The sequence below is a fragment of the Petromyzon marinus genome, chromosome 18, assembly GCF_048934315.1.
Source record: "Petromyzon marinus isolate PM22_M1 ecotype Great Lakes invasive population chromosome 18, UKy_Petmar_22M1.pri1.0, whole genome shotgun sequence".
Classification (NCBI taxonomy): Eukaryota; Metazoa; Chordata; class Hyperoartia; order Petromyzontiformes; family Petromyzontidae; genus Petromyzon; species Petromyzon marinus.
The window spans coordinates 3,746,085-3,890,263 of NC_133684.1; the positions used below are offsets into that span (position 1 = coordinate 3,746,085).

General features: G+C 46.3%; 3 protein-coding genes and 2 long non-coding RNA genes across 9 annotated transcripts; 4 read left to right on the forward strand and 1 right to left on the reverse strand.

Moving 5' to 3' along the window:
* Nucleotides 1–2,459: 2,459 nt before the first annotated feature.
* On the reverse strand, nucleotides 2,460–57,260 carry LOC116943581 (heart- and neural crest derivatives-expressed protein 2). 3 transcript variants are annotated; one of them, XR_012942172.1, is made up of 4 exons: nucleotides 55,785–57,251; nucleotides 53,209–53,256; nucleotides 47,210–47,480; nucleotides 2,460–5,010 (listed from the first exon to the last, which is right to left on the reverse strand). XR_012942172.1 is itself a non-coding variant. In XM_032956541.2 (3 exons), the coding sequence occupies exons 1-3, from the start codon at nucleotides 56,529–56,531 to the stop codon at nucleotides 47,391–47,393; spliced, it is 885 nt and encodes a 294-aa protein (XP_032812432.2). In that variant the 5' UTR covers nucleotides 56,532–57,251; the 3' UTR covers nucleotides 38,212–47,390. The 3 variants fall into 3 exon arrangements, 2 of the variants coding, with proteins under 2 accessions (XP_032812432.2, XP_032812433.2); XM_032956541.2 differs by lacking the exon at nucleotides 2,460–5,010 and having other exon boundaries at nucleotides 38,212–47,480; XM_032956542.2 differs by lacking the exons at nucleotides 2,460–5,010; nucleotides 53,209–53,256 and having other exon boundaries at nucleotides 38,212–47,480; nucleotides 55,785–57,260.
* Nucleotides 30,764–46,651, forward strand: LOC142925077 (uncharacterized). The gene is made up of 2 exons (XR_012942175.1): nucleotides 30,764–31,066; nucleotides 46,065–46,651. It is a non-coding gene; the product is annotated as an uncharacterized LOC142925077 (long non-coding RNA).
* Nucleotides 31,073–34,756, forward strand: LOC142925076 (uncharacterized). 2 transcript variants are annotated; one of them, XR_012942174.1, is made up of 3 exons: nucleotides 31,073–31,755; nucleotides 31,898–32,047; nucleotides 32,163–34,756. It is a non-coding gene; the product is annotated as an uncharacterized LOC142925076 (long non-coding RNA). The 2 variants fall into 2 exon arrangements; XR_012942173.1 differs by having other exon boundaries at nucleotides 31,073–31,728.
* Nucleotides 57,261–70,960: 13,700 nt separating the features above from the next.
* USPL1 (ubiquitin specific peptidase like 1) lies at nucleotides 70,961–108,913 on the forward strand. Of its 2 annotated transcripts, XM_032956544.2 has the most exons (10): nucleotides 70,961–71,309; nucleotides 72,503–72,566; nucleotides 73,373–73,495; nucleotides 77,294–77,461; nucleotides 86,895–87,007; nucleotides 89,157–89,286; nucleotides 95,049–95,174; nucleotides 96,270–96,430; nucleotides 105,310–106,380; nucleotides 106,763–108,913. In XM_032956544.2, the coding sequence occupies exons 3-10, from the start codon at nucleotides 73,422–73,424 to the stop codon at nucleotides 108,463–108,465; spliced, it is 3,546 nt and encodes a 1,181-aa protein (XP_032812435.2). In that variant the 5' UTR covers nucleotides 70,961–71,309; nucleotides 72,503–72,566; nucleotides 73,373–73,421; the 3' UTR covers nucleotides 108,466–108,913. The 2 variants fall into 2 exon arrangements, with proteins under 2 accessions (XP_032812435.2, XP_032812434.2); XM_032956543.2 differs by lacking the exons at nucleotides 70,961–71,309; nucleotides 72,503–72,566; nucleotides 86,895–87,007 and adding an exon at nucleotides 75,179–75,860.
* Nucleotides 89,293–95,042, forward strand: LOC116943584 (uncharacterized). Its single transcript, XM_076067804.1, has 2 exons — nucleotides 89,293–93,244; nucleotides 93,470–95,042. Exons 1-2 carry the CDS (start codon nucleotides 92,421–92,423, stop codon nucleotides 94,128–94,130), a joined length of 1,485 nt encoding a protein of 494 aa, XP_075923919.1. The 5' UTR covers nucleotides 89,293–92,420; the 3' UTR covers nucleotides 94,131–95,042.
* Nucleotides 108,914–144,179: the final 35,266 nt, after the last annotated feature.

Here is a 144,179-nt window from a genome sequence, read left to right on the forward strand (position 1 = left end):
TAATCACCATCACTTTATCATTAAACGTTTGTACAGTTATAAGCAGGTATATATGTCACAGCGCACATACCTCTCGTCATACAATGAACGCATTCCCTCGACGGATGCAGCTAAGTCGATAAAAGCAAATGTTTTGCTTGGAGCAGAGTCTTCACGTTTTACCTACCTTCGTCGAACAGACAAACGTGCTCTGTAAATCTGTATTCACGCATAAACTCATCTTCAGCAGTCCTCATTAGCTGTCTCTCTCCCAGTCAGCCTTGCGTGCCATATTAATACAATCACGCATTTGCCATAAGTTTGAGAGACTCGAAAATCGAAGGTTGCAAGTTCAACCCCCAGTTGGGTAGTTGGACCAGCCCACCAATCCTTCATCCGGGGTCGATAAATTACCGACCACTTTGTTGGGAAGTTAACCACGGGATTGTCCCGTGAATCGACGATTCCACGTCACAAGAATGTGGAATCTCTGTAACTGCTTCGGGACTTTTTGATTTAAAGCTTTCGTGACTGCAGTAATTCATATTCTTAGCTATTTCGGTAAAGTCACGTTGAAGGGAAACAATAAAATAATAACATATATAATATATACTGTATTATTATAAAATAATAAAACATACAATATATTATTAATAATATATATTGTATTATTATAAAATAATAAATATATAATATATTGTTTTATTTTATTGTTTCCCTTCAACGTGACTTTATTTGATTATTTGATTGTCTCCCTTCAACGTGACTTTACCGAAAGAGCTAAGCATATGCTTCGGGACTGTAAAGCGGATATCAGCACCATTGGAACCTCCGTGTAAATGCTTACCCCGAGCTCTCATACTCTGATGGTGCAGTGTATTTGAGTTGTGTGCTTTTTGGCGTCATTTGGTCCAACACCATGTGAGACTGGGCTCTAAGAAAAGCTGTCTCGTGTGTGGACCAATCAATTTCAAGGACAGTGCATACGTTATCAGAGTTGTGTTTTTTGTTTGCATTCCGACCGCAGGTATTGTGGTCAATGCTAACATGACTCCTTGTAAAAAAAGGTGTTAGTTTTGTTGCCAGATAAAAGGGTAAAAAAAACAATTATCGGATCTCAGCACTTCTTCAGTGCTCATCTGAGCAAGGGAATCCCTTTGACTGATGAGAGAAAATAACATTTAATGTCAAAGAGACAACGTGTGTGCCACCAAATCCAATGCACATTTGATATCAATATACTCATTGCATCGACGTGTCTCTGTAAGATGTGACGCATTTTCGCTCGCACAATATGCAATCACCTGTTGATAAGAAAGGGATGATGGTCGGTATGAATCAGTAGGGTGTCTATACATTGATCAACGTGCCTTTGTCTTTAAACACACACACACATTTGTTGTTATAATGCTGTTGCGTTGGCTGTGATACACACGCTCTATGAATTAAAAAAAACACATTGGTCAATAACACCGTGGCCTTCAAAGACCACAAAGATAGAGTGGATTTAGACCATGACTAACAATAATCATAAAAAAAATGTCTTGTTACATCACGTTTAATCTGAGTTTTCATATCATACAATATTTTAACGCCATCGTTCCTAAGGTGTGTGCTTGGGATCGTTTTGGCATCATCGGTCGTGAGATGTTAATTACCTCGCCTGGTATATAGGAGGTCGTGGGTTTCCACCCCGAACCTGACGCCTGCTGTATATTTGGAGTTTGCGTGTATTTCTCCCCGTGGTCACGTGAATTTTTATCCCCTCCATATTTAAAATCATCATCACGTGTTTCGAGTATTTGGATGCCATCGATTTCCGCACGATGAGCCACTTCGTTGAGCTATCATTTGTAGCCAGATCGCTTCTGAAAAAAAATAACTATACAGCTCAGTTGGCCTTACCTGGTAAAATAGTTCATAGTTGTGTAGCTTACCATCCTCATGTGGTACGGAGATAGGGGGAGTAGGTGGGGGATATGGAGTCATCATCGTCCCCTTGGCTGCATCGCTTTGAATCCCCTTTAATGATGCGGCAGTTTCGCATGGCAGTGTTCGACGCGTTACATTTCAAACGGAGATCAGAACAGGCACGTGTGTAGAATGTAAGCACACTGGACATAACGTTGAAGACATGCGTTTACGCATACTGAACATTATGTTACGGCTTCGGTTTACTTAGACTTAAACATAATTGTAAATTAATTAACAGAGAATGCGTTCCCACAATCAAAGCGATTTCCACGTATTCGAGTAAAACTCCCGAAAAAGGCTAGGTACCCAAAACGTCGATTTTTTTCTATTTACTCGTTGACAATTAAAGAAAAACTTGTCGATTATATATTTATATATACTTGTTATGGACTATGGATAAATGCACATAACGACTTCCGTATAGTCACGAATAACTGTTGGGGCAAAATGACACAAACACGTACATCACACGCACGACGGTGAGGCTGAAGTAAACGAGACCAATGGAACGTCACGGCGTTCTACTCTGCGGCTTTATTCTGTGTGTGTTGACACATGCATGCACAACAAAACAAACGTGCATACGACAAACGGCGCGAATGAACAACTGCAGCGATTTCAATTTAACATTTTCATGCGAAGTATCATTTTGCATATCGCTGCATCACCACGAATTTGGAACAATATAGCTGCGTCAATTCACGTTCATGCTGCGTGGAATAACGCCAGAGTCAACGGTATAGTGCGAGGTGCATATAATACATTTCCCGTGATAAATGTTAATAGCATATGCGTTCATTGTGTGTGTGTGTGTGCGTGCATCACATCCCTTGGGGGAGCGGTGGTGTAGCGGTTAGTGCGCTGCGCTACGAGCCCGGCGACCCGAGTTCAATTCCCGCTCACGGGCAACACCAGCGGTGATTATCTGAACCGGTCATGGGCCTCCTCTAGGTCGACTCAGCCTCAAATGAGCACCTGGTGCGGTGCGTAAAAACATCGCCACTGGGAAGACAAAGGCGGCCGGGCGTGGTGCTGGTCACCCACCCCCTCGTGTGCCGTTCTGGCTATCGTAGGTGCTCGCTAACAGCACTCGCCCCAACAGTCAGTTCAGGCTACACGGGGGGTGTCTTTGCATTTCAGGGGGTTGTTTGACCATACTTCACCACGGGGGGTTAGTCAAGGGGGTTCAAGCGCCCCCTCGGGGCTGGCTGCGACATCGCTCGCCACTGACGTTAGCCGTGGCTGGGAATTAAATGGCAGGTCGGCAAGGGTTGATATGCGCGTTCGACGCACACGGATGCGTGGTTTCTCAAAATTCAAAACGGCATTTCATATCCCGGGTAGGACACGACCTGCATTGCCTGAGCGGGATGGTTTACAATTCGTTATCTCGTTTATATAGACCCCGCAGATACATTACACATTCAGCGCAAAGTGATTGATGGTGTTAGTAAAAAGGCTTATATGATACGCTTGTCATATTGCCATGTATTATATGTTGCCTGTCGGCCGACGATGTCTCATTGTGCCCACTAATAAGAATGTACAGCCCTTTGTCAATCCACCGCTGGATGAACCGTGGCGGTCATGGGGCTTGTTTGACCATACTTCACCACGCTGGTCTGTGCGGGTGAAGAATGGGGTGGTGGTGTGGAGGTGCAACACCTCGCTCAGATATCACCGACCCCCGTGTACCGTGCGTGCATTATTGCATATACCATTGCATATACCATTTCGACTAGTGCAAGTACCATGCACGCATGAGTAAAACTAAACATTGTACCGGGTAGACAAAGGCGGGCCGGGCGTGGTACAGGAAGAAATAGACCTCCCGTGCACCGTGCGGGTTTAGTAGGTGCTCGCTAACACCACTCGCTCCAACAGTGTCCACAGTTTACAGGGGGGGGGGGAGTGGTTGTCTCAGTCCTGCGTGTGCGTCTCAATAGTGACTCTATATAGTTGTTTGAAATATACCCATGGCTTGCTTGCATCTGCAGTGTCATTTATTGAGCAGTCGCATATTGTGTGTGCGTGTGCCCAATCCATTTTTGTATTTAAATCGAAATATCGTCTGCGGTATTTTAAAGATATACACGCCACAATTTTAAACAGAAAACATACTTTTCGAATAATTACAGAGCTCCACATCTGCAGTTGACTTTGGTTAGCTTCATAAAATAACAGTACGCTTTAAAATATAATACTTCTCGTAATACGTTTTGTTTATATTCGAGTGTTCACAAATGTGCGACTTCGTTCGTTCAATGTCAAAAAGGAAATGCAACGATACAAGATAAAGGCGCGGCCCTGCAACTGCTCGCTCACGCCACTGCTGGTGGAAGAGCCTCCACCCAGAGGGCGCCATAGAGTGCCATCTCGAAAGGGTGTTTGGCCTACTCTTCCACGAAGGCCAGACGCCTCCGGAAGCGGTGAAAGTACCGGCGCTATGACCCCCAGCTTATACCGCGGGACGGACGGGAGGCGGGATAACGATTTCAGAAACTCTGCCCAAAATTATTATTTATCCCAGACCGCCAACGACGAGATTCCCAATAATAGAGGCGCTGTTCATTGAGAAGAGACCTCAGGTAATCCAAAATGCCCAATTGTTTTTGCGCCATTAATCACGCAGCGGGCAGGCAATATACATCGGGGGCGGACTCTGCCGGCTATCTGCGCGTGCGTGCGTGTTTGGAGTATGTCGGGGGGTGTTTATCATTACGTGCAGCTGGGCGCCAAGTCGTCTGTAGGGCTTCGCGTTGTGTTTATACTCTGAGTCGAGGTCTGTTTTCTGAGATCTCTGGCTGTTAGGCTGTTATATGATGCAGTGCGCGCGGTTATGGTGCAACGGTCCCTTCGCTGACTTGAGCTTTGGGTCCATTGTCCTCTTGTTGTTGCTGCTGTTGCTGCTGCTGTTGTTGCTGCTGTACATTGCGCAGCCGTCCATCCCCTTTTGTCAATCCACTGCTGGATGAAGGCCTCCCCCACGCCGAGCAGGTCGCGGTTGGATGATGGTAGTGGTGGTGGTATCGGATCGTTGGACCGCACTTAACCACACTGCTCAGTGCGGACAGCGTTCACGCGTGATGTGGGGGGGGGGGGGGTAGAAGTGAACAAAGCAGAAGTCACGCACAACGAGTTCGATAAACGTTTGGAGATATCCGTCGGAGGGACGCAACTAGGTGTCACGGCAGATGATGTGTGCACTGCACAGCCATTGAAGTCGGACAGCAATCACTGTGGTGAGCTGCAGCAGCGGGCGAGTGAGTGTTGATGCTGTGTTGTTATCGTTGTCAATCCACTGCTGGATGATGGCCTCCCCAAAGACGCACGGGTCGTCCGAGGGGTTATTTGGACATACTTCACCAACGCTGGTCAGCGCGGCTTTGGTGTCTAATCAAGGGAGCCATAGAAGCGCTGTGAATATCACATCGATGGATTCTGATGCCCTCTGATTTCTGTTGACCGCCACGCAGCACACAGCTCGGCAGCTGCCTTTGAGAAGCTGCCGAGCGTGACGTCGTTCACCCTTCCAAATCGCTATCGAGGCTCAACCCTGCCTCGTTTCTGCGATATGCTCATCTTGGAGATATGGCGATTCGTGTCTGAGATCTCGCGAGATCAGGCGCAGGCAGGGTGATTTGGTCACAACAGTTGCACATGTGTGTCAGTCGCATTGGTAGTCGACACAGCCTAATGGTTACGCTAATTTCTGCCTGCCATCAACTCCTTGCCACGAAGATGATGGCCCCTTGCATAAAAAGGTGAATAATATAATTATTCTTGGTTCTTTCGGTAAAGTCACGTAGAAGGGAAACAATACAATCTTCTTGCTGTGGTTTTCTCACCTGATGATGATTGCTTGTGTTGCAGTCGAAACGTCGTGAGAATTGTATTGTTTTATATTTTTTATTATTTTATTGTTTCCCTTCTACGTGACTTTACCGAAAGAACCAAGAATATGAATCCCTGCAGTCACGAAAGCTTTAAATCAAAATAATATAATTGTTCAAAACCCTTAGTCGATCCTCCGAATGCCAGGGTCGGCTACGTACGGTGCGAAAGAAGTTCAACCTGCCGGAGGAAATCCTTCCCCGTGAGAGTTTGACAGTCGGTCTGCATATCTATCGCAATGCTCACTGTCGTACAAAACATGAACAAAAACCAAAGAATCACGGGCCCTATGGGCAGGGACAAACTAAAGTTCTGCATTTGATTAAAATATCGCGCTGAATCACCGAACACCATGCAATACGTGCCATCGGTGCACCGAGTAATTCGCCTCTCGTCGCGTGTGACGCTAGGCTGATGTGACGCGCACAAAGTCCGCATACCAATACACACATTGAGAGAAAGATCCACCGTATGGCCATATTTATATATTGTTGGAGCAAGTGCTGTTATCCAGTACCCCATTAAGCACGGTGGTTTACATTCATACATGCATCCACTTATATGCACAAAGACAAAGATCCCCCGTATAGCCTTAACAGACTGTTGGGGAAAGTGCTGTTAGCGAGCACCTATGAAGGCCAGAAAGGCACACGAGGGGGTGGGTGGCCAACACCACGCCCGGCCGCCTTTGTCTCCCCAGTGGCGATGTTTACTACACACCGCACCAGGTACTCATTTGAGGCTGAGGCGACCTCGGTGAGGCCCAGGAGTGGTTCAGATAATCGTCACAAGTGTTGGCCGTGAGCGGGAAGCGAACTCGGGTCGCTGGGTTCGTAGCGCAGCGTAGCGCTAAACCACTACACTACCGCTCCGCCCACGCACGCACTGATACACTCATACACTGATACACTCATACACTCATACACTGATACACTCATACACTCATACACTGATACACTCATACACTGATACACTCATACACTCATACACTGATACACTCATACACTCATACACTGATACACTCATACACTGATACACTCATACACTCATACACTTATAAACTCATACACTCATACACTGATACACTCATACACTGATACACTCATACTCTCACATCCACACAGTATAGTCGTGGCGAACCCACCAATCAACACCAACACTCATGCACTTGTATACTTCTTGGATGGATACTTCCAATTTGCGTAGATGCATGCGAGTGAATTCATTTAAGGTGTCGTACTCGTGCAGGCAGTAAGTAGATCATGTTGTGAGTATCTCTAAATATTACCAGAACAATTTAAGGCCACATGCCACCGGTTTAATAACCAGACATAGTAAAAAAATAAACACCAGAAGTGGTCGAGCGAAATTTAATATTTTTTTCTTTACGACTAAGTTCAGGGGCTTATGTCCAACAATGCCAACGCAGCCGGTGATTTTGGAAAAGTGTAACGTCCTGGATATGATTCTACCTACGTGACTTTACCGAAAGAACCAAAGAGTATGGATTCCTGCAGTCACGAAAGCTTCAAATCAAGATTGAACCGCCTCTACGGGGAGAGTTTCCACACATCCTGAAGACGGGGCGCTTGTGTTGCGTTCGAAACGTCGTGATTAATTTTATTTTATTTCTACCTACGTGACTTTACCGAAAGAACAAAAGAGTATGGAGTCCTGGATATGCCTTGGCCGAAACAAAGTGACTGCCCGGTATTAACTCCGCATTTTAACTCCGCATAATGTTGTACAGCCCTTTGACAGTCCGCTGTTGGTCTGACGGCCTCTCCACTCCTTGCGTTTCAGTCATGCCTGTGGGGGGGCGGGGGTGGGCCGGGAATTGACCATACTTCACCACGCTGGTCGGTGCGGGTCGGCGCAGAACGGCACGCGCCGAGGCACTCAAGAACCGGTTCGGATATCACTCGCCACTGACGTTAGCCGTTCACGGCGCGATGCGCCAATCACCGCGCCACCACTCCAACGCACCGAGGGCATAACCCACGCGAGGCATTGTGATGCTGGTCGTGAAATGCGCGTGGGCTCTGTGTACGCGTCGCTTGGTCCATTGCACATTGCATAACCTTTAAGTCAACGGTATTCGTGTTGTGGCCGAAACGTCGTGAGAATTTTATTGTGTTATTTTATTTTATTAATTTATTATTTCATTCTCATTCTACGTGACTTTACCGAAAGAACCACGGAAGGTATTCGTGCACTCGCTGTGCGTGATCAATGCGGACGACGAATCCGTGTTTGTTCCATAAATCCGCGAGTGTCCGTGGCTGCGCACGCATGTGGCCCGGCACTTTGGAAGTAAGGGTTGGTGGATCAAGTCGAGATTTGTGAGGGGAGTATCGCAAAAAACCGGCCGGGTTGCGAAATGGAAGGACAGCAAATGATGGTGTGGATCCTGTAGTATAGGTATTTAGCACGGTACTTTAATCGTTTCAGGAACTACTCGAAATCTGTGCAGAAAAGGAGCTTCATCGGTCATCGGATTCCTCCAGTATAAATAATAATTCTGATTCTGACTATAGTATGGCCATGTCCTCATATACGAGTGAAAGGAATTAACCTACGAGCCGTGATCCAGCACTTTGTTTTAAGAGTTGGGTGGATCACGTAGAGATTGGTGAATATTCCTAAAGCCGTTGGGCTACGAGATGAAAGGAGTGCAAAGGAGTAGCGAACTCGTCTGTGTGGTCCTCTTTGCGTCACCACCTCCAGTTGTGAGCGGGGTCTTCTCCGGGTGCTCCGTTTGAATATATTATCATACCGAGCAAATCACGAACTGATACAAATTAAATTATGGCCAAAACATGACAATTCGGGATTCTCCTGCAAGAAAGTCTTGAGACTCAGTGCGCCCTTTCTGAATCACTACACAAGAGTCATGTTACATTGTGTTAAATATATACAGCTATTGTACACAATCACGCACCGTACAGCATACCCTGCATTCCAAATGAACGTGTGTAATGTTTTAACCAACAGATGCATATAAATGATTTATCATTGTAATGGATACATTCTAAACTAATTTATCACTTTTAAATAACTCTTCTTGAGTCGTCCCTGTTTCGAAAAATCGATTTTACTCTAACAATGTTTTTTTTATTTGTTATATCGCATAAATATAAATGTGTCGTTAAACCCGCCACCACCCGACACAGCCAATTATTAAGGTTTGTCACGTAAACAGAACATGTCAATTCGTTGCTAGTACATCACACCGGTGTGTTGGAGAGTAAACCCACAACATTTATAATTCGAGTACGACGTTTCGCCAGTAATTACCACTCGCATCATCAGTCGATAGACATTTGCGTGACAGAGAGTCTTGAGACTCAGACTCATATGAAGGAGGAGGGCCGTACTATAGTCACGTTCTGTTTACGTGACAACCCTTACTAATTGGCTGTGTCGGGTGTTGGCGGGTTTTAACGACACATTAATATTTACGCGATCTAACTAAAAAAACCCCCTCTATTATGGATAATATTGGTCGCGAAAGCCTACTACGAGTGAAATGCTTTTTTTTTCGAATTATTCACAGAGCGGCAGTCGCTCCCTCTCCTCTGTTGCTCCCTTGGCTGCAGATCTCCCTCCAGCCGTCCGTGATGTCGACTCCCCTTGCGACCGTCCAAGTCCAAGTCATTGCGTTTCACCTCGCCCTGTAAACTGACCGACTGACTGACTGTCTCCCTCTCTCTCTGCATAATGCACACGCTCGTCACTAGCAGCAGCGTCAATGAAGTGGGGGTCGCAGTTTGGGAACAAAATGAGTGTAAACCTAGGAGGTGGATTGGCGCTGGAAGGCTGCGCGGTGTTCACCAGAAGCGTAACCCTGCATGTAACGAGGCCCAGTATGACGTCTAAGCTCTTAGCCTTATTAATTGTTAACTGCAGCAGGGGCTCGCGTCCGCGTGCGTGTTTAATGGTAACGACGAACTTGGCGACCCGAGTTCAATTCCGACACCCGTGGCGATTATCTGAAGCGGTCGTGGGCCTCCCCTAGGTCGACTCAGCCTCAATCGAGTACCTGGTGCGGTGTGTAGTAAACATCGCCACTAGGGAGACAAAGGCGGCCGAGTGTGGTTGTGGTCACCCACCCCCTCGTGTGCCGTGCAGGCCTTCATAGGCGCTAGCTAACAGCACTTTGCCCCTACAGTCTGTTAAGGCAGTGCGGCAGATCTCTGTGTATTAGCGGGCTACATTTTGGTTGAGCACATTAAACATAATGACAATGCAGGGTGTTTCATGGACATATCGTTCCTGATTTTTTTTTAATACAACTACAATTCAGGCAATACGTTTGGGCTGCGTGGCTGATATGTTGCCAATATCCTCCTTGTATAGGGGGACTGAATTGTTCGTACCGCGTGGTGTGCCGTGGGTTCCCTTCCTGGAGAAGCCGCCCCTACACCACACATACATACACACAAGAAGGAGCAAAACCACGCGTCCTGTTGTATGCGACGTTCTGCAGAGTAAAACCCCGGTTAGCCGGAATCATAGGTTGATGGCCCGGCTCCTGCTATCTGGCCAACCGCGATTTCAACAACACTATATCTACTCATACTCTTTGGGTATGAATTCCTGCAGTCACGAAAGCTTTAAGTCAATATTTAACACTTTATCTACAATAAGAGCACTTTTTCTATAACAATAACACTATATATAAAACCACTATTCACGTGCGTACATGTATATATACACACACGCATATACTATACAGAATCCATAATACAGGTTTTTTGGGGGGGGAGAGGGGTTAGATCACGTAAATATATAAATGTGTCGTTAAACCCGCCACCACCCGACACAGCCAATTAGTAAGGTTTGTCACGTAAACAGAACGTACGCTATATTTTTCACCTGATGACGATTGCTTGTGTTGCGATCGAAACGTCGTGATATTGGTATTATTTTTTTCTTATTTTTATTATGTGTTCTATCTTCGTGGCTTTACCGAAAGACCCAAAGAATAAGCAGATGCCAATTCGTTACTAGGACAGCACACCGGTGTGTTGGAGAGCCAATCCATTTTATATATTTACGCGATCTAACCCAACAAAAAAAACCCTATCATGGATAATATTGGTCGCGAAAACCTACTAGGTGTTTAACTGACTATACAGAATTATGATACAGTAAATGTGGATATGTAATCCATACATTGGGTGCGTGTAGTGTACGATCGTGTTAAGCGTACATTCCAAACAACATTTGTTAGTTTCTAATCCAGCCTTCATGCCCTTGTTAACAATTCACACGCGTACTATATTTGATGACGGTACTGTGTATGTACGTATATGCGATTTAATGTGTTATATACATAGCCGACCAAAGTTGTCCGATGATGATTGTATTTTATCAAAAGTTGGCGAAGACTCGGATTCTTATTTTAAAACTGTCATTTTATGATCGTTTTTTTTCTTAACAAAGCACTACAGCAGTACTAACCTGCTCACCGGCTTACAAATGTCAACATCGCTCTCGCTCTATATATGCGCAGTTTATATCCCACGTCTAACTCGACCTAAAGAAGCTAACGGGGAGTTGAACCAGGGTGGAACTTGGTGGGTGACTACGAGCAGGGTTTGCGGGGTGTTGTTGCTGTGGGGCCAGTGGGTGCGCAGTGGTAGGCGCGCTGCGCTACCAACCAAGGCCACCCGAGTTCGATTCCCGCTCACGGCCAACAATCAGTGACGGATATCTGAACCGGTTCGACTCAGCCTGAAATGAGGTGCTGGTGCGGTGCGTAAACATCGCCACTGGGGAGACAAAGGCGGCCGGGCGTGATTGCTGGGCGCCCACCTCCTTCGCGTCCCTTTCCGGCCTCAATCGTTGCTACTCGCTAACAGCACTTGCCCCAACAGTCCGTTAAGGCTATGCGTGGGCTCTTTGCCTTTATCTTAGGTGTGGCCAGGAGATGGCAGGGTTGAGTGTAACACTCCCTCGTTCGCCTGGCTAAAACTCTCATTAGCAGTTGTCAGGCAAACATATCCAGGCAGCAGCCCCGATGAGCCTCTTCTGGTGTAAAAATAATCTTGCACTGGTGTGTACATTCATCACGGGACCTGGTGGAGTGGAGGGTGGCAGCCTTCACGGGGCCCACTCTGTCGAGTGAGAAAATCACGGAGCAGCGACCCAACATCATTCATCGATCTCCCAGTCTCCAGAGCAGCAACAACAACAACACACACACGTGACCTGTTTTCATCCAGCAGTGGATTGATCATAGCTGATAAGGATGATGATGATAACGTTTACGAATATTCTGTAGTAGGCCGTGAGCAATTAATTACTCGCGTGCAAAAGTGCATAAATGTATACACGCAGAAAGACAAACATCCCCCGTATAGCCTTGAACAGACTGTTGGGGCAAGTGCTCTTAGCGAGTAGCACCTATGAAGGCCGGCACGGCTATACGACGGGGATAGATGGCCAACACCACGCCCGACCGACTTTGTCCCCCGAGCGGCAATGTTTACACACCGCACCAGGTACTCGTTTGAGGCTGAGTCGACCTAGGGGTGGCCCACGACCGATTCAGATAATCGTCATATTGGTATTATTTTGTTAGCCGTGAGCGGGAATCGAACCCGTGTTCGCCTGGTTCGTAAGTGCGGCGGACTAACCGCTACACAGGCACACACACGCGCGCACCTCGGCAGGGACATCCGTGATAATAATTCACACGCTGCCATTTAGCGCGACGTCTGATTATTGTTGTCCGAGTTTTCCCAACAACAACAACAAAGGAGTCACTTCGTGAAGGCGGCCCTGGCCCACGCACAGACTCGCTACGTGGCCACGCCACGCTCCGCTGGCGTCTGCCGTAGACACACAGCCAATTGCAAGGAGAGGCGACGATTGCGTCCTTCTCATCCAACGACGCTTGCAAGCCCCGCGGCGTCAATTGACGGCGAAGTACGTGTACGGGGTATACGGGCAGTCCTCGGGTTACGAAGCCTAATTCGTTCCCGAGACCCGTTCGTAAGTCGAACGGTCCGTAAGTCGAGAGTAGTGCTTAGCGTAAGGATGATGCCACGAACGTCAACTCGGCGCAAAGGCAAAACATGTCGCGGAGAAGAAAGATGTGACTTGTTTTAGTTACGTGGCGAGATGTTAACTACCTCGCCTGGTTTACAGGAGGTCGTGGGTTCGATCTCGACCCTGACGACGCCTGCTGCTGCTGTATATTTGGAGTTTTGCGTGTCTCTCTCTCATCATCACGGTGGCTAGGAGATGTTAACTACCTCGCCTGGTTTACAGGAGGTCGTGGGTTCGATCTAGACCCTGACGACGCCTGCTGCTGCTGTATATTTGGAGTTTTGCGTGTCTCTCTCTCATCATCATCACGGTGGCTAGATGTTAACTACCTCGCCTGGTTTACAGGAGGTCGTGGGTTCGATCTCGACCCTGATGACGCCTGCTGCTCCTGTTTATTTGGAGTTTTGCGTGTCTCTCTCCGCGTGCTCCGGGTCCTCTGGTTTTCCCTCCACATTTAGAAAAATGCGTTTAAAGTATTTGGCTGCTAATAATAACCACGTGATAAGCCACTTCGTTGAGCTATCATCTGTGACTGGATCGCTTCTGAAAAAGAGAGCTCAATAGCTCAATGGTCCTTACCTGGTAAAACAAAAAGTTTATAGTTTTATTCATACGGAAAACCCGCACTGGGATGTTATGCTCGTTACATTGTTTTGTTATCAATGTTTTGTTTGTGCGATAATTTCGCGGACACGACCCCAAATGCACACGAGGGTAGAACCCTGTACATCGCCGCACAGAACCGTTCACGAACCATCTTCCCAGTAAACACGCAACGTTGGGGCAACGTCGGCCTGTAGTTGAAACCGTTGGACGAACGTTGAGCCAACGTTCGCCCCACGTTACATGCTTTACTCGGCAGCCACGTCGCATTCCTGCGAGTTTGGGAGTTTCACAAAGATGCGTGTTGCACGAAGCCTCGATTTCCAACATTCTGGATCACATGCGTGTCCGTTTGAATCATCGCGGATGATAATAATGATGATGATGATCACCATCGTTATAATCATCGTCACCATTGCACTCAGTGCCACCACAGACACAATCACAATCCTCACGATTAAAATCACCATCCATCACCATCACAGTGCCACCGCCGATCACCACGAGAATACACCACCATGCATTATCACCACTACCACCGCCGAATTACAGCAAATGCACCCAACCATTTATAGCAAGTAGTCCTCCTGGTGAATAGCACGAACTAAGACAAACGAGAATGTAGCAGCACCACGCTTGGCTGCCTTCGTTTGCCCAGTGTTGGTAGTTGCTCGCCACACCAGGTACTCATTTAAGGCTGGAATTATGATGCGTCATTCTTGTGTGTTGCGGACAATGATGAATAGGGTCTGTTTTCTCTCTCTATTGATTTTTTTTAGCGGGTAAGCAGACATTCGTGTATCAATTGAGAGTGAGTCGACCTAGGTATGGGAGAGGTTCAGGATAATCGAACTCATGCGGTGAGTGTAAGTCGTGCGCTCCACCACTTCTCTACCGCTCCCAACACCTCCGATTAGCACGGGCGGCTACGCACGGTGCGAAACAAAGTTCAACACACACAAAGACAAAGATCCCCCGTGTAGCCTTGAAAGACTGTAGGGGCAAGTGCTGTTAGCGAGCACCGATGAAGGCCGGAACGTTACGAGAGGGGGTCGGTGGCCAGCACCACGCCCGACCGCCTTTGTCTCCCCAGTGGCGATGTTTACACACCGCACCAGGTACTCAGGCCCAGGACCGATTCCGATAACCGTCACCGGTGTTGGCCGTGAGCGGGAATCGAACCCGGGTCGCGGGGTTCACAGCGCAGCGTAGCGCTAACCACTGCACCACCGCTCCCCATCACCATCGCCACCAGTACCGCGCCAATGATTATTTTGCGGTAGTTTTGGTTTAAAGGGGGTGGGGGTGGGGGGCGATCCCATTGCGGCTGAACAACGTCTGAACGCGGGGTCATCTGGTTTAGGCTGGGGCTCAGGGAAGGGCACTGTGGTAATTAAGTAATTGCGGGTAATTCCGCAAATGTGAGCCACGGCACCGGCCTGCCCGCAGACTTATAAATGGATATACGCGTGGGGTGCGTTTGTCGGTGTACGTGCATATATACTTGTGTGTGCGTGTGTGCATACTGGGTGCTCGCTAACATCACTTGCCCCAACCGTCTGTCAAGGCTATACGGGGGTTATTTGCCTTGCTTCGTGTGTACTTGCATGTGTGTGGGGAGCGGTAGTGTAGCGGGTAGCGCGCTGCGCTGTGAACCCGGCCAAAGATCCCCCGTGTAGCCTTAACAGACTGTAGGGGCAAGTGCTGTTAGCAAGTCGCACCAATAAAGGCCGGCACGGCACACGAGGCGGCGGGTGGCCAGCACCACGCCCGACCGCCTCTTGCTTACCCCCGTGGCGATGTTTACACACTGCACAAGGTACTCATTTGAGACTGAGTCGACCTAGGAGAGGCCCAGGACCGGTTCAGACAATCGTCACTTATATTGGCCGTGAGCGGGAATCGAACTTGCGTCGCCAGGTTCGCTAGCCGCTACCGCTCCCCACTCAAACAGGTACATCACAAATCACAATCACGTAAACTGAACACAGCAGCGGTATTATGCAAGAGTTCCTGGAGAAATGGTGTGTGGAGAAATATGTCGGTCCCATGGCCTTTAATGCGCCTATGCCGTGTTCTCACACTGTCGACGATGGACTGACGATTCTCAAGCTATCTATCAGGACTACACTCCTCTCGCATATGATTTTTTTTCACCACACGCTGATGATGATCACTGCGCTGATTATGTAATTGACTGGAACAAACAAAAAGCATCAGTAAGACGCAAGCCAAAATAACAAACATCTCATTTGCAAATAAAACTCCATGTAGTGTGACTATGTTATTTTTTTCTATACAGTGAACAAATTATTTGGTGATGCTGCTGCGTTAACAGTGGTGAGCGAGCACTGACAACAATAACGGGCCTTAAAACATTAAAATAAAATATGTGACGTTTCAGGCATATGACCTTTTTCCACAGCACATAGCGAAGTCTATTCTTCCTCTCTGACTTCTTCTGTATGTGCTGTGAAGAAGGAACAGTGACCGAAACATCGACTATTGTTTGTTTAATATTGCGGTTGTAATAATAGGGGTTTCCCCCATTTTTTCTGGCAATAAAACTGAAACCTTTTTACAAGGATTCATGTCTGCACGTCTGGGTCGAGGCTCAAGAGAAAGCCGTCCCTTGGTGTGGACCAATCAGTTTCAAGGACAATGCATATATTATCATAGTATGTTTTTTGTTTGCATTTTGACTGCAGGTATTGTGCTTAATGCAGACATGAATCCTTGTAAAAAGGTTTCAGTTTTTTTTGCCAGAAAAAAAGGGAAAAACCCTATTATGACATTTTGGTACTGGCAAAGGAGGTCTAATGATGATATTGCGGGTGTGTGTTTTTATTATTATTATTTGTGCTTATGCACCACTGCCAACTTAATATGTAAATGTCGTGAATTTACTCTTCAACACACCGGTGGGCTGAAGTAGTAAACTAACTGGCACGCGTTGTTTACGTGACAAACCTTACTGGCTGGGTCGGGTGGTGGAGGGTTACGACGCAACATTTGTACTTACGTGATCTAACCCAACAAACCTTTACTATGAAGCGATTTCTCATTGCAAATGACAATTTGCTGGAACTCAAAGACGATGTCTTCTCCTGCTCGACGGCTCTGGGCCCCGATGTGGCGTGCCACATCCCCTTAATCCGCCCGCCCATTTATGAGCCCACGAATTTGTCCTCGCGTCAATGAAATTGCGTTGCTTATTTCCGTTTTAATAAACGGCGTTGACCCGTGTTTATGTAGCGCCGACGCGGCGAGGTATTAAACGCGAAATTGCGCCTGGGAGGTTTTTGTAAGAACAAATTGCCATGCCCTGTTTAGCCCCAGGCAAATCTCACGCCGGGCACGGGGCAATGAGGCTAGCCTATAATAGCGGGCATGTGGCGGTGCGGCTGCTGACAGAGCATGTGTGGGCTCCTGTGTGAGTCTGTGTGTGTGTGTTAATGATTGCGTGTGTGTGTGTGTGCGTTAGCGTATCGGGAGCGATAGGGTAGCGGGTAGCGCGCTGCGCTACGCACCAGTGAAGATTTTTTTAACCGGTTCTGGGCCTCCCCTGGGTCGACTAAGCCTCAAAGGAGTACCTGGTGCGGTGTGTAAAAATCACCGCTCGGGATACAAAGGCGGCCGGGAGTGGTTCTGGCCACCCACCCCCTCGTGTGCCGTTGCCCGCCTTCATAGGTGCTGCTCGCTAACAGCACTTGCCCCCAACACTCTGTTAAGGCTACAGGGATGATCTTGGTCTTGTGTGCACATGTGTCTGCTTGTGTGTGGATGCGTGTGCACACGCATGTGAGTATGCCATCATGTTCATGTGTACATGTTCATGTTCACGTTAACACACGTGTATATTTGTAAACGCGCGTGGCCTTTCCGGCCTTCACAATACGTGCTCGCAAACAGCTCTCGCCCCCCCCTCCCCGGCCCACACAAGCCCGTCTGTGTGCGGGCTACACGGGGGACCTTTGCCTTTGCGTGTGACCGCACGCGCACGCGTTATGTGGACAGGGCAAGACGGGCAGGCAGACAGCCAGCAGGGCCGCGCGCGCGCGTGTGTCTGTGCATGCGCGTGCGTGCGCTGTATTATAAAAGAGAGAGAGAGAGAGGGAGAACTGCTACTGTGCTCGGTCAAAGGATGCCGGGGAGAAAGAGTTTGCCGGGTTCGCGCGGGGGTCGGCCGGGTTATCGGAGAGCGCCATCGGAAGTCCTCGACCGGGGCCCCCGCGGTTCTCCTCTGACGCCGCTCTGACACGCAGAATGAATGGCCCTCATTAGGACAGGGCGCGTCTGTGCAGTGTCACGTCTGTGCTTCTCTCCATTTACACTTCATCCACTCAAATGCAGGGGCAGTGAAGACGGGGAGGCCGCTGCGGCGTTGGTGGGGTGGGGTGGAATGCCGCCGTGACGCAACGGATTTGAGCGTCGCTGGATTTGCGATGCCACCAGATCGGGTCGATCTCCGGGGATGGCAGTGTGAAACAATAGGAGAGGTTTCTCGATCACCCCCTTCACCACCTTTCTAACCCGCCCGTATGTATATGTTGTTGTTGTTGTTCCTCGTCAGCTCCTACCGCCTACATCCCACCGACTCTCCGTCCAAATGTGTTAGTGGTGTGGTGGTGGTGAAGAGAGTGGTGTGAGTGGTGTGGTGAAAGTGGTGTGGTGGTGAAGAGAGTGGTGTGGTGGTGAAGAGAGTGGTGTGGTGAGAGTGGTGTGGTGTTGAAGAGAGTGGTGTGTTGGGGAAGAGATGGGTGTGGTGCGAGTGGTGTGGTGAGAGTGGTGTGGTGGTGAAGAGAGTGGGGTGGTGGTGAAGAGAGTGGTGTGGTGAGAGTGTTGTGGTGAGAGTGGTGTGGTGAGAGTGGTGTGGTGGTGAAGAGAGTGGTGTGGTGAGAGTAGTGTGGTGAGAGTGGTGTGGTGAGAGTGGTGTGGTGGAGAACAGAGTGGTGTGGTGAGAGTTCTGTGGTGAGAGTGGTGAGAGTAGTGTGGTGAGGAACAAAGTGGTGTGGTGAGAGTGGTGTGATGAGAGTGGTGTGGTGAGAGTGGTGTGGTGAGAGTGGTGAGAGTAATGTGGTGGGAAAGAGAGTGGTGTGGTGAGAGTGGTGTGGTGAGAGTGGTGTGGTGGTGAGAGTGGTGTGGTGAGAGTGGTGTGGTGGTGAAAGTGGTGTGGGTAGAGTGGTGTGGTGAGAGTGTTGTGGTGAGAGTGGTGAGAGTGGTGTGGTGAGAGTGGTGTGGTGAGAGTGCTGTGGTGAGAGTGGTGAGAGTAGTGTGGTGAGGGACAAAGTGGTGTGGTGAGAGTGGTGTGGTGAGAGTGGTGTGGTGAGAGTGGTGTGGTGAGAGTGGTGTGGTGGTGAGAGTGGTGTGGTGAGAGTGGTGTGGTGGTGAGAGTGGTGTGGGTAGAGTGGTGTGGTGAGAGTGGTGTGGTGGTGAGAGTGGTGTGGTGGTGAGTGTGGTGTGGTGAGAGTGGTGTGGTGGGGAACAGAGTGGTGTGGTGAGAGTGGTGTGTTGGTGAGAGTGGTGTGGTGAGAGTGGTGTGGTGGTGAAGTGAGTGGTGAGAGTAGTGTGATGAGAGTGGTGTGGTGAGAGTGGTGTGGTGGTGAGAGTGGTGTGGTGGTGAGAGTGGTGTGGTGAGAGTGGTGTAGTGAGAGTGGTGTGTTGGTGAGAGTGGTGTGGTGAAAGTGGTGTGGTGGTGAAGTGAGTGGTGAGAGTGGTGTGATGAGAGTGGTGTGGTGAGAGTGGTGTGGTGGTGAAGTGAGTGGTGAGAGTGGTGTGATGAGAGTGGTGTGGTGAGAATGGTGTGGTGGTGAGAGTGGTGTGGTGAGAGTGGTGTGGTGGTGAGAGTGGTGTGGTGAGAGTGGTGTGGTGGTGAGAGTTGGGTGGTGAGAGTGGTGTGGTGGTGAAGTGAGTGGTGAGAGTGGTGTGGTGAGAGTGGTGTGGTGAGAGTGGTGTGATGAGAGTGGTGTGGTGAGAGTGGTGCGGTGGTGTGAGTGGTGTGGTGGTGAGAGTGGTGTGGTAAGAGTGGTGTGGTTCCCGTCTCCTCCACGGCCTCCGTCCAGGCGAGTGCGGACCGAGTTGGCCCAAACTATACCTCTGCGGTGGGAACCCTCATCGTCGATGGCAATCGCGTACGCGATGCCTCCTATAAACTTCTACATGCGTTAGGAATCTTCTGAAGAAAAAAAAAGCGGCTTGCGATAGAGAACAGAGACATTCCTGTTACTACTGCTACAGTATTATGTTTAAAGGCTGCGTGCGGCAAATGCCATTGTTGCACTGGATAGATATATATATACACTCTGCGCCTTCACCAGCACGTGGTGAAGTATGGTCAAAGTAACTGCCCAGGACCCGTATACAGGGTGGGGGATTCCTTCATCCAGCAGTGGATTGACCGTACTATGCCATGATTACATCTAACATAAATTATATTTTGACATTGCAAGGAACCTGTATTGGCGTGTGTTCTCTTTCTGTCTCGAAATTCAATTCAATGCGCGCGATCCATCCATCCGTGCACACTCGTAAGCTTGCTGTTCCTTTTCCTTCGCGTGGCAGTGAGAGATGGTGACGGCTTAAGGAGGCCACAATTCAGCAGTGGATCGATGAAGGCTGTTCGTGATGTAGGTGTATGTATATGTATCACCATTCGTTTAATTTTCTACGGTGAGAACATCGGATCGGTCGATTTTATTCGAACGGGCACAGCAACAGTGTTGAACGGCGATGAACAGACACCCAATGCATTTGTAGTTAAGATATTCTGGTTAAAATTGTAATTGTAACTCCGAAAACAAAAATCTCTTGGTCCAGGGATCTTTGACAAGTGGTTACATCTTCATTTATGAAGAATAAAAAAACGTACTTTAAAGTTACTCAGACGCACCATCGTAGGAATCAAGCGACGTCTGTGAAACTACTGGACATCTTTGAAAAGAGCTCTATAACTCATCGGATTCCTTCACTATAAATTAAATATTCTTAGCTCTTTCGGTAAAGTCACGTTGAAGGGAAACAATAAAATAATAAAATATATAAAACAATAAAATTAAATATTCTGATTCTGTAATGTTGACTTTACTCTTGTGCGCTCCAACCTAAAGTCGATGCAGTGACGCCACTGATGCGAGACTGTGTATGTATGTACAATGAGGGGAAAAAAGTATTTGATCCCCTGCTGATTTTGTACGTTTTCCCACTGACAAAGAAATTATCTGTCTATAATTTTAATGGTAGGTTTATTTGAACATTGAGAGACAGAATAACAACAAAAAAATCCAGAAAAACGCATGTCAAAATGTTATAAATTAATTTGCATTTTAACGAGGGAAATAAGTATTTGACCCCTCCTCAAAACATGACTTAGTACTTGGTGACAAATCCCTTGTTGGCAATCAAAGAGGTCAGACGTTTCTTGTAGTTGGCCACCAGGTTTGCACACATCTCAGGAGGGATTTTGTCCCATTCCTCTTTGCAGATCTTCTCCAAGTCATTAAGGTTTTGAGGCTGACGTTTGGCAACTCGAATCTTCAGCTCCCTCCACAGATTTTCTATGGGATTAAGGTCTGGAGACTTGCTAGGCCACTCCAGGACCTTAATGTGCTTCTTCTTGAGCCACTCCTTTGTTGCCTTGGCCGTGTGTTTTGGGTCATTGTCATGCTGGAATACCCATCCACGACCCATTTTCAATGCCCTGGCTGAGGAAAGGAGGTTCTCACCCAAGATTTTACAGTACATGGCCCCGTCCATCGTCCCTTTGATGCGGTGAAGTTGTCCTGTCACCTTAGCAGAAAAACACCCTCAAAGCATAATGTTTCCACCTCCATGTTTGACGGTGGGGATGGTGTTCTTGGGGTCATAGGCAGCATTCCTCCTCCTCCAAACACGGAGAGTTGAGTTGATGCCAAAGAGCTCCATTTTGGTCTCATCTGACCACAACACTTTCACCCAGTTTTCCGCTGAATCATTCAGATGTACATTGGCAAACTTCAGACGGGCATGTATATGTGCTTTCTTGAGCAGAGGGACCTTGCGGGCGCTGCAGAATTTTAGTCCTTCACGGCGTAGTGTGTTACCAATTGTTTTCTTGGTGACTATGGTCCCAGCTGCCTTAAGATCATTGACAAGATCCTCCCGTGTAGTTCTGGGCTGATTCCTCACCGTTCTCATGATCATTGCAACTCCACGAGGTGAGATCTTGCATGGAGCCCCAGGCCGGGGGAGATTGACAGTTCTTTTGTGTTTCTTCCATTTGCGAAAAATCGCACCAACTGTTGTCACCTTCTCACCAAGCTGCTTGGCAATGGTCTTGTAGCCCACTCCAGTCTTGTGTAGGTCTACAATCTTGTCCCTGACATCCTTGGAGAGCTCTTTGGTCTTGGCCATGGTAGAGAGTTTGGAATCTGATTGATTGCTTCTGTGGACAGGTGTCTTTTATACAGGTAACAAGCTGAGATTAAGAGCACTCCCTTTAAGAGTGTGCTCCTAATCTCGGCTCGTTACCTGTATAAAAGACACCTGGGAGCCATAAATCTTTCTGATTGAGAGGGGGTCAAATATTTATTCTTGGATCTAACCAATAATATGAATCCCTGCAGTCACGAAAGCTTTAAATCAAAGGTCAAATACTTATTTCCCTCATTAAAATGCAAATCAATTTATAACATTTTTGACATGCGTCTTTCTGGATTTTTTTGTTGTTATTCTGTCTTTCACTCTTCAAATAAACCTACCATTAAAATTATAGACTGATCATTTCTTTGTCAGTGGGCAAACGTACAAAATCAGCAGGGGATCAAATACTTTTTTTTCCCTCACTGTATGTATGTTGAACTTCTTTCGCACAAGACGTAGCCAACCGGGATTATATATAATCGGAGGTGCGGGAGGGGAGGGAGGGGGAAGGACAACAAACTAAACACAAAAGACAACGCACACCCAACGTGAATAGGTGACAGGCGAGTCATTACGCAGCGGATAAGCATGAACGGTACAATTCATCGATTCATCCAATGAAGCATTCTCTGCACTTACTACACATTGCGTTGCATCAGATCACACGTGTACATCATCAATGCCTCCAGATTTGTATATTATGGTAATGTTGTCTCGTTACCCTCGCAGGCACCATAGGCGCTACCATATATGCAAACGATGTTCTCATTTTTAGAAGCCAGTCTTTGGAAACAGTGCTGGAATTGTTCGATAATTTAAAATAGATTATTAAAACTCGTGATGCATGCACACAATCGCGTGCGCAATATTTGATGTTTTCGAATTGTATATCCCTCACCTTCGGCTAGCACGGTTGGCTACGTATGGTGCGAAAAAAGAATAACATACATACATGCATACATTCAATATACTCACATATCGTATGTAACCGCTCACGTGGTAGACACCAGCCACGATATTCCGCTACATTCATCACAACTTTGCTCAATTCAAGAAACGCCCGAACTCTTATGGAGTTACACTTTCAATATCGCTGCTTGTTGTTGGCCTTGGCATTTTAGACCTTTGGGCCATGCGCTCAGCAAACGTGATTTAAAAATATCAACAATTAATTTAACTGAAGCAATCGTTTGGTAATTCGAATTGCCACATTTCATTGAATGGACGACAAATAGTTACATAAAGTCTGCATTCAATACATTTTTCGGGGGGATCTGGTATAAAACATTTGACTCTTATCGTATCTACCCCAAACACTCCCATAATCTGATTGAACGCATTACACGTTTTATATATATTGTGCATATATATAAACCTCAGTTATAACTCAAATATTGTAAAATTCCCAATCTATCACTTCGAAAAGTGGTTTCATTTTTATTTAAAACTCTCCGGCAAGCGCAACAACGCTGACATGCATAAAACGACCACGCATGGATAGCCTCAAGATAAATTAGCCCGCCGTATGAGTGAGTAATAATCCTGGGTCTCCCATTATGAACAATAGTAATACATATTCTTGGTTCTTTCGGTGATTGCTTTTGTGTTGCAGTCGAAACGTCGTGAGTTGTATTGTTTTATATTTTTATTATTTTATCGTTTCCCTTCCACGTGACTTTACCGAAAGAACCAAGAATATGAATCTCTGCAGTCACGAAAGCTTTAAATCAAAATAGTAATACATGTTTAAATCATAAATCTTTAAAGTCTTAAACACCGCGCAGTTCGCACGAGGACCCGGCAACGTTCCCGTTCGTTTGTTTTCGTGTTAAAAAAATCGAGGGCCTTGGTGCGCGCTCCGCTACTCGCAGGTTTCAAGAACAAGGCTCAGACAACTTAAAGCTTTCGTGACTGCAGGAATTCGTGTTCTTTGGGTCCTTCGGTAAAGTCACGTAGACAGGTTCGAAAAAAATATCCGACGTTTCGATCGCAACACAAGCGGTCGTCATCGGTACGACCGCTTGTGATGACGCCCGCTTGCGTTGCGATCGGAACGTCGTAGATTTTCCTTGGACCTATCGACGCGACTTTACTGAAAGACCCAAAGGACACATCTCAGACGTGTGAGCTCCACCACACCGCAACTGCAGAGAGAGGGAGCGAGAACCTCTTCCCCGGGTCTTTCAAGTCGTCGTAAAACATCGCGCAATGTCGCTGCACAATTCCCCACCTCTTGATTACACAACACGCATCGTGCGAAAATCACGGCGCAAATGTACAAAATAAAATGTGTTAGATGTAACCTACTGTACAGGGCGGTCTAGATGTCTTGTGACCCCCATTCCCTCCTCCCCTATTTAATGCTCTAAAACTTACATTTAAAAAAAAAGTAAGGTTTATTTAAAACAGAAATGAATATGCAAAGGGGGAATAAAAAAATCGGGTTGAAATAATTGGAGTTCATCTGGACCACCCTGTATATAATCCTAGTATATAATCCTAGTATATAATCCCAGTATATAATCCTATGTATATAATCCCAGTATATAATCCTATGTATATAATCCTATTTATATAACGCAAGTATTATGACACGAGTTTCAAACAATGACACTTCACCCGCAATGTTATAACGATACATGCAATGTGCTCTAAAGATATATGATATTCGATAAATACATTATTCAGGGTGGCCCAAAATTCAGGACGCATCGGGATGTTAAATGTAATTTAACACTGGCAATTAAATTTGTTTTATTGTTTATTCTGCAAGTTCATATTTTATCTGTTCTAATTTTTCATGTTTATTTTCTTCCTCTTCTTCCTCTGCGGTCACCTCAAACCCGCCGTGAACAAAACTCGACCAAGGACCCTGAGCGAATTGAGACGACACGTAATTGATGGATGTTCAAAGATTGCACATTGCAATCTTAAAATAGGTCCTAAATTCATTTCGAAATCTCCGTATCATGTATCATGCATTCACGTGAATGGAAGCCCCTTTGAACATGTGTTAAAATAAATTAAATAACCCGGTGGTGCGATTTGTTATAAGAAATATAATAACCCCCCGTGCCTTGACTTGTGGGCCACCCTGTATACAAACACTCATCTAACTTGGTGGGCTATTCAATCGTCACAATCAAGGATCGACATTCGGTACACGAAATATTTTTTTTTCCACATGTGGTGATAAATGTAGCGGCCTCTAGCAGCTGCAGGTATCACGTGAAGCAGCAACGGTGGTGCCAGTGGTTAGGGTACTGCGCAACGAACCTCGCGGATCCAGTTCGATTCCTACTCGCGGCGAACAGCATCGCGCGACGAGCGATGTCTTAACTGGCCTGGCGTACTCCCCCCGCTTCGCCAAACATCACGTGCCATAGTGGTGAAGTGTAGTCAAGTAATCGACGCGGCGTCTGGAGGCCTCCATCTCTGTGTGTGCGCGTGTGTATGTTGAACTTCTTAAGATCGCAGCGTGCGTAGCCGAACGTGCTAGTCATCCTTTCTTGCTCACGCGATTTGATGTTCGTTAATGTACGCGCATGGTGAGCTGAAGAGGCGATACCCACTCGATGAATCCGTGCATCGGTTGCGGGCAAGAAGTGACCGCTTCATTCCACGCACAACAAAAACAGAGATCCCACGCATAGCCTGAACAGACTGTTGGGGCAAGTGCTGTTAGCAGGCGCCTATGAAAACCGGCAAAGCGCACGAGGGGGTGGTTGGCCGGAATCACGCCCGGCCGCCTTTGTCTCCCCAGTGCTGATATTTTACACACCGCTCCAAGTACACATTTGAGGCTGAGTCGACCTAGGGGAGGCCCAGGACCGGTTCAGATAATCGCCACTGGTGTTGGCTGTAAGCGGGGAATTGAACCAAGGTTGCCGGGTTCGTAGCGCAACGCCCTAACCGCTACACCACCGCTTCCACACACACACGCACCAAGACAAAGAACCCCCGTACAGACAGGCATTCAGACTGCTGGAGCAAGCGTTGTCTGCGAACACCGACCGCGAGCCGGCATAGCCCGCAACGCCGTGGTGCGAAAAACCACCGCACACTTCCGATGCTGCGTTTACGCACGCGAATGGTTTAAGGCTGAGTCGACTTAGGTGGAGGGCGGGGGGGAAGCGGAGGGGGGGATAATCAATGCCCTGACGGCTTTTGCCGCACTGATGTTGACCGTGACCCGGCAATGGAAATGGAAACGGCCGCAGCAGCCTTCGTTTCTAACGCAAAGTTCGCCGCCCGCTGTACGCGACCGCTCCGCACACAGCAGTGAGCGCGTGTGCGTGCGTGCACATACACATCTTCAGACACACACACAGACACACACACACAGATACACACACACAGATACACACACACAGACACACACACAGATACACACACACAAATACACACACACAGATACACACACAGATACACACAGATACACACACACACACACAGACACACACAGAGATACACACACAGATACACACACACAGATACACAAACACAGATACACACACAGAGACACACACAGATACACACACACACAGATACACACACACAGATACACACACAAATTCCCAGCAACAGGCTGCCGACAGGAGTGCGTGGCCACACAACGCCCTCCGTGTGCCGTTCGGGCCTTCGTAGGTGCCCCGACAAGTCGGTTCAGGCTCCACAAGGGCTTTGGGGGCATCCTTCGTCTTTGTGGTTGCACGCGCCGACCTCAGACGGGGAGTTTGGCGAGCGAGCCGTGGGGCCGCGGGGTCGGGCAGTTCCCCATCCACCTCCGTGCAAGTGGCGAGCGAGACGTGGAAGCGACTCGTCCAGGGGTTTCGCGTCCTCCGCCTCCTCCTGCTCCCGCCTCCTCCTCCCGTGCGGTGCAACTTCGTCGTCCCGTGACCACCGCGGTCCTCGTTGGCAAATCCACCGCTGGATGAGTTTCCTCCCCCGTTGCCGCGTGTGTTCGCTGGGGGTTATTTGACCTCGCAACGCTGCCCAGTGCGGGTTAGCGATGGCGGTTGGGACATAAATGCCGTCTAAGAATGGACTATGCACGCAAAGACATCCGATCAGCGCCGGATTTTCCTAGTAGCAAAAGTAGCTACATATGCAGCTACTTTCAAGGGCCCCGCGCTAAATGCTTTCAAGCGATCAATTCCGGTTCAGTGATTCTGCCCTTGCTCTATCACTATAGTACTATACCGCCTTAAACTTTTATGACCGACTGGGTGTTTAAGGTGAGCGATTTGTCGTATTATCTGGCTGTATAGCAAATGAAAAAATACAATTACTTTACTACGCAAGTAAAAAAAAGGTGTAAAAATATTAGCGTATTTATTTATTTATTTAGGGCCCCTTTATAACATCATGCTACAGGCCCCGCACGAGCTTAATCCGGCACTGCATCCGATGCCCTCCCCCTTAGTCGGTTTCCACGGCTGTACATGGTGGTAACCTATCCCAGATTTACCGAGGCGCCTCAACCCTGCGAACTCAGCAAGAACTCTCAATCCGCGTGCTTTGGGCTGCACATCTGACAAGGTGTATGGCGGCAAAGATTACGATCCAGAGTGACAACAGTGTTTGTCATAGGGCATCTTATGTTATCTCAAAGTGTCGTTCCGTTCATTGGGTATCATCGGCATGAACGTCCTTGCCCTGCAAGTCAGCGACGAATGCCACCACGGTTCTCCTTCTTTAGCCACCGCTTCGCTCAACCTTCATTCTCGATCCCACTTCGTCTCCTGCTCTTCTTCCCTTCCGTGTGTCTCTGTGTCTGTGTGTGTGCAGCATCGCTAGGTACGTGGAGCGGTGGTGTAGCGGTTAGCGCCCTGCGCGACGAACACGGAGACCGGAGTTCGCGCACGGCCAACACCAGTGAAGATTATCTGAATCGGTCCTGGGCCTCTTCTAGGTCGACTCAGCCTCAATTAAATAACTGACGTGGTGCGTAAACATCACCACGATGGAGACAAAGGCGGGCGGGCGTTGCGTGGTGTTGGCCGTGTCGGCCTTCATAGGTGCTCGCTAACAGCACTTGCCCCAATAGCCTGTTAAGGCTACACGGGGGATCTTTGTCTTTTTTTTCAGCACCGCTAGCTCGGGGGCTCCTCCTGTCCCCGACTCGCTCACGTGACGCGTTCCAACCGGTGTCGCCCTCTCGACTCTGTTTGGTGAAGTTGCGTTCATTCATAAACTTTTATTGGTCGACGTAGATTCTCCGCAGCGTTCATAACGCCTATGGAATCGCTCTCCGCCAGCAAGCACCTCTCGGTAACTATAGTACGGTTGGCTACGTACGGTGCGAAAGAAGTTCAACTAAGATCGCTCTACTCTTTGGTTCTATTCGGTAAAGTCACGTAGGTAAAAAAATAAAGCAACAAAAATCACGACGTTTCGGCCACAACACAAGTGGCCTTCATCAGGTGAAGGGACCGTGTTGTCACCTGATGAAGGCCATTTGTGTTGTGGCCGAAACGTCGTGATTTTTGTTGTTTTATTTTATACCTACGGGACTTTACCGAATAGAACCAAAGAGTATGGATCCTTGCAGTCACGAAAGCTTCAAATCTAAGATCGCTCTCTCGTTGAGTTGCTTTGTTGTCCAGCGTTCCAGCAATACTGAAACTACCAAAAAGTTTCTTACACCTGGACCTTGATCCTTATCGATACACGTTCTCCAGATCTTATTCAGTCTGCCTGTCAAACCAATCCTCGTCACGTTTAAGCCATTCGAATCACGAATATGATTCAAACAATGTCTGCACAACACGCGGGTAACGCCGATGACTCGCACAAATGTACCACTGTATTATGGCGAGTATAAAATGGGTCGTGTTGGTTTGGCGAGTGCCGATGTAGGGATCAGATATTGGGGACTTTAACAGTGAGGCTTCGCACACGTGGAATATGCGGTGCGTGTAGCTTTATCATAACAAATCACAACGCTTTATGCGCTATCGTGTTCACTGTAAAAAAAAAAATTACGTTCGAAACTTTCGCGAAAAAATATATCGTGCAGAGTTTACTGCTGGGTGTTTACAAGCGCAACTTTTACAGGCCCCCTTTCAACCCACCGCGGGATGAAGGGCTCCCCACGCCGCGAAGGACCATCGGGGATTGTTTGACCATACTTCACCCCGCTGGTCACATGTGCGGATTGGCGACGGGAGGGAGTCGGAAGTGTGACTCAAAACCCTGTCAAAGGCATCAGTGAGCCATCTACAACGTTCAGCGTAGCCTGGAGTCAAACTTCAGCTTTGGGGGGTTTAGCAGGGGCATTGCGCTAACCGTTGCGACACCGCTCCACCACGTTCAAACAATCATACTATATTATATAAAAAAACAAAGTTGTACCGGCTGGCTGTGTGTTGTCTATTGCTTCTCTCTTTACTGTCCTATCTCCTGCCATGGTTACGTCCGGAGGGAGGGGAGAGAGGGAGGGGAGGATCGCATGTAATACAAGAATAATAATGCACTACAGCTTGCACGAACTGTGTTCGACTCCTGCTTACGTCGAGATTGAAAACCCATTTCTTCAGAACTGATATTTGTGTTTGGGTCGATGTCCCCCTCGCCGCCGCCTCACCTCCGATTAGCGCCGTTGGCTTCGTGCGTCGCGAAAGAAGTTCAACATTCGTACAGTTTTAATCTGTAACCACTCGCCTATACGCACCAATAGAATAGTAGTTTCTGGGTAAAATGCCGAGAGAGAACAAGATATCGGCATGTGTCCTGCATTTAAAACATACCAAAACATATACATTATACAGACCTTTACACTGGTATGCCTTTCATTTGAAATGGTGAACAATTTTAAAGTGGACAGTTATAATCGACGGCACGCTGTTATGATTCGCGTGCCAAAGCGGTGTTGATGTTTGCGTTCATTACGTGCGAAAAATATAACCGCATCATGCATCGTTTGCGAATTTATTTGTTGTGTATATAAGAAAGTGCATGGTTTTTAACAGCCCAGCATTCGGAAAGCTACGAGTTAGTTATACAACTTCAATTACACTGTTAAGAGTCATAACTAATTTATATTTTTCGCACTCATTTAAAATCATGCTCACGTATGCAGCACTGCGTATGTACACCTACATAAACGTTGCATTGTATAACCTGTCTATTGCATTGCACACAAAGAATACACAATGTTGAGCGCATCAGCTAAATCCAATATATACACCGCAAAATCCAGTGTGCCTATACACACGAGTGGCCATCTGCTTCTGGCATTGCTTTATTGAAAACAAACAAACAAACAACCGTACGGTGTGTTTTTAAATGGCTCAACCCACACCGTGCAGACTCAGCCGAGTCTTCTACGCAACTTCTGGTTCTCCAAAGTAGATATATAGAACGCCGTAATCATTGGACCGATTTCCACCAAACGACGTATCCGCGGACTCTGTACGTTGTTAAAAACCCCAAACGCGCAACGAAACATCACCAAGACCAAGTCTAACGTTAGACGCGAACATATTCGCCATTATCAGCCACTGAAAAACCTCCACCCCCCCCCCCCCCCCGTTTCGTCGCCACGTCTCTCACGGATCGTGCGATGTAATAACGGAAGGCTCGTGAGAGATGGTGACGAGCTCTGATGCAATCAACAACAATCGCCGTTCGCCCCACTTCGGTGTGCACATTGGGGCCACGCGAAGTGTGGACGCCTCGCTGCTGGCAAGGAGTTCACGGGACAGACTCAGGTGTTATGTGTTTAACTGACTTACACCCAGCGCCTGGGAATTATAAACTCCACGTCCTCGCGACGCCCACCGCGCTAAGACGTTCCGCGTCCACCAATTTCCTCCCCCATTCAAATGAACTCGTCCCACGCTGCACGCGCCCCATGATTGTTAATCACGTTCCACGTGACGCGCGAAGCAATAAATGCAGCGTCACGTGGAACAGGCGTGCGTGCGCGCACGCCGATATCTCGATCTTCATTTGAGTCAGCTCGATTAGCACAGCGTTAATTGCGTAGCGTGTCAAGTGGGACGTGTTTAACAATCATCAGGCGCGTGCAGCGTGGAACGAGTTAAATCGTATTTGAATCGGGAGTACATTTGTAAACGCGGAAAGACGGAGATTGGTGGTGGAGGGGCGGCGATGATTGGAGTTTGTGAACGCGTTCATAATCTACAGCGATTTTGTGAGTATCCATAGTCCACATCGGCATCGTCGTGAGCGGTTGTGGCAATGCAGCTATGGGCCATGTTGAAACCACTGCAGTCTGCGCTCCTTCAACGGAGGAATAGCAACATTAACATGAACTTTTTTTATAAGTTTTCTCGTCGTGACTAACAGATCACGACGTATGGAATTTAGCTTCTGAGCATATTGCTGTCTGCAAGAATGAAATAGACTCGTCCGCAGCATTTTATTGCTTGATGAAGGCCTCGCCGAGTCAACGTCTTCACTCACGACCCTGCGATGTATCCTGATTGTTCGCTAAGCACCTTGCACAAACGACTGATATGTAACCGCAACATCTCATCTGATGTATAATTTAACAACAGTTTGGGCACGATGGTTGAATGTTGAGATGTTGTGAAAGATTAATCGTTTGACAAACAAAACCCTCCCGAAAATTCTGAAGTCTAAAAGTTAACTTCCCGAGTAAAGTCCGTCGAGTTTAGAAGCTCTCGTTCAAGGGTGGCTCTGGAGCGACCTTCAACAGCGCGTGGCAGAAGCACTTTTGCCTAGAGGCGAGATGTTGGCGAACACTCGGACTCGCTCGGATCTCTCTACACGACGAGCGCCACCAACACCACAGCGGACACCTGGGACCTTCAGATGAACGAGGCTCCTGAAGTAAAATCTTCCGCACTAACAAAGTTTGTGAGTGCGTCTGTGTGCGGTGGGGGGGGGTAGCGGAGCCGATCGCGCGCTGCGCTATGAACCAGGGCACCTACGTACGATTCCCGCTCACGGCCAACACCCGTGACGATTATAATCTGAACCGGTCATGGGCCTCCCCTAGGTTGACTCGGCCTCAAATGAACACCTCGCGCGGTGTGTAAACATCGCCACTTTGGAGACAAAGACGGTCGGGCGTGGTGCTGGCCACCCATCATCCCCTCGTGTGCCGTGCCGACCTTCAATGGCGCTGCTTGCTAACAACGCTCGAACTGTAAGTCTGGGGATCTTTGCTGTCGTTTGTAGTTCTATCGGACATGTATGGGTTTAAAGTTGGCCTAACAAAGTCTTAATTTCTAACTAATTTTTTTTTGGGGTCGCTGCTTCAGATTGGCGTTGGTGGTGGGTGACTCGAGGAGCCACAGCCAAAGCGATTGGTGACACTGGATGTGGTGTACCGGGTGTGTGAACAACGTTCCCCGGACGCGCCCGACCGTTACAGACCCGGATGAAACGAAGTCTTCCCCTCCACCCCCCCCTGCATGCGACTCGTGATCAAAATCTTCACTCGACTTAATACGCTTACACACGCGGCGTTATCGGAGTCGGTGTCGGATTATCCTCGGAGCAAAAGTAGCTACATGTGGTAGCTACATATATAGTAGTAGCTACTACATATACATATATAGTAGTACTACGTATATAGTAGCTACTATATATAGTATATATATATAGTAGCTACCACATATGTAGCTACTTTTGCTCCGAGGATAATCCGGCACCGACTATATATAGTAGCTACTACATGTATAGTAGCTACTATATCTATAGTAGCTACTATATATGTGGTAGCTACTACATGTGGTAGCTACGGGCCTCGCACTTTCAAGGGCCCCGCGCTAAATGATTTCAAGCTATCAATTCCGGTTCAGTGATTCTGCACTTGCTCTATCACTAGAGTACTATACCGCCTGCAACTTTTATGAACGACTGGGCGTTTAAGGTTAGAGATTTGTCGTATTATCAGGCTGTATAGCAAATGAAAAAAATACAATTACTTTACTATGCAAGTGAAAATTTCGTGTGTTAATATTTATATTTTTCAATCGAATGTGGGGCCCCTTTATAAGATATGCTGCAGGCCTCGCACTCGCTGAATCCGACACTGATCGGAGTCGGCTCCGAGAACACGGCTTGCATAGCTGTTACCGACCGACCTCCTGACTGGTATTCAGGCAAGTGGCTAAACGCGATCTCTCTGCGACGTTCACATTGTTTGTCGTTGGGGTTTGTTGTTGTTGCTGTTGCATTCGCGATGCATCACTGATCTCCCCTTGTGAAATATTGGGGGGTGGGTGGGGGGATGGGAACTGGGTCAGCTGGATCATCCGTGCTTTGGTTCGTGTTGAGTTGTCCTTCCCCCGCACCTACGATTCGCATTGGTTGGCTACGTACGGTGCGAAGGAAGTTCAACATACAGACAACAAATCGAATAACCTCAAGCTAATTATAATTATTTAATGCATGGCTGATACCGTTACGGGCGCTCCGTATAGCTACTTTACCGGACTTGAACTTAAAGGTAAACGATTTAAACTTATTTAAATGTGCGAGTGTCCGCGTTTTCTCCAATGTACAGCAATACCCCGGTTTAAGTCGTGGATGCGTTCCTGAAAGGTGCGACAACTCGAAACAACGTCAATCATCAAAGCCGATATACAGGGTGGGATGGTGGAGGCGAACGCTGAGAGGGAGACGGATAACGAGATGGGCAGATGATGATGGCGATGCTGTCAGCGACGTAAGCGTGGGTTGAGGCGACGCAAAGCGAGACGTAAATCTGGGTATTATTGTACAGGGTGTTCCAGATGTGCTGTGACCCCCTCCCCCCCCCCCCCCCCCCCCCCAAATATATATAATTGACCAGTATACATTTTTCCCCACGATACTTTTTCAGTTCTGTTTGCACACTCATTGCTATACACAAAATATTAAGTTTTAGATAATTGAGTGGGGGGAGCTGGGGGGGGCGTTACAAGACATCTTGAATCGCCCCGTACATCGGGAGAGAAGACAAACATTGACCGGGGCCACCGGGTCGCGTGTCGAGACTCTAACGCGGCGTGTGATGATGTGGCAGCGACTGCTGCTGCTGCTGTTATGCCAGAAACGTTCCGGTCGAGGCGTATCTCAGCCGTGGGGGAGGGAGTTTGGGGGTTAGGGGGGGTTTAGGGGGGGGGGGTCAACGTAAGGCCGCGGTTTTTGTAGGCGAATGCCCGCCCGCCAGCCCGCTCCAAGAGCCACTTGGGCTGCTGCGGCTAATTCTGCCGCACGCTGCATTGGGGGCGGGGGTGGTGGCCGCTTCAACATCTGTCCGCCACACGCCCGTGGCGTCAAGCTGCAGAGCACGTCGAGTTTGTAACGCGTAAATACGTCTGTGGCTGTGTGTGCGTCTCTCTCCTGTGTGGTGTAGCGGTTAGCGCGCTGCGCTACGAACCTGGTGACCCGAGTTCGATTTCCCGCTCACGGCGAAAATCAGTGGCGATTATCTGAACCGGTCCTGGGCCGCCTCCTATGTTTACACACCTGGTGCGGTGTGTAAACATCGCCACTGGGGAGACAAAGGCGGCCGGGCGTGGTGCTCGCTAACAGCACTTGCCCCAACAGTTTGTTACAGGCTATATGGGGGATATTTGTCTCTCCTTTGGACTGTGTTACTCTGAAGCAGTGTCCGCTACTGCACGCATGGGTGACCGTAACTTTATGTCAGTCTAATGCGGTTGTTCGTTTGCACTTCAGAGTATTCTCGAACTTCAAATCGTACACGACCAGGGCCACGTGATCTATAGCGCCAATCTTTCACTCTATGATTCACTGAACCGTTCTGGTCTCTCTATCGATGCGTTATTATGAAGGGTCATTTCCTACAAATGTTGCCAATCATAAATATAAATAAACAAGCTTTTAGGACGGTTGTTATTGACGAATGTGTTCAGATTTTTTTGTTAAATTGTTATTTTGCGTTCGTGCACCACTACATCAATAACCGTAGCATCGCCATGCTTTAACTATAACGCGAGGGCGATCCAGATACCGCCCCCCCCCCCCCCCCCCCACTAAAATAATAATGTGTAGGTTTACAGCGTTGCATCGAGAATACTTACATTCGTTTCAGAGTCTGTAACATGCCACCCACAAATATCAACACGCAGATGACACCACCTCTGCCACACTGAATATTCAATCATCATATTGAGATGCAAGAGAGAAATTAGAAGTCAGTGGAGTATCTGTAAATAGAAATCCTTATGCTAAATATATATGCGCGAACAAACAATTTGCTGTTGGTTACTTAGGGGCCATTCATTTAGTACGTGCGCATGGAGGGGGGAGGGGGGGTTAACCCAAATGCGTAAGCTCGCGTATGGGGGTCTACTGACAATGTACACAAAGGAAACGAAGGGGGGGGGTGAAGCCTCGATAATAATTTTTCTGCATTGGCCTTCAAATGCGCCACAGTTCAGTGTCTTCAGCTGTGAGACAACAAGTACTAGCGGGAGAAGTGGGACTGTGGGAGAGGTGTCACTCTTTGTGTGCCACCGTAGCCCTGACTGCGGCTATCACGCAGCTCGGCAAATTAAGTGGCCAAGGTACGCAACTGAATTCTTTAATGCAGCCGGCGGTGAACTATGTTTGCTTAAACACGTTAATATTATTCATCCATGATCGTCTCTGCGTGGATTAAATATCGGCCGTTCTATAGGATTGGGGGGGGGGGGGGTGAAGTACGCGTGCCTACAGGGAGGGGGGGGGGGGTATGCCGTTTTGACAGATTTTTGCGTACGTACTCAATGGATGGCCCCTTAACGAGTGAAGACGACGAGTTTATACTTCTCGGCCGTTCATCAATCATTTGCCGTATGAATGCCTCTTCCCCACGACGTGGCGGACCCATGGAGGTTGTTTGACCATACTTCACCACTCTGGTCACTGCAGGTTGGTGGATTAGGTGCCGGTCCCAAAGGCTGACTCGGTTATCCCTCCTCTGATGAGAGTCGCGGCCTGGAATCGAAATCACGTGAGCCAGCTCGGTGCAGTGCGCTAACCGCTGCGCCACCGCTCCCTCACGACTGTGTAAGGGATCTGCTAATGAGATGTGCACTTTAAGGATTTGGTTAGTACTTCGAACCGATGCGTCGCTTGATTTTTACGTAGTGTAAATCATTTTTTTGATCAATGTTTGTGCACTCGATTGATGGTTCAATTGAGTGCAATTTACATCGCTCAAGTTACACGACACGTGACGGTTCATTAAAAGCGATAACAAGGCGCGGTTTTCTGCTTGCTCCAATCGGCATAAAGAAAATTCTGGACGTTGCAACCGAGAGGAAATTTCCTGTACGAAGGCTGGTCAACCGAAACGTCGCTATGCATCTCTCTTTGTTCCCTTTGATCCTATTTCTTAAAGACTCATTACAAAATCTGTTTATTACTAAACACAACGCTATGGGCCCGGTGTATTGTTCTCAAAAAGTTTTGACCTACATCTGCATATACATTATATACATAGTGTACACATGTAGGAAATAGCCTGCACACAGATTCAACAGCGTATTCTTAAAGCGGATTTATTTTTTCCTTTCGCGCAGCTGCGGCAGGGAATACATTTCAGCAAGAAACATTTCACACAGCCGTCGGATCACACCGTCATCTCAATACACATTTAACTATGTATGTTAAACTTATTTCGCACAGTACGTTGCCAACCGCGCTCATCGGAGGTGCGGGAGAACGGATAACAACCTCAACACAAAGAGCAATTGTAAAGAACTGAGTTTTTAATCAAGATGATTGATTATTTACAAGTGCCTATCTCCAGGGGCGTCCGAATATCGGAAGGAAGGGCGTTCCAGACGGCCGCAGTCGTGCATCTGAAAGCGCGTGGACGATTCACAATGCGAGATGAGGGACTCCTCCCTGCCCCGTGCTTCGTGATGGGGAGGAGGGGTGAGGGTCGTGTGACCATACTTCACCACGCTGGGCAGTGCGGGTTGGTGAAGGGAAGGCCCAAGGCAGGTTTGCATATCGCTCGCCACTGATGTTAGCCGTGGTTACTAAACTACTCCAATTTTTTAGCTTTTTTTGCAAAAGCGACCTGGCTATCGTGAATGATAGCTTGACGAAGCGGCTCATCACGTGGAAATGTACAGCGGCCAAAGACTCATGAACGCATGTCGATTCCAAATGTAGAGGGGGAAAAACCCGCAGGACCTGTAAAACAATAATCCTGGCGACCACGGGGAGAATATGCAACCTGTAAATATGCAGGGGTCGGGGTCGAACCCACGACCTCCTGCATAGCAGGCGAGGCAGTTAACATCTCGCGACCGTGGCACTCCGCTCGGAACGGAACTCGCTGGGTGTAACATCGTGCCGTGTGCCAAGCAATTCGGCTACCTCTCCAATCAACTCGTAGACAATACTGTGTACATGGCTTCAGTAGAAATCGGACACTATTACGGTGTTTAGACAGGGACAATATATGTACTATAGACATTGGCAGCAAGTACCACTGCCTCCTAAGAGTCGCGTATTCAGTTTCGGGTAAAGGTGCAGCCCTGCAACTGTGTTTCGCGTCACTGTTCGTGGGAAGAGCCTCCACTAGCGGGTATTTGGCCTACTCTTCCACACTGGCCGGACATGATGGAAGATGTGGGAGTACACACGCTTGACCGCACCGCACGCGACCTGTCGATCTACTGACTGTGTCTGTGCCTAATGATATTGCTCATGGGTGGACAGATGCAGTGGGAGTTAATAACAAGTGTCCCATTGTTTTCAGCTGCCGGGACGGGAGATTGATTAAACTGGGGTTACATCTGGATTGTAATTCCGGTGTGCTAACCGATTTAACGTTTTTTGAAAACTATTTTTTCAAATTTTACACGGTAAGGTAACATTGAGCTATACAGCTCTTTTTCAGAAGCGGCCTGGCCACAATTTATCTCAACGAAATGGCTCATCATCATGTGGTAATGTATAGCAGCCAAATACTCTAAACGCACGCTGATTGTAAATGTGGAGGAAAAAACCGGAGGGCCCAGATACGACGGCGAGAGAGAGACACGCCAACTCCAAATATACAGCAGCAGGCGTCAGGGTCGGGATGGAACCCACGACCTCCTGTATACCAGGCGAGGGAGTTAACATCTCACCACAGAGAGAGACACGCAAACTCCAAATATACAGCAGCAGGCGCCAGGGTCGGGATGGAACCCACGACCTCCTGTATACCAGGCGAGGTACTTAACATCTCCTAGCCACCGTGACCCTCACGTAGAATAGAATAAAAACAAGAAGAAAAGCGATGAGGACAACGACAACATTGTATGCAGGACGGTGATACAACTTTCTTTAAAAATTTACAAAGATGCACAGTTTGAGTGATGCTGCAGGCATTTATTCAAAGGTTCGGAATCATTTACAGTCGCTATTCGTTCGACAACGCAATTACCAGACTTAAATAGTGAACACGTGCATGGCTGGCCTTGCTGCACCTATAAGTGTACACAGTCTCAGTGAGTCCAGGTGCATATATAGATATCACTGTAGTCGTAAAAACAATACAATGTAACGAGTACTATATGTACATCTTATTGTACACTATATATAAACAGGATAACATTGCACCAGCTATATCGAATATATGTTAAAAAAAACTATATTTCATCACAGAAACAGCATATAGCATGTTTGGTCTGATTGTTTGTGTGTCTCATAGATACAGTATATGTTTAAGCGTATAATAATTTACAGCCCTTTTAGCAATCCATTTCTGGACGAAGGTCTTCCCCCGCCGTGCGAGTCGTGGGATGTTGTTTGACCATACTTCACCACCCCGGTCAATGCGCGCTGGTGAAGGCGTTTGGGGGAGGGCGTGCTATGAATTGGTACAGATGTTAGCCGCGGCAGAGGAATCGAACGCAGGTGACCGGGTGAATAGTGCAGTGTGCTAACCACTGCGCCACCGCTCCTTTGAAGCGTATACTTCACGAACTTAATCCGAAATGTGGTCCAACACGTTCTAAGAATCGGTATGCTGGGTAAAAATGAGTCATACCCTTAAACACATGCTCATTTGAACGTGTAATGTCTGTGTGTGTATTTATACGATTAGTGATATGAATGTTACATGTGGAAGTGCAGGCTGTCACCCCACTTTGATTCCCGCTCATAACCAATAGCAGAACAGTGGCGAATATTTGAACCGGTACTGGGTCTCCTCTATGTCAACTGGGCATTAAATTAAGTACCCGGTGCAGTGTGTAAACATCAGCACCGGGGGAGACAAAGGCGGCTGGGCGTGGTGTTTTTTTTTCTGGCCATCCATGCCCTCGGGCGCCGTGCCGGCCTTCATAGCCGTTCACTGGCAACACTTGCCCTAACAGTCTGTTAAAGACTATACGGGGGGGGGGGGGGATCTTTTATCTTGTGTGCATTTTGTGAACTATCGACCACCTTGACCCGTGCGTCTCTAAACGCTGGATAAGAAAGTAGGCGCGTCTCGGTGTATGCGTGGGTGTCTCCGGTAAGGCGTGTGCGTATGATGAACGTGCTTCTCGCCAGCAAGGCTTTCGTGAAACTCCACACAATGCGCAGTGATCGCCTGCCGCGAGTTTGCACCATTAGGCCACGACCGATGTATTATTATTATTGGTGTGGTGGGAGGGGGCGGTTAGCACGCGCTGCGCTACGAACCCGGCCACCCGAGTTCGATTCCCGCTCACGGCCAACACCGGTGACGATTATCTGATCCGGTCCTGGGCCTCCCCTAGGTCGACACGGCCTCAAATGAGTGCGGTGTGTAGACATCGCCAATAGGGAGACAAAGCCGACCGGGCGTGGTTCCTGGTCACCCACCCCCTCTCGTGTGCCGCGCCGGCCTTCATAGGTGCTCGCTAACAGCACTTGCCCCAACAGTCTGTTACAGGCTACACGGGGGATCTTTGTCTTTGTTGTGTGTCTGTAGGTGCTCGCTAACAGCACTTGCCCCAACAGTCTGTTACAGGCTACACGGGGGATCTTTGTCTTTGTTGTGTGTCTGTAGGGGCTCGCTAACAGCACTTGCCCCAACAGTCTGTTACAGGCTACACGGGGGATCTTTGTCTTTGTGTGTCTGTAGGTGCTCGCTAACAGCACTTGCCCCTACAGTCTGTTACAGGCTACACGGGGGATCTTTGTCTTTGTGTGTCTGTAGGTGCTCGCTAACAGCACTTGCCCCTACAGTCTGTTTCAGGCTACACGGTGGATCTTTGTCTTTGTGGTGTGCGCGGGGTCTGTGTGTTGTCTGTGCAGATGTGCATCTCGGGGTGTGCGTGCGAATGGTGACGATGCACTAGACCAGCGGCAATGGCTTTCGATCGCAATCGAAACCTGCCCCTGCTCCTCCTCTAAGTTGCCTAGGTCTAAAACGAATGCCTTCAAGTGCGATCAACGTTAACGGTGGAAGGGAAAAGAGGCGAGCGGACATAGGTGCTCGAGGTTTTATATATTCGGATGATGACGACGATTCATGATGGTGATGATTATGACGACGATTATTTGAAGGTGGTAACGATGATGATGGCGACGATGATTGTGATGATGTAACGCGTTGTGACTAGAATGGTCCGACGTCATCAGCCGAGTTCGAACAAAGCCGTGAAATAGTAAAACTATCTTAACAGGCTTGTGTTGCAATGGACACACGGTAGATTTTGCTCTTATATGGCGAAGCGTAACTCTATAAAACCAAAGTATAAGCCCGTAAAGTTGGAGACTGAAATGGTTTATTTTTATCATCATATAAATCAGATTTACCTCCGACTGGCCTTATTTCAACTTGGAGCATAGGGCCGCAAGCAATTGTACACATGGACACGCTGATGAGAACCGAATGTTCGAAACCAGCCCCAGGAAGTCTATGCGTAAAAAAAAAATACATGCTGCCTGTGAATGTTGGTCTCTAAAACCAATAAATAGGCTTATTGACACAAAAACACAAACGTACAGGATTCTTAATTGACGTCAGGGTCAGATCGCGTGAGTAAAATGTGTCGTGCACCCTTCTCCACCCGACAGTCAATGAAGAAATATCACGGGGGACCGTTTTTGTTGTTGCCAGTATCAAAGAACGATTCCTTGCGAAGGCTATCAATTTGGCGTTTGAACATCTTAACACCCGTTTTAACTGTTTGTTTTAAAGCTTTTCGTGACTGCAGGGATTCATATTCTTGGTTCTTTCGGTAAAGCAACGTAGAAGTGGAAATAATAAAATAATAAAAATAAAACAATCAAATTCTCACGACGTTTCGATTGCAACACAAGCAACCATCATCAGGTGTGAAAACCACAGCAAGTCAAACATTTTCACACCTGATGATGATTGCTTGTGTTGCAATCGAAACGTCGTGAGAATTTTATAGTTTTATTTTTATTATTTTATTATTTCCCTTTTACCCGTTTTAGCGCCACAAAGGGTATAACACCACCTATTAGTTATTTTCCGATGAACAAAGTCTGTCCCGCGATGCACAAACGTGCCATTATGTTACCGCCGAATCGGCGCAGCCGGTGTTGTTGATGGGGGGGGGAGTGGAGCGAGCCCACAACCTTAGACATTGGGGTGCGATGTCTCGAATTCATTGATTGGCCGTGTCGAGCGAACGAAGCGTGGACGCGTGACACATGCGCGTCACGCGTACGCGCCCTGGCCCAAAAGGTAAATTATATTTATCAATCGTGTTAATGGTGGTCGCGAAAGCCTCGCTTACACGTGTTGCAACTTACAACGTGCACGTTTCTACGAGTGGCGAGACGTGGCGCGCCAGTTGTCTTGACGTAACGATTAGGCGTGCGTGGATTGTTTTGCATTAACATTTGCGAATACCGTCGGATTATTTGTCAATGAACGAACACGAATACAAAGACCCCCCCCCCCCCCCCATGTAGCCTTTAACAGACTGTAGGGCAAGCGCTGTTAGCGAGCACCTACGAAGGCCGGTGCGGTAAACGAGGGGGGTGGGTGGTCAGCACCACGCCCGGCCGCCTTTGTCTCCTCAGTGCTGATGTATACACACTGTACCAGGTACCCATTAGAGGCTTAGTGGACCTAGGAGAGGCGCAGGACCCGTTCAGGTAGTCGTCACTGGCGTTGGCCGCGAGCGAGAATTGAACTCGGGTGGCTGGGTGCGTAGGGTGGTGCGCTAACCGCTGCGCCACCGCTCCCCACACACACACACACACCACGCGCGCGCGTAACATACACGTACACACGTGCGTGCAACGTGTACAAAACGTTATCGTAACGTGCAGGGGGTGCTTAATAAACTATTCGCAATTGCAAAATTTCAAGATACGAAGCTCTTACAACAACAACAACTCTGAATAACCGTGTACAGGGGACGGCGATTGCAATAAAACACATCACACGCACACGCGGCACATTCTGCAGGCACGTGCTTTGTTTACAGGATGTGTACGGAGAATGTGCGGCCTCTGTTGGCAATACATCTCCGCAATGTCACACGGGGGGTGGCGGGGGGCTAAAACCACGTTCGTACATCCTGGATTGCCTCCAGTTCATCCGAGACGCGACGCACTCCGTTTATTTTGAAGTTGTTGTTGTTGGTAAATAATGCAAAACGCTCTGTAACAGTAAATAAAGTACCGATTCTGGCGATCGTCACACACAACCTAGTCTCACCGTCTTCCTGTATTCACTACAAATCGTTGACATGCCTATTCACCCGCTGTCTAAGAACAATAATAGTGACAATGATGCTTTTTGTGACTCTACATTCCCATCCACGCACGTCCAATTTGCTCCCCGACCTTGAACAAAAACCAGCACCGCCCAGCGTGGTGAAGTATGGTCAAATAACCCCCCCCTCCTCCTCCCCACCGCGACACGACCAACACGGCATTGTGGAGGCCCTCGATCCAGCAGTGGATCACCAAAGGAGATGCACGTGTGTGTGTAGTGGTTACAGCGATGCGCTACGAACCTGTCCACCCGAGTTCGATTCCCGCGCACGGCCAAAATCGGTGACGATTATCTGAGCCGGTCCTGGGCCTCCCCTAGGTCGACTCAGCCTCAAATGAGTACCTGGTGCGGTGTGTAAACATCGCCACTGGGGAGACAAAGGCGGTCGGGCGTGGTGCTGGCCACCCACCCCCTTGTGTGCCGTTCCGGCCTTCATAGGTGCTCGCTAACAGCACTTGCCCCTACAGTCCGTCACAGGCTATACGGGGGATCGTTTTTTTTGCATGAAGTCTGCATTACGCTGTGGACTGCCGCGTGTCTGCGCGTTGTGCGCGCGCGCGCGTTCACCTTTTTATTTTGTCTTCGCGACCGGGCGCCCGCTATACACGGGCTCTAGCGTCGCACTCCGCCGGGGGCGGGCGAATTACTCGGTTCACGAAAATGGCATTGATCGTATCGAGCACCCGCGTGTCGAGGTGGAACGTCGGGCCAAGGTCTGCGCAAAGAGTGAAACCGCGCGTTTCTGGGAGCCAGGAGATAACCAATTTTAACTTTTCGTGGTTTTGTAGAGTCCGTAAGCAGATGTCAGCTTGCTCGTCCCATTCTATGGCCAAAGTATTGCAATTTGCATCAGTCAGTCAGTCGCGACCTCCATAGACTACATACATTATACTCGGCATCGATTACATGGGCTCGCTCAGTAGGCTAATTATTGTAAAATATATATCAGTCCACACAATTAGCTTCCGCTCCCCGTGCGTGCTAGTTACGTAATGAAAAACAAATGGTGTATAGTGTAACAATGAATAGCTCTTTGGTATTACATTTTCTAACGTTGTTATTTATAGATGCGGTTTTCTTAATAAAAAAAAAAGTTCGCCTCTTCTATTTATCGAAAATGTGAAACTTGCTTCATTATTCGTGGAATTTGCCAAGCATGCCAATGTAATAAAACCTTCCTGAAACAGTCGATAGAGGCTCGGTGAAGCTTTACTGATCAATAAACGGCATTGAATATAATCATAATAATTAATATCTATTTTTTTCTAATTTACAGCTCGCTACCAATACTCTTTGGCTCTATTGGGTAAAGTCACGTGACTTTACCCAATAGAACCAAAGAGTATGGATCCTAGCAGTCACGAAAGCTTTAAATCTAGAATCGCTACCAATACATTGCCTTGGGAATCGCTCCCCACACTGTCGGTCTTGTTGGAGGTTTAGACGAAGTCAACGCACCTCCGATTAGCACATTTGGCTACGTACGGTGCGAAAGAAGTTCAACACACATGCAGGACGGGTTTAAATATCACTCCTCAGCTGTTGTCAGCCGTGGCAGGGAATCGAACTCTGGTTGGTCGGATTCATAACGCAGTGCGCTAATCACTGCACCACCGCTCCCCCACCCTTCCCCCACCCCTCCTTATAGACTATTGTTTATCATGACTAATTATTCGTAATTATCATTATCGGCCATCGTCAATTCACTCCTGGATGAAGGCCTCCCCACGTCACATCTGCGATAAAATATGTAAATAATAACAAGTGTTATTATTATTATCGCCGTCGTGTATAACATATATATAATCGACGGTGTAAGAACCACAAACAACACGAAACGTCGTCTCGAGGAAGTGGTCGCCATCGACTCGTCTCCACATCGCTGGCTCCGTGTTACTACGGTGCGAGCTGCAGCGACTGATTTACAGTTGCCATTAATTACAACCTCAATTAAGTGTCCCTCATTAGATGCAGGAAACGTCAAATTAGTGAGTCGCTTGACAGCAAATGGGGAAAAACACAACCCGTCAAAGGCTTTCGGTCGGCTCTAGCGTCACCCTCCACGAGATGGACAATGTACTCGGTCCACTGCTGGTGTGTGTGCGTGTTGCTTATCGCCAGACTTAAAACAACGTGCAACTTTTGACGTGCAATTGAAAGCGATTCTAACTTAAATTAAGGGTTAACAATAATAATCCACTTCCAGATGTTGCTGGTTATCAGCATAACCTCGACGATCTGCGCAAACGATTTCAGCTCGTTTAGCCCTTTCATGATGGGTAAATGGTCAGCGTCAAAGAAGGGTTTCTCAAACTCCAGCCCACCACCACGGCCCTACGTACCAATTGACTCCCATTCAAATTAAAATCAATCCGTCCAGGGGCGGAGCCGGGGGGGGGGGTGACAGGGGTGACATTCTGCGTGTAAGTGTACGACACTCGGTCTGGCGGACTCCGTGCAACTGCGTTGTCAGAGTGTGTCGCCAACCGATGGCGTCTAGTTCAACAGCCTGACTCTCTAATCATTCTTGAAATTAACATTTGTCGAATGTCACCCCGGCCTGAAAATCCTGGCTCCGCCCCTGAATCCGTCGTCCCACGCTGTACGCGCCCGATGATTGCTAAACACGCCCCCACGCGACCTGCTAAGCAATTAACGCTATCTGCGTCACGTGGAACACATCTACACAAACAAAGACAAAGCTCCCCCCCATGTAGCCTTTAACAGACTGTAGGGGCAAGTGCTGTTAGCGAGCACCTATGAAGGTCGGCACGGCACACGAGGGGGTGGGTGGCCAGCACCACGCCCAGCCGTCTTTGTCTACCCATCGACAATGTTTGGACATCGCAGTAAGTAGAGTACGGTACTCATTTGATGCTGAGTCTACCTATGAGGGACCGTGTCTAGTTCAGATAATCGTCACTTGTGCTGGCCGTGAGAGAGCCGATTTCAAACTGAGACCCATGGCCGATTCAAATTGAGATCGTGATCTCTGTGTGTTCCACGCGACGCAGGCAGCGTCACGTGGGAAGCGTTTAACAATCATCGGGCGCGTGCAAGCGTGGAACGACTTGTAAATGCGTGTTCGAATGGGGGAGGGGGTGAGTGGTAAACGCGTGGTGGGCCGCGAAGGCAACGAGTTTTGTGTAAACCCCTGCAGTCTCGAGAATCGTTAGATTTGACATGGGTGACACACGCAGCCACCGTCGCTAGTCTCCGTGCGCTCTTAGTTCACGCTCGATACGAGAGAGAGAATCAGGAGCGCGTTGCGCGTACGCAACTTGCCCGTGACGCCTCGCGCGTAAGACGTGGGGCCGCAGGTTACACTCGTGACTGATCGAGAGCCCTGAGTTGCGGATGCTACCTCCACGCGCCCGTTGGTGTGTTGGTTGCGCTGCGGGCGACTGCGTTGATTCAACATTGACGCCTCCAATTAAAAAAAAAACATCGAACGTCTCTCATTGTTGTGGTACGATGTGACTTGCAGGCTGCGCGTTGCCCAGGGGCTGACCCGCACGAGTCTGGATCTTTCGTCGATAAGGACGCGAGTCGTGTCGTCGGTGCATCGTACTACGACTGCTAACACTTCATGGGCAAAAGTTAATCGCGAAGCGCCGCTATAGCCACCTTCGTGATGTCATTGTAGAGACGCCGTGTTACTATAACAAATAACAATAACAACAACTGTTGCCGAGTGAGAGGCCAGAGAGGTGGGAATATACCTCGCTATGTGTTGTGAAGAAGGATCATTGCCCGAAGCGTCGCCGCTTATATTATATATATAGATTTTTTTAAGGCCACATTATTATTGACGAATGCGTTGGGTTGTGTATGCTTATTACATGTGCACCACTGCTAACGCACGATCGCTGCATAATGAGTTTTACGGTATTAAAATAACATAGTCACACGCTGCATATGGAGTTATCTACAAATGAGATGTTTGTTATTTTGCCTTGCGTTCTTACATTAATTTCGTTTTCTCCAGCCAATTGCATAATCACCATCATCATCATCATTATCACGTGAGTCTGCAATTGAATCGCACTGCAATGTAATAAACTATATACTGCATTGGTTCGTGTACTGCATTGATGCATATTAAAACACTTCTGGCATGTAAATTTCCGTATAGCGACATCTGTGTAACATCAACTCTCATCATCATCATGGTCAACATAAAAATAATACTATATTCAGTATATGAATCGTTTGTAGCTGTAGCATCGATACGAACGTTATGCAAAATAGAAACACGTTTAAAGAATAACTAAATCTCTTTTTAGCATCCTTCGGAGAAAAAAAAATCCAATTTGTAAGGGGCAGTCGATTGCATTGTCTCAACTCTGTCTTTTTATAAATCCACTGAAAACAAGAACAACAAAACACTCTTCCAATGTTGGTGATCATTCTAAACAATCACCACTATCATCATCATCACGTAATTATATACAATATTACACTGTAGGCCAAAAAACACTCGTCGATACCACGTTCGGGCACACAACGTAACATTATTACGACGCAGCACCACAGGTCTATTGAATTACCGCTCGAATGTTATGATTATGATGATGATAACAACACGAGCAAGAATACTGTGCAGTTACGAGAGGACCGACAAAGACGTACCGGCGGCGATTCCCCGTGCCGACGACGACGACGACGACTCAAGCGATGTTCAGTGCACAGCTTTTAGTTTAGTTTTTGGGGTTTCTTAAGGTTTTTTTGGGTTGTTGTTGTTGTTGAACGGAGCGTTTTCTCAGCGTTCAACCAAGAGACACGTTGGCCCCGGTCATCGTCATCATCGTCATCATCGCTTCAACTCCTGAGCCCAAACGTGCTGTGGCCAGCCAGTCCGTCCCCGCTTCTTCTCTGTCGCGCTCTTCTTCCCACTGGGTCGCTGATCGGAGGCGAGGACAACAACAAGACGACAACACGTGTGACACTTCACGTTTAACGTTCCCACCAGACGCGCACACAGACACACGCCGCACACTCCCTCCGCCTACCCACGCTCCCCAATAATCCGTTTCGCTCCATCGATTTAATCGAAGCAAGCGGCTTCCGGTCATCGCAACCTCTGATTAGCACGGTTAGGCCACGTACGGCGCGAAAGAACTCCAACATACGTCCTCGCAGCAGCGGCTTTAAGATTAACCATCGGACAAAGACGGCCACCACATCGCGCGCCTTCAGATGTGCTCCTGACAGCCGTCTGGAAAGCTCTTCCTTCCGATAACAGGAAGCTACTGGAGCTCTATGCACTTCTAAATCATATCGATTGGAAAAAAAAACTCATTTATTCAAAACTGGATGTTGCGTTTAGCTTGTTGCCTCCCACCCTCCCCCCCGCATCTCCGATTAGCACGGTTGGCTACGTACGGTGCGAAAGAAGTTCAACACACTGTACGTAAACTTGTCGCGCAGTGGTGGCATCGGCGGGTGGCGAACCGCACGACGGGACACGGGTTCGATTCCCGGCCATTCGGCTATCGTCAGTTGTGGCGAGCGCGATATCTGAACGTGGTGTCTGAGAACACGCTTCGGCAAACCGCACACTCACATTGAGTGGGGAGACATTCATCCAGCAGTGGATTGACAAATGGGCTTTAACGGGACACGGGTTCGATTCCCGGCCATTCGGCTATCGTCAGTTGTGGCGAGCGCGATATCTGAACGTGGTGTCTGAGAACACGCTTCGGCAAACCGCACACTCACATTTAGTGGGGAGACATTCATCCAGCAGTGGATTGACAAATGGGCTTTAACTTATTACGTATAATTACAATTGTCAAATCCCAGCTGTAAGCGAACAACTATTGGAGCAGTTATGGCACACAACAAGGTAGGTGATACTGTAACCCCGTACGCCCGGCCGCCTTTGGCTCCCCAAGTGCTTACGTTTTCACACACCGCACCAGGTACTCGTTTCGTGGTTTAAGAATGTAACTCAGTGCTGGATTCCTGACTCGTGTGCGTCAATCGTCGTGCCACCGTTCTTAAACACGCAAGCAGAAAGCGCAATTAGCAATAGAAAGCTGGCAATGATGACACAGATGCCACGGGTGCTAGTCGTGTGTACGTGCATTGTGGGTGGCGTGGGGATATAGAGTATACACGTGGATGTGTTACATCACCTTTGCCAATCCCTGCTGGATGAATGACTAAATGATTATTCTGGTTGGGCTAGTCGAGTGGTTGGAGCGCTCGGCACACAGTTGAAAGATTCCAAGTGGTCGACTCAGCCAATTCTCCATCGGTGTTGGGGGGTCGATACATTTAGTACCAATTTTTGGCAGTCAGCTGCGGTTGTCTTGTAGATATAGCTGGCCATAGGAATGTTGAGTTTCAGCCGCTGGCTCAAGGATGCACCCGACATCAACAGGAAATGTGTAGTATATCATGCATGCACGTATTTAAGGATGTTCTCGTGTACACAGACGCACTGATGTGAGACGGTCTCCACACACTCATGTACATACGCACAACTGCATAAAATTGTTGACATATAATAATAAAAAAGTTAACTGTTTAGGTGCCTTAGTGTATAGATGTGTGTACCAGTAACCGGGTGTGTGTATATATACGAACATATACATATATATGGGATCCCCCATATAGCCTTTAATGGACCTTTGGAGCAAGTTCTGTGAGCGAGTGCTGATGTTCACTGCCCGCACCGGGTACTCGGTTAAAGGCTGAGTCGACCAAAAGAAGGTCCAGGACCGGTCCAGACATTAGTCACTGATGTTGGCCTTGAGCGGAATCCGAAATCGTTTCGCCAGGTTCGTTCGCGCAGCATAGCGCTAACCACTGCACAACCACTCGCCGCACTCTTATACATGGACACATAAACACGAGTAATAAATTACATAGACAAAGATCCCCCGTATAGCCTGTAACAAACTGTTGGGGCAAGTGCTGTTAGCGAGCACCTATGAAGGCCAGAACGGCACACGACGGGGTGGGTGGCCAGCACCACGCCCGTCCGCCTTTGTCTCCCTAGTGGCGATGTTTACTACATACCGCACCAGGTACTTATTTGAGGCTGAGTTGACCTCGGGGAGGCCCAGAATCGGTTCACACACATGCACACAAACATTTGCAAACAAAGATATATACACACCCAAGCATACATTCATACACAATATACAGACAAAAAGATCCCCCCCTCCCCCCGTATAGCTTTCAACACAATGTTGGGACAAGTGCAGTTAACGAATAGCACCTACGAAGGCCGGCACGGCACGACACGCGGACACATTATACGGTGTACACACAAAACACACACATGTATACTCACGTAGACATTCGCATAAAGACAACACCCGCATATACGCGGAAGCCCATACAAACCTGTTAAGCCCTTACCAGTGCCCTCTACCTGATTACAGACCAAGTGAGACCGTGTTGGTCACACCGTGCCCCTTACAAACCTCAACAACGTTCATCCTTACAAAGCCCTTATAGAAACGGCTTACGCCGTATGCACCCGAACACTCAAATTCCCTGTACAAGAATACGGGTAAACCGTATGGGTTGACTGATATGCCAACAATACAAAACAACAACAACAACATAATACAGGTTTTTTTGGGGGTTAGATCGCGTAACTGTACGTGTCGTTAAAGCCGCCGCCACCACCCGACACAGCCGATTAGTAAGGTTGTGTCACGTAAACAGAACGTGCCGCTTAATTACTAGTACAGCACACCGATGTGTTGGACAGCCAAGCCACAACATTTACAATCCACAACATTTACAAGCTACAACAACAACAACAATATTGTAGATCGATCAGTTAATGTATCGGCTGAAACAACGTGCAGCCTGGGGCGCATTATACGCGGCCAATTCTCCATCGGCCGCTTCGTGGCACGCAGCGGCACTTGCCGGCGCTCGAGCGGCTGCCGGCGGCGGTGGAGGTCGACTTCGCTCCACCGTCACACGGGGGACTCGAATAAGGAGGCCGGATTGTGAGCAGCGAATGCTTTAGAGGGTGGGTCGGTGGATGGGAGGGGGGGGGGGCGTCTCTGTCATCGTGGTCACCGCGTAAGCGCTGTGTGCCCTTGACCCTGACGCACTGAGAGGCCTCTATCGGGGTGGGTGGATAGGTGGTGGTGGTGTTTGGTTGGTTGGGGGGGGGGGGGACGACCTCCGAGTGAATGGGCAGCGATGCTAGGAAAACAAAATGGAGCGGCAAATGAGAGAGGAGGCGTTTAACCCTTGCGCTGCGCTAGCTTTTGCGCAGGGCGCAACACGCATCTGCAGCTCGTGCCGTGGTCCCTTTCTCTTTACGAGCGGCGCTCGTCTCTCACGCGTTGTTAGCATCGTGTTTGTCACTACTGTTATGTAGCAGCAGCAGCATCATCGTCGTCGTCGTCGTCGTCAATAGCTGTGTTGTCAAACGGTGCACCGTGAGCTCGGTCTCATCTTGCAATGTCGGCACGAGGACACGCGCGCGGCCGTACGAAGTGGACGTTGGTGTTTGTTTACGGAGTAGAGCCACGTCGGCACGAACGAGTCTCGTTAATGTGGAACTCAGCGACGTCAGAATGAGCGTAAATAGTGTGTTGTGATATAATGCCATGCATGTGCTTGAACGAGGGGGCGCCATGCCCCCCCTCCCCCCTCCCCCCCCAACCACGCGTTACGCGTTGCGAATGCGCAGATTATCTCGGACAAATGCACAACGCTTTGTCAATCCACAGCTAGATGGAAACCCTCTCCACGCCTTGTCGCTCATGGCGGGGATGAGGAGGGGGTTGTTTTGACCATACTTCACCACGCTGGTCCGTTGCGGAGCTGGTGCATGCAGTGGGTGGGTGAGCAGCACTCGGAACCAGTGTAACGAGACGACTCAACGAGAGCGCAAGCGCGCTAACCACTGCGCCACCGCTCCACATTAATGGTGACTTACACTGTAACGTATGTGCGTTTAAACTTCTTTCGCACCGTACGTAGTCAGCCGTGCTGATCGGTGGTGCGGGGAAATGTCAGCAGCAAGGGGGTTTGTTGTGCCCTTTGGTGAACTCTGCTCATTGTCATCAGCAGTGGCTCCCCCCCCCCTCCCCCCCCCCCCCCCCAGTTAATCGGGCATAAATGTTCAAATTACTCGGAGATCGGTTGTTGTTGTCGTGTATTTAACAAGACATGAATTCGAACGACGGGGTGGAGCGGTGGTGCAGTGGTTAGCACAATCGGCAGCCGAGTTTTATTCCCGGCCACGGCTAACATCAGCGGTGAGTGATATCAGAACCGGTCCTTGGGGTGTCTCCTTCACCAAGCTGCACTGACCAGCGTGGTGAAGTATGGTCAAAACAACCCCCCCCCCCTCTCCCCTGACTAACGCAGTGTGTGGAGCCTTCATTCCATCCAGCAGTGGATGATTTGAGCGGCAGCTTAATAATCATCGTAGCTTGTATATGGTTGCAATAAACGCGCAGACATCTTTCGCTGTACTCCTTTTATACTTTAAATTGTGATGGTTGGGCAAGATAAACAATTATTACTCAAGGTAAATTATGTATGTCTGACCGTTCTATTATTTGAGGCCTGTTTCAAAATCATAATTTTCCGAAGATACGTTAATGCATTTTACGACAAAACGTTTTGATAAATTACCTTAAAAATACAGTTAATAGATCGTTACACTTTTCGTAGCTAATTCTCATTACTGTTTGCCTTTTTACTTGGTGCGTATAGGGTACGAAGACCAGGAGATGCCAAAGCGTGCAAATATAGTTTGTATAGAATGTATACATGCTAAACACTTGAACAGTATTTAGACTTTTTGTAGATTATGAGCAGAGTCCATTCGGAAATATATCATTAAAACTAAAATGATGGAACATTTATTTACGTGTCGATAAACAAAAATCCTCGCCGAGTCTCAAGACTGCGATTTCAGGAGGGTCCTGCATTTACAACGTTTGGCCAATTGCATTGTAATGAGCAATACCGTATTCTCAGAGTTCAAAATAAGCAAATATTTTATATCCCTACATTTTTTTAAAAACGTAGGAGGTTCTGGAAGGTCTGGAGTGTGTTTGTGTGCGGAGCGGTAGTGTAGCAGTTAGCATGCGAACCCCGCCACCTGAGTTCGATTCCCGCTCACGGCCAACACCAGTGGCGATGATCAGAACCGGTCCTGGGCCTCCCTTAGGTCGACTCAGCATAAAATGAATACCTCGTGTGGTGTGTAAACATCGCCACTGGGGAGACAAAGGCGGCCGGGCGTGGTGCTGGCCACCCACCCCTTCGTGCGCCGTGCCGGCTTTCATAGGTGCTCGCTAACAGCACTTGCCCCAAAAGTATGCTAAGCCTATACGGGGGATCTTTGTCTCTGTTTGTGTGAAAACAGATTTGAATACATTTATTGACACCGCGCAAAGGTGTCTTGGGGTGCGTCTTATTTTCCGGAGCCTCTTATAATCCACAGAATTACGGCAAATGATTAAGTGATAAGATATACAGATTAGGGGGCGGGGAGAGTTAGTTTGACGCTCATTCAACATATCCATGGACTCGCTGCATGTCTCGGCAACCTCGTGCCATGTACAAAAAAAACACTCGTGCACAGGCCTATTGTACGGGCAAGGGTGTCGGGACGGAGTGCGCGGACATGCCTTTTGTTGTTCATGCGTTATCGGGACTACTTGGACAGATGGCCTCTTCTACGAAGAGGTCGGGGGAGGAGGAGGAGGAGAGGAAACAAACAGAAATGCAAAGTCAAACAACAACACAAAGTACACTTAGTCACGGTTAGCATCGACACGCGTGCAGGGACTAAGTCACAAGGTAAAAGAAGATGAACCGCACTTCGTTGTATCGCTGTTTAACGCGCGTTATACAATCAGAATGCATTTTATGAATATAGCGGCAGCATAGGGTGGTCCAAGATCAACGGTGACAGTTCACTTACGTCTATGCTTCTGCACAATTAGCGTTGCATTCATCTACGTATCATACAATTGCACGTTCATCTCTGTAATATGTAAACATAAACTCGACACGCTCCTCGACAACACTGCCTTAAGATTGAACGCATTTGTTGACAAGTTTGTAACAAATTATGCTTCTGCACCACTGCCAACGCAGCATCATCACCACGTAATTTCTGTTGTATGTTTGATGATGAAGACGATGATGATGATGATGTGGGTGCTAGGCGGATTCTTATATCGCAGAATCGCGAGAGGAGGTGGTGGCGGCGGCGGATTGGGGAGGCCTTCATCCAGCAGTGGACTGACCATGGCTGGTGATGATTTTTAAGACGATTATTATGGTGATGATGATGATGATGAATGTGCATGACGTGTGTGAACTCGCGCTTGTGAGTGTAACACATCAAAAGTCTAACTTTAAACTGAAATGTAAACACCGTTGGCACATATGTATACACTATACATCTTCATATTTTCGCACCACTGAAAGTTTTAAAGGTATAGTCAATGCGCGTGCCTCTAAAAGCTCCGCGAGCCGACGCGGAGAAGAGCCTGCGAATGTTCCTTTTTTTATTTGTGACTACAACTCGTGCGACAAGAGGGCATTTAAATCCCCTGGCAGGTCCAATGCATCCGTCGCTTTAGCACGCGGCGACAGTGACAGCCGAACTGACTCATGGCCCTAAACCCTGCGACGCAATCCTCACTCCCATCGCAATCCTCACTCCCATCGTGGGACATGTTTACGGGATGGAGGATCTGTCAGGTTTTGAAAGAACCCCTGCAAGTAGTGGTTCGCTCTGGCTCTCTCGCTCTCTCTATCCCCACGTGCATAACACCGATGCGTCTTATCAAAGTCGCATTCCTCTCGTGGTTGTCACGTGAGACTTGTGCAAGGGCCGCACCGCTGCTGACTCAATGGTAAAAATATGCCCACTAACCACCCCCCCCCCCGCCTAAAAAAATCTGTACAAATTGCACTGATTTATCACATTTTTTCCCACCACCACCACCACCAGCACTCCCCACTCCCCAAATAAGGGGATGCACTGTACTACGGAGCAATATTTCACGTTTGAGGCAAAATAATTAATCTGGAGTAATATCCTCAGGGTTCACGAGTGTGCGTTCTGTCCACGTGTCTCCCTGCGTATGTATTCCTATCCCCGTTCATACTCGGCGCCAACTGATAGGACACACACGTACACACAAGCGCAATCGAGAATGTGTTGTTTGATTACAATAAAGATAAAATGTTGGCACACATCCTGGATAATAATTGGCCTGGCGTTTGCCCAAAAACCGTTGGATTGCTTCCTTTCAGTGAAACATATTCACTCTTCCCGCAGCTGAAGCACAGATTGATATCAAGTTCTAAGTATACAGTGAGGTCCGTGCGAGTGTATACGCTACAGGCTTCTTTAAACAAAGTCCAATAGTTCAAGTTCGCGCGTTCAGTCGTGCTACTGGACACAATGTACTTTTGGTAATGACGTGATTGTTGTTGTTGCGCTGTTTGGAACTCGTTGCAAGCACCAACGTGACGTGATCGCTTTCTGTGTCTGCCCTGCAGAAGGTCCATTGCTCGAAACGTGGAACTGGTGTATATTACTATTGAAGCAGTGTTGACGGCGCACCGTGTATCCGAGTGGTCTAATGTGCGCTTACGCACCACTTATAAACGCAGTCTCTCTTATTGTTTAAAAGCATTCAACTTCAAGATATATATTTTTGGGGGGGGGGGGCTGATTACCCCACCGCTGCATACGCTCAAATGTAACGACCTGTTTGCGTCGAATCGCCCAACAAACGAACCACAGTCGTAGGTGTACAGACACTGACCGCTTGCGACGTTTAATGCACCCAGTCGAAGATGGAACCAGCTCTCTGTCCCCAGTTCTAATATGAATCGAGTTCTATGTTCCCCCTCTTCTATTATGTACACAGTTCGATCATCGTCTATCCAGTTCTATTACGAACCCAGTTCTATCCTCCCAGTCACATGATGTACCCGGTTCTATTATCGCTGCAGTGCGATTCATGCAACCCAGTGCTATTACGTAAACCCAGGTCTCTTCTATATCACGCAGTTGTACGCTCGCATGGCTGCGCGGATAGTTGCTTGTTACACACAGCTACATGCGCTCGGTACCATGCAGCTAGTTCAAATCTTCCACTTCTACCGAGTCCCGAGTCCCGTGCCGCGAGTCCCGCGAACCCAGCGCCTGCGCTACTCCCGGCCGTGCGTGCGTCCATACCGTTCCGTCGACGGCGCGCTCCGACCGGCCATCGCTGTCCGCCAGATCGGCCCTGAATCCAGACGTCGTCTCTCCACCACTGTCGCCCTTATCCAGGACGTCCATCAGGTAGGAGATGTAGCTGGTGGCGAGGCGCAGCGTCTTGATCTTGGACAGCTTCGTGTCCACGGGCACGTTGGGAATGTGGCCGCGCAGCTCCGCGAACGCGCTGTTGATGCTCTGGGTGCGGCGCCGCTCCTTGCGCGGAGGCTGCGGCGGCCCCGGTCCCACCCCGGCCGAGTGTGGCCGTAGCCTCCGGCCGCACGCCCTCTCCCCGAGCCCCCGCAGGGCGCCGCAATACGCAGCAGCCGCGGCGGCCGCGGCGGCGGCGGCGGCCGTGGTAGCGACCGCACCTCCGTTGATGGCCCCTCCGCCGCCCCCTCCTCCGACTCCCGCGCCTCCTCCGACTCCCGCGCCGCCGCCGCCGCTGCCTCCGTGCACGGCGGCCGCCTCAGAGACCTGCATCGACCCCGGACCCCGGAGGACTCCTCCGGGGTAGCTGGCGGCGGTAAGCCCGTTGTAGTGGCACGGCACGCTGGCGTAGTCCGCTGCCATATCAGCCGCGCCCCCGAGCACCCAGCCGCGGAGGTAGAGGCTCTCGTCATGATGATGGTGGTGGTGGTGGTGGCGGCGTCCGGCGGCCGCCACGCAAGGGTAGAGGTCGTACATGACCGGGTGGTGGTGAGGGTAGCCACCCACCAGACTCATGCTGCGGCGGTCACAAACCACGCGGACGACACGCGCCGAGCCCAGCTGAGCCGCCGATTCCTTCGCGTTCCTACCGCTCCGCTTCCCCACCACCCACGCCCCCAACTCGCCACCTCTCTCTCTCTCGCTCTCTCCGCTCGGGGTGCGATGAACGAGCACGAAGCACGAACGAGGCGGAGAAAGCCGGACGCGTCGATCATAAACGAGAGCGCCGACTGCACAGGTCGGAATCGGTGGCACGTGTTCGCGGACACATGCTCGGTTGACCTTCTGCCGCAGGAAGAGGCACTCAGAGAAAAATCATAAAAATCGCCTCCTCGGTCGCATCGACGGCCACGGAGCGCTGCGTTCTCTCCGATGGAAGCCAACAATGTCCATGACGTTTGGGAATTTATACAAATGACCGGGCTGCTATGTTGTAGGCGGAGGGTGGTCGGGATGGGAGGAGAGGAGGAGGAGGGGAATGCAGAGGCGAGCTATTGTGCGTACGCTCATTTCACGCAATCATCCGGCCAATCGGAAGCGGCAGTTCAACTTGGGAGTATATCCCGCCAGCCAAAGTTCAAGCGAATGGTTATTTACGTCCGTGCGATGTCCGTACACACGTTTGTTTTGACAGTGCGTTATCGTGTGGTTCCGCAGGCGCGTGTGAAGTTTGCGCTGTGTTATAACGTGTGTCATCGCTACTATCGTCATAGTTCGGTGTCGTTATGAGCATGGTATACATCATCATTAGCATCATCATCATCATCATACTTATCACGTTGCTCACGATCGTTATCATCGCGATCTTTGCGTGCCAAGAAATGCGTAACTTTTACGGAAAATAGTTGTTTTTAGCAGTTTCTGTTAATACAACTTGAAAAAAATTGGATCGCGAAGGGTTTTTTTTTTTCCCTCTCTCTGAAGCATCCAGCAATAGTTGTGAATAACAAAGTTAAACTGTTGCGTTTGTTTTTTGTTGTTATTTTTTTGTTTTGTTTTAGAAAACCAATGACCGTTTCGTAACGAATAGAAATCACAAACGTATCGTATGTGTCTAAATATCCGCTAATTTACACCGACGAATACGATACCGGGACGGGGTCGGACGGTCGTTCCGACTGCACGTGTTGTCTTATTATAGTCCGCACGTTGTCAATCCACTGCTGGATGAAAAGGGTCTCTTCCCACGCCGTGTTGGTCGTGACGGTTGTCTGACCATACTTCACCACGCCGGTGAGTGCGGGCTGGTAAAAGCCACGCGTCTAAATGCAATTGTATTCGTCTATGTTGATGTTTTAGAGTCGGTAACAGTGCACTGTTAACGCATAACCCGTCTTGAAACCATTTCGAAGGCAATTCTTATCTCATACACGCACGCTCGTAACCGATGTGAATTCTGTTGATGCTCGGGAGCAGTGGGTCTTCACCTTCACTGCAGCATTGGCACCCCTTTGGTTCTCGATCGTAAACATTTTTACAATGCTAATCAATACAAAGGGTTTGATGAAAAAAAAAAACAAAGTAATTGTGCTTACCTGCTCCGTGCTTTTGTCTTTTCGATGATTTACCTTCTAAAAATAATCTGGCCATATCTCGCATCCCTAGGGGGTGCGTACATCCAAAGGTTAAGAACCACTGTTTTAGATGGACGACTGCAATGGTGACATTTGTTTACACGTTCAGTCGACTCGATACTCCTATTACGCATTCCGAATTTTCAGAATGTGAACGAGGCTCCCGAAATTTTCAGCCCGGAGAGTTGACCGCTGTCACACGTCCTTAAACTTCTACATCGCTTTACGCTTCGTGATAAACACACCGACTAATATAGGAGCCCCCATCATCAGTGGACCGAGTAATTCGCCTGCCATGCATTGTGACGCCAAGGTCGATGGACGCGGTCACACTCTGTGCTCAATGCCAGGTTCGTATCGAGCGTCCCATTTCAAAGCCTACGAACAATAGCATAGCATCCTCTGTGTGTCTATGTTGTGTGTCTCTCTCTGTGTGTCTCTGTGTTGTCTCTCTCTGTGTGTCTGTCTGTGTGTCTATGTTGGTGTCTCTCTCTGTGTGTCTCTGTGTTGTCTCTCTCTGTGTGTCCGTCTGTGTGTCTATGTTGTGTGTCTCTCTCTGTGTGTATGTGTTGTCTCTCTCTCTGCTTGTGTGTCTGTCTGTGTGTCTATGTTGTGTGTCTCTGTGCCTCTCTCTGTGTGTCTGTCTGTGTGTCTATGTTGTGTGTCTCTCTTTCTCTGTGTCTGTGTTGTCTCTCTCTGCTTATGTGTCTCTCTGTGTGTCTATGTTGTGTGTCTCTCTCTGTGTGTATGTGTTGTCTCTCTCTGCTTGTGTGTCTGTGTGTCTATGTTGTGTGTCTCTCTCTGCTTGTGTGTCTGTCTGTGTGTCTATGTTGTGTGTCTCTCTCTGTGTGTATGTGTTGTCTCTCTCTGCTTGTGTGTCTGTCTGTGTGTCTATGTTGTGTGTCTCTCTCTGCGTGTCTGTGTTGTCTCTCTCTGCTTGGGCGTCTGTCTGTGTGTGTGTCTCCGTGTCTGTGTTTTGTCTCTCGCTCTCAAATTTAGTTCTACCTGATGATGACTGCTCGTGTTGCAATCGAAACGGCGTATTCTATTATTTATTTTATTTTCTTTCTACGTGACTTTTCCGAAAGAACCAACGAGTAATAGCATCCCGTGCTTGCAGCACGTGTCTGGTAGACCGATTGGTCAAACGACAGACGCATCAAACTAGATTGGAAGCTTTCGTGACTGCAGGAATAATTACTCTTTGGTTCTTTCGGTAAAGTCACGTAGAAAGAAAATACAGACACACAAGCAGAAAGAGAGACAACACAGACACACACACAGAGAGAGAGACACACACAACAATGACACACAGAGACACACAGAGAGAGACACACAACATAGACACACAGACAGACACACAAGCAGAGAGAGACACACAACATAGACACACAGAGAGAGAGACACACACACCATAGACACACAGACAGACACACAAGCAGAGAGAGAGACAACACAGATACACACAGAGAGAGACACACAACATAGACACACAGAGACACACAGAGAGACACACACAACATAGACACACATACAGACACAAGCAAAGAGAGAGACAACACAGATACACACAGAGAGAGACACACAACATATACACACAGAGACACACAAGCAGAGAGAGACAACACAGAGACACACAACATAGACAACATAGAGACACACAAGCAGAGAGAGACAACACAGAGACACAGAGAGAGACACAACATAGACACACAGACAGACACACAAGCAGAGAGAGAGACAACACAGACACACAGAGAGAGACACACAACATAGACCCACAGAGACACACAAGCAGAGAGAGACAACACAGAGACACACAGAGAGAGAGACACACACAACATAGACCCACAGACAGACACACAAGCAGAGAGAGACAACACAGAGACACACAGAGAGAGACACACAACATAGACACACAGAGAGACACACAAGCAGAGAGAGACAACACAGAGACACACAGAGAGAGACACACAACATAGACACACAGAGACACACAAGCAGTGAGAAAGACAACACAGAGACACACAGAGAGAGACACACAACATAGACACACAGAGACACACAAGCAGAGAGAAAGACAACACAGAGACACACAGAGACACACAACATAGACACACAGAGACACACAAGCAGAGAGAAAGACAACACAGAGACACACAGAGAGAGAGAAACACAACATAGACACACAGAGACGCATCCTACAGGTTATTGACCACGGGGAGTGCTTTCCCTGACTACTTGCCACGCTATCCCTATCCGCGACATCACTCGTAGGTTTTGGCGGTGCCCAGCCAGGGTTGTCATCACAAGAGATGGAGGCAGGGCCGCGGGCGAGTGAAGTTACGGCGATCGTATGGCGAGGCGGCACGTGTGCTCAAGTTAAAGCGGTGGCGTGCAAAGCGTCCTTCGATCCATTCGTGACGATCGGGGAGACTTCGTCGCATGCCGGGGTTTTTTTTAACGCAGAAACCGCAGCCGGAGACGGATGCGCGTCCACATTCGGTGGTGGTCGTGGTGATGATGGTGCAGTCTTGAGATTGACTTTGATTTGGCTGCAGGCTGATGGAACGCCTTGACGCCCCAACGCCGTAAGTGTGCATGTTATATATGTACGTACCTATGCGTGTGTGTGTGTATGTGTATACGGGGAGCGGGAGTGTAGCGGTTAGCGCCCTGCACCATGAACCCCAGCCACCCGAGTTCGATTCCCGCTCACGGCCAACACCAGAGACGATTATCTCAACCGGTCCTGGGTCTCCCCTAGGTCGACTCAGCCTCAAATGAGTACCTGGTGCGGTGTGTAAACATCGCCACTAGGGAGACAAAGGCGGCCGGGCGTGGTGTTGGCCACCCACCCCCTCGTGTGCCGGGCCGACCTTCATAGGTGCTACTCGCAAACAGCACTTGTCCCAACAGTCTGTTAAGGCTATAGGGGGGTCTTTATGTACACCTTCTGGGCTATCCACGCCTGTATTTATACGTCCCTACTAAAGTGATACATTATACCCCTATAAATATATGTCAATATACGCAATTAGATTGTTGAACACTCACACCTATGTAAGATACGGAGCCATCAATTTTCCAATATTCGATCAGCTGTTATTATAAATCAGTGGGATATCTATATACAATCACAGTGTGTGTACAGTAGACGTGTTTAAACAACACTGCCTTAAATCATAAAAACAACTGCTATAACAATAATTATATATTCGGCGACGTTTTGGACAATGACCCTTCATGGGACATAAATGGTTCATGTTCGTTCGTGGTCTATATGCTATGAAGAAGGATCGACCATTGATTTGGTCGACACTTTACCAACTGTGTTTTTTTTGTCTTTTAAGGCATTGCTTTGGAGCATGTTTAGTTATTTTCTGTTAATTGTGCTTTGTGCACCACGGCCAACGCAGCGTCACCAACTCATCTTTGTGTATATGTATATGCACTGGCTCTTGATTATGATACGAGAGAGTGGACTGAATGCACGCACGGATTCCAGCAGTTAACTGTCTTGCATAGGACACGTCGTTCACATATATATAAAACTATAAACTATTTTTAAAAATATTTTACCAGGTAAGCCTCGGTGATCTATATAGCTCTTTTTCAGAAGCGACCAGAACACAAATACGAGCTCAACGAAGTTGCCAATCGTGTGGAAATGTATAGCAGCCAGATACTCTAAACGCACGTTTCTAAATGTGGAGGGAAAACCCGGAAAAAGATCCGCGCGACTAAGAGGAGAGAGACACGCAAACTCCAAATATACAGCAGCAAGCGTCTAGGTCGTGATCGAACCCACGACCTCCTGTATACCAGGCGAAGTAGGTAACATCTCCTAGCCACCCGTATTCAAAGCAGCAACTGGCTATGGAGGTGACACAACACCACGCACTAAGGGATATTGTGTTGCATACCTTTGTATTCGGGTAGTAAAGGAAACATACGTCCTTTTAAACAAAAATATGTATCTTCCAATAATGATCACATCGGTACTTTCTTTTAGCAGGTTCCTCTGTACACTTCCCAGGTACAGAGAGAACGCCATCCGACAACGCCATTCTGGGGCCTATTCGCTGCGCATGCAGCTCGTCTTCAATCAGATGTTCCGGCTTGCCTACCTTGCCCAGCGGTTGAGTGTGGGGAAACAATAGAACCGGAACAACAGCGGACCGCACGTGGGCTCAGAAACTAGGACGCCCCCACGCTCAATCCGGCACTGCTTACAGATCATCAGCAACAGAATCTGATGAGCTATAAAGCTCTTTTTTTAACATGTCCAGTCGGGGCACGGGGTTAGAAGGTTACAACAACAAATAATAATAGAAAAACACGACCTCTTTTCCTCTCTCTCAACATCGTAAATATTATATGCTTGGTTCTTTCAGTAAAGTGACGTAGAAGGGAAACAATAAAATAACAAAAATATAAAACAATAAAATTCTCACGACGTTTCGACTGCAACACAAGCAGTCGAAACGTCGTGAGAATTTTATTGTTTTATATTTTTATTATTATTTTATTGTTTCCCTTTTACGTGACTTTACCGAAAGAACCAAGAATTTGAATCCCTGCAGTCACGAAAGCTTTAAATCAAAATAAAATCGTAAATATTCATTAAAAAAAATCTCGATGCAGAAGATTGGTGCTGGATACAGAAGCCACATTTGCAAATGCGATTTGTAACCTTTGATCCTTACCACCCGTGTATTGTTAGCGTGATGGGTTGCTGGCTTCGGAACTCATTCGCATCCTCTAACTTTGCTTAATTTGTTTTTGCCCTTTTTTTATTGCTAACAGTGCTGTCAGTTGCTGACCGATTTGCTTCATATTAATTCAGGCCTGCGCTCAGCAGCAACTGCGATATGAAAAGTGATTAGGAATCGTGCGATTATATATCATGCACACTTTTCGTGGCCAATTGTTTGAACCAACTACCTGATGATTCACGTAACCGCTTGTCGAACACAATTAATTATACACATAGATAAACGATGTATTCCTACAACGCAATCCACTTTTAAAATAGGCGAAATTGTGTATATTTTAAACTTCGAAGAGGTAACTGGTCACCTTCCAGGCTAACTTTGCAGGCAATGGCCCATAAAACCCAAATCAAACGCCGTTGCCTAAAACGTCAGCCCACTACCGTATACAGTTATAAACAGTCCAACCTCGATTATCCGAGATAATGTGTTGAGGGGAAGGGTGGGTATTGGCTAGGATAACACAAAACAACACAAGGCATTTAAATTGAAGTACAGGAAACGTACTCCTTGATTACCCATCTCACATGGGGGGGGGGGGGGGTGAACACGTACAAAATGAATGCGCTGTTTCTTTTCGTCGTTTCTTCAAGTGATCACTTCACTCGCCCACATGCTCGTGGTCACGTGGACACCGAGTTACTGACCCGCGACGAGTGAGTAGCAACGAGCAATTAAAACTCGCGCACACTTATAGATTATCCAGTTTAGCAATAGATTATTCAGTTTAGCAATGAAACTGGCGCACACTTATAGATTATCCAGTTTAGCAATAGATTATTCAGTTTAGCAATGAAACTGGCGCACACTTATAGATTATCCAGTTTAGCAATTAAACTGGAAAACACGTATAGATTATCCAGTTTAGCAATTAAACTGCCGCACCTTGAGAGATAATCCAGCTTATTAATTAAACAGGGGCACACTTATAATCGATTATCTATCAACGCGTGGGTCACCCGTAACCCGGATTTAATCGTAACCCACGCATGGATAATCGGGAGTTAACGATGTTTTGCTGTTAAAAGGCCGTGCTGATTCCGAGTGTCGGTGGACTTTTATTTGCTTCATGCTCGTGCACCACGGCAGAGTCCGTTCCTCAACAAAGCAACAAGAAAAAACAACAGTCCAGCATAGACGATTTATTTTCGCGTATTAATGGTTTAATGTAGAATATGCCCTTGCATTTAAAATGTAATCTTCCACATACCGTGTTTTAAATAAAAATGATTTCGCTTGTAACGTTTGCAATCGTATTCTAAACGTATACACGTTAGGGGAGTATTTTAAAATAAGAAATATCTTAATATGCGTAATCATTTCACGTCAAATTACTGTTCAAGCACGAAAGGTAACACAACAGAACACTGCCTCCAAACAAACTTTATTTCATCCTTTTTTAAAAGGAGGAGGGGGGGAGGGAAACACCCTACAAAGTAGCTGTTCTGTGCACGTAACACTTATATTGGCGTATCAACCCTTTGTCAACCCACTACTGGACGAAGGTCACTCTACGCAGCGTCGGTCACGGGGACTGTTTGACCATACTTCACCACAGTGGTCAGTGCGGGTTGATGAAGGGGACCGCCCATGGCCGTGTGAGATATCACTCGCCGCTGATGTTAGCCGTGGCCCTTGATTGGAATCGAACTCGAACAGAATGCCAGCTACGCTCAACCCAACAAAAGCGGTATATACATTTTTTAAAAAATTAAATACAGTATAGAAAATAAACGAACCAAATAGCCATTGCATATGTTCTAAAAAAAACAATGCACATCACTGTGGTTAGAAGGTTACACAAAGTATCCCTCTGATTTCACAGAGGGCCTACACAGACGAAGGCGTTCATTAGATTTGATGGCAAAGAGTGTTTTAACCAAATCAGCAACATCCTCAGATGTTTCTTAACATCATAGTTTGCAGAGACACAGACCCCCGACCGCCACGCAACAGGTAACCAACATCACTGACGATTAACGTGCTTTAATATAGTTACGAATTTACTTTAATTTAGCGAGGTTATACCACCTTTGGGAAAAAAAAATGGGAGTGAATTCCTAAAACGTGAATGAGCAGTTCGAACGAAGAAGCAGCATGATATATATTTTTTTAAAAATCCGCAAATTATTGTGAATACACGGAACAGTAAGTCTGGTAGAGCGAGTACTCAACACGGGAGGAGGAGGTGGAGAAGTGATGTCAGTGGCATCAGTAAACGTTGCAATAGCGATAGACGAGCGACAAGGAGGCGACTGAACGCCGGTCGTACGAGTGTTCGGCGTGAATCGGTGAGTTCTGTCTGGAGCATCGATCAACGCGACTGCTTTACGATGCAGGGACGTAAGGAACTGGGTTTCATCACCCGCAACAATTTTCCAACTTCGGCCGAATGTGCGTCTCGTATAGTCGTGGTATTCATTGTTGGGAGTTATAAGAGGGCTTTGGAACTGAAAACTAAAATAAAAAGAACCCCTACACCTCTTCAATGTCTCCTTAGCCAGATTGGTAAAATAGCAATGCTATGAAGATCGGATGAGAACGTTGTGCCAAGCAGATGCATCCTTTCACGAAAGCAAATAAAGTAATTGCTAAATGCAATTACAGGAACTGTGGAATTGCCAGCCTTACCTGATAGTTTCAATTACTGGGCGATTTCAGTTTACCATGGCCAGGTTTTTGGCACCCCAATCAAGAATAGGTTCTCAAATGAATTGTGAATGACTGTGAACTATCTGCTCGTGCGGCAGCTAAATGTCTATTACCAAATGTGTCTAACTTTTAGCTCATTATACTAAATTACTTTAGTAAAAGTTTTGCTGGCTGGCTGACTGGCACGTCCAAAGGAAGTACGTGTTGCTACGTATAATCATGATAAATAACCCTTTGTCAATCCACTGTTGGACAGAAGCCTCCTTGGAAGATAGACTGTCGTTAAAGTCTGCCAGCTGTCTTCTAAGTGACGTTAATGACCCTGTAATGTTCCACACGAGGAAGGGTGGGTGGGTAATTGCATTCCGGTGGAAATCTCCACATCCAGAACGTTCAAAATGATTTTTTTCCCTCTCTCAAATAGTAAAAATATATTCTAAAGTCGCTTTGTAACTGCCACATTTATGCAAAATAGATATTTGTTTGAATTAGATGCCAGCTGGTTAAATAAAATAAAATACGTGCATCAACCAATCAAGAAATGTGTGGTTACCATGCCCTCTTTATGCATGCTCAATTGCTTATAATAACTCGTATGCTTCCGTCTAACATAGCTATATATTTCTGGGACGAGTCAACATTCATCGTCGAGAGTAATCAAGCAATGGGTATTCCCATGCTTTGTTCCTCTTGTGATATATATTCTGTATGCGTATTTAAATTAACGTTTCAACCCACTGCTGTATGAAGGCATCCCTCTGCCGTGCCGATCATGTGGGGTTGTTGAAGGATACGTCATCACTACGTTCGGTCAGTGGAAAGTTTGTGAATGGAATGCCTCAAGACTGCCTCTGATATCATTCTCCACTGATGTTAGCCGTGTCGCCGGGTTCATCGTGCAGTGTGCGAACCACCGTGCCCGCCCCCCCCCCCCCCCCATGTATTTCATGAGGTGATATAATTTTTTACAAGTAGCCAATGTAATACAAAACAATCAACTGGAACAAAACTATGTCAGAGATGCATATGGTATACGTTTAAGTGGGTGGAGCGGTGGTACAGCAGTTAGCGTATCGCGCAATTAACCCGGCGACCTGAGCTCCACTCCCGGCTCTGAATACTAACCAACGTGGTGAAGTATGGTCAACAACCCCCCCCCCCCATCTCACCCCACCCCCCCCCCATGAGCGACATGGCGCGAGGAGATCTTCATCCAGCAGTGGATTGACAAAAAAAGGTTCGTAAAAAAATAAGTGAAATAAAATATATACATACCTAATGCAATGTAACATAAACCGTCATGTGATTTGTGAATGAGTTAAAGCCCGCTCCTCCATTCCCCATTAAATTACCGCACAACATTTATGTTGTAAAATGAGGTCACCATTAGAATGTCGGTTATAAATACGTGGTGACACAATGCTGACTTGTGTGTTTTTTTTTAAATAAATAGTTTGCTAAGAGACGCTGCGAATGGGGTAAACATGCACAATCTATTGTTTTTTTTCACGATAGATAATGAACTTCTGACGGCCTGAGTGGCTATCTGGTTGCTTGGTTAACAAAATACGATAAGGATGTCTTCAAAAGTGTTGTTTTTAATTCCACGCAAAGAACGGACACCACCACGATGAGCAACAGCAGGAATCGCACGCAAGTAGCCTGCACACAACGCCTCTCGTTGTGAGCCAAACGAATACTCAACTAAACCAAGGCGACCGCATCAGTCCATCAAGTGAGCCTCAGTTTTTTTCTGATACGAAGCGCTGTCTCAATTCCCAAGAACATACCGTGCACAAAGTAATTTCGTGTAAGACTTATTTAAAAATCATGAAGATGTGGTTAAACAACGATTCTTTGACCCACATATTGCATGTATGTATAATATGCCATAGACGTATTCAAATACTACGAAACAATTTACATACAAATGTCCAGTGTAGTACTGTATTGTACAAGCTATTGTTAATTAATGCAGCATCGGGCTATTGCAGACAATTCACTTCGTTCAATTGCCAGCCACGGATGACATCGGTGGTGAACGATATCTGAACCAGTCCTGGGAACCCCCTCTCCTTAACAAAAACGCACCGATCAGCGTGGTGAAATACGGTCAATGACCCCCCCCCCACCCCATGACCAAAACAGCGTAGTTTGAGGCTGAGATAAAGGAGCTGTAAATCGAATGATTCAGCCCATCATTCCTGTGTAGAACCCGACAATGGCTGTGATGAGGGTCAACTGGGCCTTGTCACATGAACGTGGAATTAACTGGCATTACTGGTCGAGGGTCGCAATTGCCCCAGAGTAATTTTTTGAGTAAAGTTAGCTCAGTTACAATGACAGCTACCTATGCATTACTCCAGTCTTCCTCTCAAAAGAGACGAGTGGTCTCATTGGTGATACCCGAGAAATTTGCTGGAACAAAAAAAAGCATAACCCACATAACTGTATTTCCTTTGTACAACTCTAGAATAAACCTATCGTGTTCTTAATCCAGCAGTGGATTGATAAAGGGCTGAGCATCTTTTTTATTATTCATATTACAATCCCGTCCGCATCCACGCGCGACGTGGTTTATTGTAATAATCTCCGAGCGGATGCTCGCACAATGAACTGTATCCATCCACGAAATTCCCCTCCTCCTAACAACAACAATGAACTGTTGTGGGTTATCAGGTTTTTTTTTTCCCAGGATGTCTTAAACAAAAATATTGACATAGAGCCAACGGTCAAAGTTATTTTTTTCCCGCTGAAACGAGCGAGGAGCATGCCTCGTCTCCTGTTTACACCCCTGAGCCAGTGGTGGAAATTCCACATTCGTATGGCAGGGGTATCAATAACAGCATGCAATTGATTTGTAACAAAGAGGTTGACCACCTGTCAGCATTCATTAAAGCAAAACTGACCATGGCGATTAGACGCTGCATGTCGAAACCGCTGTAGAATTATAATTTTTCTGAGTTAATGCTGCTGAGATTATGCAAGCCTAGAGAAGCCATGGAGGTGATGGGTTGTGTACAAATAGATATCTATATATTTTTATGTGGTGAGACAGATATTAGAAGGAGACATCTTATTCGTTTATCTATTTTCTAGCAAAGTGTATAGCAATTGTATCGACCTCCGAGAGTTAGCGTGTTGAATGCACCCTCGATACATGAAGTATGGCTATTGTTTTAAGTAAAAAATGGGACATATTATTAATCCGCTATGCATTGCATTATTATTTTTTAAAATTAATAAAAAAAATAATTGCAGTTCATTACTTGCAATGTATTTAAAACAATGGTGAACACGTGGATGAGAGAGCATGCGCATTTAATGACACCATTCAAACGATTATAAACAATAAGGGGGCTTGGGCAGGAGACGTCTTGGCTAGAAGTGACGATGACGGCACGTGGGTGGCATCTGTGGAAAAGAGCTTGATAGCTCATCGGATTCCTCCAGTATTACTAAATATCCAGATTTTGATTCCTGGCCAATAATAACCATGGAGTGGCAGCCAAGGCTTGGGACCCATTTGAGAGAGAGGTTGACCACCTGGGAGATAATAATAATCTCTGTCTTATAAAACACCTTTCATATTGAAGTATCTCAAAGCGCTGTATGTCAAAAATAAAACTACACTCACAGGTATTGATAACATCTAAGCGAAATAGAAAGCTGATAATAACCATATCAATAACTGCACTCGAAGTTAAAATAAAATGAAGAACCATGATTACAGCGACTCATCATTATTATTACAGATTAATGTAATCAGACAACTTTTTAAAAATCTTAACTCACGGGGAAAGCATGTAGAACAAATAGGTTCGTTTTTAGACGGTGATTTAAAAGGTGAAACAGACTCGGAATCCTGAACGGACCGAGGAAGAGGATTCCACAATCACAGAGCCTGGCTGCAGAAGGCTCCGTTTCCTATGGGAACACTTTACAGTCTTATTCTTGGTTCTTTCGGTAAAACTCACGTAGAAGGGAAACAATAAAATAATACAAATATAAAACAATAAAATTCTCACGACGTTTCGACTGCAACACAAGCAATCATCATCAGGTGTGAAAACCACAACAAGAAAATTTGAAAAAAGTGGAAATTTTCTTCTTGCGGTTTTCACACCTGATGATGATTGCTTGTGTTGCAGTCGAAACGTCGTGAGAATTTTATTGTTTTATATTTTTATTATTTTGTTTCCCATCTACGTGACTTTACCGAAAGAACCAAGCATATGAATCCCTGCAGTCACGAAAGCTTTAAATCAAAACTTTACAGTCTTGTCTTTGAATAGATGAGCAGACTAGATTCAGCAGATCTACGTTTTCGCAGTGGTCTATAAAACTTGAGCAGAACGGCGAGATAATAATGTAGGTGCTGGGTGGATGATTGCGGTGGCTTGGGGAGGAGGCCTTCATTCAGCGGTGAACTGACCATGGCTGGAGACGATGATGATATGAGGAGTAGTCCATTTAGAAACATGCGTTCAGATTACTTTGCTGTGATAAATTTCCGCATGATAAGCCACTTCATTGAGCTATCATTTGTGGCCAGGTCGCTTCTAAAAAAAAATGAGCTAATAGCTCACTGGACTTTACCTGGTAATATAAAAAAAGAGTTTAGTTTTATTTGTACGGTATATATTTTTTTAAGGATTTGTTGACCTTTCTTATACTTACTTTTGCACAAAATTTTATTTTTGCGTTGTTTGCGACCCACCTCCTGCAACACATGTGGAGAGAAAATAGCTTTACAGCACATTGGAGGATCCTTCCTTCCTACTCATCCCGGTAAAAAAACAAGAATAGGATTATGATTCTGACACCATGGAGGAGGAAGAATGTGCCCTCCCAAGCCATCATCAGTGTTGGCCCTCTGACAGCTACGCCCCCCCCCACATCCACCAATATCAACACCCGCCATTCGCCACTAAGTGACGGTGACGTCGCCACGACACCTGTGCCAGGCCAGGTGCACTTTGAGGCTGCCACGTGAAGTGTCGAAGGCTCGCTGGCAGGAGGAGGTCTCGGGACAGACCCAGCAGGTGCCATGGGTTGGCTGACCGAGATGACCGATAGATGCACCACCAGCTGTGCCCCATACTGTGCCAGGCTAGGTGCAGGAGTAAGTCTCGGGACAGACCCAGCAGGTGCCATGGGTCGACTGACTGAGATCACTGGTAGATGCACTACCAGCTGTACTCCCTCCTGTGCCAAGCTAGGTGCATGAGGTCTAGGGACAGACCCAGCAGGTGCCATGGGTTCGACTGACTGAGATCACCGGTAGATGCACCACCAGCTGTACTCCCTCCTGTGCCAGGCTAGGTGCATGAGGTCTAGCGACAGACCCAGCAGGTGCGATGGTTTCGGCTGACTGAGATCACCGGTAGATGCACCACCAGCTGTACCCCCCCTCTCCTGCTGTGCCCCCCCCCTCACCCCCGTTCGCGCATGCGCAGTCGCCGCGCGCGACGACGTCACCGCCAGACTCGACTTGTGTTGACGGCGCTCGCTCGCTCGCAAAACGCCCAAAGCGAAGCGCCGTCCACACGCACTTCTTACCATTGGCACGGCGTCGTCTCGTCGCATTGTCGAGTAGAGACGCCTTCATTAAACACCGTGGAGAGGGGTGCCACACGGCAGTTTGGTCTCACGAACCGCAGACGGGCGAGTTCACGGCGGGGGTGTGTGTGTGGTGAGGCCTCTCTATGGCAGTCCGCCCTGGTGCTGGTTTGAGCCTCGGGCCTCGGGTTGCCACATCGCTCAGAAGACAAATGTTAATTTTACGCCGCGTGAGGAACCTTCTTTTCTTTTTAACGCAAAGAGTGGGGGGCGGGGGCGGTGTCAACGTTTACATTGCACGATAACGTCGACGAGTTACTAAAGAATCGTCAAACGCCAATGGCGTTTTAATATTGCCGTTGATCTTTGTGCGGGGGGTGGGAGGGAAAGCGTTATACAAATAAATGTGTATCAATATTGTGCTTTACATTCTAAGTTGTCGGTGGCTTCGTGTGAGTGTTTTTTTAAATGACATAGTTTGCCCACGACCCCCCCACTTGACCCGTCACGTCAAATCGTCCGTCGTTTAAATACGCAGTACTGGATCGAGATTGTTTACAAAGTGATGTCGATCATGCTCAATGTCATCAAACGCCAAGCGATCTTTAGCGGTTCATGATTTTGCTAAACGGTCCTCCCCCCTCCCCCCCGTTACGTCCTCTCGCGTGTTGTAATGTGCTTTAACAAATATGTTGGGCGTGCATACACAAGTATTTGTTCTGTAAAAAAATATATATTTAGTCTGTAATAATAGCGTATGTATTGTCCGGATTATAAGACGCTCCGGAAGAGTAACTTGTGCCTGGTTGTCTGTTTAAATAACAAGAGATCAACGACTATTGTCTTGACACCACGCACACTTTACGCATCCCATAAATCTTTAAAACATGCCGGACGATAAATAGTGCCGTCGTACGATCCGGAGACTAGGGCAAATAAAATGAAATTGTGCTCAAGAATAGTGGTGGACTGGCAGCCAGCCGAAGGGAAATCAAACAACGCGTCCCGAGGTGGACGTCGGCCGCCGAGTGGAGATGGAGTGATGAAATCAGTGGAGCAAAGTGCTCGGTGGATTATCCCATGGCTCGCAGACTTAACATTTGCACGTGCGATGTTGCACGTAGCAGCCATACACCAGAGAGAACCCAGCGCAGAATTGTGAGACGCGAAAACGGGTTGGGGAGATCTTCATCCAGCAGTGGATTGATTGATCGTGGCAGAATGATGAATACAAGCTAAAAGACGGCAGTCGCTAGCTTGTAAGTAAGGAATTGTGTTTAGTTTGTGCTGTCGGTTTTGTCCACAGTATGCATTGCTTGTGAGTATAATTGAAGAAATGTGAATTGAAATGAAACTTTTGTTACAAATAAAGGAACATCAAAGCCTTATTGAAGTTTTTTTGTGTCTTTGTGTTTCCTTTTAGCAATAAAGAAAAAAAACACCGCTTAATGTTTGCTTGAAGAGGCTCGTGCATACGGACAAACATGGTATCGTATACACCCTCAACGTCATATTGAATCATAAACTACATCAAGGGATTAAAAATCACATACTGAACTAAATCACCGTTGTATCACGAGATGTCGCCGTTGTATTTTTAGTTGCATCGATAAAATGTGACGGACAAATGATATAAATTAGGCCAGTGATTAGCAACCGGCAAACCACCCTTTTATTCCCCCAGGCAGCTAACGGATACTACTTTAGCACGCTTAGCTACGTATGGTGCGAAATAAGTTCAACATACATACTTTATTAGGAACTAAGAAATAAGCTGGGTTACTGGACATTCAGAGATGTCTATTATTGAATGACAAAAGGAAGTGGGTATGGGCAGTACATGTCGCTAGAAGGGATGATGGCCCGTGTGGAGACGAACTATGGAGGGCGTTTATTTTCCAATTCCTGTGGTCAACTTTCAATCTCTTAATTCCCAGCATGCATCTCCCGTGTGCTGTTGTGTACTTTTTAGCTTTCCATTTGCTGATATTCTGTCACCAGTGTTGTCTATTGGGTATCATTCTTGCTCGTGTTGTGTTCCTTGCCCAGGCCAACTGGTTTCCTGACAACGTGATGCTTCTTATTTGTGTTCTCTCATCTGTGTTCCTTCACCTGTATCTCATTAATTGCACGCATGTATTTCTCCACGCCGCTTTGCAAACTCTTCAGCTGCTGATTCCATATCTGATAGTTCCGCGTGGGAGGCCTTCCGTTTTGGTTAATATACAAACACGCTAATGCCAAGAAAACAGAACACCTGCTCATGTCGCCTCTATTGTGTCTTCTGCACCAGGCGACTAAACGATTTCAGATGCTGGGTCCATGTCCAATGTGCATGAAGAATGGCAAAACGAGCATCCTCAGGCGCTTTCTCATCAACTTCAGTGAGGCAATCAGCCTGTGTGAGGACCCCCAGGTAAGTGTTCCCATGAGCCTCCTGTTACACTCACTTCAGCTTTCCCTTTTTCCTGGCAATATTCCCACTCGTGTGGTGTCTGCTTTCCTGTGCCTGTTTCTTCACTCCTCCCTGGTCGTGGGCCATCTCCCTGCGGCACTCTACATTTCTTCATGTCCTGTATCACCACCATCTCTATCCTGAACTAAACTAATTTATTTTACTATATAAGGCCCACTGAGCTATATAGCTATTTTTTCAGAGGCGACCTGGCAACGGTTGATACCTTAACAAAGTAGCTTATGTGGAAATTTATAGTAGCCAAATACTCTAAAACGCATGTCGATTCTAAATGTGGAGGGAAAAACCAGAGGACCCGGAGAAAAATCCATACGACCACGGGAAAAGAACTTGCAAACACCAAATATACAGGCGTCAAGGGTCAGGATTGAACCTACGACCTGTATACCATCCATCTCGCCATCATACAGCAGGCAGACCACAATCGCAGGCTGAATTACAGCTGATGTAATTAACAGACACTGACAATCGTTGAATTTCAGTTCTGTTTTTTATTTGAATTAGTACAATTTATTTAAATGAACGTTGTTTAGAAATCGTATAGGATGGATACAATCGTACACATCTTTCGAAATAGGATAAACAGGCTAAAAGTCCTTTGTTTTCTGAAACAAGTGCCTGTTTTAAAATAATGTTCTTATTCGAATGAGTGCCATTTATTGCAGAGGAGGGTTGACCTCTGACCAAACTGGATGTAGAACTGAGATCACTCTACGCTGCAGATGATGGTGCTGTGGCCTGACTCAGTCAAGTGCGTGTGTGCCAGGAGATGAAGAAGAATTCGTGTAAAAGTTTTGAAAATCGATAGGACCCATCAAGAATATATATAAAAAAACATCCTCGCACAGTATTAAAATGTACACTTGACATACCTGTCAAACCCGCACGGTTAACCCATATTCTTGTACAGGGAAATTGCGTAAAAATATATATATATTTGGTGTTTCTCCCTTGTGATGGGACTTTGTAGGATGAACGTAGAGATTTATAAGGGCACGAGGTGACCAATAAGGTCTGAATTGGTCTGTAATAAGATAGGGCACTGATAAGGTGTTGACAGGTGTGCCAACTTGTTTGAGAAGGTGGGTAATTATTTAACCTCTTCAGGTAAAAACGGCGATTTTGATGAGAAGGCGTTATTTTTTTACTAATTCTTATTTACGGGAACCCAGTCGATGCTGGTAACGTTTTTTATCTCTTAAATCATGCTCTTACATCACTGCCAGCTTTGCGTTTTTTTTTTGCTGCATAGGTTCATGGCGGCTCTTTTCTGCCTGCATGTTACGTCTTTTTGAACAGATTTTGAAGAAGATAAAAGCGTCCTAAAATAAGTTGATACAATGTTGAATTATTTTTGTTGATGTACATCAAATATTAAACTTAACCTTTCAATATGGAATTACAATTCAAATTGATGGATACCTTGCAAATATTGTTTTACAGCAACCAAATTAAATCAAACAAATCTGTCAAAAAATTCTGCTGTGTAAAATACAGCGTGTCATTAGTGCCAATGAAAAGACAACCTGCTGCCAATTGCCTCCAGTGTTACAGATGTTCTACTGTGTAATTGAATTGTAACGGTAATTACGATAATCGTTTTCCCCACTGTTTGATTTGCAGTGCATTTATCCACTCGGGTGCTTCCCGATCGGGAGGATTTTGACCAAAGCCAGTGTGCAGAAACCTCGTGCTCATGCCCGCAGGAGAATGCGTACTTCCGTTGAAGACATCCAGACTTTGGGCTCACCTATAAAGCAAACGAGGGCCTGCGGCGATTTCTCAGAGCAAAACCTCCCAAAAGATATTCCCCCGTTGAAGAAACGCATTGACTGCGCACAGAGTGTTGACATTTCAAAAACGAGAGAGGTTCGCGGTGGGCTTGGGGGTTCAAGCAAGGAAAGCGATGGCTGCCCGTCCAGAATGAGAGGCACCGACGAACATTCAGAAGGCTCGCACGGAGGCAGATTAGATTTGGACATTCCAGCGCAGCTTTCCGAGCATTCTTATTCGAGACTGAGGACAGAAAACGAGCAGCGGAGTGACAAGGACGCTGCTCAGCCTCCTTGGACGTATCTCACGGGTCGCGTGCTACAGTGGCAGAACAAATATGCCCTGTGCTGGCTCGACTGCATTTTGATGGTCCTGGTGCATAGCAGGAGTGTGCAGCAAAGGTTTCTCCAGCAGAGTAGAATCTGCGGACCCAAAGGCAGTGTTGGAATATCTCAGGAATGCTTTGTGCAGACTCTGTTAACCCAGTATAACCAAGCACAGGCCATGCTTGCCACCACCCTACAAAGCGGAGGTAACGGAACATATTGCCCTGAATGTTCTTGTGAAATGTGGAGCGCGAACTTTATTAATGCATTATGGTTTATTATTATTTTTCTGATCATGTTTAGTCAGCGTGTAGCTCTGGAGTATGGCTCATTGTGCGATATATCTGCCCGCTAGTGAGAGGAGTCGGAGTGCATCCGATGAACAAATAATGCAGTGGATCAAATGTCTTTCAAGTTACTTTGAAGTTGACGCTCGCTTACGCCAAAGCGGATTTTGCACACAATTGTTTGCTTTCTCAAAGCCATCGGCTCTATTTGGACAACAATCTCGCTTGGTAGCATCCCCTCTGGAGGGCGGCAGTTTGACAGCACGTCAAGGAGGCTGTACATCGTCTGGCATCTTTTGAAGACGAGAACATTTCTGACTCATTGACCTCGGCGGTATATTTACAGTGTATGTGAATTTAGCTTCGGCTAAGCGACAGTTGATATCGCTAGAAACACGACGCGGCTTTTTTTTGCAACCGTGCACATCAGTCATTGTCGAGCTGCCGTAATTTGGCACTTATTTTAAGTAGGAGTTTTTTTGTTGGAGCCACGTGGATGTTTAGTTTACATCCCCTGGTGTTTTAACGGCCGTCGCGAACCTGGTGTGAGTGTGTGTGGGGCGCGGGTTGTTAGGCCACACCAGCTATTAAGCAGACGATGATCAGGGCAGGTCTCCTTAGAGCCAGACTTCCTGTCATCGGACCACATCAGCAGACTAAACAGGGGAGGCCTGACAGTGTCTCACTTAAAGAAAGTGACAGCCCCACTTGTTTAGTGTAAACACGTTGTTTGTTGAAAACATTTAAACAATACCAGCACTAATAATACTCGTTACGTGTGTCAGAATTATGGTGCCTTTGCTGGTAATGTCAACATTAGTTCTGGTAATGATAAGTGCTGGACTGTGTTGTATTGATAGTTGCTAATTATTCGAAGAATTGCATTTTTAAAATGTAAGTTTTGGGAAATAATAAATTTCTAAAATATATTTAACAGGAATTCTATGTCAAATGTGTAAAAACCAAGGTCCCTTTTTCATGAACATGGGGAAGTATGGTCAAATAATCCCCATGATCCACACAGTGGGAAAGCTGTCATCCAGCAGTGGAATGACAACAACGCTATGAGTACGTACTATAAGTATCGATGACGACAGTGCCAATACCATAAAAGCAACGTGCCCAAAGTAATATAAAACGTACATTTGAGTTTGAAATAACTGAGCCGTTTGCCACTGCCGGTTACACATTGGTGCTTGACATTTCAGCGTGGCCTATCATTGAATCCTATATATATATTTTACTGTGGCGTCAAATAAATGTTGATCAAAAGCAGGCCTTCCGTGTGAAAAGGCTGTGGGCTACTGTTGTAACTTACGAGCGACTTGGCGCGCCTTGCCTCTCGCTCACAGGCTTGCCGGAAGGGCACCGGGCGCGCGGCGCCGCTGCCGCCACTACCGCCGCCGCCACCGCTCCCCTTGCCGAATCCCTCGCAGCCACCGCCGCCGCTACGGCCACCCTGCACGGCGTGCGCATGACGGTCTTCAGGGCAATGCAGCCGCGACTCAAGTGCCAGCTGGGTAAGAGGTTAAGGTAAAGGTGCAGCCTTGCCTGTGCCTGCTCCCCCACCTTCCCCGCCTCCCCCCGGACCCCCCCCCCCCCCCCCCCACTGCCTAAAATGTGGACCTAATGATAGGTATGTCAGAATCTGAATATGTATTTACACTGGAGGAATCCGATGAGCTGTAAAGCTATTTTTCACAGATGTCCAGGATGGGCATGGGGTCAGAACATTCCATGAACAAAAACAAATCCAAAAAACGATTGCAGTGTAAAGTATAGGAAATGTAACCAAATTACTAAAAAAGTATTTATTCTACTACGTAAAGCCCACTGAACTGTTAGCTTCTTTTCATGAGTGACCTGGCCACATGATAGCTCAACGAAGTGGTTTATGTGGAGATTTATAGCGGCCAAATAATCGAAATAATGTAAACGCATGTTTCTAAATGTATGCATGTTGAACTTCTTTCGCACCATAAGTAGCCAACCGTGCTAATGAGAGGTGCAGGGGAAGGAAACAAACTAAACACCAAAAGCAGTTCTAAAGAATTTTTTTTTTTAATTTAAATTTAAAAGTGCATAGCTTCAGTGGCTTCACCAATTATCGGAAGGAAGATTTCCTCCAGACGACTGCAGAAGTGCATCTGAAAGCGCGTGTTGCAGTGGCCGTCTTTGTTCGATGAGTAGCTAAAAGCCGCTCTGAGGGTGACCGGAGTTTGCGTGATGGTTCATGCTCCTTGACGAGATGAGCAAGGCATTGTGGTTCTTTTGTTGCAAGCACTTTGTGTTGAATGAGTTAGACATTATAATCATATGTACCATTAACACATCATGTGCATGTCTCTGAAAACAGTAACTGATTGTTCCATGCAGGATCCGACGTAGGTATTGTGAGCGTAAGAATCCATTTTAAATCGCTCGGTCGACGAATCGTCGTGAAGTGCCTACCAACAATGTGAACTTGATTCCATCTCAGGCACACTATTGGAAAAAGAGAATCTGAATCTGGCCTGTGCCCCTTTTCCTCTAGATCGACTCAGCCTAAAATGAACGCCAAGCCGTGTGTGCAAAGATCTTTACTGGAAAGACAAGGCCAAGCTTTGTGGTGACCACCATCTCAACCCCTTGTGGATTTCGTTAGCCATAATAGGTGCTCGCTAAAGGCACACTCCCCTAGAGTCTTATGCGTACAGTAACAATATGATTGATGTTATCGTGCCCATCGCTCAGTATTGGATTTGACCAAAAACGTGCCAATGTCGGACTCTGTGGAAAACCAGTCCTAGGACTTGGCAAGGCTTTCCTAGGTAAACAAAAATAACTCGACTCCAGTCACACGGGCAAAGTTGTGGTTCCCTTTCAAGCGGTCATTTAAAATAATAACCAAAAGAAACTACAAAGTGTCTTGAAATGCAGTTGTGTTTCGCCAACCAGCAGTGGATTGACCATGGCTGCTGATGATGCTGGACATCCCCCCCCCCCCCCACAATCGGAAAGACTCACCCTCCAATATTTCTGGCTGGGAAAGGTATTTCTGTATTGCGAAATATCTGTTGTGTTTGTCCCAGCAGTGGTTTACAAATCAAAATTGTCACAATAAAGTCTTGCTGAGTCTCAAGACTATTTTTTTTTCATTTCACAAGATTTTTACTTGGTATGCCTGGTCATTTTCGTTGTTGAGTATTTTTTTCTTCTTGGATAAATCCCAGAAAATATTTTTTCACAGAGAATTGCTCAACTATACACAATGGGTTTACCATGTGTTACCACGTGGCTTGCTCATAGCCATTGAATTACCGTGCTATTACTCTTCCATTGGATTGCAATGTTCAAATATTAAATTAAAGCATTATAGAGCCATCACTGTTTCAATCGTTAGTTTAAGGCCAGATTTGTCAACCTCCAGTCCTCACATTCCCCAATGGTCCGTCTTGTTCACCACTCTTCTCCATTTGAATGCTGCGAAGAAGTTGTTGCACATTGTACAGTACATACACGATCATTGGAAAGTATGGAAACATGGTACTGTGAAGGATTGTGTGAGGCTGGAGTCAAAGAAGCCTGCCTTAAATCAATAGTTTGTTTTAATCTTTTCCCCCAATGTTCCACGGATTGTTTTCTCCCTGTCAAGCCTTGAGACAAAGGATCTATTCAGAGTCTCTCACAGAGCAGTGCAACCCTTCGTGTTAGAGGATTGCCCATCATATAACTCATCCGATGTCCTTTTAAATGACCTCTGGTCCACACAGTAGGTGGCAGCACTTTGCTACCCACTCGCACCAGACCAGGTGGCGGCCTGGAGGATGCGCCCGCTGATCCGTTAGCGTTGCTCGTGCACGCGTGCCAGCTTGATTCACCGCGCTCCACACACAGCTGCATTCTGCCGGAATTGTATGTTGCTGCGCTTTGTGTTAAATTCAGAGGGTTATATTTTTACATGTTTTTTCCTTACGTTTTTTACATAACGATTGCAGGAAAGTGGGCAACCTTTCAGGGCACATAAGTGCCCACGCAATCGGCATAAACCTCGCATTAAAAGTCAAACCAATGTGGTTCATGTTCAGTTCTTGAATTTAGCCAAATTAAGTGCAGAACCATATGTAATGTCAAAGTGATTTCTTGCTCAAATTAGCATTGAGGTGGTGCTCTTCTGTTAATAGTCCTGAGCCAATGGTGAAAATGCCCCATTGCTATGGAAAGTTTCTCTTGTCGGACAACTACTGTTCACTTCTCCACAAAGTGCTTCTTATTTTATCAACCCCAGAGGGATGATTGGCTGAGTCAATTCCCAACCAGGATATTAACTCGCAACCCTGCTGATTGCGAGCCACCCGCCCGAACACACAGCCACCTGGTTGGTCACAAATGTGGTGGCTTTTTTATCGTGTGCGATTGAGACCGTCAATCCACTACAATTAACAACCGTAGTATAATCACAGGCGGCATGCATCGGCTTTAATCCAGGATCTCGGCGGTGCGAGTTCTGTGCCCCGACCCACGGCCACCTTCCTCTATAAACCAATAGTTGAAAATTGACGACTACATTCGGCTTCAGCTGAGCGCTTGCACACAGTGCTGCAGGCAGTGGGAGAGCTATAGCAGAACGACGGCGTGGCCTCAAGCGGTGCATGCGGTAAGAGCGTCATGTGCGTGAGCAATTTCTCTGTGAGAGTTAGCGTGTTCTGAAACCTTGTTGCTTTTGGTTTTAAATGTCTGGTAATGGTGTCCCGTGGGGGTTCGTGCTCAGCACAGCCCACGGGCTTCCTTAGCCAGCGCTTTGTTGCCCGCTCAGGAGTTTGGGAGAGAGAGAGTTGGAGGTCCTAATGCGTTCAGTGGCTTTGTGGGAGCTTCACGTTGGGATATTCGTAGCCGCAGAACACATTTGAGTTACATGTTTGGAAGCTACGTTCCGTTAACTTTGACTCACCTGACACGCCATTGAGTTGTTTACGTTTGTCATTCCCTGGCAATGTGTCGCCGTGATTACGTTCCCCTCCCCCTGCCGTGGTGTGATGACCGTCGCGCTGGACTTGCGAATCCGGAGGTCGCTGGTTTTTATCTCCCGTCGGGGCAGTTGAGACGACGGGCAAGTATCTCATTCCCCACGCCTCTGTGGACCCAGCAGTGCAAGTTGGGTACCCCAGTTAGCCCATCGGCAGGCCGTGTGCGGTGAAGCAGAGTGTGGGTGCTCCCACCTCTTCCAAGATGTCTGTCTAGCATAGATAAGTAGGCCAAATACCTACTTGAGGGGCTCTCCAGATCTCCCTCTAAGAGAGACTCTTCCATCAACCGGTGGCATGAGCAGGTAGTCGTAGGGCTGCCCCTTTATATTTCCCTAACCATTTCCCATTCCGATGACGTTTGTGTATGTCAGTTTTTATTATAACTTTATCGGTACGTCTTCGGGTTGGAAGACGGTCCCTTTAGCCCATGGGCCCCGGTGCAGTTGCACTTCCTGCACACTCGATAGCTGCACCACGGGTTGGAATGCTGAACTGCATGTCGTATTGTGGGGGAATAAAAAAAAACACTAAAAAGCCATGTGTGCTTGGATCATTGTCTTTGGGAAGGCTTGGTTGTTTTTTCACCATAGCAGTGCAATTTATCATCATCACCATGAACTTAATTTATAACCATATGAGAATTCAATGAAACAAACTCTATTTTTTTCAGTTAAAGGGAGACCTGGGATCCAAAGTAAGTTCACAGCAAAATATATGAATGTTTATAAAAATAAAATGTTTTTTTGCTGGATCAAATGTACAAGGCTCCTCCCGTCTTCTGTGTAGACTGGACACGTTGTTAGCAAGCATCTATTAGGGTTGGGGAAATGCACAATAGGGTGATGTGATCAGCACCGTGCCCAATCGCTTGTCTACCCAATGTAGATCTTGTCACACTGGTCTGGATCCTCATTTTATGCCGAGTCGATCTAGGGGCAGGGGCACAAGCCAGATTCAGATAATTATGTGAATGATTATAATAATTTGCAAGAGTGTGCATGGTATGGATTCAAGTGCACATTGTTGGTAGGCACGTAACGAAGATTGGTCGACCGAGCGATTTAAAGTGGAGTCTTAGGCTCACAACTACCTCCTTCAGATCCTGCACGGAGCGCTCGATTTCTGTATTTAAGAGTCATGCAAATGACATGTAAATGTTACATTAGGCTTAATACGGATGAAACAACTATAAAACAAACGATACAGAAAATACAAATGAGGCAGGCAGTACAAATTAGACGGTACAAATGTGGGGAAAATAATTAATTCTATCCCAATTTGTGACAATATAAATAATTGAGGGGGGGATGGAGATTGGCAGGGGAAGAGATTGTGACAAAGTCTACTGGCCACTCGATAAACCACCCCTCATATCTGTACTTACACACTCGTACACATTTTAAATGTTTTGTGCGCACTAACTGCTTTTTTTGTTGTTGCTAGACCGGCATTCTTTAAATATGAAATGTAAAGTTATTCTTTTCCAGACTGGATCTTAAAATGTTTTTTTCTTTTCACAATGCAAAAGTGCTTCGCTTATATTTGTGTGTAAATCACGCTTACAGTGCATAATTCCAACCCTTCTATTGCACACTTACTGGGGCTCCTTTTAAGGAAAAACAGGCGTAAGAGCAGAAAATGTTTTAGAATTTGGCATCGTAGAGTACATGTGTAAAAATATTTCCATTTTTAATGTCTTACATCGCAAATCCCTTTTAGCCCAGAGTTCACCCCTGATCTTTTGTTGGGGGGATGGAAAAAAATTATCGTGGTATTGAAAATTAGGATTTACGTTGTGAAGCTACAGTCAAGCGATGGATCCAAACCCCAGAGGAATCCGGGATATGTGGGCAGAGAGCTCTCCTGTCCATATCCGCACTCCCTTCCAACAAAACATTGTGAGAGTATTTTAACAAAATCCTCCCCTTGGGCCCGGATGTGGTTGGTGCAAAGTTTGCGACGCGGGGAATTTATTTCGCGAAACCGCTTTGCGCGGCGCAATGCGGTTTTTGCAAACGTGCGTCAGAGATCATTAGCGCCGCGCGGCTCTGTGTGCGGAATGGGGGAGGCTCGTGCCTCTGCAGGAAAGGAGGAGATGGGTAGGAATGGTGGGAGAAATTTATGATGTTTCAAGCAGTCGGGGTGAGCTCGTACCAGGCCAGGTGGCGGCCCGGAGGGTGCGCCCGTCGATCCGTTAGCGTTGCTCGTGCACGCGCGTGCCAGCTTAATTCACCGCACTCCACACTCAACCGCATTCTGCCGGAATTGTATGTTGCCGCGCTTTGTGTAAAATTCAGAGGGTTGTATTTTTTACGATCATATTAAAGTACTTAACGTTTTTAACGTGACGAATGCAGGAAAGCGTGCAACAATCAGCACAAACATGGTAATAGTAGGGGCCCATACTTGTGATGTCGCAGGCAATGGCGGAACAACGGAAAGGAGAGATTAGGAAGAGATAGAAAAGATGAAGGAAAAGAGATTCGGAGTTTTAAATTGCACTTTAAACAGGCGTCATATGCCACCGTGGAACGTTGTCAGTCGAGGGCAATGCAGACAAATTTATTGTACCGTGCTCCATCGTCTACGCTCCTTGCCTTTACACATGACCAGCTTGTGTGTTCAAATTGTTCGCTATGATACGGCATGGAGAGGCTCGCTATGATACGGCACGGAGAGGCTCTCATGCAATAGCGGATTGGCAAAAGGGTTGCGCGTGTGCACGTACCATACATTAAACAACTTGGCAATACAAGTAGGTTTATTCCTTGGCTCTTCGGGTTGCTGGAGAGTAACCGCTCACGTAATTCACTATGTTTACCGCGCAAGGTCTGCAGAAACCGTTTATTTCGTGACAAGCGGCGAGTGTGTTATCTGCCATTGTCATCGTGGCTACTGCACGCTGGGTTGCTGAATGTCATAATTCGTGTTAATGTTTAATATTGCCACGTGTGACATTGAGCAGAGCGTTTGTGAGACGAAGCATACCGCTTTCGATGGTGCTGCCTAAGCAGCAGCCGTTACTTTTTCGGTTTTAAAACGCAAGTCGCCGTCACTTTTACACGCGGCGTTTCGAAAAGGCGAGGTCGGATAAAAAAAAAATCCCTTGCGTTCAGTTCGCGGAAGAGAGTGAGGAATGCGATATTTTATTTACTTCTTTGGTTGGAAGAGGAAGATGCTGGCCGTCGCGTCTGCGAGGTTTCAGTTGCGGTTCTTTACGGCCACTTTGATCTGTGATGCCGTTTTCTGCGCGAGTTTTAATCCTGGGTTCAGAAAGCAGATAGCGGTGATCGCAAAACGTCCGGGGAAAGGGGACCGGCTCAAGCAAGCTTATGTCGTAGTGATCCTCAGCCGTTGGTATCAGGAGCGATAGATAGACAAGAGCGAGGGGGAGGGAGGTGAAGGTGGAGACTGGTAGGAATAATTCGTAAGGAGCAGGAAAAAGGAGAGAGGGGAAGAGTGGTGGGAAGATATAAAAAAAAACGCAATGGGGAATGGGAGTCAAATCTGGAGCAAATCAACAAAAGGGGACGAACTCTTACTATAAACTGTCATCCATCCTTGCGACATATCCTCTAGAAATACACCCTTTAGTGAAGTCATTTCTAGGCCGGTTCACGTAACTGTAGATTGTATATGTACATGTTTGCGTGACTGACAGACACATTGTTTTATGTTTATTGTAGATACTGATCGCCAGGGAATATGGAAATGCTTTAATGAAAAGATGTAGGATGATTAGTTTTAGTATTTAGTGTTTGGAAAAAAGTTGCCTGTCTGTACAGCACACTATGCGTGCTGTATATCTGTACATCTTCTACATACTTAAATTCATTTAATAACTCTCCACAACACATTTTGTAACATTAAGCTACATAATCTAGCATAATAAAGTGCTACAGTTTCCCGAATTTAAATGTTACAAATTAAGAAATAAATGATTATTCTTGGTTCTTTCGGTAAAGTCACGTAGATGGAAACATATAGTTAATTATTGACGTAAAAAATTGTGATTGTAAAAAAAAGTATATATATGAACGAGCATAGATTCCTTTTTTTGGTCGTGTCAGGTGGAATTTTTATAGGACGTCAATTAGTTGTAAAAGTCAGGGTCATTCGCATGCGGAGAGGGGTGGTGATCTTCTTGGCCAAGAACTTGTGCTGGAGTTGGGGGAGACTTGGTAAGTGTGGCCAAGCTGTTGCGTGGGAGAGGTGAGTGTGGAGATAAATGCTCCCTCCCCACTGACACGGCTCCGCATGCTGTGGTTAGGTGATGTGTGTGCCGTGCCACGCCGTTACGGGTCGACCTCTGCAACATTTTTTTTAACAAAGACAAAGATCCCCTGTATAGCCTACACACAGGCTGTTGAGGCAAGGGCTGTTAGTGAGCACGTGTGAAGCCCGGCACAGCACACGAAAGAGGGTGTCTGGCCAACGCAATGAAACGGCCTCTTTTGTCTCCCCCCATTGCTGATGTTTACACACCGCACGAGGTATTCATTTAAGGCTGAGTCAACCTAGGGGATGTCCAGGGCCGGTCCAGATGTTCGCCACTGTTATTGGTCGTGTGCGTGAATCGAACTTGGGTCGCTGGGTTGGTAACGCGGTGTGCTAACCACGGCACTGCCGCTCCCACTCACGGACACACATCGCTCTCCCGCGTGTGTTTGGGCTGTACCGCGTGAATTTTCAGACATTGTGCCGGACAACACGCAGCACAACCTTAAAACACATCGGAGAAAGCCGTGCAGCTCAACCGCGAACACCTACACACGTGTACACATGCACACACACCTCCCCAATTTCACAACGTATCACATATATGCTTGGCCGGTTGCGACTGTTGTAAACGAAGGCAAATTTCAGAGTTTTATCAAGAAAGCCTGGTAAAAAAAAAATGTACCCAAAACAATTATAGTCAGTTCCAAAACAAATTTAATTAGCCGTGCTATTACGAACGATATAATGACGGAATGAAAAAAAAAGACGTGACTGCATGACCTCAGTTGCTTTGGAAACATTTTCGGTAAATATTTTTTAGGCGCAATGCAGAAAAACTCTCCGAGCAATCGATGGCGACGCCGTGTTTTCTTTAAGCGGGATAACGGCGGGCAGGCGGGCTGGCGGGCAGGCAGGGCGGGCGGGCAGTCGGGAGCTGCCCTCTCCCACGGGGCTGGCTGCAAGATAAGGCCACCTTATGGCGGCGGTGGTCCACAGGGAGCCCGGAAAGATGACCTCAGCCTCAGGAATGGCTGAGCGAGAGCGGATGCCCGAGCCCTGGGCGTTGTGTGCGTGGCACTGATAAGGGTGGCGCCTGAAGAGAGGCTCGCGGAATCCGGCACACCTCGTTTGTTTAAATCGCTATCGGCTTGTCGTCTGGCTGTGGTTTGCGTTATCACGGCGGCGAGGCAAAGCCAGGCTATGAGGATAGCGTCCCCCGACCCGCTGCCCTGAAGAGCCGGAGGGCACCGACCCTACTTTTTAACGAACTGAACTTGGCTCTGCCATGCCGTTGTCACGAAGTGGCAAATTATAGGTCAAGTTTTAACACAAACTTGATGGGCGTTGCGCGTACAAGAGAGAGATTTTCCGCGGAGGTTTTCGTCGTGCGTTAATTTTTAGTGCTAATTCAAACAATGTGTGTTACACTTAAGCAAGAACCGCAGCAGCCACTCATTCGCACCTCCGATTAGCACGGTTATCTACGTACAGCGCGAAAGAAGTTCGACATACATACAGTATACGTGACTTTACCGAAAGAACCAAGAATATACATACAGTACATTGAAAAGCACGATAACATAGATTTGTCAAATCTGTTCTGCGTGATGTGTTTTTCGTGGTGTACTGCATGTCGGTGGGCACGACGACCGACGTTTCGCCCCGCGTGCTGGGAGCTTCTTCTGGAACTGTGTTTGAATTCAGCTCTGATTTGATTTGAATTCAGTTTCCGAAGGAGCTCCCAGCGCACGGAGCAACACGCGGGACGCCGTGCCGATATGACGCACCGATATGACGCGCGGTGCAACCCGGTGACACAAGCGAGAGAAGATGTGTTTGGTAAACCTGCTCGACGTTACGTTCATCGTTTAGAAATTTGCCGTAGTTCTTGCTTGAATAAATAAATATAGCTTGAATGAATACAAAAGCACTTTTGTGGTTTTGTCCATACAATATTTCTCTTTTTGTTAATGCTAAAAGGGTAGGTAGTTGTCTAAAAACGTCATTTGTTTTTCATGAAAACGTTTCCTTCTTTAACCTCGGCGATTAACGCGGTTCGAGAGCAGAAATGTTCGTGTGGGTTCTGTTGATAATTACTTGAAAGTCGCGCAGTGTACGCACGTTGAAATTTACAGGAATGAGGAGTATTTTTTTTGTGAATTACCAATTTTTTTCTTCTTCAATAAATTGTAGGGATTGAGTATAATTATTGACTAAGGCCACAAACGTCGAGCATCCATTCGGCGAAACAAACCCTGGCGCTGTGCATCAAAACCGTTGGCCAGAATGTTATCGGGAAATGTTATTAAGCAGCAAAATATGTTTATCTTTTTAAGTTAACGGTTTAACTGTGAATATTTTGGAAATCGGCCTGTTTCCAAAATATGTTGAAGTGTTTGCGTTTACAATATTCATCGGGGGGGGGGGGGGGTGAAGAAAGCCGTATGCTTGTAAAGGGTCAGGACAAGTTAAAGTGTACAGTGTAAACAAGACGGTAGAATGCCGGACACCTCTTGTGCGTGTGAGTGAAATACCTTTGGCTCGCTTCTACCGTAAACGTTTGCCAAAATGCACCGGGCTGAACATGCTTAGTGGTACTTCATGCTGACTCCGTCCCGTGCGTGCCTGCACATGGGGCAGTGCAGTGCCACCTGCCCCCTACCCGTCGAGCCTGTGTTTCCAAGGTCTTCACTCAACCGTATGATACGCAATGTAACGATACCTACTGTCCTCCGCGGCGATGTGGGAGATCAATACCGCGGTGTTATTCATTTCGTTTATCGATGTGGAAAAAAAAAATCACAGATGATCGCTGAAAATGGGAATTCTTTGAATAGACCCTGCAGCTTTTGTGGATAATCGGAGTCACTGATAATAGCAATGTGGATAAGAGGCCTTCTGGTTAATGGCAATGGTGACGGGGATAAATCAGAAACACGGAGAATGCAAAACATGGCACTTCGGCTGTACAAATGTACTTATTGTTTCTGCTCCTTGGTTATTTCGGTAAAGTCACGTGGGTAGAAATAAAACGAAATAAATCACGACGTTTTGGACGCAACACAAGCGGCGGGCTTCAGGTGAAAATCGCGATAGCCGCGATGTCTGCTGCCTTGTGGATCATCGGAGTCTGCTGCCTTGTGAGGCAGCAGACATCGTGCTGCAAGCAGCAGACATCGCGGCTATCGCGATTTTCACCTGAAGACGGGCGCTTGTGTTGCGTCCTATACGTCGTGACTTATTTCGTTTTATTTCTACCCACGTGACTTTACCGAAAGAACCATAGAGTATGGATTCCTGCGGTCACGAAAACTTCACATGCTTATTGTTTATTGATGTAGAATCAGGAGGGGGCGGTGGAGGGGAGGGGCTGGAAGGCATATAGTTTGCGATCTGCTATTGCGTCTTGGAAGTAATCGTCTCGTTTGCCGGCGCATTTGCGGTCACGTGGGTGGCACTGAGTCACTGAGTCGCTGACCGACGATGAATGAGGAGCAGCTAATAAATAAACCGCAAGGAAATAATTCATTACATTTTTCACAAGCACGGTTAATCCGCAATTCAAGACGCACCACTTATGGATAATCACGAGTTAACCGTATAGTTTTCAACGGTACATTTAATTTTCACGCAGCAGTGGATAGAGCGCGGTGAAAATGTTAAAGCGCATGGAGAGATGCGCGCACTCGGGACGCGTGCAGAACGAACGTGCGCCATTTGCGAGAGCTCATGAGCGCGGAGTGTATCGCGTGCGCGTGTTTGCATGGACGTGCGTGTCACGTGTGCGTCTTTGCATGGACGTCGCGTGTTTGCGTGGACGTGTGTGTCACGTGTGCGTCTTTGCATGGACGTCGCGTGTGCGTGTTTGCGTGGATGCCCCGTGTTGCGAGTGCATCTTTGCGTGGACGGGTGTCGCGTGTTTGCATGTTTGCGTGTTTGTCACGTGTGTGTGTGTTTTCGTGAACGCGTGTGATCGTTACCTGTGCAGGCAAGAACGAGAGCCCAGTGTTTGCCCTCCCACTCCTGCTGCGCGAGTCCCAAGAGCTGGAGGAGTTGTTCCTGCAGAGCTTTTCCTGGGAGACGCACTGTCACGTATGCTTAAAGGAATCAAGGCGCCAGTAAGAATATTCGCTGACTATGCCAAGTTCTTTGAATAATAATAAAACACTTTGCACTTTTTTGCAACATGTTTTTCACACATTTTCAATATTTACAATATGCATTTCCAATATGTATGCGAGTGTGTGTGTGTGTGTCTGATAGGTGCTTGCTAACAGCACTTGTCGCTACAGCTTAAGACTATATGGGGGATCATTTGCTTGTTTAACAATATATTATTGCATTTACATGTGGTCAAAATCCTGGTTACATTGCAAATTGCGTTTCTATATGTGTAAAAAAAAAACAGCCAGGGCTTTGTCAATCCACTGCTGGATGAAGGTTTCCCCACATTGTGCGTTTCATAGCGGGGGTTGGTGGACCATATTTCACCACACTTGTCAGCACAGGCTGATGAAGTGGGATGTGGCACCCGGCCAGAGCCGTCCTCTAGGGTAACGGTGAATCGTGGGTGAGCGTCCCGGGCCCCGCGCTTTGCGGGGCTCCACGCCTCGACGTCACGGTGTCAGATGCAATAATCCCGGTTTAGTTTGAAGGTATCGGGGTGGGTGGGGGGGGGGGCGCACATAGAGTTGAGTTGCCCCGGCCCCCCCCCCCTCCACCATGGACGGCCTTGGAGCCAGCACCGGTTCAGATATCGCTCGTCACCATTGTTCGCCGTGACCGGTAATCGAACTCAAGTTGCCAGGTTCATAGTGGACTTCACTGACCGATGTGCCACCGCTCCGCAGCGCGGATATATGTGGCCTGAAATATTATTGTATTTTCATGCTCTATAATGTATTTGTATTTTGTCAGTAAACTAAGTTGACGAGTGATGGCCAGCTAAGTTTGGCTCACACTCGCCCACGGTCGGGTTTAAGTGTTCAGCACATGTTTAATTTATAAAATTCCAAATATAACGCAGATGCTTGAAATTGTTGACGATTTTATCAAACAATAACAACTTCCATTCGGGTTAATTTTACTATTTTTTTTTCAAATTGAAGAAGATTCGTTTTTTAATGTAATGTTACAAGTAGAATGATAACACGGATATAACATTACAACAAGTATACAGTGATACATATTTGAACTTCTCCAAAATTATGATTACTTTGAACGAATTCTTCCATTGAGGAATATCCTATGATTTACAGCTATGGCTTGGATTAAAATCTATTCATAGATTTAAAACAATATATCCAGACCCAGCTTGAAGAACTGGTCTTTGATGTGCCTTTTTTTGGGGGTCACATTTTCATGACTTTCATAAATGCTTGTGATATTACAAAAAGTGAACAGTACTGGAACAGTGGTTCCAGCAAGGGGCAGCAGGTACCAAAATGAGATTTCATCAAAGACCCCTGCAAACGTGTGGAGGATAGTAAGCCCTCGTGGAATAGCCACTGTGGTAACTCACGTTTGAACTGCTTGCCGCCGGGTGTATAAAAGGAATGCTACTTTATCTTCGGCGTTCTCTCGAGCGAGAAGCACATCGGAGTATTCCAATATTTTTTTTTCTCTAATACGTCCCCAATTGTATCCCGTTTCACGCTGCCGGCATCATGTCACGAATGGCAGTGTCCGTTCGGAACTCTCACAGAGCAGTGCAACCCTTGGTGTCGGAGAAGGGCCCACGGAAGCAGATATGACAGAGCTACCTCTGAGATCCCTTGAAGTGACCTGTTCCACACAGTCGACGACAGCGCTCTCCCACTCGCTCGGCATCTGAGACTAACATGTTAAATGATGCTGATATGTGGATATAGTTCCGCTTATATATGCTCGTATTATGCTTAAACGCACAGTCATCCAGAGTAATGCATAATCATCGTTCTTTTTTTGTATTTAACAGTGGAGCGTGTTTGCAAATAACATGTGCAGCATTGGTTTTAACAAGCCTGACTGGCTGATGAGACCTCGAAAGTCAAAACTGCTGCAGAGATTGCTTGCTTAAACAATTCTGCTGGATCATATTGGCTTAAAAGCCAATAGGCTGACGGACTAAAACATGTTTTTGAATCTATATTTGGAGATGGAGAATTAAGTTTTGCTTGTATTTGCTTTTAACCAATGCAATGTCTTTCAAACCTTCACATATGAGTTTTTTTATGCACGTAAATGTTTCCCTTTTATCGCGTTCAAAACAGTCTGCATTTCATGTTGTGTTTTACAAAGTACACCATGTTACCTTCGTGATTATGGACAGAAAGTACATCCATTGCTTTGGCAATGCCTGAATGTTTTCAAATTACGACACACTTAACCGCAGCTAAGCTAATACGGATTATAATAGACATACAAGGTGTGAATGTTTATTTTTTATATATGCATTTCTCCCTTGCAGTACACCTTATTGTCGTCTCTAGAATGGATTCTTGTTTTTTTTGTTGCAATTTTATTTTTTACAAATGGAAAAAAAGGTCCAATTGAAGGACTTTTTTTGTTTTACAATATCCTCCATGGAAATTGAATGGAGCCACAGGAAGGCAGATCTCACTTGAGTTTCACAGCTTTGTTTTATTAAATTCCTGATTTATTCAATGTGATGTGTGTAACAAACCCAATACAGTGTTTGGGGGGGGTGGGTGGGGGGTTGGGTGGGGGTTAGGAGACTTGAGAAGGCAGGAAAGACGTTCGCAGCTTGAACATCGTCAATTTTCCATACAGCCTATGCCACCTATTGGTGGAACGCATCTTTACACGGCACTTCATTGCATAATAGCTGCTAAGGTTGTGTAATGCTCTTAATTGTAATGGCTCTACAGTGCAATTTTTGTTATTTTGAAACGTTATTTTATTTTAGCCGACGACCGCACCACGGCTCAGCCCTGAGTTCAGTTCCCGACCGTGGTTTGCATCGGTGGCGAGTGATATCTGAACTGGTTCTAGCCACCACGCTACTTTGCACTGACCAGCACTGACCAAAGTGGTAAAGTTTGGTCAAACCTCCCCCCGCCCCGATATCATTCGCCAAAGGACTGTAGAGTATTATTTTACTGTAGCGTGCACGTTAACGTGTGGACGGTCTGTGATAAAAAACAATTATACAGCTCTTGAATATGTACAAATAGATTAGATAGCAAACCACTCGGTTTTGTTGATGTGGTGAGGTTGATTGCATTTTAAAATAACCCGACGTATTGTGTAAATGAATTGTCCTCTTCATTCTAATACAAAACACCGCAGTCATTCTATTGGCCCACCAATGGCACATTCAGTTCCCGAAGGGGGTATTTTTGTAAGTGTAACAATGTGTAAGCAATGTGATAGGGAAAAGTTATTAGCTTGTATTGCAAGGTGTAAGCAATGTGATAGGGAAAAGTTATTAGCTTGCATTGCAAGGTATAAGCAATGTGATAGGGAAAAGTTATTAGCTTCCATTGCAAGGTGTAAGCAATGTGATAGGGAAACGTTATTAGCTTGCATTGCAAGGTGTAAGCAGTGTGATAGGGAAAAGTTATTAGCTTGCATTGCAAGGTGTAAGCAATGTGATAGGGAAAAGTTATTCGCTTGTATTGCAAGGTGTAAGCAATGTGATAGGGAAAAGTTATTAGCTTGTATTGCAAGGTGTAAGCAATGTGATAGGGAAAAGTTATTAGCTTGTATTGCAAGATGTAAGCAATGTGATAGGGAAAAGTTATTAGCTTGTATTGCAAGGTGTAAGCAGTGTGATAGGGAAAAGTTATTAGCTTGCATTGCAAGGTGTAAGCAATGTGATAGGGAAAAGTTATTAGCTTGCATTGCAAGGTGTAAGCAATGTGATAGGGAAAAGTTATTAGCTTGTATTGCAAGGTGTAAGCAGTGTGATAGGGAAAAGTTATTAGCTTGCATTGCAAGGTGTAAGCAATGTGATAGGGAAAAGTTATTAGCTTGCATTGCAAGGTGTAAGCAGTGTGATAGGGAAAAGTTATTAGCTTGCATTGCAAGGTGTAAGCAATGTGATAGGGAAAAGTTATTAGCTTGTATTGCAAGGTGTAAGCAATGTGATAGGGAAAAGTTATTAGCTTGTATTGCAAGGTGTACGCAGTGTGATAGGGAAAAGTTATTAGCTTGCATTGCAAGGTGTAAGCAGTGTGATATGGAAAAGTTATTAGCTTGCATTGCAAGGTGTAAGCAGTGTGATAGGGAAAAGTTATTAGCTTGTATTGCAAGGTATAAGCAGTGTGATAGGGAAAAGTTATTAGCTTGCATTGCAAGGTGTAAGCAATGTGATAGGGAAAAGTTATTAGCTTGCATTGCAAGGTGTAAGCAGTGTGATAGGGAAAAGTTATTAGCTTGCATTGCAAGGTGTAAGCAATGTGATAGGGAAAAGTTATTAGCTTGTATTGCAAGGTGTAAGCAATGTGATAGGGAAAAGTTATTAGCTTGTATTGCAAGGTGTACGCAGTGTGATAGGGAAAAGTTATTAGCTTGCATTGCAAGGTGTAAGCAGTGTGATAGGGAAAAGTTATTAGCTTGCATTGCAAGGTGTAAGCAGTGTGATAGGGAAAAGTTATTAGCTTGTATTGCAAGGTGTAAGCAGTGTGATAGGGAAAAGTTATTAGCTTGCATTGCAAGGTGTAAGCAATGTGATAGGGAAAAGTTATTAGCTTGCATTGCAAGGTGTAAGCAGTGTGATAGGGAAAAGTTATTAGCTTGCATTGCAAGGTGTAAGCAGTGTGATAGGGAAAAGTTATTAGCTTGTATTGCAAGGTGTAAGCAATGTGATAGGGAAAAGTTATTAGCTTGTATTGCAAGGTGTAAGCAGTGTGATAGGGAAAAGTTATTAGCTTGCATTGCAAGGTGTAAGCAGTGTGATAGGGAAAAGTTATTAGCTTGTATTGCAAGGTGTAAGCAATGTGATAGGGAAAGTTATTAGCTTGCATTGCAAGGTGTAAGCAGTGTGATAGGAAAAAGTTATTAGCTTGCATTGCAAGGCGTGTTATCAAGTCTTCAGTGCTTTTAATCCCTTAAGTTGGGGTTCTCGCTCTTATTAGGCGCAGTACATTACCGTAGTTTTTCTCTTTTTATACAAAGTGCGTTGCTGTGCTTTAAAGAAGCCTTTTAAAATTATATAAGACACTGATTTGCAGCTCCGCACCCAATTTCCATGGCAAATATTTTGTAGCTTCGAAAATATTTACATAATTGTGATTGCAAGCACGTGCCAATTCAATATTTACACTACAATGGTTTATAGCTTAGCAATATGCCAGCTGGGAGAAGGTCTGTTTTTATACACTGTGATCGAGAGTGTTTCTCTGCAGCACCCCCCCCCCCCCCGTTTTATATAATTATGGTTCGTAGATCGGGGGCTGTGTTAGCCTAATGACAAGTGCCAGGCCGTGATGCACGCATGCTGTTCCTGCATTTGCGTTAATCATTCACATTAACTGAAGTTGAAACTTTAAAGCATTCAGACATTAGCTCTGTTTTGCCAGTCTATATGTACGTAAAGTGTGATCACACTAGCTCTCTTAAATATGACCCAGTGTCAATAAAAAATCCGTACAAAGTTGAATTGCTTATAGGGACTTAGCCTTAGAAGAAATCGGACAAATTTATAATATTTTTTACTGATGGGTTGCCCAGTAAAAAATAGGCTTTTTTTGGCCAAGGCGATGGTGTCACGCGCCATGCACGGACATCTCCTACCACCCTCTCCCCATTACATCATTGCACGTGACGTCATCTTGTCGTGTGTCTCGGAACAGAACATCATCACTTAACACGTCTGGGAAGTGGTTACAGATTCCACGCACGTGTGATGATTTTTCCTCCTTGGTTTGCGATGCAGGGATTCCAGCTGCCTCGTCACCTTTCCCAGTGTGGTGTCAGACTGGCACCCGCTCAACGCCACTCACCTGGGCACCTGCAGCCACTGCCTGGCCAAAGAGCAGCGGCGATGTCTGCAGTGGCACAGGTAGAAGTTTGGTCTTCCTACGCTGAATCTGCTTTTAAAACTAGTCATTGCCTGACGTGTGAGCCTCTTGGGTTTTTCTGTGATTTTGTTGTCAGCCTTGAACTTCCTCCTGCTGGTCAAAGGCTTCCTCCGTTTTCTTCGATTCCTTCCCTTCCAGAGTTATTCCTGCCCAGCAGTGGCCTTCAATTTATTTGAGGTCCCCTGACTGCTGCAGCCTCTTCTGCTGTCTTCCTCTGCTCCCTCTGCTTCTTCCTCTCGCCTTATCTCATCGGACATTTTGTTTATCATCTCTTGACAGTTCTTGTGACGTGCCCTTGCTGTTTGCACTTGAAATGATTTTGCTTTGACAACGGCGTCGGTGACCCCCTGTTTGCTGTTTCCTTGTTTATTAACTCGTCTCTTCAATTTACCTAAAATGCCTAATCCCACGTAAATATGAAACAATGTGGGCCTTATTATTTTGTTGTTATAAGGCCGAAAGTGTTGATTTTTATTTATTTGTGCTGGTGGACCACTCTCATTTTCTGAATGTAGAGGCCTTCAGAAGCCAAGAGATTTATAGCTCATCGGATCCCTCCAGGATGAATAAATATTCTGATTCTTATAGGGGGACGTGAAAGCTCCCACATCATTTATTCTAAATTGCACAAATAAATTTGCAGTGTACGATAAAAACATTTTCACAAAAGATCATGACCAGTGAAAAGTTTGTATGTATGTTGAACTTTTTTCGCACCATACGTAGCCAACCATGCTAATCAGAGGACAACAAATTAAACACAAAAAGGAGTTCTAAAGAAAAGGAAGAGCATTCCAGACGGCTGCAGAAGCGCTTCTGAAAGCACGAGGGTGACCGGAGTTTGTGTGATGTTTTATGTACTTTTACTGGTAGGAACGAAATTGTAAACTGAGTGTACCAGCCTGCAATAGATTAATGTGTCCGTCCATCCGTCCGTCCGTCCCCTTTCAATACTTTAACGAAGTGAAAAATTCCAATGTTCCTACCAGCCCATCCTGCAGGGACCTGTTTAAATTGGGCAACCTCGCGTCCATTATTGAGGCGCTTGAAGTGCCCTGTTGAAATCTCGCTCGTAGGCTTGCGCCGGTGACCGTGATGCACTTTGAGATGGGCATGGCTCACGGGGACATGGACAAGTACAGCTTCACTCACCAGGGAGCTGCCTACGCCGTGTCGGCGTTCATCCAGTACCGCACTCATCCGGACCACTTCATCGCCTGGATCCGCTCGCAAAACGGTAACGATCCAAGGAGTCCTCTTGAGCCATTGACATCAAAAATGGCTTTATTTGGTACCGCACGGAGTGGAAAAAAATTTCCCCAGTCATTTTTCTGCAGTATTATTATTTCTAGAGCACAAATGCCTCTTGATAGTAATTTCACTGTGGTAGCTTTTTGTGGGGGAAATGTTGCTGGAGAAGGGTGTCGTAGTGTGCTCGATGGAGAATTTTGTAAAAACAAAAAAGTACGCGATGAGAAACATCCACAGAGTATAAAAAAAATTGAAAGAAAGCGTGCGCATGAAACATAGTGAATACCGTCCATGGTGTATACTGCAAATGGTGGGTACTGATAGTATTTTCCGTCCCAGGTGGTGCCTACCAACCAACCCGCTTGGTTCATGGGCTAGGGAGCGTGTCGCCCGCCCACCGCTCGCTCGCTCGCTCCCCTGCGTGTGTGAGTGTCTGCGTCTGTGACCTCCCCCCCACAACACTCAGCTCCCTCGGAGCGAATTCGAACGTCACTCAACCCGCCACTGCGAACTCGGGGGGGAAGCTCGTTCTCATCACCGCCGCCGTATCGTTTTACTCGATATGATATTAATTTTTTCCCGATTTGACGATCATCGCAATCGCATCGTTGTTGTATTGGTTTTGTCCTTTGCTGTACTTCCAGTTTGTGTGAAGTTCTGTGACTGAAGTTCACTCAACAGAACCCTGCCATAAGTCGTTTAAGCTTAGCAAATTTACAACCTGTAATGTTTTAACACACATTATGTCAGTTGCACAATACTTAAGTAAGATAGCTGTAAAAATGATGATGATATATCAGCATCGAGCTGTTACCAACTATGGAAAACGTTTCGTTTTTAAAACAAATTTGCATTGTTACTTGATATATATTTAGAAATGTAATTATTGTGTTTATTAATCCATACATATTCTGCCAGGGAATGTAATATTTTACATAAAATAAAAAAAATCAAAGGATAACCATGATATTCTTGGTTCTTTCGGTAAAGTCACATAGAAGGGAAACAATAAAATAAAAAAATATAAAACAATAAAATTCTCACGACGTTTCGACTGCAACACAAGCAATCATCATCAGGTGTGAAATTATGAATCCCTGCAGTCACGAAAGCTTTAAATCAAAAGATAACCATGATATTACAGCGTTTTCAAATCGGGCGATATGATGATGATACATCTCGCAGCACGTGGCGGATTGTAGTATCGTCATATATTATGGGCATCCCGAGTACCTTGAGTCAGAGGCAGGAGTGTAGTGTTACGGAGCACGTGTGATCTAATGCATTCGTGCGGGCAAAACCACAATGTGTGTATGAATGCCTCTGTGTATGCCTCGCAGTGTTTAATTTGCACTGTAAGGCCAGGACGCGTGTGTGGCTTGTGGAAATATGCACTGGAATACCTTCTGTGGAGGGTAAGGAAGTAAAACAACTTGATGAAATATAGCCTCTGATTGTTAACAGTGGGAGCGTGGCCACATTTGCACATCCATGCATCACTTTAACAATACAAATTATAGGGAGCTCTCCAGTAAAATTCAACATGACAAATATATGGACCAAAATACAGTTACAATAGACCGTGGGCTTATTGTCAGTGTAGCCTTTCAGCAGCCTTCCAGCCTCTTAAGGCCTCGGTTTGAAAACAGCAGTCAAAGGGAATTCAAATAAATGTAGATCATGCCTCAGTTGTACATATTCTGAGAGCAGAATGTTATTGAACCGTTATTTTTTTCACTGTACTAGCGTGTCCGCTTTAGCTGAAATCAGCTAGAAAGCAGTGTTTTTACAATGTGCGTGCAAGATTCGGGTACAATATAATTCACTTGCTATTTTCCTCAACTATAGAAATGTATTTTAGTTGTAACAATGCCATCCTTCAGAGCGTTTAGGAACACAGAATCAGCCAAGTGGCAAGGCCATGCGCTGCCTTGTTAGACTGATGGGCAGGTTCGATGCATTGTTTTTTGGGCGGTGGCCCGAAATTGTTTTTCCGATGACGTACGCAACAAAGCGAACAGACAAACGTAGCCGCAGTGAAACATTCCGCGCCATCAGCCCAGTCCCGTTGTCCTCGCAGCCGAAATCTTTGCATACCGCGTAAATTTTACTTGCCGCTGATGGCACGCCGTTGCGTGCCTCCGCTGAAAGCATTTTCCCTTGTGTTATAAGTGAAACCAGAAACCCACCCATAAATCGGCGCACTAACAGATGAAGAGCTTGCACGCCATCATTTGGGCATCAACGTCCAGCCAAAGAGTGGACCAAGTGAATGGAGAGAGAGAGGGGGATTTTTTTTTTTAAGCTTGTGGCTCTTGGATTGACTCTGTCCAGGCATGGTGCTCCTCCAGTTCTTAAGTTTGCACAGTCTCGTTTCATCATCATCATCATCGTCATAATTGTCATCTTCAGCTATGGTCAATCCACTGCTGGATAAAGGCATCCCTGCGCCGTTGCAATCTCTCACAGTCTCATTTACGGCCGATTCATCGTTGTAGATTTTTTTAAGTGTTGGCGCAGTGGTTTACGCACTGCAACTCTGAACCCGGTGACCTGAGTTTGAATGCCGGCCATGGTTAATATCAGTGGCGAAGTGATATATGAACTGGTCCCCTTTCACCAAACCGTACCGGTCAGTGTTGTGGCGTATGGTCAAACAAACCGTTTGACCGGCAGAGTTTGATGAGGCCTTCATCCAGCATTGGATTCGCAGACGGCTGCAATTTATTAGTATTGCTGTACAAGAGTGTGCATGTTAACATGTGAACTGTCTGTAAAAAAATAATAATTGTGCAGACAAATTAAAGAGGAGATTAGTTGATGTGCTAAATATGTAGACATCAAATCGATAGTAATTATTAGAATTACCCGTATTATTAATCATCATGATATTCATAATGTTTCACTTGTGTCGGGGCTGACATTTCCAATAGCGTAAGGGACAGCACAGGCGCATATTGGAGCGTATATATTTGTGCGAACATGGATGTGTTTTATATCAGTCTCTGACCAATGCGGCCTCGAAGAATGTCAACGTGTATTTCTTTTTCAACGCGCGAGGGTTAAATTGCAACGGTGCGGGGATGCGCGGCTTTTTTTCGAAGCACTGGAACGAATTGGTCGTAAATGCAATGCATTTTATCGGTATTGAAAATTAACTTGCGGAAGAGGCGTGCGCTTAAGCGAATCATCCCTGCTTTATGGGGGGTCCGCGGGGTTGGGCGATGATCGTTGCGAGTGCCCGGCTGAAGGCACCGTATCAATTAAGTTCGATGCGACAGGAGTGGGGGGACGACACTGCATTATAGCAAGCACGCATGATCAGTGTGCTCGGAGCAATCAAAACAGGTCTGCTCCGTCTCACAAATGCCGACCAAACAAGGGCCTTGTCTGGTTTTTTTGGGCTAACTAAGAGTAATGATAGGAAAAGGGAAGCCGGCTTAAGCCTGGGTAATGTCTTTTGCGGAGCGCAGACTGTAGTTTCATTTGCATTTTGTGCTGAAATTGCGCTCGCAAAATTTGTTTCCCCTACCATTCCTTCAATTCTCCAATCGGCCTCCGTGCGTTCGGTTAGGGTTAGAAACCTTCTAAAGAGATGGGAATCGGATAGCATTTCCATGAAATCTTCTGTAATTGCCCTTTGAGTTTTTGTTGGCAGAGAGGCTGAGAGCCATTTTAAGTTTGCCTGGTGTCTGCCTGTATTTAAGTGGCTGTTTGTATAGGCCTAGCTAATAAAATGGACCTCGTGTGGGTGTTGGCATAGAGCTATTTTCTTGAAAGCGAGATACATCATCCGAGATTTGTTTCTGCTTGCTTCCCTTGATTAATGCTTGGTAAATTAAAGAATTAATAACTCTAATTGGATGTTCAGGGGTGGAGGGGAGGGTGGGAGAGAGAAGGGGGGGAGGCGGTGGGTAAAATCTGTAACAGATACATGTGGTTTTTGTAACACAGCTGAATATCTTCTGGCCTTAGTTTCCGAAGCAAGAGTGAGAGGGAGGCGGTGACGCTGGGCAGCCTGCGCTGGACAGCGCGGTCGTGCGTGCACAGCGAACATCAAACGGCGCTAGTGGTGGTGCCGACTGATGTGCAATTTATTCTTTTTCCTGCTTACCGGTGTAAAATACTGCAATAACGAGATGAGAAATGTTTTCCATTCAGGACAAGTGTCTCGTTCCATAATATTGCAAATATATACCGCCCCCCGTAAATTGTGTATGCGGTGGAGCGGCGATGCGGTGGTCAGCGCCCCGCGCTATGAATGTGGCGACCCGACCACGACTAACATCAGTGGCGAGCGACATCTGAACCAGGCTTTGGAGCCAACGCCCTTCGCCAGCCCCGCACTGGCCAGCGTGATGAAGTATGTTCAAACTACTCAAGGCCAAGTGGCATTGCAAAGCATTCATCCAGCAGTGGATTAACAAAGGGCTGTAAGTTTTCACGGTATGCATGTTTAAAATCCAGCCGGGTGCTGCAGCGATTAGAATGTTCAGTACGGTTTGCAGTCAGAAGGTTGCGATTTTAAATCCTAGTCCGAAGTCAACTCAACCGTTCATTCTTCTGGGCTCAATAAAATGAGTACCACTCTGTGGGAAGGTCGCTGTGGTTGTCCTATGGAAAAACTCTCCTCCACCATAGGAATGTGGATTGTTCACTCCTAGCTCAGGGCTTTAATGTGGAGATGAGTGTCACCCTATACTCTTTTAAATAGGAGTGATCAGTGAGATTATTAAACATATAATAGAAACACCACAACCATTATGAATAATAAATGAGTCACGTTCATTTGGTCTCATGCATTAGCAGCATGAGAGCTGATACAAGGGCCGTCCTGGAAAAAAACATAACAACCCACAATGGATTTAATTTTGATTTAAAGCTTTCGTGACTGCAGGGATTCACATTCTTGGTTCTTTCAGTAAAGTCACGTAGAAGGGAAATAATAAAATAACAAAAATCTAAAACAAGAAAAAATTGAAGATTTTCTTGCTGTGGTTTTCACACCCGATGATGATTGCTTGTGTTGCAGTCGAAACGTCGTGATAATTTTATTGTTTTATATTTTTGTTATTTTATTGTTTCCCTTCTACGTGGTGACTTTACCGAAAGAACCAAGAATATGAACCTACAATAGCTCAATAGTCGAGGAAGTTAAGTTTTGTTGAGAGCAGGAGAATTAAGTTAATCATTAAGCTCATTCGTTGTAACGCACTTTATTCAGCATTGCCAAGACGGAAGCGCGTATGGCATAGAACCAGACTACACATGATGGGCCCTGGAGATCAAGGATGTATTTAATCTTGACTATGAGTGGATTGTCAAATGATTCAATGAAGCCATGATAGGTTATTGAATAAAAAATGTGGGTTAGCAAGTTTTTCGAGGACATCCCCTCAATTGTTACCGTACAAAACCTCTCGCTCATCCCACCTTGATGCTTTAAAAACCCGACTTGTGTTCAGGGGCGGAGCCAGGATTTTGACTTTGGGGGGGCTGACTTCAATATTCTGAGATATCCAGTGTTTATGTTTTCCAATGGGCGCCACAAATGTATACAAATTTTTTTTATTGGATTTGAACGCGGAGTTTATTTATAGGTCGGAGCCGCTGATGTGGCTAATAAGTTCGGTAAGTTCAAAAGGCTGCCGCTCAAGCAGCCTGCAGGGCAGCACAAGGTGACAGCCAGAATTTTGTAGCAGCCGGATATCCGGTTATCCCGATTACCGACTTTCCCAAAATTTCAGGGGGGCTGACCCCCCCCCAGCTCCCCCTATGGCTCCGTCCCTGCTTGTGTTGCATTGAAACTAAACTATAAACTAAACTATTTTTTCTTATTTTACCAGGTAAGGTCCACTGAGCTATATGGCTCTTTTTCAGAAGCGACCTGGTCACAATTGATAGCTCAACGAAATGCTTATCATGTGGCAATTTATAGCAGCCCAATACCTACGTGACTTTACCGAAATAACCAAAGAGTATGGATTCCTGCAGTCACGAAGGCTTCAAATCAAAGATCAGCCCAATACTCTTAGCGCATGTTCCTAAATGTGGAGGAAAAAACGGGCAGGGCCTCGAGCAAAGTCAACGTTACCACGGGGGGAGAGAGAGAGAGATACATGCAAAACTCGAAATATACAACAGGCGCCAGGGTCATGATCGAACCCACGACCTCCTGCATACCAGGCAAGAGAGTTAACATCTCACCACCACGGCGCATTGACCCGGTAGGCTGGAATCAGTGCCCAGTGTTTGCCTCCACCTGCCACACGTGGGACCACGTTCCCTGAGCCCATTGGTGGTGGAGCCAGGGGGGGGGTGGAGCAATGGGGGCATTTGCCCCTCCCCACCCCTCATTCCCTTGAAACCCCCCAAAAATGAAATTTTATTGATATTAACCAGATAACTTTCACTGAATGTGTGTTCCTTTATTATGAATGCAGGTCCCTATTGAACAAGCTTGAAATTTCAGGATCGCCCGAACCAATGGGACGTTTTTTTTTTCTGTCGTTCTACCTCTGCCTGGATCTAAGCTCCCAGCTCTCCCTTGTGGTTGGGTGCAGTGCACTAGTTTTTTGCAGTAATGTTCACCAACGTCATTAAAACAAAAACAGAGCCAGAGATGACAAACACCACTTGAAATATGTTTTGAACTCTGGTATGCGAGTCGTATTTCCGGAGCGTTTATGTGCAGCGTTTATTGCAAGATCTGCAGGGCTGTAAGAAAATACCTCTCTCGGTGTGAAAACGACGTTCCGTACTTTTACTGAGCTGTTATTCTCCACCGCTCTATGCCGAACCGCATTGTATTGGCGAGATATGCATTCTGTTTGGGGGGGGGGGGGTATTGAGTCGCTGTAACTTATTAAAGTATATGTACAGTGCGAGACAGGAATAGCGTCGCAGTGGAAGGCACACGCTGTGCCATGAAACCAGCTACCTGAGTTCGGTTCCCGACCGTGGGTAACATAAAGTGGCGAGCGATTCCTGAAACGGTACTGGTGCTACCCCCTCACCAACCCGCACTAACCGGCGTTGTGAAGTATTGGTCAAACAGCCCCCGTGACCGACATGGTGGGGAGGTCTTCATCCAGCAGTGAATTGATAAATTGGCCATAAACTGTACATACACTAACACACTACAGTGCTTAACTTTTGTTTTTTAAATAAAATACGTTGCATAGAAAAATGTAGATAAGCACTTAATGCGCTTTAAAATGTTTGATGATTGTACAGCACAGCATATGGTTACAGCAGGGATTTTTTTTTTTTAAGTCTGCAACTGATAAGGTGCAAATTACTCGAGACATTTGTGTTTTTTAGACATCACACTTATATTGACGTTTTAAACGTCAAATTGGCATTAATCATGTTGGCTGCCAGACAACACCGCAGCCAGGGATTGTGTTTCAAACTTAAAAACATAAGCTCAGCTGCTCAACCAAAATAAAATGATGTCTTTATTATTGGCACAATGCGAGGACTGCAACTTTCCATCATGTACACGCATAGTCGGTTTCTCTCCCGCGCCTCGCTCACACTCTGTAACGTGCAATTATTGTAATGAAAATCACAGTCCTCTGAAGCTTTTGAGAGTACACAGATGGCGTTTCAGTTCACATTTCAATTTTACTGTGTTTTTGGGGCCCTTTTTACGTTATCTTTTTTTTTTTATCAAGTGTTAAGTTAGCATCAGGGGTTCAGAGCGATGGGCGCAGTGGTTCTCACACTGCGCTTTGAACCCGGTGATCAGAGTTAGATTCTTGGCCACGGCTAGCATCAGTGGCGAGTGATATCTGAACCGGTACTGGATCTTACCCCCCCCCCCCCCCCAACCAGAGTTTTGAAATTCCGTAAGGACTCCCAATGACCGACACGGCCAGCAGTGAATCTTCATATTTTCATCAGGGAAAGACACATCCACAAAGAGCGTTGGTTATTATTTCTCAAAGCATTCACATTTAAAAAATAACGCTTGATGTTTTCTTAATTTCTAATCCTACATGGCATATGTAAAAAATGGAACACTTGGAAGCGTAATTTTTTTTAATTTACAGCCACATGGCATCGCTCAGTTTGGTGTGTGAAAAATTGCAGAAAGAATTAAATGGTGTCCTATACGTCTTATCCACTTGTGGTTGTGTTTTTACTTGATTTTATATTGTCTACAACTACAACAACAAATGTGAGGAAAGCGGAGAACCAGGGTACACGACGTCCAGGCATCGGGCGCATAACAAAGCCTAGCAATATTCACCCCTCGCTACGATCCAGGAGACAAACAGACAAGGACAGGGAGAGAAAGGGAAGAACATGATGTAAGAGAGAGTTAACAGGGAGAGAGAAGAGGAAGATCTGTGGCCGTGTTCGTGGAGTGTGACGTGTCCGGCTCCCGACACCGGCCGCTTTTCAGACTGAGAAGGCAACGTAAATTTTTCACTTGTCTGCCCCGTAGCTTGATCTCGAGGTCCCTTCGCATGCTGGCAGGGGTACCCGGCCACGGCACATTAGCCCCCGGAGCCACCCCGGCACCCACAGCTATGGCAGCTTTAATACTTTGTTTTGATAGGTGGGCCTTTGAAAGAGTTTAAATAAATTGTCAGTGGCATTTATTAATTAACAAAGCGACTTGCTTCAACGGTGATTTATATGACATTCATCATCATGTTCGCCTTTCACTAGTTGTTCTGAAGCGAGCTTGTGTGTTTGTAAAAAAAAAATGCACTTAGCGCGTGTTTACATTGTGTGGGTTGAATATGGGAGCGCAACAGTTGCTGCATAAGCGAAATAAAAGTTAACAAATGTGTTTCTGACAATGGGACACAACGCAGAATCTAGCAGCATGTCGGTTATGCTCGCTGGCAGGTACGTGGCTGGAGTGCGACGATCTGAACGGGCCTTTCTGCGTGGAGAAAAAGGAGGTGAGCGTCCCTCCGGAGCAACTTCACGTTGTCTTCTGGGAGAAGGTGGCTTCCGCGGACGCGGAGGGAGGACGGACATCCGGTGCGGAGCCTGGAGACTTCCGGCAAGACTACGGAGAGCTTGGCAGCCAAGCAGTGGCAGCGGGTGCGAGAGCAGACCGTTCATGTGATGTGGAGGATCTGGACATTCCCGATAGACGCAGGGAGGCCGAGCGTCGCGACATCCTCCGGGGTGACGGGCGTCGCGACGAACGGAGGGTGCACTTCGCTGACTGCCCTGCGGCAATGTCCGAGTCGTGTGCAGTGCGAGCAGCAGGCCTCTGCACGGTGCCCGGCACGTGGCCAGACTGGCAGGAGCATAACCAAAGTGAAGGTGTGCACAGCGCAAGTGGGTCCTGCGTGCCACGGGACACGAATGAACGGAGACACATCGATCAGACGGTCGGTATGAATTCCAACAAAGGCACCCACGGTACCTTGATTGACAAACAAAGATTTCCGGTCAGTGTTGAAAGCGGGACGGCCGCATCGGAATGCAACGACGGCACGGAAGCGACGAACGATGCCGGCAACGTGTCCCCAAAAAGTGTCGCGGTAAGTCCGGTGGCAGCTGCGCTTGGACCCGGCGTTAAAAATACAACCGACGCAGCGGCAGGAAAGTGCGCTGGCAAAACGTCACCGCAACGGCGGCACGTTGCCAACGTGGCGATCGTCGCCACACCGGTATCGCATTCTCTTGCGGGAGAGGACTGCGGCAAGTTTCGCGGCTGCCAGCTGAGAAGAGATCGCTCGCCGGCGCCGATCGCGGACGCGCGCCCAGCGACGCCGAGCGAGCGAGGAGCACCGGGCGAGCGCGTTGGAGTGCTGGAACGGAGGCCACGGGGCGACGGCTGCGGGGAGCGAGGCGAGGACGAGCGGGCGCAGCGGGAGGCCTGCGGGGAGCTGCACTCGCTGCTCAAGAGGCTCGGCAAGAGGAGAAGGCGGCTCGCGTCTGTGGACAAATTCATCACCCAATGTAAAGCGGCGCTCGCAGTTTGTACCGCTCGCTCTTCTGGGCACCTTCACAATTCAGTCGCATTCATTAAGCACCCTGGGATGCCGTAGCTTGCAAGGGTATTTTGCATACATAGGAGTAGCTTATAGCGTGTCACATGTGACATGTGAACGTTCAATGCATGCAAAAATATTGTCCTCAAACGTTTAATATTTGTGAAATATGTTTTGAATTCAAAAAGAAGGTATTGTTCATTCCGAAATGTAATTTTCCATTCAAAGATATGTTAATTGTGGTGTGCATATTGAGCATTTCATTACACGGGTATAATTTTATTTCCCAACAACGACGGTGGGTGATTTTGTGTGCCGCGTGCTAAAACGTGCACTTGCCACGCTTTCAGGCCTGCTGCTGGAGGAGGACGGTGACTGTCGAGGAGCTCTCTGTGAAGGGACGGGGCCGGAGTCCTCACCTCCCCAGCAGACTTCCACGGTCCGCACGGAGCAGGCGTTGAGCGAGGGACCTGAGAACGTTCGGACGGAACGCCAAGGACGTCGAGACAGCAGGGGAGCCTTGACGGAACCACCGAGTCCCAGAGAGGAACGGCATCCATCCGACGTGGAACATTCACCTGCGAGTGACCCGAGCGAAAAATGTGAGAGTCCTCACCGGTTTTATATGGGACGCGTGTCTGCGGAAGGCTGTGATGGAAATGTGGACAGGAATCATGCGTGCAATATAAATAACGTGTCGACTGAGGGTTCTGATGAGGATCTTGAAGGGCATTACCTGACTCTCGTTTATGATGCCTCTGTTGACTTGCTTAAGGAAAATTTGGAAGAAAGTCCTGCATTAGATGTGATGGATTCATCTACACAGGATCTTGATAAAACATTTGGTGGAACTCACCAGATTTTAAGAGAAGACGTTCCTGGTCGAGGTGCCGATACATTTTTATCAGAAGACCACCCGGCTATTGCAAGACACGATTATGCAAATTGTTCTGATGGAAATCTGGAGGACCAGCATGCCTTCAATGTGACGCAAGCATCTACAGAGGGTCACCATGAACATTTACAGGAATACCTCCTGACTCTTGTAGAATACTTGCCTGTGGACGATCCCAACAGAAACCTTGAGGCATTCTATATGTGCGATATCACGCGCCCATCCGCAGAAGGTAATCAGGAGATGCTGCAAGGACAGCACGCAACTGTTAAGGAACGTGTATCTGCAGAGAATCTTGATCAGAATAGTGAAGCCATGTTTTCGCCTTATGTCTTAAGTTTAGAAACTCAAGATTTCCAAAATGTCGGTTTGGTACGGGACACTGCAATAAATCCCATTGACCAAATGTTGCAACGGGGACCAAACGAATCGCAAATCGTCACTGAGGAGGTGGGAACGAGGCCTCACGAATGGAATGAGAACCGGGCGTTAAAGCCGGCTGTGTGTACGACTACCGACGACGACGGCAGAGGTGCGAGCGAACCTCCGCAGAGCGATTCGGAGCACGCGTCAAACAGCGAGGGTGCATCGGGCGGTCAAAGCACGCTTGGCAAAAAGTCAGGCGAAGGCAATAAAAACCCTGGCAGAGGAGCGGACGCCGGTGCCGGTGGACGCGTGCCAAAAACGAAAGCCACTTCGGCCTCTCGCGCGGGGGGCGGGAGGGAGCGAGCGTGCGCGCCGTCAACGTGCCGCAGAGCGGTCGCTTTGCCCGCTCCGGCGCTCCGGAGGTTCAGAGAGAACGCGCTGAGGCTGCAGCTGCTCGCGGGCGAGGACTCGGCCAGGTTCGGTGGCTACCGGCCGAGAGAGAAGGAGGAGGGCGCTCCCGTGCTGCCCAAGGGGTCGACGATCGCTGCTGCAGAAACGCCGGTGGTGGCGGCGGCGGCGGCGGCATCAGGCAGTGGAGAAGATGTTGCCCTCGAGCCGGCTTTGGCAGGGGAGTGTGGCGAGCGAGGTCGGTGTTTGACCGTCGAGCCGGAGGAAGGAAGTTTGAATTTGGCGCAAGCGAGGGTGGATAGCGGCGAGTTAAAAGCGCTGCTGAAGAGGCTGAAGAGAAGGAAACAACAGCTTGCGATGGTGGAGGGTGATCATCGTAAATAATCACGTCCAGGACTTAATTTCTAACTCAATATTGAAAATAAGGGTTGATAATGTCATATTTGTCGTGTTTTATTGTCTGCGATACAGTTTGTCTCAGCCTTTACGCGAGAATTGCCATTCGCAGGATTTTAGAAACTCCTTAGAATAGTTTCGTTTAACTCTTAAAACATTTCATGTTAACGTTTAATGTTGACGTTAATTTATTCTGAAATAAATATAAGTCACATAAAATATATTTATATGTTGAAAAATAAATGTTGTGCGGATTATTTTTGAGTCATGCCAATAATAAAAAGCACGTATTTTGTAGAGAAGGGATTTATGATGCAGTATTTTGTAAAAAAAAAATATATATACCTGGCACATACACTTTGAGAATCTTAACGTGTGGTTTGTAAAGTACTTGTCGATGTACATGACTAGTGAATAAAGTTGCAGTATTATGAAACATGTTCTTGTATGTTCATGTATGGTTGTTACTAGATGTAGAAATATTGATAGATTCTAAAGCAGCTTGCAGGTTTCGATCATCCAGAATGCAGATATGTGACCCAAAAGTTTATGAAAATAATAAACATGAGTAATAATTTACAGGCTTTGGTAACTGCACTGCTGGATGAAGGCTTCACCATTCACTCAGTAATTTCAGTTATTTGACCATACTTTACCAATTTGCTGATTAGGGAATGGTGAAGAGGGTGCCCAGGACTGGTTTAATTTATTATTCCACTGACCTTAGCCATGGCTGGGAATCGAAAACAGGTTCATAGCACAGCACACTAAACCAATGTGCCATCATTTCACTCGATTCATAATGTTAATAAAATGTGTAAATTTTTTAAAATATATTTGACAGTCTTACACATATATTGTCCGTACATATAATCATGGCCAATGTTATTAGTCAACTGACAACAAATAATTTTACTTAATTAACCACGCTTAGCAAAATACAATAGCTCTGATACTTTAATTGAATTACATGTTTCAGCTCTAAAGTAAGATAGCTTATTAAAACGCCAGTGAAATTGTTCATACGTATACGTAAAAGAGTGGAAATAACACATGGTGTTTCTATATAGTCTAATAGTCTATCTGTGAGTGTAGCTAAAGCATTTAGGGCCTGATACGCATGGCAAAGTTCCATGCATTTGTTCTGATTGTTGGAGAAAATGTCCCGAAGTCTTCACTACCATCACCGGGGAAACATCACCGAAGGCGAAGCAACGTAATAATCTGGCCCACGTTACACGCATTTATACCTCGAAATGCATTGCACATATAAAAAAATAAATATACATTCGCAAGTTAATTGTGGATTGCCACAAGTCACGTTATCACATCTTTTTAAGGAAACGGGGATTTCTCCACAAAGCTGGCTGTCGCCTGATGAAACTAGTTGTAATTACTGGCGAAACGTCATACTCGGATTGTAAATGTGGTTTTGCTGTCCAACACACCGGTGTGCTGTAATAGTAGCGAATTGGCATGTTCTGTTTACGTAACAAACCTTACTAATTGACTATGTCGGGTGGTGGCGGGTTTAACGACATTTACGCGATCTAACCCAAAAAAACGTATAATTGTGGAATGTTAATACATTTACGGTATGTGTTTCACATGCAGTCAAAATGTCAGATTTTGAAAAGTCCATTTGTTGAGTGAAGGCCCTCCACAACCTTGAGTTAATTAACACATCATCATCATCGTGATTGTCATTCATTATTTAGAAAGCGTTTCACATGGAGTATGTCTCGAGGCGCCAGAGGATAAAAAAAAAACTCCCCCATCGTTTGAGACAACTCATTTTGTGACGAAGTGACTGCAGACCAAATGTGGCTTCCAAAAAGAATACACTGCGGTATTAACCACACACACACACGCGCGCGCGCACGCATATATATAACAAACGCGAATAAACAACATCGACAAATCTTCAAACTGTGCTTGAGACCACCACTCAGCGGGCCTTCTCCACTTCAACACATGCACGAAACCGATCGACGGAGCGAGTAGCCCAACACATTTCTCTGCTGATTGTGACCGGCCGTGCCTAATGCGCCGCTCGGCCCTGCGAGCATGTAACGGGCATCGATCATTTTGCTCGGCGCGACACCGTAGCGACGCGCGCGGCGTTTGTAGCTTGGCGTCCGGGTGCCCCGGGTATCAATGTTACTTTTTTCCCCTCTGATCGACACATCCACCACCGCCCCCGCTGCAGCCGCAGGATAAAGTGCGCGTCATCCGTCACTCGGATTCGCAGTCCTCCTCCTTTGAAATGGCAGCTGCCCTTTAATAGAGATGCATCAATGTCACTCGGATGTCATACAATATTGCTCGACATCGACACGCCATTAACCCGTTGTTTTATTTCACAGGCTCGTCGGATGTGGAATTGATGTAAATCCCATTGTCGGCTCACGGTCGTGGTTTAATCTTTAATGTTGTCCTGCCAGTTTCTGCGCCTTACGTGTTGATGGCTTTAATTTTCATGTAACCTGAGTGAAAGAAAAGGGCATATTTTGAAATCGCCAAGCTTGTAGTTTCAACAGAAGGCTTGATTCTAAAAGGAAATCACGCAGTGCATGGGGCATGTACATCTATCGTGGCAATCCACTGCTGGATTAGGACTTCTGCATGCCACGGGGATCGTGGGGGTTATTTGACCATACTTCACCTCGCTGGCTAGTGCGCATTGGTGATGGGCTTCTGGAGTATTTGTAAGCGGTGGTTAAAAGTGAGTTTACGTGTTCGCTATTAAGTATCACGCCAACCCGCGCCAATTAAGCTTTCCACGTATCTCCAGATATTATTGCACGGTTACATTTTAAACTGAAAAGGTAAGAGCGTAAAATGACGGTTTGATTTTAATCCGTAGCTGAAATGTCGCGACAGCCCCATTAAAATAAAAATACGTCATTTTGAATCATACAGCGTCTTTCGGCAACTGTGGCCTCGAGACGCTGTGCAATAGCAGGGCCTGCCATCGCATGAACTAAGATATACGCTGCGGATGTCTGATTTATGCACGAGTCGCCTTCAGTCTTGAAACAACAACCGATAATTGCTACAATTGTAATCATCACGTCTGTTAAATCTCAAGCGCAGTCGCTAATTGCGTAGTGACTGTGCAATATTGCTTTCCACCGTACCTGTTTGTACTGCAGCGTTTACATTGAGCGATTGCATGTACTGCACGTATGTTGAACTTCTTTCGCACCGTACGCAGCCAACCGTGAAAATCGGAGGTGCGGGGAAAGTACAACAAACTAACACACAGAAAGCAGTTCTAAAGAAATGCGTTTTCAATCTTAGAGTTAAAAGTGCATAGCTCCAAGTGGCCTTCCTTAATATTGGAATGAAGAGCTTTGCGGACAGCCGCAGCAGCGCATCTGAAAGCGCGCGATTGGGGGACCGTCGCCCTTGTAACATTGTAACGTTGTCATCATCGCAAGTGTCCGTTGTGCAGTGGCAAAAAGCGACGGCTTGCCGCCCCCCTCCCCCCACACACACACACACATGTTAGAGTTAAATTTTTATTTTCTGCGCAGAGTGGTAAATTATGTTATTTTATTTGCCGCAACACGTGTTGAAGTTTTGTTTTACTGGCCCCTTTTTTTTACGGCGTCCTTTTTTTCATTTCAATTATTATTTATGTGTTTATTCAAGGGTCGCGAGTTTGATTCTGCTATAATTGAGCAATTTCGATGCTTTATAGTGCTCGTGTTGTATCAATCAACGGGGGAATCTTTAACTTTTGAACGATAGTTGCGGAAAGAAAGGGCAAGGATGTTTGACACAAGCAAGATGTCTTACGGCTCTCAAACGGTACATCTCGGGTGCCCCGGTGAAAGAGTTTGAGAAATAGTTTTCCTAAACATCAGGGGATGCTCTAATCGTGCGGGCATGTGTATGGTGTGTAAGTTCACGGCTTAAAAAAAATCTAAATTCAGTGACGGCAACAGAAAATAATCGCTCGCCAAGTCTCTGGTAACAACCACATGCCAACAAGAGGGTTGAAAACTCGCGAAGTAATCTGACACGTCTTCATATAAAATATTTGGTTATGGCGACGTCTTATAGTTCTGGAATTGCACGCTAATTTGATTACGACTGTAACTGCCTTGCATCTCCAATGTTTCGTGAATTGTGTACGTTCCTACAATGCGTGCATTCCTACAGATGATCACACTGAGCGATGTGTGCTCTCAGTGCGGGTGGAGCGCATTTCGCTATTAACTCACTTTACCTAACTTGGATTCTCGGTCACGGCTAACACCTCCGATTAGCACCACCGATTAGCACGTTTAGCTACGTAGAGTGCGAAAGAAGTTCAACATACATACATACAATACATACACACAATACATACATCCCGCACTGATCAGCCTGGTTAAACACGGTCGAACAACCCGCATGATTGACGTGGCAAGCAAAGGCCTTCATCCAGCAGTGGATTAATCAAGGGCTGTACGTGTGTATCCCCCCCCCCCCCCCACACATTTTAAATCTGTACTACGCAAACAGGCAATGCTGGACGGCCGAATCTGCGTTAAGTTACGCCGCTTTCAAAACTACCCGTGCCAATGGCGTAATATTTCTGGTTCAAAGGAGAGAGAAAGAGAATGCATGAAGAATGAACTACACCTGTCATGATAGCCATTATCCCCTGGGTCAAACGAAAACGTTAAGGCAATTTTTTTTTTAAAGAATCGGCTATTCCGTAAGATCATGGGAAGTATTCATTTCCACCTTTGATGTAAGGGGTTGGAATTTATGGCATCTTTTTGTTAGTGCCGTTTTTTTTTTACAAGATATAATGAGGGTTGATGACAGTGCATAGCTATTGAAATTGCAACTACAGTTTTCGGACTTGCATATCTGTTTTTTTTTTACCCCGTCCTATTTATGGTGTACACTGCATAATTAACAATTAACAGCCCCTTTGTCAATTCACTGCTGGATGAAAGCCACCTCACACCCTGTCAATCATGTTGGTCGTTTGACTGCACTGAACCGTGCTGGTTAAGGTGGGGTCCAGGGCCGGTTCAGATATCGCTCGCCACTAACGTGAGCCCAGGCCGGGAATCAGAACACTGCGCACGGCTCCGTTCGGGAACTTTACTCACGAGCCACGCACTGACTCCCCGCGGCCTCCATCGGCGTCAGGAGGAGTCGTGCATCAGCCCGGATAAAATATACCCGACGGAGTGCCGTGATTTGTGGCGAAAATAAACGAAAGATGCTCATGAAGCCGACACACCAACGGTGGCGGCGGGGGAGGGAGGGGGGGCGGAAAGGTGCACAGAGGACGTCGTGCCTGCGTTTGGGAAGGTCTCGTAGCTCGGAGAACGATGCCCCAATAAATACAGAAGGCTTCAAACGTGGCCCATGTACTTTCATGCGCTGGCCAGCCCTGCCCTGTTTCCTGGGAAATCTCGACTGCTTTTGGTCAATGTAATTTGCCCAGACTGCCCACCAGTACCCAACCAGCAGTGGTCTACACACGCGCTTCCAAGTGCAACAATGGATGGTTACACGAGGTCAAGGACTGAGGGGCGGCGATGCGTTGTTACCACCAAGGTCTCAACGTTGGGTGTCCCATCAATTAGAATGTGTGTACGCAAAAATGCGATAGACGTGAAAGACAAAAAAAACTTGGTGTAGATATTTCTACATCGGACCTCAGCAGTGGTTAAAGACATTACGATACATCAATAACGTGGACATTTCTGAAAGCCATTTGAAGTATTAAATTACTCAAAAAATATGTTAATGCTGGAGGTCTGTTGTCCGCCCCCACCCAGCCCCCCCCCTTATTCGTGCGGATTATTTGTCTGAGGGGTCTGTTACTTGAACTTTTTTGGCAGCGCCACAAAATGCAGACGCCTCCCCAGAATTCTCCGGTACTCCGCAGACATAAACAACAATTTAAGGGAAACCGCATGGCGCTTGCCAAGCGGCCCCCTTTCCCCCTTACTTACGCCGAGCATGTTTTAAATCTGTTGTTAAAAAGTGATACGCCGAATGAGGTTTCTTGAAGTGCAGATGGGCCCTCCGTGATGAAAGCTGTCATTTTAAAGCCAAAAAAAAAATCATTTTATTTAAAAATAGAACGTGCATGTTTCGCAGTCGCTTTGAAAAGCAGTTTGGTCGTATTCCCTTCCCAGCGGAGCACATTTCCTGAAAGTTCCTACGAATGTTGCGTTGCGTCTGTTTTTTCTCATGCGAAATTGGGGGTCAGCCATTACACAGTCAGTAGACTAAACACTGGGCAGCCTTTCACTTTTTGACTTTTTGTTTAGGGAGCCGAAAACAGTTAACTTTGATCCATCACGACACAAAGGTAAGCCCCCAGCAGCAGCAGCAGCATCATCATCCAGGCAGAGCACATTCGGGCCACGGAAACGTAATCACCGCTTGCGCCCATTCCTTAACGAGACGCCGACGATTCTATTTGACTCCCAAATTAACGCTTTGATTATTTTTCGAAATCCGCCCCCAGCCCTCCCGCCCCCCCCCCCCTCCCCCTCCCCCGTTTGCATAGCAAAGCGGCTTTTTCCCCAACCGCCCGATCCACCAACCCCACGCACGGACTCGCGAGCCCGTCCATCGCACATTTTTTTTGTTGCACGCTGACAGCCACGTCTTTCGTGAGCGATGATCATCAGAACGGTGCGAGGAAGGTGGACGGGTAGGCAATGAGAGAGAGGTGGGGGGGGGGGGTTAGACCACGCGCACAACTCCCCAACACTTTAGGAGTGCGAGTTGGTTCGCCGTGCACCCGGTTCAGGGAGAGTGTATTACAGTTGTTCGGGGGGGGGGGGGGGGGGGGGCGGCTGCTGCATGCCTCCGCTTTCATGTTCTCCCGGCGAACATGTGTGCCCTGTGATGCGTGCAGATCAAAAGCAAACTGGAGGTCGATGCCTAAGCCTGTAACACATTGCAGTCTGCCGGCTGACCCCAGACTGGTCCCAGTTGTCTCAGTGGCGTCGCCTTTTTTCCCCCTAAGCCGTTTTACAGCAATAGAACACGCAGGCCTTGGTTGGGGCTTTTTGTTGTTGCTGTTGTTGCTCCTTTCGGGAGTGGGGGAAAGACCAAGGGTTCTGATGAGGCTGGCTTGTTACGCGGCTTCACTTCACCCGAAGACGGACGCTTGTGTTGCGACCAAAACGTCGTGTTTTTTGTTTGTTATTTTTTTTTTTCTATCAGCGTGACTTTACCGAAAGAGTATGGATGCCTGCAGTCACGAAAGCTTCAAATCAAGACTGAGCTTCATTTCGGTTCATTCCTGAGTGGGGAATTCTTGGCGGTAACGACGCGAGGAGGTACAAATAAAACCGAGCAAAATGTTAGGGCCCCAAACTTGCGCAAGTGGCCCGGGATTCATGAGAAAGACAAAAATAGCGGTGCACCAAATGTCATCTACAATTCTAAATTCGAACTCGCCTAACAAGCTAATTAACACAAAAGGCCAATTAATCTCTCACTACCTACCCTGTTTGCATATCCACTCTCGATGAGCACGGTTGGCAACGTACGGTGCGAGAGAATGTTCAACATGCGACACGTACGTCTCTGTCTCTGTTCCATTGTCTCCGCTCACGATTTTCCGAAGTTGAAAGCGGGCGACCACCCTAAAATCATTTCCGATTAAGTTATCCCAACGAGCCGGCACCACTTGCCAAACATGTCGTACGATCTCAGCGTATAGCCATAACGCTCCACGGTCGTGAGTTTGCCCGTTCGTGTGAGTGTGATTTTGAAATCCCGCTCGTGGTTTTAAATCACCGGTTAAACTTTTAATGCAGCAACGCGGCACTGTATAACTTTTAACGTCGTAAAAAATTGTTATGGTATTAAATGTTTTTGTTTATCAGATCGGCTGAATATTGTCACAGTGCGTCATAACACTGTACAGAGGAGGTATTTTAGTGACGTGTTAAATCAATTCCAGGTTTCTCATACTGAAACTGTTGCATATATTATGAAAGACAGGTGGACACAACGCACATCAAGGACACAGGCATCCATTGCCAGTATTGTTCTCTGCAACTGCCACGTTCAAATGCGACAACTCTTCATTCAGTAATTGCAATTATATTAACTACGGCTCGATTTACAATTAACAGATACGTACAGAGATGTGTTAATCGATATCTGGACAAAGGCCTCCTTAAACCATTGTCAGCCGTGCGGCTTGTTTGACCATTCTTAACCATGCTGGTTGATATAGGTTGGTTAAAGGGTCGGGGGAGGGAGTGGGGGTGGGGAGGGGGTGGTGTTTGGGCAATTCTCACGGGGCAGGGAAGGTGGGTGCCCGGGAATAGTTGATATATCACTCAAGTGCAATGATGTTGAACCATGGCCAGGAATCAAACTTAGGTTGTCAGGTTTAAGAGCACAATGCGCGCGGTGGCTCTTTAAGGAGCCGCTTCGTAACTCGTTGTTTATTTATTGAGGACCACCACCGTCTCGTATTTACTAAACGGTGCGTTGCGGCTTCTGAAATATCAAATTGTTTATCGAATTCGACAAAAAATGGCCCCGCTTGTTACTTTGTCCCGCCGACCTCTGCGCTAGCACCCCTACACCACCACTCACCAACTGAGTGCTTATATTCAAAAGCGATTAAGCGTGCGCATCCTATACAGGTAGAGGTGGTTCATTCATTTTCACACCGAGACTACAGAGTAATTCATCTATTGCATTGTTTTTCTTCATTATTCGAATTATTATAATTGTGATATGTAAACGTGCAGTGGGTATAAACATGCCGATTGCTTAATTGTAATAAAAAATAATCGTGTTACAATGGTCCTCTTTTAGTAACTCTACGTACTGTATTTGTACCGCACATCGCACATGTAGATGCATATTTGCGTGCCATACCTGTGTTTTTGAATAGTTACGCACATGTTGAACCATAAGTTAAAGTTATTTTTTTACTTTGAACAAAAACGAGAAAACCCCCCCCAGCGATGTATCTGCAAAGACCTTTCTCAACGCTCAACAATGTTTATAAATTGTTTTCTTTGTTCATTATTAGATTAGGCAGGTATGCAGAACCTGCAATTGCCTTAAAACAGCAATTATGATTGCACATTTTTTTTGCGTTTGCCCTGCCTCTCATTTATAACAATGCTCGCGTTCAATTATTGTGCGACCTTCAGAGGTGACCCTGCCACTTCCAGACGTGAACCTGATGGATCACGTGGCCAGTGCAGGCCTCCCAGATTTGAATGCCTCCATTTCACGGGTGTTGCCATTCCTCTGGAACGTGAAATGTGGGAAGGGCATTTGCAAACATTTTAATGTGGTGGTGGTGGTGGTTGGGGTAACAGGCGCAGCCCTGCCAATTGCTTGCTCAAGCCACTGCTGGTGGAAGGGGCTCGCGGTATTTCGAGTTTGCGTGTCTCTCTCTCTTTCTGTGGTCGCGTGGATTTTCCCCCCTCCTCTCCACATTTATAAACATGCATTGAGGTTATTTAGATTATTTTGCTGCTATTAATGTCCAAAATGATGGGCCACTTTGTTGAGCTGTCGTGTGTGGTCAGGTCGCTACTGAATAATAATGTATTACTTCAGTTGGCTTTGCATGGTAGGATGGGGATGGTTAGTGTTGTATTTGTTTGTGTTTGGGCGATTTGTTTATCTTTCTGGTACTTTGCACTACTATTATGTTTTTGTACTGTTTGTGGTTGTAACGTTCTTACCCGCCCCTACTGGACTTTTATGAAAAAGAGCTTTATAGCTCATCGGATTCCTCCAGTATAAATACATACTTTTATTTTGAGATCTAATAGAGAGCCTTCTCGATTGGGTGTGATTTGGCCTACTCTTCCACCGCTGGCCAGACGTATTGGCAGAGGCTAATGTGGGTCGGATAAAACGCAAAAAAATTGCAAAGATAATGACAATGTAACGGTGAGCGCAACGGAAACTTGCGATGCAGAGGTCTAAGGTTCGGTTCGATCTCCCTGCGCGGCAGTGAGAGACATGTTCCCCATCGCCTCCAGTCGATCCGACTGCGTGCATGGGGACATAGCAGTTAGTCGGCCGGCGGCTCGCCGTGCGGTGGGGTAAAGTGTGGGCACTCCCGCCTGTCTCAAGACGCCTGGCCAGAGCAGGAGAGCAGGCCAAGTATCCTCTACAGGGGCTCTCGATACCTTACTGCGATGTGGAGCAAGACCTTACAGGGCTGCACATTTGCCTTAAAAAATAATAATGTTTTATTTACGGGGTGGTCCTTTATTCTTTAATCGCTGCCTGCATCGCCCTCGCCCTCTCGTGCGCCTCCGTTACTTATTAATGACGTTCGCTCTCACGTTTAATTACAAACTACACCGCATTCCTACATCTGCCAATTGGTAGAAATGGAATGTGCGCGCGTTGTGCTCGTGTGTGGGTAAGAGTGGCTATTAGGGTATTAGTTGATAGATTATAGGAACAAAATCTTAACCTAAAGCTTTCATGACTGCAGGAATTCATATTCTTTGGGTCTTTCGGTAAAGTCACGTAGATGGGTTCAAGTTAATAAAAAAATATAATAATCAAAAAAACTACGACGTTTCGATCACAACACAAGCGATTGTCATCAGGAGGAAAACATGACGGTCGCTGTGATCGAAACGTCGTAGTTTTTGTTTATTTAAATTTTTATTAATTTTATTGTTTTTATATTTTTATTATTTTATTGTTTCCCTTCTACGTGACTTCACCGAAAGACCCAAAGAATAAGATTACAGGAAAGTTGTGTTTTGTTTGGTAGGTAGCTCGGTTATTGAGCTGGCGTGTAGTTGCTAGGCATGCTGCGATGTGGCGATGCTCCAATATATAATCTAAAGTACGATGCAATATCGTGATTATCGTCTAAATACCGCGATTATCGTTGCTAATTTTATTTTCCCTAATTATGAATAAAACAAATTCTGACAAAATGTGGCTGGAACAACGAATTCCCTAATTAAATCTGCGCATAAAATAGCTATGATCCATTTAATTAGTGCTTTGCAAAAATGTTTTCCAGATGGATTTGACGACGTGGTAGTTTTATGACTTGAGCAATGAATTGGTGATGCTGCTGCTGCGTTTAGCAGTGGATCACAAGCACAATTAACGACAACAACAACAAACCCAAACACATTGGTCAACACCGTGGCCTTAAAACGGGGACAATACATGAGGCAATGGTCCTACTTCACAGCAGGCGCATTAACAACGGTGGGTGCTGTGAAGACGGATCATTGCCTGACACGTTACATAATATGCGTTGCCATTTAAGGCTAACAGTGCTGCTGACGAAAGTGTTGAGTATATTTGACCGAATACATGCGTCATGCGTAAGCAGGCATTAGGAGAATTACAGCGGCAGGCTTATGCTAGGCGATAATAGAGGGTTTTTTTTTGGGTTAGATCGCATAAATATATAAATGCGTCGTTAAACCCGCCACCACCCGACACAGCCAATTAGTAAGGTTTGTCACGTAAATGTTGTGGATTTGCTCTCCAACACACCGGTGTACTGTACCAGTAACGAATTGGCATGTTCTGTTTACGTGACAAACCTTACTAATTGGCTGTGTCGGGTGGTGGCGGGTTTGACGACACATTTATATTACGCAACCACACCCAACACACCTTTATTATAGATGATATTAGGCGAGCTGCAGACCTTGCAAAGTAAACCGCATCAGTAGCAAAGAAAGCAATAAACGGTGTGAAATATAAACTACAAATCTCGCGATGATCGCCAAAATCGTGGAAAACAACATTGTTAATCCTCTGTGTCAAAAAGAAAATATCGTACCGCACGCGCGGCATGAGACGTCCACATTGTCCCATTAGATGGCAACTTCTACCAGCGCATTGGCCTCAGACTCGGAGCCTCAAGAGATGATTTTGTTCAGTGGAATGGACCCAAGTGCCACCTGCTGGTTTCATGCGAGGATGCATCGGTAACGGTCCCGAGGCAAAGCAACACACTTTTGGCAATTGATTAGAATTGACACACGCGCACGCACGCACACAGGGTGACTCATTTACATAGCTACAACAAATTGAAATCGGCATGGGAAATTGTCTCCTTCACATGTCTATCCCTCCACGTACAAAACATAAATGTGTTTTTTTTGTTTGTTACACATCCCATCAGCCACGTGACATTATCGGTTCGGCACAAGCAAATTCTAGACCGTTTTCAATATTAAACGTCTCACCAGCAGAGCCAGGCTTGTTTGAATCAATACCAGTGAGCTGCTGAGTGTTTTATCGGCAAGCACCCTCTCTGTTACGGTATATATTTAGTCACTTATATCCTCCGCAAAAAAAAGAAGGCTAATGATCGTTTAAATGTAGATAACCCCCATTGATTTCTAAAGATCATCTTCTTTCTTCTCAACGGGTGACTGAATATTGTGAAAGCTATGGCTCCATATATATCACGGAGTAGAATGATACAAAGCGTTTAATATGTACACTGATGTTGGCGTGGGACGTCGAGAGACTTGAATGACACCGAACTCAACTTTTTCCAGGTGGGTAAAATAAAAATAAAAGAAAACAATTAAATCACGACGTTTCGGAGGCAACACAAGCTTCCGTCTTCAGGTGGAACAGTCACAGCAAGATCGCTGCATCAAGTGGGGAGGCTCTGAGAGCCTCGAGCTTAAATACAGGTTAAGGTGGGAGGGGAGCCAAGTAGAGGACATTGATGGGGTGCGGAGCTAAGTGAATCCGTCTTTTGTTATGTTGAGGGTGCGGGGGATGCGGTGGGTCACTGCACGGGGGCAATGGAAAAATGGAAACAACAAATGGAAAAGTTCGGAAAGCATATCAAGTGTGCTTATAAGGCAGCTAAAGTTTTGACTTGGTTTATGACATCTTTCCAGTGGTTGCTTAATTTAAAACCATCCTCTCGGTTGAAGTTGTGTCTATGTTTGTATATCTGGATGGCTTCATGGACAAATCTTTGGTAATAACCCGGGAGGTTTGAATAGAACTTTGGTATCGGAGAAAACAATGTCATGATAACCCGCTGTGTTGAGACAATGATCAGCCACGGCCGAAGGATTCGTTCTGCCGTGTTTCAAATCTGATTTGTGCTCGCGAATTCGGTCAGAAATATGTCGTTTTGTCTCCCCGATATAGCAGTTACCGCAGATACAACTCAATTTGTAAACACATGACATCCTTTACGGATAGGATCAGATCACGGATTTTGTGTACTCTATTGAATCGAACCTGGATCTTGTGTTTGTTTAGAATTTTGGAATTTTTTTTGGTAACGCCTGCCACTGCCATACATAGCAGGCGTTACCAAAAAGATTTCCAAAAATCTAAACAAACACGAGATTCAGGTTCGATTCAATACAGTGCACAAAATCCGTGATCTGATCTCATCCGTAAAGGATGTCATCCCTGACTTACAGTACCCCGGTGTTTACAAATTGAGTTGTATCTGCGGTGACTGCTATATCGGGGAGACAAAACGACATATTTCTGACCGAATTCGTGAGCACAAATCAGATTTGAAACACGGCAGAACGAATTCGTCGGCCGTAGCTGATCATTGTTTCAACACAGCGGGTTCTCATGACATTGTTTTCTCCGATACCAAAGTACTATTCAAACCTCCGGTTATTACCAAAGATTTGTCCATGAAGCCATCCAGATATACAAACATAGACACAACTTCAACCGAGAGGATGGTTTTAAATTAAGTAACCACTGGAAAGATGTCATAAACCAAGTCAAAACTTTAGCTGCCTTATAAGCACACTTGATATGATTTCCGAACTTTTCCATTTGTTGTTTCCATTTTTCCATTGCCCCCGTGCAGTGACCCACCGCATCCCCCGCACCCTCAACATAACACAAGACGGATTCACTTAGCCCCGCACCCCATCAATGTCCTCTACTTGGCTCCCCCTCCCCACCTTAACCTGTATTTAAGCTCGAGGCTCTCAGAGCCTCCCCACTTGATGCAGCGATCTTGCTGTGACTGTTCCACCTGAAGACGGAAGCTTGTGTTGCCTCCGAAACGTCGTGATTTAATTGTTTTCTCTTATTTTTATTTTACCTACGTGACTTTACCGAAAAAAAAAACAAAGAGTATGAATCCTTGCAGTCACGAAAGCTTCAAATCTAGAATTTTTCCAGGTGCTCGTCGATGGAATGTGCGATATAGTAATAGGAAGCTGATGTGTGCAAGTTTGGTGGCCTGTCGTGCAATTCACGCACTGAGAGGCAAGCGGCAGCATAGGCTTGAGGGTCAAATTATCATTGTCAGTTTTCACGTTAAGTAAATTAACTTGACCCATGATCAACATTGAATCATTCACAGTAATAAACGAATGTCATGCTGTATCCTTGCCTGTCCAACAATTCAATGAGTTTTTTTAGATTTTGTAGTCTTGCTGGTTTATCCAGGATGATTCTGTTGCGCGTCGTCACTTTAAGATGTTTCTCTGTTCATGTTTTCGTTTGTTGCAGTTGCACCCGACTCGAGAGCCGCATGGCTCACAGGGCTACACCTAATAAATGAAACTTGAATGTTATTTTCTCTCGAATGTGTCCGTATTATATGAAGGGGGTATCTGTAAATGTATCACCCTGTATATTTCTTTATTCCGAGACCACGCGGCGTTGTTAATATGTACGTAAGAGTGCACGCTTAGGCAATTAGCAATTTAGCGAGGAGAGGCGTTGAATGAACAGCTTTCCCTGAACAGGTTTCCCTGAACAGCTTTCCCGAGGCTACGCGACATTGTTAATATGTGTTTATCAGTGCACCCTTAGCCAATTAGCAATTTAGCAAGGACTGAACAGTTTCCATGTCCGCCCCCCAATCCCTCCTGCTTTCATCTGGAAATGCACTTTGACTTTCCCATTTCGCTTACTAAATAGTGCACCCACTCGAACGTGAACGATCCAACCTAATTGCCATCTTCGCCAAATTTAAAGGCGAAAAAACTAAAAAAAACAAAAATAAAAACACATCAGCCAATCAACCTGCACCAACGGGGAGACGTAAAAGGTAAGGGTGCAGCCCTGCAATTGCGCCGTCGCGCCGCTGATGATGACGAAAGAGCCTCAACTTCGATGGAGCTCTATAAAACTATCTCTTTTTTTTGTTCAGAAGCGAGCTGGCCACAAATCATAGATCGGCGAGGTGGCTTATCGTGTGGACAGTTATAGCGGCCAAATGTTGTAAATGAATGTTTCTAAATGTGGAGACAAATACCGGAGGGACCCTGGAGAAAAATCCACACGACCACGGAGAGAGACACGCAAATTCCAAATTAAAACAGCAGGCGTCAGGGTCGGAATGGAACCCACGGACCTCCTGTATACCTAGCGAGGTAGTTAACATCTCGCCACCGTGGCTCCCCTCGCAGAGACTATTTGTCCTACTTCTCCACGCTGGGGACAGACGTCTGACCCCACGTGACACCATCGCGCGCGGCCTGCAGATCGACTCACCGTGAAATACATTTTTTGGAAGATTCTCCCTTTTTTTTCCGAACCCGTAGAATTTGCATCCACGTGGCCTCCGAACTCCCCATCTCCTCAACCCCCTCTCATTTCCAGACAGACGCCCGTGTCCGCACCGCTGTCGGTATATACCCACACACACACAGACACACAATCAGCGTGGAAGTGCGCGGAACCACGCTCTCGATGCATCATCGGCGTCGGGAGGCTTGTGCATCTTACACGAGGGCCTCACGCCCTCCCCAGGGCCCGTAGCGCCGCGTCGGCGAGTTCAGGCGCCCTAACGAGTTTGATATTGATCCTCTCTCAGCTGCATCTTTCCCCGCCGCCTCTTGGTTCGATAGCCGCAGCCGCCACCGCCGACCACCGACTGTGGGATGCATTTTTTCCCTCCCTTCGTTCCTCCCAGAAACGCTCCTTTTATCTATCCCTTAGTAAACATTGTGCCGCGTTAACGTTGCCAGAAAGGCGCCCTTCATGTTTGCGTTTTGCGAGTGTGCGCGCAAGCCGAGCTCTGAACGCACGGCGGTCCGAATCCGTAAAAATCTTGACTTAAAGCTTTCGTGACTGCAGGAATTAATATTCTTTTGGTATACGAATACGAATCTGTAAGTCAACTCGGAATTTCAAAGCGCCCTTCCAAATGAACTGGCCTCCCTTTTTGTTTTCATGTCCTCCCCCCCCCCCCACCGCGCAGCCGAAACGACCCTCTGCACAATTACGAACGCAGGTCACATTTGCTGTTTGGCGTAGAGTTTGATTTGCCTTCCCTCGTGTCATCGATGCACGGCCGTGGACATCACGGTCTGTGTCCTGGTGAAGGAGAATTGATATTCTGCCGTCGACTCAGGGTTCTGATGTTCCACATTGCAGTGGGTGCGTTGTCAGCGTGTTAAACTAAAATATATCCGCTCATTTTGCTCCCCTGTGTTCCAGCACGGGCTCGTTAATATCAGCATCACCAGCTTGAATTCAACCTCCGATCCCGTGCCGGAGAAGAATTCTCTTCGTATCGATCGCCGTTGGCGTAAATCGATCACCAACGGTAACCTCTCACGCTCTTTGTTCGATGTGAGCGGTGCTGCAAGATGTAAGTAATTGTCGACGGTGATGTCTTGCACACGAGAAAGTTTGGCGCACTCTTCCCTCGCCTGCGCCGCGTTGCCCCGAGAGTCAGAGATGTCGCGGAGAAGGCAGTAGTCGAACATGCGGGCGATCGACCTGTCCATGCGTCGCATGGTTTTCTCACGAGCACTCGGAAACTAATTGGTAAAAAAAAAACGTGCCGCAGGAAATGCTTCTCGTGAGATTGCGGTGGCGGTACAGTTGGTTTCCAAGTTACGTTTGCTTAGTTCAAGATTGTATAGTAGCGTTGTTGGTCATTCGTTGGACAAAGCTTAATTGCGTTCACGTATATACTTGTTTTGTGTGGAAACCTTTTAAACAACAACTATAGCCGCGGCAAAATATTTACAATTGTTTTTTTACTGAGGTGAGTGAAACGATGGCCAGGATTTTTGATTTAAAGCTTTCGTGACTGCAGGGATTCATATTCTTCGTTCTTTCGGTACAGTCACGTAGAAGGCTCCTCAAGTATAGGGGCTTGATGGTGTCACTGCACATAAAAGCCATCCTATTGAATTCGATTTTTTTGTCTCGCTTTATTCGCCTAAACTGAAGCTGTGAACCACAACAAGAAAATGTTCTTGTTGTGGTTTCACACCTGATGATGATTGCTTGTGTTGCAGTCGAAACGTCGTGAGAATTGTATTGTTTTATATTTTTATTATTTTATTGTTTCCCTTCTACGTGGTGACTTTACCGACAGAACCAATAATATGATGGCCACGATGTTAGCGCACCGGCCACGGCTAACAAGAGTGGTGAGTGATATCTGCACCGGGTCCTGCTCGCCCTTCACCATCTACTCGCACTGACCAGCATTGTGATGTGCAGACAAACAAATCCCAATGCCAATATCGCGTGGGAGTGGCCTTCAACCAGCAGAGGATTGAGAAAGAGCTACAAGTGTTTCTTAATTTATTTACTGATCATAAATTAAACCAAAACTTTATTTTGGTAAAGTCGCGTTGAAATAAAATGATTCCATTATTCTTTTTTTTTCCTGCAGTCACGAAAGCTTCAAATTAAGGTAAAAAACTTTTTGTTTGCAGGAACCGCCATATCGCAATAAATGTTCGAGTCATCACACACAAATACTTCCTCTTGCTGTTCCCTCACTGTATGTTGGACTGGCATTGTTCCGGACAAAATTAGTTGGCTCTTGCTAAAATCTATGTTCCTTATTACTGTGAGTCACAATAAAGGGATAGGACATAATGTCCCATCTCCAGGAGTCAGTTATTTCGAGCGCTTATCTAATTTTGCTGCTGTTCTTTGTGAACGTTATTCCAATAGTGCAATCTAGAGTTATGTCATGAGACAAAGCATCACCTTGCAGAGCAGTGCATCAGCCCACGTGTTAGCAAACGGCCCGTTGAATGGGATATCACAGAACCATATCTGAGATCTCTTCAAGTGATCTTTGTTATCTACACACTAGGAAGCAGACACTGACTCACAAAAATGTTTGTCTTTTGGGAGCCAAATCTGTATTTTTGATGCTCACAGCTTCAGTTTAGGCGAATAAAGCGAGACAAAAAAAAATCTAATTCAATAGGATGGCTTTTATGTGCAGTGACACCATCAAGCTCCTATACTTGAGAAGCCAGCCGAATCACGAGCTAGCCGCTGAGACCCTGGATTCAAACCCAGGATCTCAGCGGCGCCGGCTCAGCGCTCTGACCTCTGAGCCACCCGGCCCCCTTGATGCCTCTCACTCCTGACGGGTATCTTCTGACGCCTGAAGGCACTTCGTGGTAGCCCTGCACAATGTGTTCGTGTGATCGCCGCAGTTCCTCTCTGCTTTGTCATTAGGGAGTCGCTCGCATTTTTTTCAGAGCTAGCGGTTGCCACCCGTCCCGGTTTTCCCAGGATTCTCCTCTTTTTTGTTTTGTTTTTGACGGCAGTTATCCTGGGAATGTGTGCACGTCTTTCCCCCGCACGTTAAAAGTCCTGGCTTTGGTCCATTGCGTAATCACACACACACCACTCAAGGCCATTAATTTAAATGGAGAGTCGTTTGTCCTCCTCTTTCTTGGCATTGTGAATACCCCGCAGTGTCATATGTCCCCTTTCTGTTTTTTTGAGCATCAGATTCAAAGGTGGCAACGCTATCCAGAGTGGCAGTGCCCATGGGATCTCCGTTCGCCCGTCGCTGTGTGTTGTTGTATATCAGGGTATTGAAAATTTGATGAAAATAATACATTTAAATGAAATAAAAAATGCGTAATTATCCGAAATTATGTTAATTGATGTAAATATGCGCATAAATTATGCTAATTCGAGAGATAATTGTATTATTTTATGCGAGTGTATGCGATTATCCTAATGCGAGCCGTTAAGATGATTAGGCCCTGCCTCGCTGACGAGGGTAGTGTCATCAATCGGAATAAGACAATTAATTGCATGAGGTTATGCAGGTGTGCTGTAAGTATGCTAGATTAAGCTCGGCTTCATTGTTTAGGTTCGTATTATCGATCGGTATAATACAATTATTCTCACTTTAACATTTACTGATTATGTATTAGTGTGTTTATATCAGGTCTCCAAGTTCAAATCTCAACGCAGGATACAGTTCTTGGTAGCAGTACATTTAACCATCAATGATTGCGTTGTTTCACTTTGGCAACAGCACATATGATTAATTCCACCGCGTAACACGAGCTTAGTTGGTGATAGGGAGAGTCTTTAAAACAGGCATGCGACGATATTCTAAACAAAAACCTTAAAGCAAATTATTATACCCCAAAAGCAAAAGCATACGTCAATAGATTCATCAGCAAGATTATGCAACTAAAAAGAAAAACGAACGACTAAGATATTTCGGCAAGATTATGCAACTAAAAAGAAAAACGAACGACTAAGATATTTCTAAATGACCGTATCCACGTAACTCAATGGCAGCAATGTTCTTCACGATCAGTTGATATTTAATGCACCACCTCGGAATGTCAACCCTTCTTGATTTGTCCCGATATGCGTGTTGTGTGTCTTCGTAACGCAGACGCCGGGCGATGCGTCGTGAGGTTGTGAGTGTGGGGGAGGGTCACACAAACTGCTTCGTTCTCTCTCTTGCTCGGGGCATCGGCTGGCAGACACAGGCTCTTTCCACTGCTGGAGTAGCTGCATCGGCACGTTGCTTGTCCTTGAAGATGCTCGATCACGCTCGCCGCTGGTCCGCTGGCAGCAGCAGGCGGCTGGTCAGGCTCTTTCCCCTGCTGGATGAGCCGAGTCGGCACAACGCTTGTCCGCTGGCAGCTGGCACCCTTGCTTGGTGGAGCTGGTCGCGCTGGTGCGCGCGCTCTCTCTTGCTCCGTCTCTCTCTCTCTCTCTCTGGTTGATGGCTGGACGCTGAGAATAACTTTTCAGCGATACTCTGTCGGTCCATGCCGAACTCAGCACAGAGCATCACCTCGCCCCTCCCCTCTGCGATGCACCACACGCATTGTCGATCTCGAGGCCATGCCCCGGCTGGCTTGCTGTCCTCTTCTTAGCTGCCGTGTGTCTTCTTGTCGAGCTGATGGTCGCCGTCTTCTGCCGCTGGTAGCTGTGATCGTCGAGCTGAATTGTCGTTTATATCCGAAAAATCTCCCCTCTGCGCGTCTCTTGCGAGGGGAAAAAAAACAGATGCTTACTCCGTCATGCTTCTCACAAAGGACCGTACAAAAACCGGAGGAAGGGCCTTTGCTATTGATGCCCCCAGGGTCTGGAATGCTATTGCCAATAAACTGCAACTTGAATCACTACCTATGAGATCTTCACTCAAAACTGCTCTAGAGGAGTTGTACACCCCTAGCTGCCACTGCTATTCAGTGACCCAAAATATGGCTTTAGGGTTTGGTGTTATAATTTATTTATGTAGTTTATTGTTAAAAATTCTGTCACAGTCCCTATGATCACTGTTACATTGCTTTTATGGCTTTTATTTTGGTGATTTCGAAAACGTTTTTTTTTGTTTGGCCATGTTTTTGTTTATTGTAGTACGGAGTTAGACTGATGGCCTAAATCTTAGTTGTCTTGTGGTTGTTGTTTGACTTGCATCCCACTGAATGTTTTGATGTTTTTTTCCTGGATTTCCTGTTTGCACAGTCACATAGTCACTTTAAGATATTTTCTTGTTCATGTTTTTGTTTTTTGTTTGTTGCGGTTGCACCCGATTCTAGAGCCGAATGGCTCACAGGGCTATACCAAATAAATGGAACTATGAACTATCTCGCTCTGTGTTGTGGGGGATGGATTGTCGTGTGTCCGTGTGTGTGTGTCATTTATTGAGGTAATAAATTTCATCAAGGCCTGCACAGATGGCCCCTGCACTAAAGAGTAATTTCCCTCGCTCTGGTGTTACATTCTTTGCTATCCGTGCTGCGGGAAGACAAAGGCGGCCGGGAGTCTCTTTCTCTCTGGCTGGCCCTCGGTTTAATACTGCACAAATATAATTTGGTCTATGTTTCCTAAGACCTGCGATTCATTGTCATCACGACGCATTTCCTAGGGTTTACTAATTTCCGTCCCCCTCGTCTGTATCCGGGGACCAGACAGTCTCGTCCTTTCACCTGATGAAGGCCACTTGTGTTGTGGCCGAAACGTCGTGAGAATTTTATTGTGTTATTTTATTTTATTATTTTATTATTTTATTATCATTCTACGTGACTTTACCGAAAGAACCAAAGAAGATACTTTAAATTTGTACGTCTTGAGTTTTAGAGGTAAGTTTCTTGGCTGTTGGAATTCATATTCCTTGGTTTTTGTAAGGTCATGTAACGGCAAGATGTAATATAATTTTAAGGTAAATAACGTTAGCATTAATATTACGTGTGTCCCGCTATGTGGATTGTAGTCTGGTTTTTCCGTCCTTCCGTTAATTAAAACTTGTCTGCCCGGTTTTCGTCTGATGTGTGTTTGTTCTATCGTTTGTGGTGATGATGTCTCCTCAAGGCCTGGCCCCTTCCTTCGCGGGGGGGAGGGGGGCGTGTGTGTATATCTTTTATTTGACTTTATGACTGACCCTTTCCGTTGGTGGGAGGGGAGGGTGTCATTATCCTTGCGAGAGTGACAAGGCAGCAGTTCGAAAGAGGGGGGGGGGGGGTTCCGTTTGTTTGTGCTCCCAGCGACCCCGCGAGTGATTAAAAAAAATATATCGGTAAAATGATTATTAATATCAATTTCTGAAAAAGGCCTATATACAACAGTGTGAACAGAGAGGAAGGGATTGAGGTGGCATGGATCAAGAAAATATCTCCGTCGTGTTGTCACAAGCGCTGTGCAACGTATGGGACATGCGGAATGCAGTGCCAGTTTAAAATAAAATATAAATACAAAAAGGGTAATGCATTTTAATGAACCTTAAAGTATGAAAGCAAAATGTTCCAGGATAATCCCTCATTGAATATTTGAAATTATTTAGCGCTGTCAGTCTGAATAGCTGAATGTGATGGGAGCATTTAGGGAGGTCGTAAGTGTTCAGGATGTTTTGCTTCAAAGAGTATATCGACATATATTAAATATATAATCGTAAAAACTATAGGAAACATCGTTATTTATATTTTACATATTTGCTCATTTGTGACCGATTGAAAAGTGCCTATTGTGTCCCATGGGCTTTCAGCTGAAAATAAATAAAGTATGTGTATAATGTATTAAGCGCATACATGGTATATATTTGTAATATCAAACAGCATTATAACAGTCGATCGGCAGTTCCCTTGTGGTGGGGTAAAAGTGTCGGTACACTCGCCTCTTAGTAGCGTGGAAGAGTAGGCCAAAACACGCGCTCGAGGTTTTCTCCAGAGCCCCCGCAGGTGGAGGCCCTTTGCCAGCAGGGACGTGAGTGAGTTCTTTCAGGGCTGCGCATTTACTCTGTACCCAGAATAATAGTATCAAGGGCAATGTAGATAATCACGCTTTAAGTGCGGCGTATGCAAATATACATTCATTGTGTTCCTTACGGCATCTATGACTGGGAAATGTTCGGCACGGACACGCATTCGTGACAGCAGACTTTCCTTTCGCAACACGTTGCTCGAAGTTCGAACGAGACCTTAACATGGAATTTCACATTTTCCAGTTCGTTTTGCCTCGCCTCGGATTGGCGTTTTATTTTCTTTCTATTATTGACATTTGTTGACATCCGTCACGTGAATATTCACATTGCGCCTCATAGTTGATGTTCAGACGTGAAAGATAACCAGCCAATGGCACTCCATGGATTCCCTGCCCATTTTTATGGATGCAGTGCTTCCATGCAACCCTTACACCATCACAGGGTGATGAGCAAAAACATAAAATTGTAAAATGGCATTGTCGTGCTGTCTGTAATACGTAACTCTGAATTTGAATTCTTTCTCGTCAATGATTAATGACCTGACACCTATACTCCATCAGTGTTAGTCATTTTCATTTTTTATTTAAGCGCATCGAAGTCGAAGCCATTAAGCTTCTTATTTCAGAATAAAAATCTTCTTTAGTCAGTGACATTTCAGAACCCTTAAATTATTGGACTTAAAATAACCAAATGAAAGTTTCAGAAGGCGGGATTTTCTTCTTAAATGCAATAATTCCACAGTTGGAATTAAAACAATGTCAATTTGTTCCTGCTGAAGAAGTAAAAGTGTGCTACTGTTAGTCGTTGCTGTGGTTTGTTTATGACCGTTTAACACATTTAATTATACGTATAGTACAGGCACGCTATGCGTGTTTTTGGATATTATTTTTCTTGAATGTCTTATTACAAGCATTCAGTTTGCAATATGTTTTCAAATGTAGCCAATTTTTGGTTTCTATTTTTGTCGCAGTGTAGAGACAGTGTTCTGTTTAAGCATGTCATCCGCATGCCTAGGGAGGTTTAATCTGAATACTTTATGCAGCTGCAGCTGCAACAGCAGCAGCGGCACTTCTTACCTCCCAGGATACGAATATTTCTCACAACAGCTCGGCCACTCATAATTGATGCTGTCGGGCACAGTCTCATTCCAAGCCTCACCTCCTGGGGACTGGTGTCACTCACCGCCACTCGTCTCGCCCGACACCTCAACCCCGACGTTGCCCATCGTATCCCCGATGATGCTCGGGGAACACCGCAACGAGAGGACCGACCCTCCCCTGGCGCTCACGGCTGGCCAGACAACCCAGGCATGGGGGAGTCGCTTGCTGACTTGATCTTGGCCACAAAGTTGTTGTTTCTGTTGGTGGTGTTGCTGCTGCTGCTGCTAGAGAAAGCGAGGCTGTTTTACGCACCGAATGTACACACGTTAGCGGGAGCGTGACCTGCGTGTGGGTGCCTTGCCCACTTGTGGTCAAAGCTACGAGTTGGGGCCCCCTTGACAACCAGCGCCATGAAATATGTTATCAACGGCAGTGTGAAAATAACAAAAACCTTATTTAAAACGGAGTGCCCCTCCAGCGTTAAATGTTCGAGACCGATATAAGGCAAGAGGAGCCGCGATTTATATAAGAGCCGAGGTGCGATCGTATGAGACAAATCAAATCTTGGGGCCCCGCCTGACTAATTGCCGCACCCCCTGAGTTGATGATGTCGCTACGTCACTGCATGGTAGGTAACAATCTACTACATCTGAAACAATCCGGGTTCCGAAAAAAATACAGCACCACATCTGCTGCATTAGACTCTCTGAATCAAATTTACAGTAGCCTTGCTAATAAGCAGCACTGTGCCTGTCTTTTTCTTGACCTGTCCAAAGCTTTTGATACAGTAGACCACAACACTCTGCTTAGTAAACTAAGTTGCCTCGGTTTTTCCGAAAACACAGTACAATGGTTAAAAAATTACCTCTTTTCTCGCACCCAAACTGTATTCACAGATGGTTGGAGGTCAAACAGTGTTAAGATAACAAAAGGGGTTCCACAGGGTTCCATCCTCGGCCCCCTCTTGTTCTCTCTTTATGTCATTGACTTGGGCACTGACCTGGACCATTCCAGGGTAAATATTTTTGCAGACGACACGATACTGATTACTGCTGGCCGCTCTCTGGATGACGTGATTGCTAAGCTACAGGGTGATTTCAACAAACTACAACATCAGCTAGTTGCTCTTAAACTAGTCCTGAATACCTCCAAAACCAAGGTGCTATGCTTCTCACCGGGACTAAAGCAGGAAGTTTTTTTTTCCCCAATAACATTCCTTAAATAATTATCAAATAGAGCAAGCCAAAATCTATAAGTATCTTGGGGTCATCCTGGATTCAAAACTGAAATTTGAAGATCACATTGATTATATTGGTAAAAAGACAAAAATAAAAATTGGTTTCTGTATCGACACTGCTTCCCCCCAATGTTCCGTTTGGAATTGATAAAAGCTACCATACTGCCTCTACTTGACTACTGTGACATCGTGTATAAATCAGCCCCAAGTACTGTACTGAAGAAGCTTGATTCCATCTATCACTCGGTCTTAAGATTTGCATTGAACTGCCCATATCGGACTCACCACTGTGATCTCTACATTGGGTCAAACTTAACATCTCTTAATGTTCGACGGCTTGTGCACCAGATCGTATTTATTCACGATGTACTTACAAAAAAATTCGCAGACTACCTACTGGATCTCCTCTCTGTTTCAAAGAACAAATTTGACCTCAGGTCTTCGCTCATTTACCAGCTTCACATTCCCTATTGCCGTACAAAAATCGGATTAAGGGCCTTTGCTATTGATGCCCCCAGGGTCTGGAATGCTATTGCCAATAAACTGCAACTTGAATCACTACCTATGAGATCTTCACTCAAAACTGCTCTAGAGGAGTTGTACACCCCTAGCTGCCACTGCTATTCAGTGGCCTAAAATATGGCTCTAGGGTTTGGTGTTACATGTTATTTATGTAGTTTATTGTTAAAAATTCGGTCACAGTCCCTATGATCACTGTTACATTGCATTTATGGCTTTTATTTTGGTGATTTCGAAAAGTTTTTTTTGTTTGGCCATGTTTTTGTTTATTGTAGTACGGAGTTAGACTGATGGCCTTAATCTTACTTGTCTTGTGGTTATTGTTGTTGTTTGACTTGCATCCCACTGGGATTTTTGCACACAGCGTTGGTGTACGGTGCTATTTCAGGAATATTTTGATATTTTTTTCCTGGATTTTCTGTTTGCACAGTCACATAATCACTTTAAGATGTTTTCTTGTTCATGTTTTTTTTGTTTGTTGCGGTTGCACCCGATTCAAGAGCCGAATGGCTCACAGGGCTATACCAAATAAATTGAACTATGAACTATGAGGCATGTGACAATCAATCCATTCACCAATTGTTATTGATTTCAAAGCTCGTGATGCACGCCGAGAATGGTGGCTGAAATAAATGATTATAACTGATGTGCATTACATGCATGTGATGTGTGAATGTTACACTGAGGCAAATGAAAGCGAATGAGATGGAATCGCTGAGGCGGAATAAATTGTAAGCAGTGCAGACGCTAAGAATAACAACGACATCGGAAGGAACTGATTATTGGGTCGAATCAATAACACCCGAATTGTGACAACTCATCAGATCAGTGGGGAGGTGAATCGGTAGACATCGAAAGACATTCAGTCAACACATGCGGAATGCTGCTGCCCTTATGTGATGGGCAGCACACTGGAATTGCAATCCAGAGGTCGCCTGTTCAGTGGCAGTTACTGAATACCCCCACCTCTGTTCATCCAGCAGTTTCAAATGGGTACATCACAGTTTAGTCAATAGGCAGGTTACATGTGGTGCGGGTAAAGTGTGGGTGGCGGTGTGGTGCGGGTAAAGGTATGGGTACTCCCACCTCGTCTGTGATGTTTGGGTCAGCGTGGGGACAGTAGGTCAAATGCCCTCGAAACGGGGGCTCTGTAGCGCTCCCCATTGTGGAGGTCCTTCTGCCAGCAGTAGCGTGAGCAAGTAATCGCAGGGGCTGTACCTTCACGTCTAAGAAATTTGGGCATCGACATGCGGGCAATGTCAAAGAATGTGCCCTGAAACAAAAAAATATATTGCCTGTCTCAAGTCGAGTCTGATGGTACAGCTGTCGATTCAATAAAAGAAAAAACCGGAGTGAGTCCACTCCATACATTAACCCAGATAATTTCACATCAAAGTGCCATTGTATCATATTTCAAATCTCCGCCCGTGTCAGACTACCCCACGCTTTGAGTAGTGAACGTGTGGGCCCTGCTGCACAGCGCGTAATCAGTGCACTTTTTGGGAGCTCTCTCGTAATGAGAGAAAATCGAATTATCTTTGTAATCGCAGGGCCCCCGGTTAGAAATTCAAATTTCAATCGCTCGGCGTGACATTTTCGGGTGAGGTGTTTTTGTTTGTTTGTTACTCTTCTGACAGAGGTCACCATTTGAACATCAGAATACCCAATGTTTGCACAATAAATTAATAAAATCGCTCACATTCGTATTCCGATCAAAGGGCTGACAAGGCAATCATAGGCAGCCAGTCAGCCAGTCAATATTCGAGTGAATGTACCTGGCAGGTGTAATAGTATTTAAAGGAATGCTTAATTTGATACGCATATTCCATCATACCATGGGTGACTTTATATTTCAAGACATGCGGCATATGTTTGCGAATGTCCACCGAGCAGTCGAAATGGGAACACCACAGTTAAGACTGTGGCAGTTTACGTGGTGGTGTAAAGTGTGAAGGGTAACTCCCACCTCTAGCTGAGGTCCTTCTGCCAACAGTGACGCGATAAAGTAATTGTAGGGCCGCGCCTTTTACCTTTGCTGTGATGCACTGTCATTTCACCTGAGCTCTTTCCGTTGAGAGCTTACGGAAGTGTCCATTGGATCGTGGGCCAGTCTTCTCGAGTAAGGTAATATTTAACCGTCCCTCGGCTATTTCTGTCGACAAATTGATTGTCGATACGCAACTGTTCCGTATCCGACATATAGATTGATGGTCCACGTGCGAGGCACGACGTCTGTGCCCGGAGGTGATGCCGCTGATGACATCGCGGTCCAAAGCGCGGTGGCATCGGCCGAGCGCTCGGTTTTGCGCTTTCGCCAACGCTCGCGCGCCTCTGCTTTTTGAAGGGACAGCGTGCACCTTGAGTGTTACCATGGGTTCTTCGAGAGGGCCTTCCCGTTCTACCTGTAATGTTTATGTCTGCGCTGGTGCACGCCCTCCCACGGGCACGCAGATAACCCGTGATTTCGTCCACCTTCCTGCACAGATACGGTCTTATCGGCTGGCTGCAGATGAATAAATTAGTGCCGTGGTCACAAGTCGATGTCATGCACCAGAAATAGTAATTTGTTAATGTGGCTTTTACATTTTTATTGGACATACTCTCTCTAAAAAGTATGCCCTAGATACCCCTGCACTGTTTATACATAATTTGAGATACAAATGGGAATATTTTTTTCTCTCCATTCGAAACCCTAGCCTAAAATGTATTATTTACAAGAAGTGCCGGATATTGTCGGGAGACATTCATGCTTTGAATTTACCACTGAGAGAGTTTGTCTCAGTGAAGGAGACGTATTGTCTGTATTATTTACTCACTTACATACCCCTATGATGTATGATATGAAAGAGAGATCTCGTCTGATTATCTTTGTGTTATTTATATTCTCCACCATGACGCTAATTATTATAGTCTTCAGTGCCATTTTAGTTTTGGACACTTCAGCTAAAATGAAATATCTTATTCTTTATCAAAGGGAGCACCATCATCGAAAATTAACTGTATATTTTAAAAATACATTTCCTGTAACTGGTTGTTTGTAATTGAATGACCAAAAGTTTTGTCAAGAGTACAAATTCCAACTGATATTATTCACCTGCGTATTTATTCATCAAAGTAGTCACAACGTGTCAACTTAAACATTGTTCTGCCTCTTGTTTGTAAATCTTAATATCAACATATTGTAAAAATTCGGTCACAGTCCCTGTGATCACTGTTACGTTGCAATTATGGCTTTATTTTTTGGTGATTTGGAAAACGTTTTTTTGGTTTGGACATGTTTGTTTTGTTGTAGTACGGAGTTAGACTGATGGCCTTAATCTTAGTTGTATTGTGGTTGTTGTTGTTGTTTGACTTGCATCCCACTGGGATTTTTGCACACAGCGTTGGTGTACGGTGCATTTTTTCAGAAATATTTTGCTGTTTTTTTATGGATTTTCTGTTTGCACAGTCACATAGTCACTTTAAGATGTTTTTCTTGTTTGTGTTTTTGTTTGTTGTGGTTGCACCCGATTCAAGAGCCGAATGGCTCGCAGGGTTATACCAAAATAAATAAACTGAAACTGAATCATGTCTGTGTAAAACGATGGTGCAGTGCGGTTGTTAGACTACTGCTCTACGAACTCAGCACTCCACGGCTGACATCGGTAGAGAGTGATGTCTGAAATAGTCCTCTATGACCCCCTCCTTCATCAACCCACACAGACCAGCGTGGTTAGGTATGGTTAAACAGCCCCATTAATAACATGACGTAGGGCTGTACATCATTACTCTTGTCCTGTTTCTAATCAAGCGATATGAATGCTAATATTCACATTTACCCGAGCCTGTGGTGAAAGCCAATGCCAATTTGCTAACGAAAACAGACACACAGATCAATATTCGGTTAAAACAATCCGTAAATATTTTGTCTGTTTTGAAAGCCGAGCAACTAACGTGCATGCTCACACACACGCACATGCCTTACTTCCTTTCTGCATGGCACACATCCCCATCTCTTTCATCTTGTCTGCTCACTCGACTGCCTGATAATGCACCTACTCTTTTTTCTTTCTTTAAAGAAATCAAAACAGAGGAACGCCCATTAAAAAAAAATATTTTTTTTTCAGGGATGGCTTTAGTGCGCTTGCATCAATAAAAGCGTCAACAAATCCAAACAAAACAAACGTCAATTGTGTCCACATATTCCACCCACAACGATGTTTTTATTTCCTTTTTATTTAGCAGCCGGTGTGGCGTGCGTGGGCTCGGAACGTGATTTGTTGCTGTTGTCGCTGGGAGGTTGTGAGCCAGCAACGACACCTCCTCCCCCACCCGCTCCCGTGTGTGCGCGAGGCGACCGTGACCCCGGCGGGTCAAAGTTGACGTGGCGCGTGCAGTCTGGGCCCTGCCTGACGCAGCGGTGGCGGTGGCGGCGGCGGTTGTGCGCGACGAGGTGTGGTGCGAGGAGGGGGGGGGGGGAAGAAATTAAATTGTTGGCGTTCAATTCGCACCTTCAAATATCCACGAGAAAGCCGCGCGTGGAAAGTCGCCCCTTTTGCTATATTTCGCGCCGAGAAAGCGAGAGAGGAGGAGAGTGCGAGCTGCTCGTTGTTTTGCCCCACCACCACCACCACCTCATTTGGTCGGCGCGATGCGGCCGTGGTGTTAATGGTTTATAGCAGCACACCGGCCTTGCAACGCCGAGGTGGCGAGACGTTAATTACCTCGCCTTGTATACAAGAGTTACGTGGGTTTCGATCCCGACCCTGAATATTTTGAGTTTGCATGTCCTCTCTTTTATTTTTGTGGTCGCGTGGATTTTTCTCCGGGTCCTCCAATGTTTCACTCCATATTTAGGAACGTGTGTTTAGAGTATTTGGCTGCTCTTAATTTCAACACGCTTCTGAAAAATACCTATACAGAAAAGCTCAGTGGGCCTCACCTGGAATATAAACATTTTTTAGTTTACCTTAAAATAAAGTTTAGTTGTGTTTTTAAATATTCCAGCAGAGCAATTGAAACAATGTTGACAAGTTTCTCAAATCTCTCGCCCCCCCCCCCCCCGCCACAAGTTTTAGTTTTTCGCCCAGCAGTATATAAAAGGGTATACCGCATTTAGTCGATTGATAGGTCCGGTGTGGTGGGGTAAAACGTGGGCACACACATCTTCCAACATGAGTAGAAAATCATCACATGATAGATTATACCCTCCTTGGCATTTAATGAATAGTCATGATTTGATTCAATGATCGATAGTTTTGTCTTACATTACGGTTAATGTAGAAGCCCATCGTGGTTGTAGGGATCATGTAAAAAGCATTGATTCTTACGTAATTCCACAAATTATACAACTTTTACATTCAAAATCATTGTTACTATACAGAGAGGGATGTAATTTTGAAGGTATCTTTGCTTTTAGAAATTGTGGCTTATTTATGGAATCAGCCAATGGTGTGATGCATAGACGAAACTGAATGCATGATTGCCATCCCAGCGTGGCTCAGTTGGTCTGAGTATTTTTGACACACCGCGCGGTATTTATGAGCATTTATCCATCATCAAAAGAGATGAACAGTTTATTTATATCTAAATTGCAGTTCTAATCGGTTGAGAAACTCTGCCCCGGTAAAAACAAGCCCTTCGTAACTATACATATGATCTACATTTTTACGTGTTTGATTTGTACATCTGACATTGTGGAACTCTGTGCACACACATGGGTTGATGCATTTGTGAGCTTAAGAATCGCTTTGAGTCGATGCTTTTTGTTGGACATCTACCGTGGTGTTTTGCTGCCTTTTTGAAATTACAAAGTAAATTTGAATTTATATTGGCACTAAAAAACAAAGTCTATTGATGTGAATAAATCTCTGGTACAGGGGACACGCGGGGACCTTAGGGGTGACGATTGATCAGTAAACCTTTATTATCCACGGGGGATGCGTTTTTGGGAGAAGGGCGCGGAAATTAAACCCGCGAATACACAAACAGCGATTATAAAAAGACCCGCGAATATTAAGGGATCACTGCACTCAGAATGAGGTGCATGCAGGAGATTTGGTGATGGCAAAGATTACGGTGATTCAGACGGAACACCACAACCTCTTAAGCTGGAGTGACTGTGACTTGTCATCTTTCAGATGCTCCATCCCTGTGTGATCCACCAACACCATGCATGCATCACAACGACAATGACAAGTTGCGACTGAAGAGGTCACGAGTTAATGGTCACGCCGTAGAACTGAGCTGACAAGGTCTGGCTCCGCTGAAGGGTTCATAGGCGTGTCTGAACTGCGTTCACAGCTCCAATACCCAGAGCCAGAGGTCTTGTGTCCACTCACTTTTGATGGACTCATAGAATACGAGGGCTTTCAGCTTGGTCATGGATGGCTTTAGGATGTTGCATGTCAGTAATGTGGAGGGGGCACACCCGACGATAGGACTAGCTCCTTAGAGATGGAGCCGTGCAATCGGCTCGGGTGTAGGAGCTAGGCTGAAACGTTGCATCTCACGCGACCATGGCTGGCCAGTCAACAAAGGCGGTCACCGCATCGCGCGCTTTCTGATGCGCTTTCTGTGGCCGTCTGGAATGCTCTTCCGATATTAGGAAGCCCCTGGAGTTATGCACTTTTAAATAATCTGGATTGAAAAATAATTTAAATAGAACTGCCTTTTGTGTTTAGTTTTGTTGTCCTTCTGGAGCTACCTCTGGTTGGCTACGTACGATGCGAAATAAGTTCAACACACACACACATGTTGACGGCTTAGGGGAGGACTTCATTTTAGCAGTGGATAGATTGTGGCTGATGATGAAATCAGTAGTACGTTTAAAAATGCAAGATCGTGGATAATAGTCAACACACTATGGTGCTTAATGCAATGCGACATAGATTCATATGTTTCTTTGTAGTACGATTTAAGACAGTTTCCTTAGTTGGTCATAAATAGACAAGTGTAATTTTGTTTCCAGACATATTTTAACTCGTTTTTTGCCTACTCACAGCAGTATCTGGCAAACTATCTTCGTCCCAAAGCGAAGTTATGACAGGTGTAAAGGACTGCCTCTTTGGAAAATGTATATCGGCACTGCTACGAGAGATATTTTGGGTGGAGCGTGGTTATATTTGTTTAGCGCGTGGAGTTATGAACCCGGTAATATCGCGATGTTAATGATTAACTGAGCACGCCGAATTGATGTCTTCGTTCGCGTCTTCCTGTTGGGTGTACTCTCTCGGGCGCGTTGCATTCCTCATGCTGTCACGATTCTGTGGCACCTTAAGCAGCCGCCTTCGCCTAAAGTTAACCGAAGATAAAATGCATAGAGGGGTAGATGTCGTTCACTTGCGAACACAAATCTGGCTGTCCGCCTGACGATCTTAGTTGTAATTGCTGGCGAAACGTCGTACTCAGATTGTAAATGTTGTGGGTTTACTCTCCAACACACCGGTGTGCTGTGCTAGTGACGAATTGGCATGTTCTGTTCACGTGACAAACCTTACTAATTGGCTGTGTCGGGTGGTGGCGGGTTTAACGACACATTTATATTTACGCGATCTAAACCAAAGAAACCTGTTTTAAGGATGATATTCTTCGCGAAAGCATACTACGTCTTCTTGATTCTTTCGGTGAAGTCACGTAGAATGGAAATAAAATAATACAAATAAAACATAATAAAATAAAATTCTCACGACGTTTCGGCCACAACACAAGTGGCCTTCTTCAGGTGAAGAAACAGGTCTGTCCAGAAGACATAGCTTGAATGAACATTGTCAAGCAAGGACCGCGTCTTTTAAGCTGTGTGGGCGAAGTTAACATATGGATTAGCATGTTACCAGCCCCACCACCGGAGTGGAGGAGGGATGGAGCTGGGAACACAGAAAAACAAGAGCAACAGCCAAGGTGCGCTGCTGTGTCCTGTGTTGCATTATGACTATGCTATAAACTGGACTACTATACAATACAATATTATACCTTCCAATCTAAACTACATGGTATAACATCATATCCATAGACAAATTCCACCTTTGAATTATACAATGCGTTACTTTACACTACCCTATACTTTAGACTATAAAATATTAGACTTGTAACATTACACTCTGTCTTATTCTATGAACCCAACTATATACCACACTGCTGTATATTCACTATGCAATTACGATGCTATATATTGCCTTATGCATTATGTTAAACATTACAATGTTATACTGTTTATTATTATGCCACATGTTATAAACCATACCATTAACCGTGGTGTGAGAGGTATTAAGAGGCAATGCCAGCGAATGGACTGCGGTCTGAAGGTCATCGTAAAATACAATCAATTAAGAACCGAAATGGTTTATAACATCTTTCCAATGGTTACTAAGCCAGAATCCATCTTCTCGGTTGAAATTGTCTCTGTGTTTGTATATGTGGATGGCCTCATGAACGAATCTCTCATGGTAGCCGGATGGCTTGCAGAGAACCTCCGTCTTGGAGAAGTCAATGTCATGTGAGCCCACTGAATTATAACAGCGATCTGCCACGGCTGAGGAGTTCGTCCTACCGTGTTAAACTAAGTACTTTAATATCGGCATCATTTTAATACTGTACTATATTTCCTTCACACACACATACTTTCTTTCCCTGTAATAGTTTGAATGAATGTGTTATTGCTTTTTTGTATTATTATTTACCATCAGTCCCACCAAAACTAAGCATTTGCCTAGGGTATATTTTATATGATCAAATGCTCACCACCTCAAACTCCCCCACGAGTGATGTTGGGAGGGGGGGGGGGGGCAGTCGTGTAGAGAGTGGAGAAGTTTCCGCACCTGAGCGATTGTGCTTATGACCGCCTCTCCGGTTTGGCACCCGAGTTCTCAACTCCGAATCAGTGGAGCGCAAATGTCTTATTATCGGCTGTGTAACGCTGTGTGGAAACTACCTGGTCTGTCACTTAACACACAAATACGAGTCTTCTCGGCCACCGTCATGCCCTCCCTGTCCAATGATTGCGACACGTAGAGTCATCTAAAGGAACATGCTGCCTACGATCCATCCTAAGGTTTAACCAGGCTGGATTCTGTGAGATCACAGATTCATGACAGATCTGGACATATTCCCATCAGTGTGTTCCTCCGACAGGCTAAGGTTCCGTTGGCTGGGTGACGTTGCCCGCATGCCCAACTACTGCATGCTCAAGCAGTTTCTGTTTGGTCGGATATAGGGGGATGAACTTGCACGGCACGGGCTGGAGAAGAGATGGACTGATCTGGTACAGGACGATGTGGAGCTGAGTGGACTTGCCGAAGATTGCCAGCAGCATTGTCAGATTCGGTCTCTGTGGATGAGATTTGTGAAGGACACTGCTGGGGAGTTGGAGACAATCGCATTCCCGCAACAACGGAGGGCAGAGAAGTGACGCTCACAACAACGACTGGAACGCCGGGCGTATAAAACGCAGAGGAGTTGGCACAGTGGGGAGCACAGCTGGTGCATCTGCCAGTCAGCTCATGGCACCTGGCTCTCTTCTGTGACCTCCAGCCAGCGGGCCTTCAACATTTCACGTGGTCTCAATGTACCTGGCATGGTTTGTTAAAAATTCGGTCACAGTCCCTATGATCACTGTTACATTGCATTTATGGCTTTATTTTGGTGATTTCGAAAAGTTTTTTGGTTTGGCCATGTTTTTGTTTGTTGTAGTACGGAGTTAGACTGGTGGCCTTAATCTTAGTTGTCTTGTGTTTGTTGTTGTTGTTTGACTTGCATCCCACTGGGATTTTTGCACACAGCGTTGGTGTACGGTGTTATTTCAGGAATATTTTGATGTTTTTTTCCTGGATTTCCTGTTTGCACAGTCACACAAAGTCACTTTAAGATGTTTTCTTGTTCATGTTTTTGTTTGTTGCAGTTGCACCCGATTCAAGAGCCGAATGGCTCACAGGGCTATACCAAATAAATGGAACTATGAAGTAACTATGTTTTGCGAGCGTTTTGTGAGCCTCTGTTAGGGTATTAATTAACGAACATAGGTGTTTGTGTATTTATACGTCTGTTTCTTTGTCTGTATTTGTGTTGTATTTGTGTGTGCATGTTTACGTTGTGCGCATTTTATTTAATGTGGAGTAATGTACACTACTTAATGTACATTAGGATATATATTGTCCAGTGTGGTGTACATTATCGTGTAAAGTCATGTATGGTAGATATTGTAGTCTGGTATAATTTAGTTGTATAGTGTAGCATGTGGTATATTGTGTGGTGTATTGTGTGGTGTATCGTGCGGTGTATCGTGCGGTGTATCCTGCGGTGTATGAGTGTGAGCTGCCATGCAATTTGAGTGTGAGCAGGGGGTGAGTATGTCTGTCTAACCACTGCATTCTGCACACACACACGTGTAATCAAGAATCAGATCATGACTGGATAATCACGGCCCATCAAATCACGAAGTGGGTGG

What these genes read in the sequence shown, in the direction of transcription:
- LOC116943584 (XM_076067804.1), top strand. Translation starts at nt 92,421, where the DNA reads ATGAATTGTCCTCTTCATTCTAATACAAAACACCGCAGTCATTCTATT. An exon ending in TTATTAGCTTGTATTGCAAG is followed by an intron (nt 93,245 to 93,469) that starts GTGTAAGCAATG and finishes TTGCATTGCAAG; the next exon opens with GTGTAAGCAATGTGATAGGG.
- USPL1 (XM_032956543.2), top strand. Translation starts at nt 73,391, where the DNA reads ATGCTGGGTCCATGTCCAATGTGCATGAAGAATGGCAAAACGAGCATC. An exon ending in GCCTGTGTGAGGACCCCCAG is followed by an intron (nt 73,496 to 75,178) that starts GTAAGTGTTCCC and finishes TTTGATTTGCAG; the next exon opens with TGCATTTATCCACTCGGGTG. An exon ending in GCGACTCAAGTGCCAGCTGG is followed by an intron (nt 77,462 to 89,156) that starts GTAAGAGGTTAA and finishes TTACCTGTGCAG; the next exon opens with GCAAGAACGAGAGCCCAGTG.
- LOC116943581 (XM_032956541.2), bottom strand. Translation starts at nt 56,531, where the DNA reads ATGAGTCTGGTGGGTGGCTACCCTCACCACCACCCGGTCATGTACGAC. An exon ending in AGCGCGCCGTCGACGGAACG is followed by an intron (nt 53,257 to 55,784) that starts GTATGGACGCAC and finishes ACCTCTTCGTAG; the next exon opens with AAGAGGCCATCTGTCCAAGT. An exon ending in TAACGCATGAACAACAAAAG is followed by an intron (nt 47,481 to 53,208) that starts GCATGTCCGCGC and finishes GCCTCCGATCAG; the next exon opens with CGACCCAGTGGGAAGAAGAG.